Source organism: Triturus cristatus, chromosome 11 (assembly GCF_964204655.1).
Source record: "Triturus cristatus chromosome 11, aTriCri1.1, whole genome shotgun sequence".
Taxonomy (NCBI): Eukaryota; Metazoa; Chordata; class Amphibia; order Caudata; family Salamandridae; genus Triturus; species Triturus cristatus.
The window spans coordinates 418,503,531-418,647,709 of NC_140594.1; the positions used below are offsets into that span (position 1 = coordinate 418,503,531).

A 144,179-nucleotide genomic window follows, 5' to 3' on the forward strand; every position below is an offset into this window, starting at 1 on the left:
TCAGCTGGAAGGGGAACTGGGGGAGGAGGTGACTCCAGAAATACTGCATCTTTTGCACCTGAAGAGGGATGAATATCAAGGTATTGCCACTGACAGGGCCAAGTTATGGGGAGGGAGAAAGATGGCAGGGTGTATGAATGGGGAGACAAAGCCGGGAAGCTTCTGGCCTGGTTAGATAAAAAAGAGAGGGCCAACAGACTTGTCCCGGAGCTGACGGTCGACATGGGCGAGACGATTATGGATCCCATCAAAATCACCAGTGAGTTCGCTGCGCATTATAGCGTGGTATATCACACACAAACGTCCTTCCTCGAGACGGACTTTATCGACCTCCTGCGAGACATCCAAATACCAATCCTTTCTGAAGACGATAAGAGTTTCCTGGACAGCAAAATCACTGATGATGAACTTGCCCAGGCAATCAGAGGCCTCCGCACAGGAAAGGTGCTTGGTCCCAACGGGCTGCCGATCAAACTTTACAAACTGCGTCCGGACAAAATAGCCCCGCACTTGCAAGCGATGTTTGAAGAGAGTAGAAGAGTGGAGTCGCTCCCACAAGATCAGCGTCTAGCATCACTGGTGGTCATTCATAAGGAGGGCAAACCTAGAAGCCAATGTGCCTCCTACAGATCCATTTCCCTGCTAAATGCAGAGCCGAAAATCATGGCCAAACATTTGGCCAGCCGGCTGTCGCGGGTGATAAGTACCCTAACCAATCGGGCTTCATGCCCCACCACAACACGGCCCTGAATCTGCAAAGACTGCATGGTGTGCTGGGACGGGTGGACACCATCCAAGAGGCAGCCGTAATTTTGTCCCTAGATGCCTCAATGGCGTTCGACACCATTGAATGGCCCTACCTCTTCGCGGTTCTCTCCAAGATGGGGTTCGGACCCATCTTTACAGCTTGGGTTAGACTCCTCTACCTGGAGCCTTTTGCGCAGGTGGTGGTCAATAATAAACGATCTGACCCCTTTGGCCTGACCCGGGGTACTAGACAGGGATGTCCCCTGTCGCCCCTGCTCTTCACCCTCTCTCTGGAGCCACTGGCGGCCTGGATCCGTTGGGACCCAGTCATACGAGGGCTACGGTGGTCAGATGACTGGGAGGACGGCATCTCGCTTTACGCTGATGACATACTCCTCTACCTGGCCTCCCCCAAAATGTCCCTCTGGTGCATATTGGATATCTTCGCGACCTTTGGTAGATATTCTGGCTACTCTATTAACTGGAGAAAATCTCTCCTGTATGCCCTGGGAGGAGTACCCCCGGAACTCCCTAGGGATTGCCCAGTACAAGTGGTAAAGGATGGTTTTCACTATCTGGGGATCTTTGTCACGACTGACTCCAAGCTCCATTATGAGAGAAACCTGCTTCCGCCCCTGCAGCGACTAAGGTGTGATGTCACCAATTGGAAGGTACTCCCACTCTCGTTGCTGGGCCGAGCAGCTCTCTTTAAAATGATGTCCTTGCCTCGCTTCCTCTACGCCCTGCAAAATTACCATGATCTGGTCCCGGCGAGATACTTTAGGAAAATCGAAGGCTTGCAGAGGGAGTTGCTATGGAATGGGAGGCCCCGAATAGCTCTCAACTGGTATGATGGTGGCTCCCGACATCAAAAAATACTAATGGGCAGCCCACCTTGCAGCCATCAATCAAGGTACCTACCGCAAACCAGATGATCCAGGTTTTACCATGGATGGGTGGCTGCTGCCGGGCGGGAATTACAACAGGGCCCTGTATGCGAACCCAAGGAAACTCCCCATAACTGAGCCGACCAAGCACTCAGTCCAGGTCTGGTATGCGGCAAAAAGGAGTCTGGGTTGGTACTGGAGGCTCACATTGGCGACCCCCTTGTGGGACTCGGAACAGCTTGGCAATTTGCGTTCCTCGAAGGGGTTTGACAAATGGGACCTCATTGGCATCTCTCGGATAGGGGACCTCAGGGTGAAGGGTGACATAAAAGGGTTTGATAAACTACAGCAACAGTTTGAGCTTGCAGGTACGGAGTCCTTCTGCTATATACAGGTCTGTCATGCCCATGTAACGACCCTACAAAGGGGCACCTCCCTCCCTGAGTCTTCCCCACTTGAGGGCAGGTTGCTTGACGAACTGCTCCCACAGAAGGCCATATCACTCACTTACAGAAAACTGATTAATAACACCCTAGATCACCTTGAGCGGCTGCGTGAGAGTAGGGGGAAATGATGGCCTGGAACTTGATGATGAGGAGTGGCGAGAGGCGGTGGCCTCTCCCCGGGAGGTTGCAATCTCTGAGCGGCTGCGTTTGGTGCAACTTAAAATTCTGCACAGCACTTATGTGACCGGGCCTCTGTTGGTTCATATGGGGAGGGGGGGAGTGGAGAATGCAGAAGACGCTGTGGTGAAGTGGGCACATTCCTACACATTATCTGGGAGTGTGAGCAGATCCAAAGGTACTGGAGGGGGATACATGTGGTAACGAGGGAGGTACTGCATAAGGACATTTACCCAGAGATCAAAAGATGTGTCTGATCAATGTTTGGGAACCCACCGATTTAACAGGTGCGGAGAGACTCTGGGCTACATTGGGAGCAATGGTAGCAAATTGTGATATCGCGCAACAATGGGGGGCAGTGACATTACCGACTTTGGACACCTGGAAAAACAATCTAGACTGGTGCATGTTTAGGGAGAAAACGGTCTATGTGGCAAGGGGCTGCCCTAAAAAAGGTCTGCTGTATGGGGCAAATGAAACACCTATCGGGGAGAGATATGTGCGGCCCCAGTGGTCCCCGTTGAAGATGATCCTCTGTCCCCCTGAGGCCCTTCAAATTGTCTGTAATGTGTCCTTGATGTTGATAATGTAAAAAATGTCCCAATGTACTTGCCATATGATCAACACGTCATGAATATGTAAGATGTTTTGCCGAACTGTCACAGTTTCTGTTATTAATAAAAAGTTATCTAAAAAAAATAAAAAATTGTGTTGTGTATTTAGTTATTCCATTGTGCATGCGATTTGGCATTGGGTGGGGAGTGTTGCCTACATAGGCACTATAAGTGACGGGCGCCGAAGGCAGACACTTGGAGCATTGGGGGCGGTCCACCAAAATGTGAGTCACTGGGGTGAGGGGCTCCTATGGGTCTTTAGCAGAGCAACAAGGAAGTATTCGCACAGTAAAGTGATGGTGGAAACTTAAACTCATCTTTTACACATATGAAATACCTATATGCGTTTGCAGTGCCCAGGGAGACGTGTGCAAAAGCAAGGAAGTGTTTGAAGAGAGAACAGGAGCCATGTTTGCGCAGCTGTGGAATGCAGGGTACCAAAAACAACAAAGAATTTGTGGAATCACCCATGTGCGCTGTTCTGAAAATAAAGACAAATACAAAGATTGTTTTTTAAACAAACTTCCGATCAGCTGAACGCACTGAAATGCCGTCAGTTGAGTGAAAACCACATTTCCATCAGAAAAGCAGGAGGTGTTTGGGGAGAGAACCGGAGCCACACAAAAAAAGTTGCTCCTAAAAATACATTTACGCACAACCGCAACATTGAACAAAAAAACAATGTTACGTTCCAGCAAACGCAACGAAACTTACTAAACATTGTGCTGTCACTGGGGTTACCTCTTCCATCTCCGTTTCACACATTAAAGTAACCAATACGCGGTGCGAGAAACACAACAAGCGAGAGAAATACTGGGTCTATTGACAAACTGTGGCACCTGTTCTCCCACTGTCTGGAGTGCACCAACAAAAGCTTGAGGATCATGGCCAAGGCCCGAGTCAGGGGACCACGCGGGTGGACGGCGTCCCCCCACTTATTTTACAGGGTGGACGCCGTCCCCCCTGCTCAAAAGCTGGACTTTCTCAGATGGCGACGTTACTTGGCCGCATGGCCGCCCCTAAATTTCTTAGAGAGCTTTGACTTACCCGTCCATCTCCCAACTACAGGGCTGGCTGTCAATCTTGTGTAGAGCGTGAATGCGCTACCTATCAAAGTTCTGCTTTACACTTTGAACCTGCCCCCATCGCCTTGTAACCTTGCCGGGCGCCTACCATTGAACACTGTGACCTGCGACCAATCAGTGGCCGTAGCAGTCGTCATGGGATTGGCGTGTGCGCCACTCGGCAGTCCTGCCCGTGCTGCTATGCCCTTTATTTTTCAGGCTCTCATACTCTGGCTCCTTTCCTTTTCTTGCGAGTCAGTCACCTGACACGGATATCGTCGTGTCTCACCCTCCCACTCGATGAGACTCCACTTCTTTTCCTGGCCTCGTTTGCTGCCTGACCTGCCTGACCTGCCTGACCTGCCTGACCTGCTTGACCTGCCCGACCTACCCGAGAGTAAAGGAGTTAAAATTTGCTGCTGGCATCCAGTGACAGAAAATTATTTTCGGCTTGGCGACGGTTTTGTAAATTCGATCACAAGGTAAGGGAGGCCGGGACAGAGCGGGACGATTTGCTATTTTCTTGGCTATTTGTAAAGTTAGTAATGTCTTTCGACCCTATTCAACAATTTACGAAAAAGCTACAGGTTTAGAGAAACCGAGGACCACCAAGGGGTGCTTCTAACTTTACGGCCTCAATGTAGTGCTATGAGAGTCAGCAGGAGGGCACCAGATACCAACTCATAACTGGCATCACGAAGATTGAGAGGGCACAAATGGCAAACTGCCATTTTACCTGGGGCTCCGACGATCAAGTGCGTCGGAGCTTAGGCTATATTGCAAGAGCAGGGCAGAACATGATTAACCCCTTCCATGCTCATGACGAGCTCAGCTCGTCATGAGTCACAGTGGAGCTGTGCTCATGACGAGCGTGATAAATTCCCCGCCTGTGCGGGAGAATTAATCAGTGGGCGGGGTCGTCACAAGCACAGCGGCGCCGTTTTTAGTACTATTTAGTTTCCTCAAATAGTACTAAAAACCAGCTATATATAACATCAATTCAGACCATAAATTTCGAAAACCATGTTAGCAAAAAACTTAATATGAATAGTTGCAATTATAATTTAATTACTTATGTGCAAATTAATTTGTATAGTGCAAACTTTATCCCTATCTATTAACAATTTCCAGATTTTCTCGGCACAGTTCACTGACGTCCAATTTCTTTTTTGCAAGTATAAAAAGTTTGGTAAAATTAGAGTTCATTATAATGTCCATTGGTCTAAAACAAACTACCATAGCATGTCTACATGTATGTACACCTCTATCAATGAAACAGTTATTCAAATATCACTTTCTTTCAGCCGTCATTGCTGCACATATACAGACCAAATGGATAATATTTTCTTCCCATAGATTGCATAATCGGCAGGGAGCCGGCATAGATGGTCTCAGCCAAGGCATTGCATGTTTTAAGCCTGGTAGGTTACCGAATCTTGCTTTCATAAATATATTTTTGGTTTGCACTGTGTGAGAAGTTGGCCTGGTATATGATGTTCACTAGTTAAAGTGACCACCTTGTACCATGCCAAGCAACCCTTATGGTGTGGTTGTAAGTCAACCTTTTCGGACTAGCTGCCCTAGTGGTAGCGTAGGCTAAGCAGTCTTTGAGGCTAAACTCGTGAAACGTGTTAAGCAGGCTGTTTTACCAAATGTAACCCCCCTTTATACCAATGAAAGGACACCACACAGATATATATTCAAAATATATATGTATTTATTTCTCAAAGTATCCCCTAGACTCTTTATGAGCACAGGAACACAAATCGTTAAACAAGAATACGTTAGAATACACAGAAGTTACACTTTATATGGATAGGCCCTGGTGGCCGCTCGAACCATATACTAAAATAGTGGTATAAGTACCACGAACAGAAAAGGGAAAAGGCCTAGGGCCTCTAGAATCGCTGGGCCTACAAGGAGCTAACTTGGGTTAGTGACCAGGAGGTCCACGGGTCGCGTGTGCAGAGCAAATAGTCACACGCGGGCTCCCATAGGTTTTCAATGGGTGCGTAAAAGTTACAAAGTTACTGCAAAAAGGATCTTCCTGATGGACTATGAACTCAAGATTGGAAACACAGACACTAGAGATGATACTCTACACTTGGGCACCGGAGTGCCAGCTTTACCTCACCCACAGGAAGTGGGTGCATAGGTCTCGAAGTGCGGCGGGTTTCTTCTATCTGTTCAATGGAGCCTGAAGACAAAGATGCTGCAGGCGGTCGGTCCGGAAGAGATGCGGTGGATTCAAGGGTGGATCGGAGTTGTAGAAGACCTGTAAGCAGAGGGGACAGTGTTCACAGTCACTAGCCAGTGACCAGCGTGGCACCAGGTGGGTACCAGGCGATGTCGGGTGCAAACAGGAAGAAAGGTGCAGCTTGTCTCTGCAGCCACGTGGTCCCTGAAGGTTGACGACGTCCAGGAGTTGGTTCACGAGCTGTCCCATGCAGGCTCTCGCTGTCGGCGGTATCGGCGACTCGATCGAAGCAAACAAGCCTTGGCAAAAGCAATTGTTGTGGGAAACGAAATAAGCTGATGGTTCTGACCAGCAAGGTCAGAGGGATTGCTCCTTTGGAGGGGAGCAAGGGCCAGTCTGGAGCAACCAGACCAGCGGTGTAGTTCTTGAAGTTCGTCGCCAAGATGGCCACTAGCCAGCGGGCCAGCAACCGGTTAGGCGCGTCGAGTGGCAAAATGCAGAAGGGCCCCACGCAGATCGTGGAGATGCTGGAGGGCTCACCTTTGGTGCAGATGCTGCTCGGGTGTTGGGCTTCTCAGATCCCAAAGCACAACTTGGAGGGAGCCTTGGTTGTTGCGCTTGCAGCTTGTCGTGGTCTTTTCAAGATGGCTGGCTCCACGTGTCTCGGTGCCTCCACGGGTTCCTTCTTTTCAGGGACTGTGGATCGGGCGGTGAGAGGTCTGGAGGTCCAGGTCTTGTCAGTCTCTGGGCTCGGGCTCCGGCGGGAGGCAGCGGCAAAGCAGACATTGATTCGCTGGATGGTGCTTGCGTTAGCAAGGTGGTCACTCCCTGACCACAGGGGAGATTTCCTTCAGTCCTCTGTGCAGCAGAGCGTCGAAGTTCCCGTCTTCTTCTTGTAGTTAAGTTGATTCCAGGATGTCTGAAGTCTTAGGACACAGCTCCTACCTTTAAGCGGATTCTAGGGGCCGGACTACCTGCTAGGTCCCTCCCTAAGGGTGGGACCAGGAAGGGGGGTGGTTACACCCCCAATCCTTTGTCCAGCTCGCCCCAGGCCTGGGACTGGTGTGCCCCAGGACCGGTTTGGACTGGCATATGCACCGAGGCTCCTTGTGAGCCTCAGGCATGTCTGGTTTCTTTCAAGCCCTACCTGACCAATACACAAAATCCTGTCTGGGGTGGTGCACGCACCTCCCCTGGCAGGAAACCCTTTGTCCACACCTCCCAAGCTGGAAGGACTCCCAGCAGCAGGAGGGCAGACTTGTGTCTGTGATGGCAGCATCCATTTTGTGGAGCTGAGGCTATGTCTGATTTTACCCGGGTTTCAGGTACTGTAAATGTTGTGTCCCTCTAGAAGGGTGGAATGCTAACCCCGTCGCCAGAATTGGCGAGGGGTTAGTATTCCAATTCGTATGACACCTTACTCGACATGTTTTGATAAAGCCAAACCAAAGATAGCATTTAACCGCGAGGTTCATAATGCACTTAAGAGTATATGGTATGACGATATCTGGAAACAGTAGAAGGAAGTTGTTCCGACCACTGCAGACAGGCTCAGCTCATGCCAGAGCACCATCTCACATGGAACCAAGCACTCTGCCTTCAGGATTGTTAAGGCCTGCCATAGGAGTGACTGATAGGTTAACATGTGTCCCATTTAAGGTTAGGTACAGGTATACTACACCTAAGTAAGAGGTGGTTACATCAACTTACCCCAGCTGAGTGATCAGCCAGTTGTGTCAAATTTGTTAGGCCAGGCCAGGGGTGGCATAATACATGCTTCAGCCCCTGGTAGGCCTTAGATACACCAATGCCCTGGGTACCTAGTGTACACTGGTACAGGGGCTCACAGGGTGATCCACTTCCAATTGGTTATGCACCTAGGGTGCATAGTGTAAATTTAGTAGAGAGAACAGCAGGCTGGGGGTCGGATTGGCAGGCCCACAGCCTCAATATGTCAAAAACCAGTGAAGCAAAAAGCAAAAATTTGGGGTGACCATAGGATAGCAGACCCTACTCTCCTACACAACCCCCCCCCCAAACGCAGGGACATTAAACTAGCCTTGACCAGTCTCGTCTTCATGTCCTAAGTGGAAGTACCTGGAGAGACCATCTGCATTCCCATGGTCAGTACCTGGCCGGTGCTCCACTGTAAAGTCCATCCCCTGTAGGGAAATGGACCACCTAAGCAGTTTGGGGTTTTCACCCTTCATCTGATTTAGCCACAAGAGGGGCTTATGGTCGGTCTGAATCTTGAAGTGAGTGCCAAACAAGTATGGCCTCAGCTTCTTCAGGGCCCACACCACAGCAAAGGCCTCCCTCTCAATAGCTGACCAATTCTTCTCTCTGGGGGTCAACCTTCTGCTAATAAAAGCAATGGGTTGGTCTTGACCATCTACATTAAGTTGTGACAGCACAGCTCCCACACCCAACTCAGAAGCATCTGTTTGGACAATAAACTCTTTGGAGTAGTCAGGACTTTTCAGGATAGGTGCAGAGCACATGGCCTCCTTCAGGTCATCAAATGCCTTTTGACAGCTTACTGTCCACTGAACCTTTTTGGGCATCTTCTTGGATGTCAGATCATTAAGAGGAGTCACAATGGACCCATAGTTCTTAACAAACTTCCTGTAGTACCCAGTCAAGCCCAAGAAAGCTCGAACTTGAGTCTGGGTGGTTGGAGGAGACCAGTCCTTGATGGATTGTATCTTACTCTCCAGTGGTTGAACTTGGCCTCCACCTACAAGGTGGCCCAAATACACAACCTTACTCTGCCCTATCTGGCACTTAGTAGCCTTGATAGTGAGGCCTGCCCTTTGCAGAGCCTCAAGAGCCTTCTTCAGGTGGATCAGGTAATCCTCCCAGGTGGAGCTAAAGACAGCAATGTCATCAAGATATGCTGCACAAAAGTCATTCAACCCAGTAAGGACTTGATTCACCAACCTTTGGAAGGTGGCAGGTGCATTCTTCAGACCAAAGGGCATCACCACAAATTGATAATGCCCACCTGGGGTTGAGAATGCTGTTTTGGCCTTAGACTCCTCAGCTAATCTGATTTGCCAATAGCCAGCTGTCAAGTCAAATGTGCTCAAAAACTTAGCAGAAGCTAGTTTGTCTATGAGCTCATCTGCCCTTGGAATAGGGTGTGCATCTGTCCTGGTGACAGCATTGAGTCCTCTGTAATCCACACAGAACCTCATCTCTCTCTTGCCATCTTTGGTGTGAGGTTTGGGGACCAGAACCACTGGGCTAGCCCAGGGGCTCTCTGAGGGTTCAATGACACCTAATTCCAGCATTTTGTGTACCTCAGCCTTTATACAGTCCCTGACGTGGTCAGGTTGTCTGTAGAGCTTGTTCTTTACAGGCAGACTGTCACCAGTGTCCACCACATGGGTACACCAGTCAGTTTGGCTAGGTATCAAGGAAAACATGTGTTGAAATGATTGTAGAACCTGTCTACATTCAAGCTGCTGATGATCAGTGAGGTTGCCTCCAAGGGTCACTCCTTCAACTGAACCATCCTCAGGGTTCTGAGACAACAGGTCTGGGAGAGGGTCACTCTCTTCCTCCTGTCCCTCATCTGTAGCCATGAGCAAGCCCATGTCTGCCCTGTCAACATATGCTTTTAACCTGTTAACATGGAGTACCCTGTGGGGACTCCTGGGAGTTCCTAGGTCCACCAAGTAGGTGACCTCTCCCTTCTTTTCCAGGATTGTATGGGGTCCAGACCATTTGTCTTGGAGTGCTGCTGGGGCCACTGGCTCCAACACCCATACCTTCTGTCCTGGCTGAAACTCAACCAAGACAGCCTTTTGGTCATGCCAAGCTTTCTGTAAGGCCTGGCTTGCCTCAAGGTTTTTGGATGCCTTCTCCATATACTCAGCCATCCTGGAGCGGAGACCAAGTACATAGTCCACTATGTCTTGCTTAGGCTTTTTGAGAGGTAACTCCCATCCTTCCTTCACCAAACACAGTGGGCCTCTCACAGGGTGCCCAAACAACAATTCAAAGGGGCTGTAGCCAACCCCCTTTTGTGGGACCTCTCTGTAAGCAAACAGAAGGCAGGGTAGAAGGATGTCCCATCTTCGCCTGAGCTTTTCAGGTAATCCTTTGATCATACCCTTTAGGGTCTTGTTGAATCTCTCAACAAGCCCATTGCATTGTGGGTGATAAGGGGTGGTGAACTTGTAGTTGACACCACATTCCTTCCACATAGCTGTCAAGTATCCTGACATGAAGTTGGTTCCTCTGTCAGAAACTACCTCCTTAGGAAACCCCACTCTGGAGAATACTCCCAGCAGGGCCCTGGCCACAACAGGTGCTGTAGTGGTCCTAAGGGGAATTGCCTCTGGATACCTGGTGGCATGATCCACTACCACCAGTATAAATCTGTGCCCAGATGCAGTGGGAGGATCCATGGGACCCACTATGTCTATTCCCACTCTTTCAAAGGGGACCCCCACCACAGGTAGTGGTATTAGGGGGGCCTTTGTTGTGCCACCTGATTTGCCACTGGCTTGGCAGGTTACACAGGAGCGACAAAACTCCTTGGTATCTTCATTCATGTGAGGCCAGTGAAAGTGAGGGACAAGCCTGTCCCAAGTCTTGTTCTGGCCTAAGTGTCCTGCTAAAGGAATATCATGGGCCAAGGTAAGAAGGAAGCCCCTAAATTGCAGAGGTATAACCAACCTCCTGGTGGCACCAGGCTTGGGGTCTCTAGCCTCTGAATAAAGGAGCCCTTCATCCCAATACACTTTATGGGTACCTTGAGCATTCCCAGCAGCCCCAGCAGCAGCCAGCTGTCTGAGGGGTTCAAGAGAGGGACAGGATAACTGAGCCTGCCTCAAGTCAGCCCTTGAAGGTCCCCCTGTCCCCAGAAACACAACCTGATCAGGTTCAAGCTCTTCAGGGACAGTTCCTTCAGGGTTCTCTAGATCAGCTTCCTGGGAAGGTTGATCATCACTCTGAGGCAGGGGGGAAGGCACAGCCTTGACCCTCCTGTTCTTCTGCTTGGTAGGTGCTTGGTCCATTGTTCCAGGATCCAAGACCTGAGGTTCAGTAAGGCACTTTTTGGCCTGTGACCTGGTCACAGCAAGGACATGTGGTGATATACCTAACATCTCTGCATGTGTCCTGTACTCCACTTCAGACCATAGAGAACTCTCTAGGTCATTGCCCAACAAACATTCTACTGGGAGGTCTGCACTAACCACAACCCTTTTGAGGCCAGTTACCCCTCCCCATGAGAAGTTAACAACTGCCACACTGTGTGCAGTAGTGGCATTGCTGGCATTGGTCACCAGGTAATTCTCACCTGGTATGTACTGTCCAGGGTCCACAAAGCCTGGTGTCACCATAGTGACACTGGCACATGTGTCCCTGTAGGCTTGAGCCACTTTTTCATTAATTAAAGGAGTCTGTCTGTACTTGCCCAGGTTACTGGGGCTCACAGTCAGGGACAAATCTATGTCCCCATCACAGATCAGGACTGCCTGTGTCAGGGTTCTGTCTAAGTCAGAATCTCCTTCAGTTCCCATAGTGATTCCCACTAAACCCTTTGTCTGGGGACCAACACTGCGAACAGTAGTACTGGGAGCAGGTGCCTTAGGGGCAACAGTGTTGGGGGCTCCACCCTTTTTACAATCACTAGTCCAGTGAGTTGTATTCTTGCAAGAGTTGCACCAGGGTTTCTTTTGACCTTCTTTCTTCTTCCCTTTAGGCTGGGACCCACCCCCATTAGTACTAGTTTGGGGCCCTGTTGAAGACTTCTGGTCTTTAGGTTTCTGATCTCCACCCTTTTGGTCTGTTTTCTTCTGATCACCCCCTTGGCCCTGGTTCTGGTTCTTTTGCTTAACCCTGGTTCTGACCCATTTGTCTGCCTTCTTTCCCAATTCTTGGGGAGAGGTCAGATCAGAGTCAACCAAGTGTTGATGCAGTTGCTGGTTTTGACAGTTATTTAAAATCTGTTCTCTCATCATCAAATTGTACAATCCTGTATAATCAGATACCTTACTTCCCAGCAACCAACCCTCCAAAGCCTTAGTGGCACATTCAATGTATTCAGACCAGTCCTGAGTCTGTGTCTTCTGGGTGTCTCTGAACATTAACCTGTACTGTTCAGTGGTTAAGCCTAACCCATCAACTAGGACACTCTTCAGGACTCTGTAGTTTCTGACATCCTCCTCTCTAACAGTGAGGAGTCTATCTCTGCCTCTACCTTCAAAGGAGAGCCATAAGATTGCTGCCCACTGGTCTTCAGGAACCTGCTGCACTGTGCAGGCTCTCTCAAGAGCAGTCATCCATTTGTGGATGTCATCCCCACTTTTGTAGGGGGGCACAACCTTGGACAGGTTCCTATTATCAAAGACCCTATCTTTGTCCTTAGGGACAATGCTGCCACCAGTGGGTATAGACCCACTCTCTTTATGCTGCCTAGCCTTGCTCAGTTTCTCTTCCATCAGGGCTACTTCTAGCTCCTGCTTCCTGATCCTCAGCTGGGCTTCTTGCATTCTGGCCTCATGCTCCCTCCTCTGAGGGGTGGTCATCCTTCTCCTGGAGTGACCTTGAGAGCCTCTAGAGGTATGAGAAGCATTGGATTCACCTGAGTGATTCCTTTGCCTCCCAAGCCCCTGGTTAAGTCCACTGGGGAGATCCAATGGGAGGATCCCATTCTCAGTCCCCAATAGCCTTAAGTTAGCTGGGCCACGTATAACACTTGGCACTGGGCTAGTTCTCCCTTCATCCTCACTACCTCCTGTATCCCCATCACTTTCCTCCTCTGTAGTATGATTCTCATCTAAGGGATGACTATTGGAAAGGGGAATTTCAGTAGCATCTTCAGAAGGGGGGCCTCCTGTTCCTGTCCCTAAGGGGCCTAACTGGGAGGCTTTCCTGAGAGCTTTCTGATCTTCATCAGCCTGTAAAAGCTCTCTGAGTTCAGCAGAAGTAGGATTCTTGGGCTGTTTAAGGCCCCTGATATTTGCCAACTGCCTGAGCTCATTTTGATTAAGGGTAGCAAAGATGGATGGTGCCCTCTGGGGGTCACTCTCAACAGAGATGGGTACAGTGGACCCCTCTGCCCCAGCCATTGCTCTTAAGTGTGGGTGGATGTGTTGCAATCTACCTACACTTGGGTTTACCTACTAAACCTATCTAGTAGTTGTAGTCAGGGTGTGCTACTCCCTTTGCTCTACAACAACTAAGTTCAGTAGAACTTAAGTATATCTAATCTTGTTTTATATGTACCTAAAGGTACCTGTATGATCTTTCAATTGGTAACAAAGAGATTACAGAGGTAAAACACAGCAAGCTCAAATCCAACCGCTGCTCACCAATGTGAGAAGTTGGCCTGGTATATGATGTTCACTAGTTAAAGTGACCACCTTGTACCATGCCAAGCAACCCTTATGGTGTGGTTGTAAGTCAACCTTTTCGGACTAGCTGCCCTAGTGGTAGCGTAGGCTAAGCAGTCTTTGAGGCTAAACTCGTGAAACGTGTTAAGCAGGCTGTTTTACCAAATGTAACCCCCCTTTATACCAATGAAAGGACACCACACAGATATATATTCAAAATATATATGTATTTATTTCTCAAAGTATCCCCTAGACTCTTTATGAGCACAGGAACACAAATCGTTAAACAAGAATACGTTAGAATACACAGAAGTTACACTTTATATGGATAGGCCCTGGTGGCCGCTCGAACCATATACTAAAATAGTGGTATAAGTACCACGAACAGAAAAGGAAAAAGGCCTAGGGCCTCTAGAATCGCTGGGCCTACAAGGAGCTAACTTGGGTTAGTGACCAGGAGGTCCACGGGTCGCGTGTGCAGAGCAAATAGTCACACGCGGGCTCCCATAGGTTTTCAATGGGTGCGTAAAAGTTACAAAGTTACTGCAAAAAGGATCTTCCGGATGGACTATGTACTCAAGATTGGAAACACAGACACTAGAGATGATACTCTACACTTGGGCACCGGAGTGCCAGCTTTACCTCACCCACAGGAAGCGGGTGCATAGGTCTCGAAGTGCGTCGGGTTTCTTCTATCTGTTCAATGGAGCCTGAAGACAAAGATGCTGCAGGCGGTCGGTCCGGAAGAGATGCGGTGGATCCAAGGGTGGATCGGAGTTGTAGAAGACCTGTAAGCAGTGGGGACAGTGTTCACAGTCACTAGCCAGTGACCAGCGTGGCACCAGGTGGGTACCAGGCGATGTCGGGTGCAAACAGGAAGAAAGGTGCAGCTTGTCTCTGCAGCCACGTGGTCCCTGAAGGTCGACGACGTCCAGGAGTCGGTTCACGAGCTGTCCCACGCAGGCTCTCGCTGTCGGCAGTGTCGGCGACTCGATCGAAGCAAACAAGCCTTGGCAAAAGCAATTGTTGTGGGAAACAAAATAAGCTGATGGTTCTGACCAGCAAGGTCAGAGGGATTGCTCCTTTGGAGGGGAGCAAGGGCCAGTCTGGAGCAACCAGACCAGCGGTGTAGTTCTTGAAGTTCGTCGCCAAGATGGCCACTAGCCAGCGGGCCAGCAACCGGTTAGGCGCGTCGAGTGGCAAAATGCAGAAGGGCCCCACGCAGATCGTGGAGATGCTGGAGGGCTCACCTTTGGTGCAGATGCTGCTCGGGTGTTGGGCTTCTCAGATCCCAAAGCACAACTTGGAGGGAGCCTCGGTTGTTGCGCTTGCAGCTTGTCGTGGTCTTTTCAAGATGGCTGGCTCCACGTGTCTCGGTGCCTCCACGGGTTCCTTCTTTTCAGGGACTGTGGTTCGGGCGGTGAGAGGTCTGGAGGTCCAGGTCTTGTCAGTCTCTGGGCTCGGGCTCCGGCGGGAGGCGGCGGCAAAGCAGACGTTGATTCGCTGGATGGTGCTTGCGTTAGCAAGGTGGTCACTCCCTGACCACAGGGGAGATTTCCTTCAGTCCTCTGTGCAGCAGAGCGTCGAAGTTCCCGTCTTCTTCTTGTAGTTAAGTTGATTCCAGGATGTCTGAAGTCTTAGGACACAGCTCCTACCTTTAAGCGGATTCTAGGGGCCGGACTACCTGCTAGGTCCCTCCCTAAGGGTGGGACCAGGAAGGGGGGTGGTTACACCCCCAATCCTTTGTCCAGCTCGCCCCAGGCCCGGGACTGGTGTGCCCCAGGACCGGTTTGGACTGGCATATGCACCGAGGCTCCTTGTGAGCCTCAGGCATGTCTGGTTTCTTTCAAGCCCTACCTGACCAATACACAAAATCCTGTCTGGGGTGGTGCACACACCTCCCCTGGCAGGAAACCCTTTGTCCACACCTCCCAAGCTGGAAGGACTCCCAGCAGCAGGAGGGCAGACTTGTGTCTGTGGTGGCAGCATCCATTTTGTGGAGCTGAGGCTATGTCTGATTTTACCCGGGTTTCAGGTACTGTACATGTCGTGTCCCTCTAGAAGGGTGGAATGCTAACCCCGTCGCCAGAATTGGCGAGGGGTTAGTATTCCAATTCGTATGACACCTTACTCGACATGTTTTGATAAAGTCAAACCAAAGATAGCATTTAACCGCGAGGTTCATAATGCACTTAAGAGTATATGGTATGACGATATCTGGAAACAGTAGAAGGAAGTTGTTCCGACCACAGCAGACAGGCTCAGCTCATGCCAGAGCACCATCTCACATGGAACCAAGCACTCTGCCTTCAGGATTGTTAAGGCCTGCCATAGGAGTGACTGATAGGTTAACATGTGTCCCATTTAAGGTTAGGTATAGGTATACTACACCTAAGTAAGAGGTGGTTACACCAACTTACCCCAGCTGAGTGATCAGCCAGTTGTGTCAAATTTGTTAGGCCAGGCCAGGGGTGGCATAATACATGCTTCAGCCCCTGGTAGGCCTTAGATACACCAATGCCCTGGGTACCTAGTGTACACTGGTACAGGGGCTCACAGGGTGATCCACTTCCAATTGGTTATGCACCTAGGGTACATAGTGTAAATTTAGTAGAGAGAACAGCAGGCTGGGGGTCTGATTGGCAGGCCCACAGCCTCAATATGTCAAAAACCAGTGAAGCAAAAAGCAAAAATTTGGGGTGACCATAGGATAGCAGACCCTACTCTCCTACACACTGTCTATGCTGTTTCTAGATATGGTTGAGCTTTAAGTGTCGTGTATTCATTCACTATCATCCATGCATGAGATCGCTTAGTAAACAATTATTTCTCTTTCAGAAGAGATAGATGTTTTACTGATTTGTTAATTATTTTCTTAAAAACTTGTGGGGTTAGAACCATTTCCCAGATATCATGAATTGACAATTCTTTCAGAGCCATATGAAGATATTTATAAAATGACGACTTTTGATTCCGTTGAATCTCTTGCCACAGAAGACAGCACATTGAATTATTAATATTGGTTTTAATTTGTTTCCATGTCATTGCTGAATAGGTTGCAATGACTGATATCTACTGCTTTGCATTTTGTAGCTTTGTTTTCACTGCTTGGAAAGTGTCACGCTAAGTGTCACACATACACACTGAAACCATGGAAATGTCACACATGTAGGGCTCCCAGTTTTATGGTATTTATTTTTTTAACGTTTCCGTCTGTATTAATCTATATTTATCTTTTGCCCATTTTATCTGTATTTATCTATATTTATGTTGTGCTTGGCCTATAAATGAAGTTGTCAAACTGTACATTTCCATATTTATTTAACTGATAGACGCACGCTCATCCTTTGCTGTCTGTCGTGCTTTAGCTATTTATGCTTGCAAATATTACATAACAATAAATCCACTGCTTGACTAATGTAGTTGTACACCAAGCTTCATCCACATTCGGGCTGTTAATTCCTCCATACAGGGACCTTAAGTCACAAGCTTAAGTACTGAGCAGCTTCAATTGTTAAATCTTGCAATACGTGCAAATGATAGATCTGCTGCACATGTGATGTCACTTCCTGTTGTGATGTCACTTCCTGTAGTGATGTCACTTCCTGCCGTGATGTCACTTCCTGTGACACCACCTAACTTGGAGAGTCTCCCACGTCTTTTTTTAGGGATTTGTACCCTGATCATGGTGCACCCCTAAATCCAACAAATGAGCAAAGAAAGAATACGACTTTGATGCCTAAAAGAAGGGAACAACAACCCCCCGTTTCTGCAGAAGATTGGAATAGAGTGTATCACTTAATGGGTCTTAAAGAAAGGGTGCGAGTTCTGCATAGATTCACACCCAGATGCCTAGTACCATCTGGGGCAAACAATGCAAACACAAGAAGATGATGGACGGAGCGCTGAAACTTTCGGAAACAAGCATCCTGGGACCGGTTTCGGGGTATCATCCCTCTTCAGCTAGGCTAGCTTGAATCCAGTGGCAAAGTGAGCAAGGGATCCACGTCTGGACGGAGTGCTGCAACTTTTCAGACACTCACCCCCAGTCACAGATCTGGGTTGAATCCATCATTATTCTTTAGCTCACTTTGTCACCCCAGTTCAGACACAGCTATATGCAAATCAGTCTTGACCCTGTGCCTCATGGGAACAGTCCAGCCCGAACTGCCTAGCCATGTCTTCCCTGCACCGGAAACAAGCATCCTGGGACCGGTTTTGGTGAACACCCCTCTTCAGCCAGGCTAGCTTGAATCCAGTGGCAAAGTAAGCAAGGGATCCTGGGACCATGCAGGCCGTAAAGTGAAAGAGTGAGATAGGCAGTGAAATATCCCCATGAATTAACCAAACAGTCATAGAAGTTATTGCAAAAATGAAGTTGTGTAGTAACGTGCGCAAAGCAGCAGGCAAACTGCAGCGTGCCCACTCTAATTTAGAGAAAATGACAATGTCCCTATGGGCCATGTGACAGTCCTAGATACATAATTTCTTTCTGACAGTACTGTAATTTGTCTAATCAATGCTGTTAGACCTGGTATTTCTTGGCATGGTTACCCCTGACTTTTTGCCTTTACCACCTCTATTTTTTGATGCTGTGATGGATTTCGTTTTACTGGCTTAGATGCTTTGGGCACTTTGCCACTGCTGATCAGTGTCAAAGTGCAAGTGCTCCCTGTATAAAGTGTTATCGTAATTGGTTGTACATAATTGGTATGTTTGTCTTAATAGTAAAGTCCCTAGTAAAGTGCACTATGTGTGCCTGGGCTGGTAATACAAATGCTACTAGTGGGCCTGAACCACTAATTGTGCCACCCACATAAGTAGCCCTAAAAAGAAATCTCAGGCCTGCCACTGCAGTGCCTGCGCGCAGTTTGTTAACTGCCTTGTTGTCCTGATAAGTGCACCCACTTGCCAGGCCTTACCCTTCCCTTTTTATGCACATCAGACACCCCTATAGAAGGCCCAAGGTACCCCCCTGGGCAGGGTGCAGTGTATGTGAAAGGTAGGACATGTACTGAGGTGTGTACCATGTCCTGACAGTGAAATACTGCCAAATTCGTTTTTCACTGTTGCAAGGCCATCTTGCCCATAGCACAGAATGGGGAATGCTGGGTCCCATATTCCCAGAATATCTTCCCATAGGCATAAGATGGAGAGATGAAGTTTAGTGTACCTGAATTCAGAATTTAATAACACATCTTTCTATAAAGATGGTTTATAAATTGTGTGTTTAGAAACCACACTTTTAGAAGTGGCTGGTTTCTTGTCCTAACCATCCTGTGTGTCTCTGCCTGGTTGTGTATTGACTGTCTGGGTTTGGATGTGATAGGGTCTGGGGAGTATCCTGACACCAAAGAGGAGTAGGTGGGCCAGTACAGGCTGGCCTGCATTTGGTGTAGTGGGAGGAGTAGCCCCTTTGATGCAAGAAGCCTGTGCTGCTGCCACAAAGGAATGGCTCCACCTCCTGCAGAGTGTCTGAGGCTTAGACCCTCACTATCAAAGAAAGAAGGTGTGCACTGGCAGGAAGACACCCAGAACTGGTTTGGACCGGGCTCAGGGCCCCCTGAACACAAAGACTTCAAAGGCATTTAGGGGTATAAATGTAAGAGCTGAAGCCCCTGAACTCAAGACTACAATCCAGACTGAAAAAGGATTGAAACTACTTCATGATCAAGAGGAACCTCTGCCAAAGGAGAACAGCTGAAGAGACTGAAGAGAAAGACTGCCCTTGCTGTGTGTTCCGGGGCTGGCCTGCAGTTTGCTGATTTGACTAAGGAGAGGACAAGGGACTTTGCTGTGTGCTGTGTCCCCCTGCTTGAGAGGACTTTGCGGTACTGTGTCCTGAAGTAACTTGTCTCCAAGGGTCTGAGTTGAGCTGGTCCCCTGTTGTGGAGACTCAGGAACATCAAAGTTTCCAACCGTGCCTCAGCGACGCTTTTGTACGTCTGAGACTGCCGCGTGGTCTGTGGTGCTGTTTACGAGGAGCCCCGTGACAGCATTGCCCCCGCAGCGTGAAACATCATCCACGCTGCTGCATTGCTGTTTGTGGCTCGAGCGGTCATCGTAATTGAGGCTGTGAGTGAGGATCGCCGCCACCAGCTGAGCCGCAATGTGCTAAAGGATTTCTTGAAGCTAAGGAAGCTGCAAGGCGAAAGGGATTGTGATCGTCGTTTGCCAAGAGGAATCTGCCTAAGATCGTCAACGAAGGAGAAGGCAGCGCCGTAACCCGTCTGGCTACAGCATCGCCTAGCAACGGAGCTGCACATCGTCGGGGCCACCCAGCAGGATGTCCGATGAGCGTAGAGAGAGAGCGAGGCAGCTCATCCCACAGGTAAGTCTTGGACTCCAGTCAGGAGCTGGAAGCGTGTGTGGCTGGGGGAGGCGTGCAGGAGGAGTACAGGAGTGCTCCGATCTCTCTCCCCCTGCACCGCGTTAGATGCGCTGAGTCCCCGAATGGCACTTACCTGCCCAACAGTACCAGGCTCGCCTCTTTAAGCATACGACCGTTGTCTCTGCTGTTGGGGCCTAGTGGTGCCCGAGTTGACCGTGCAGATTGGCTTTTAGCATTATTCCCTGCATTATGAACTGCCTGATTCTTGCATTACAAACCGCATTATTCTTGCATTATGAACTGCATTATTCTTGCATTATGAACTGCCTGATTCTTGCATTACGAACTGACGTATTCTTGCATTACGAACTACATTATTCTTGCATTACGAACTGCCTGATTCTTGCACTACGGATCGCATTATTCTTGCACTACAAACCGTATTATTCTTGCATCATGAACTGCCTGATTCTTGCATTACAAACCGCATTATTCTTGCATTATTCTTCATTACGAACTGCGTTATTCCTGCATTATGAACTGCCTTTTAGCATTATTCCCTGCATTATGAACTGCCTGATTCTTGCATTACAAACCGCATTATTCTTGCATTATGAACTGCATTATTCTTGCATTACGAACTGCCTGATTCTTGCATTACGAACTGACGTATTCTTGCAATACGAACTGCATTATTCTTGCATTACGAACTGCCTGATTTTTGCATTACGAACTGATGTATTCTTGCATTACGAACTACATTATTCTTGCATTACAAACTGCCTGATTCTTGCACTACGAACCGCATTATTGTTGCATTATGAACTGCCTGACTCTTGCATTACGAACCGCATTATTCTTGCATTATTCTTCATTACGAACTGCGTTATTCCTGCTTTATCAACTGCCTTATTCTTGCAATACGAACTGCATTATTCTTGCATTACGAACTGCCTGATTCTTGCATTATGAACTGATGTATTCTTGCATTACGAACTACATTATTCTTGCATTACAAACTGCCTGATTCTTGCACTACGAACCGCATTATTGTTGCCTTATGAACTGCCTGATTCTTGCATTACGAACCACATTATTCTTGCATTGTTCTGCATTATGAACTGCGTTATTCCTGCTTTACGGACTACATTAGTACTTGCATTAAGGACTGTCTTATTACTACATTACAAACTGCATTACAAACTGCATAGCATTGCATTAGGACTGCATTAGATCATTGTGAGTTGCTCATTAATACCGCAAGAACCTACAAGTGACTGTTGGCTTAATAACCGGCAAATTGAAATATTATGAATACGCATATGTTGGATTTTTATCGTTTGGTCTCCTCGTATTCCTTTTGATAAAGATACCGCTATTTTTATAAAACCTGTGTTGTGTCTATTTGTGGTGTTATCACTGTGTTACTGGGAGTGTGGTTGCAAATACTTTACACATTGCCTTGGAGATAAGTCTGGCTGCTCGTGCCAAGCTACCGGGTGGTGAGCAGGGGTTATCTGAGAGTGTGTCCCTCCTTTCCCTGACTAGAAGCAAGGGTCCCTATTTCGACTAAGGTACCTACCTCAGCCAACTAGAGACCCCCAGTTCTAACATTGTTGGTCAGCGGTTGGGGATTTGAACTTGTATTTGCAATTGACTCACAGTGACTGGTGTACATCACTAGTTTTAGCGCAGACCACGATGCAGCCACATATTGTGTTTTTGATTTTTGGTTCTATTTTTGAGTGACCTTTAAGCCACACATCATGTCTCAAAGGAGTCAAGTAGCCAGTGAGGTTGCAGAATTGGAATTCGACATTGAGGCATTGCTTACCTACAAAGTTGATTAATTGAGACAATTCTGCAGGGCTCTGGGATGTCCCATGAAAAGTAGTGCCAAGCAAGAGGAGCTGCAAACGGCCTTGAGGGCCTGGTGGGAAGCCAAAGAGGCTCAGGAGACAGGTGATGGTTAGGTGGATGAGGATGACCCAGGGAATGGATTTGGTCCACAGGATTTGCCGGTGGGAGGACCAGCCTTAGGGGCTGGCAGTAACCATTCAGGGAGGAGCTTTTCCCCAGAGGAGCTGGAGGAAAACCTAATGGTCAGAGAGCATGAGTTGGAGGTTTTAAAACTTAAAGCTCAAGCAGAGGAGAAAAAGCTGCTCATTGAAAGTAAAAAGTGAGCAGAGGAGAGCAAGAACGCTCTCGCCTTGGAAGAGAAGAAGATTCACAGCCAGTGTCAGCGGGTAAGGTGTACATTCCCAAAGACTTAGTGCGAGATTACAAAGGGGTGATGATATTTATGCGTGGTTCACGACATATGAGATCGCACTAAGGATGAATGAGATGCCTGAGAAGTATTGGGGGGCGGGCCTGTGGAAACACTTTGAGGCTTCTGGGAGGGATGTTTTACCACCTTTAGAGAGGGCGGGAACCCTGACCTACGCCAACATGAAGGAGGCTTTATGCCTCAGGTATGGGCTCACTCCTGAACAGTACAGGCAGAAATTCAGGAACTTCAAGAAACTGGAATTCAGTACTTGGGTGGAGTGTGTGAATGCGTACACGCGTGCACTGGATGGTTGGATGACGGGCAGCAAGGTAACTGATTTTAAGGGCTTATGCAATTTAATTAGTTGGGAGCACTTGAGTAGTCTGTGTGTTCCAGAGCTGCGCCGGCATCTTTTAGACCGTAAGCTGACTGATCCTGGTAAGCTTGCTGAGGAGGCGCACCGCTGGACCAGCACCAGGGTCCACAAGGGGATTGGGGGTACCACTGCCAAAAGTGTACAGGGTCCCCAGCAGAAGGTGGGGGAGGCCAAGGGTAACCACAAGGCGTTCTCTAAAGGGCCCCAAAGTAGTTCCCAGGTAAAGGAGTCCCAGTCCCCCAAGGCTAAGAGCTCCTGCCCCCCCTAAGGGCAAGCAGGACCACCGAGGTCCTCCTACTTGTTATTTTTGTAAGGAGGTGGGTCACACTGCCCCTAAGTGCCCCAAGAAACCACCTGCACCCATTGATGCTCCAACACCTGGTTTAGTGAGTGTAGCGTTGGGGGAGGAATTGAGTCCTTAGAATGGGGAGGAGCAAGCAGTTATGACCCTGGTCTCATTAGGAGATCGAGAGATGGTCCAAGAAGCCTCTCTGCCTGAGAACACTAAGAAGTACAGGCAGTGGGTGACCATCAATGGAAGGAGGGTGGAGGCTCTGAGAGACACAGGAGCCAGTGTGACATCTGTCGGGTGTCAGTGGGTGTCTGAGGAGCAGGTAATTCCCAATGTACTTCACCCTGTTGTTGCAGCAGACAACTCCGTGCGCCTCTGCAAGGTAGCACTAGTTCCCTTTGAGTAGGGGGGGTGGTCTCAGGTTCCTTGAAGGTCGTTGTAAGTCTGTCCATGCCTGTAGACTGTCTGCTGGGGAATGACCTGGAGAGTTCCCCCTGGAGGGAGTTGGAGCGCCAAGCACATTTGGAGATGTTGGGTCTGCCTGAGTGGGCTTGTGTGACCACTCGGTCTATGGCAGCCAGTAAGGGTTTTCGAGAGGACCTGGAGCCTGAAACAATGGACCAGGTGCCTGCCTTAAAGAGAGGAGGCAGGGGGCATGGGAAACTGGCCCCCAAAGTTCCCACGGTCCAGGAGGAGGCAAACCTTGAGGGGGATGCCCTGGAGCCTACAGGGGAGCAAGTAGCTGAACTGGGGGACCTACCTGAGCTGACCCAATGGCAGCAGTAGGGAGGGTCCTCCAGGGAGGAATTCTGTGAGGAGCAGAAAAAGTGCCCTTTACTTGTAGGTTTGCGGCAACAGGCAACAAACCAGATAGCAGGTGATCAGTCCGGGTCACATTTGATTTACTGGGAGAATGATTTCATATATAGCGAGCCTAAGGTTGCTGAGCCTGGCTCAGCCTGTGTGCTGGTGGTACCCCAGCGCTTCAAAACCTTCCTATTGGAGTTGGCTCATGATGTACCGTTAGCAGGACATTTGGGGCAGGACAAGACGTTTGAGAGGCTTGTCACCCACTTCTACTGGGCTCAAATGCGCAAGAGTTCTGATACTCATAGCAGGACCTGTCAGACTTGCCAGGCAAGTGGTAGGAGTGGGAGGAAGTGCAAGACTCCTCTCCAACCTTTCCCTGTAGTCAGCACCCCCTTTGAGAGGGTGGGCAGTGACATTGTGGGGCCTCTGGATCCCAAGACAGCCATGGTCAACAGGTTCATCCTAGTCCTGGTGGACCATGTCACCCGGGACCCGGAAGCCATCCCTCTCCAGACGGTGACAGCCCCCATGGTGGGCGATGCACTGATGGGCATTTTCTCCCGTGTGGGATTCCCCAGAGAGGTGGTCTCTGACTGGGGTACTAATTTCATATCGAGGTATATGAAATCTCTGTGGAAGGAGTGCGGTGTAACCTTTAAGTTCACCACTCCTTACCTCCCCCAAGGTAACGGGCTGGTTGAGAGATTTAACCAGACCCTAAAGGGCATGATTATGGGTCTTGAGGAACCCATGAGGTGTAAGTGGGACGTCCTCTTACCATGCCTATTGTTTGCTTACAGAGAGGTGCCACAGAAGTCCCTAGGGTTCAGTCCCTTTGAGCTCCTGTATGGACACCCTGTAAGAGGACCATTGAGTTTGGTGAAGGATGCCTGGGAGAAGGCTCCTAGTAAACCCCCCCAGGATGTATATAGCTACATGCTGGCCGTCAGGAACCAAACTAGGCGTTCCAGGCAACTCGCTCAGGCGAATCTGGAAGCCAGCCAGGAAGAAATGAAACAGTAGTACGACCAGAATGCCACTTTTCAAGCTGGGCAAAAAGTGTGGGTGATGGCACCAGTGGAGCCCTGTGCGCTCCAGGATAAGTGAACTGTGCCTTATGAGGTGGTGGAGCGCAGGAGCACAGTGACCTACCTGGTTGACTTACAGTCTCCTAGGAACCCTCTGAGGGTCCTCCATGTGAACCGCCTCAAACCCCACTTTGAGAGGTCTGATATGGCCATGCTCTTGGCTACAGATGATAGGGTGGAAGAGGAGAGTGAATCTCTTCCTGACCTCCTGTCAGCCAGAGAAAAGGATGGGTTAGTGGATGGGGTGAACCTCTCGCCTATCCTGACCCCAGAACAACAGAGGGACTGTCGCCAGGTGTTGGGTCAGTTCGCCTCCCTGTTCTCTCTGACCCCAGGAGTCACCCATTGGTGCATCCATGATGTGGACACTGGAGACAGCCTGCCTGTAAAACAAACATTTTACAGAGTAGCTGATAAGGTCAGGGCCAACATCAAGGAGGAAGTTTCCAAGATGCTGGCGCTAGGGGCAATTGAGCCATTCAGCAGCCCCTGGGCTAGCCCAGTGATCCTTGTTCCAAAAGCTGCAGCACCGGGTGCCACCCCAGAACTCAGGTTCTGTGTGGATTACCGTGGGCTCAATGCAGTCACCAAGACTGACGCTCACCCCATCCCCAGAGCTGATGAGCTTGTGGATCGGGTGGGAGCTGCCCGGTACCTCAGTACATTTGACTTGACGTCTGGGTACTGGCAGATTGCCTTGACCGAGGGGGCCAAAGAGAGGTCAGCGTTCTCAACGCCAGAAGGGCACTACCAATTCAGGGTTATGCCCTTTGGGTTGAAGAACGCCCCTGCCACCTTCCAGAGACTGGTTAACCAGGTGCTGTGTGGGCTGGAGGAATTCAGCGCCGCCTACCTGGGCGACATTGCTGTGTTCAGCTCCAGTTGGGAGGAACATTTGCAACACCTCTGCGAAGTGTTGAAGGCCCTGCAGAGGACAGGCCTCACTATCAAGGTAAGTAAGTGCCGGATAGGGCAGGGTTCGGCTGTGTAATTATGACACCAGGTGGGGAGCGGCCAGGTAGGGACCCTACAGGCAAAGATTCATACCATTCTGGCTTGGGAACCCCCCAAGACCCAGACAGAGGTGAGAGCCTTTTTAGGACTCACGGGGTATTACAGACAGTTTGTGAAGGGGTATGGCACCCTTGTTGCCCCTTGACAGAACTGACTTCAAAGAAACAGCCCAAGAAGGTGATCTGGACTGATGCCTGCCCGACCTTGATCTGGACTGATGCCTGCCAGACCGTTTTTGAGGCCCTAAAAACTGCCATGTGCACGGCTCATGGTGCCTGATTTCGAGTTTGTGGTGCAGACAGATGCTTCAGAGCATGGTGTGGGAGCACTACTCTCACAATGGAATGACGAGGGCTTGGACCAACCCGTAGCTTTCATTAGCAGGAGGCTACTTCCCAGGGAACAGAGGTGGAGTGCAATTGAAAGGGAAGCTTTTGTTGTTGTCTGGGCGCTGAAGAAGCTGAGGCCCTACTTGTTTGGGACTCACTTCCTGGTTCAGACAGACCACAGGCCACTCAGATGGTTGATGCAGATGAGGGGTGAGAACCCAAAACTGTTGAGGTGGTCCATCACCCTACAGGGAATGAACTTCACGGTGGAACACCACCCTGGAACAGAACACGCCAATGCTGATGTTCTGTCCAGATTTTTCCGCCTTAGTGATGAGAACTCCCATGAGGGTGGGTAGTTCTCCCCACTTTAAAGCTGTAGGTGACACGTGTTAGACCTGGCATTTCTTGGCTCGGTTACCCCTGACTTTTTGCCTCTACCTCCTCTATTTTTTGATGCTGTGATGGATTTCGTTTTACTGGCTCAGATGCTTTGGGCACTTTGCCACTGCTGATCAGTGTCAAAGTGTAAGTGCTCCCTGTATAAAGTGTTATGGTAATTGATTGTCCCTAATTGGTATGTTTGTCTTACTAGTAAAGTCCCTAATAAAGTGCGCTATGTGTGCCAGGGCTGGTAATACAAATGCTACTAGTGGGCCTGCAGCACTAATTGTGCCACCCACATAATTAGCCCTAAAAAGAGATCTCAGGCCTGCCACTGCAGTGCCTGCACGCAGTTTGTTAACTGCCTTGTTGTCCTGACAAGTGCATCCACTTGCCAGGCCTAACCCTGCTCTTTTTATGCACATAAGTCACCCCTATAGTAGGCCCAAGGTACCCCCCTGGGCAGGGTGCAGTGGATGTGAAAGGTAGGATATATACTGAGGTGTGTACCATGTCCTGACAGTGAAATACTGCAAAATTAATTTTTCACTGTTGCAAGGCCATCTTGCCCATAGCACAGAATGGGGAATGCTGGGTCCCATGTTCCCAGCATATCTTCCCATAGGCATAAGAAGGAGAGATGAAGTTTAGTGTACCTGAATTCGGAATTTAATAACACATCTTTCTATGAAGATGGTTTTTAAATTGTGTGTTTAGAAACCACACTTTTAGAAGTGGCTGGTTTCTTGTCCTAACCATCCTGTGTGTTTCTGCCTGGTTGTGTATTGACTGTCTGGGTTTGGATGTGACAGGGTCTGGGGAGTGTCCTGACACCAGAGAGGAGTAGGTGAGACAGCACAGGCTGGCCTGCATTTGGTGTAGTGGGAGGAGTAGCCCCTTTGATGCGAAGAGGCTTGTGCTGCTGCCACAAATGAATGGCTCCACCTCCTGCAGAGTGTCTGAGGCCCAGACTCTCACGATTAAAGAAAGAAGGTGTGCACTGGCAGGAAGACACCCAGAACTGGTTTGGACCGGGCTTAGAGCCCCCTGAACACAAAGACTTCAAAGGCATTCATGGAGCTGAAACCCCTGAACTCAAGACTGCAATCCAGACTGAAAAAGGATTGAAACTACTTCATGATCAAGAGGAACCTCTGCCAAAGAAGAACAGCTGAAGAGAAAGACTGCCCTTGCTGTGTGTTCCGGGGCTGGCCTGCAGTTTGCTGATTTGACTAAGGAGAGGATAAGGGACTTTGCTGTGTGCTGTGTCCCCCTACTTGAGAGGACTTTGCTGTGTGCTGTGTCCTGAAGTATCTTGTCTCCAAGGGCCCAAGGAGAGCTGGTCCCCTGATGTGGTAACTCAGGAACATCAAAGTTTCCAACCGTGTCCCAGCGACGCTTGGTGCGTGTGCTTTTGCATGCCTGAGACTGCCATGTGGTCTGTGGTGCTGTTTACGAGGTGCCCCGTGACCGCATTGCCCCCGCAGTGTGAAACATCGTCCACGCTGATGCATTGCTGTTTGTGGCTCGAGCCGTCATCGTAATTGAGGCTGTGAGTGAGTATCGCCGACGCCGGCCCGAGCCGCAACATGCTAAATGATTTCTTTAAGCTAAGGAAGCTGCAAGGCGAAAGGGATCATGATCGTTGTTCGCCAAGAGGAATCTGCCCAAGATCATCAACAAAGGAGAAGGCAGCGCCGTCCGGCTACAGCGTCGCCTAGCAACGGAGCTGCACGTCATCGGGGCCGCCCAGCAGGACGTCCGACGAGAGCGAGGCAGCGTACCCCCCAGGTAGCGCTTGGACTCCGGTCAGGAGCCGCAAGCGTGTGTGGCCTGGGGAGGCGTGCAGGAGGAGTACAGCAGTGCTCCGATCTCTCTCCCACTGCACCCCGTTAGACACGCTGAGTCCCCGAGCGGCCCATACCTGTCCAGCAGTACCAGGGCCGCCTCTTTAAGCGTACGACCATTGTCTCTGCTGTTGGGACCTAGTGGTGCCCGAGTTGACCCCCAGATTGGCTTATAGTATTATTCCCTGCATTACGAACTGCCTGATTCTTGCATTACGAACCGCATTATTCTTGCATTACAAACTGCATTGTTCTTGCATTACGAACTGCCTGATTCTTGCATTACAAACTGCTGTATTCTTGCATTATGAACTACATTATTCTTGCATTACGAACTGTCTGATTCTTGCACTATGAACCACATTATTCTTGCATTACGAACTGCCTGATTCTTGCATTACGAACCGCATTATTCTTGCATTACGAACTGCATTATTCTTGCATTATGAACTGCGTTATTCCTGCGTTAGTAACTGCATTAGTACTAGCATTAAGGACTGTCTTATTACTACATTACAAACTGCATTATAAACTGTATAGCACTGCATTAGGACTGCATTAGATCATCATGAATTGCTCATTAATACCGCAAGAACCTATAAGTGACTGTTGGCCTAATAACCAGCAAAGTGAAATATTACGAATACGCATATGTTGGATCTCTATCGTTTGGTCTCATCGTATTCCTTTTGATAAAGATACCGCTATTTTTATTAAACCTGTGTGGTGTCCTGTCGGGCGGGACATGACCCCAGACCGTCGGGAGCCCACCCCCACCTCGAACTGAAGCCGCTGTCACCTGGACAAGAGACCGATCAAGTAACACCCTGGATAACTCTTGGTCCAGGACCTTTTCCCCACAGGAACACGGAGGCGTGCCAGACAACAAAAGCCAATCAGAGCCGCAGCAACTAGAAGAAAAGGCGGAACAGGAAGAAGAGCGTGGTGATGTGGAAGAACCCGGAAGGCGAAACAGGGAGGAGTCGCGAGAAGCTGAGGACGCATGTTGGACCCGGCCTAGTGGTGTGGCCCATCCAGACCCGTAGCGACACCCGACTAACCTCTACACCCCACACGACCCTGACTAACGTAGCCTACCCGACCCAGAACCCGGGGCTACCCACGTCCTCCCCTCCATCTTCCCAACACCGGGCACCCTTCCCCTTCCATCGGCCTGGAATGAAACGAGCCCTGCTGACGTGGTCGCGGCTGAAGAACATCCTCCCAAAATCCGACGGAACTCTTGGAACCTCGGTGAGCCCTGCAGACAGCGTCGCGGCTCCACCTGGCAGAGACGGACTTCTGCCTAGAAACATCCGAGGCCTGCTGACGTGGTCGTGGCTCACCTTGCATCCTGGAGAACTCTGAGCCCTGCTGAGCGACTCGCGGCTCCTGGAAGATTGTCCGACCTCCGACACCCTTACTCGAGCCCTGCAGATTTGGTCGCACTCAAGAGACATTCTGGTCTGGCTGGGCCCCAAAGATCGTCTCGTATCCCCCGGCTCGAGGATTGAGAGCCGTGCGCCGGATACGCTCCCGCATTGACCCAGATCCTAAGACTGTCCCGCTACCCCTACCCCAACCGAGACTTTGTGAGCCCTTGCTCTACTTGTACATACGCCTCTGCGGATCATAAAGATCCCGATATTTCTAGATAAAGCATACGTACGTCAGAATCTACGGTGTGGTGTCGCTGTGTTGCATGGTGCTAAATCAGCGTGTACGATCTTAGGTACGAGACCCAGCCCTGTGGGGGTGTCCTCCCAGTGCTCGGCTACTTCTCCTGGAAAAGGTGGGGTGCAGGGTGGTCAGGTACATTTTCTGTCCTTCCCTGAGGCTGGCCCTTCTAACATTGGTGGCAAGCGACAGGATCCGAGCCCACAATCTAGAGATCGTACAGCGAATGGCTGACGCACTACCGAACAAAGACGGCAGAAGAAACCACCATGGGCACCGCTGAAACCGACGCGAGTGCTACGTTTTGTGTACAGCGGTTAGAAGAATACACACACAAGGAGCTGAAACAATTTTGCAAACAACGGAAGATCGCTACCACTGGTCTGAACACCAAGGAAGACATGCAACAAGCCCTGAAAGCCTGGGTGGAGTCCGGAGCCTTCCTTCCCCGACTGGACGAAGTCGGTCAGGAAATAGAGCGGCCGGATGAGCTCAGGAACTTCCCGAGAACGAGCAATAACCCCCAGACACAAAGCAACGCAGCGGATGGGGGCTGGTCTCCGGAAGACGTCACAGACAGGGAAAGGGACCGAAGTCATGAACTGGAAATGGCCAAACTGAAAATAGAAGGCGAGATAAGGCTAGCCGAAAAGAGGCTAGCGGTGGAACAACTCCGAGTACAAGGAGAGCTAGAAGAAAAGAAGTTGCAACGGGAGCACGAGGAAAAGAAACTTCAGCTGGAGCACAAGCGCAGCTTGAAAGAAAAAGAGTTCCGAGCAAGGAGCGAAGGAGCTCGACCCCCGGGGGGCCAAGAACCCGCACCCCTGGGGGAACCGAAAGTCCACATCCCTAAGGATGTGGTCAAAGAATACTATCAAAATGATGACATCCAGCAGTGGTTCAAAGCCTACAAGGTAGCCATGACCTCCCACCGCGTCCCACAGAAGGACTGGGGGGCCGGGTTGTGGGGGCGATTCCTGAGCGAAGGACGGGACACCCTCCTCGACCTACCGGCCTCTATGCAAACATCCTACAGCCACATGAAGGAGGCCCTCCTCACGAAATACGGCCTCACCCCCGAAATGTATCGGCAGCGGTTCCGGGACTGCCGAAAGATCCCAGGCAACACCTGGGTGGAATACGTAAACTTTTACAGCCGGGCGCTGGAAGGGTGGATCAAGGGCAGCAAGGTAACCACCTTCGAAGAATTGACCGACCTCATTGCCTGGGAACACTTGTCCACAAACTGTTTTGTAGAACTACGCCAGCACCTGCTCGACAGCAAGCTCGCAGACCCGAGGAAGCTGGCCGTCGAAGCAGATCGCTGGGTAAACACCCGGGTCCCCCGGAACCCCGTAGGAGACTACCCCCGCAGCCATCAAGGACCTCCCCGTCAGAGAGGGGGGGGAAATTAAGGGAAACAGAGGGAGTTCCCATCCGGGCCCCCGCGCAGCCCCCCCGAGGAACCCACCCCCGGGGTTCCCAGCTCCTCCGCCAGGCAGTACCGCCACCCCAGGCAGACAAGGACCCCGGGTGAATATCACATGTTTCTGCTGTCAACGGCTAGGGCATTACGCCAGCGACCCTCAGTGCCCCATGGCCCAGAAACCCCCCACGACAGCTCCCCCAGCCCGTCACATGGCCACCGTAACCCTAGGGGAGGAGTTTGAGGACCCCGAGGGATGGGAACCTGCAGCCATGGCCCTAGTCTCTCTAGGAGATCGAGATATGATTCCCGGGGCACCCCTACCCGCAAACACCAAGAAGTACCGCCAGCTCGTAAAGGTTAACGGCCACCCGGTGGAGGCCCTTCGCGACACCGGGGCGAGCATCACTGGTGTCCTCAGCCACTTAGTCCAGGCGGACCAGATCATCCCAAATGTCTTTTGCCCTGTGATAGCTTCTGACAACACTGAGAGTTTGTGTAAGGTGGCCTTGGTACCATTCGAATGGGGGGGAGTAACCGGAACATTGCGGGTGGCGGTCCGAACCGCACTACCTGTAGACTGCCTCCTGGGAAATGACCTGGAAACTTCCCCCTGGAGACAGGTCGAGCCCAAGACCCACCTCGGGATGATGGGTCTACCAGAATGGGTGTGCGCAACCACCCGATCCATGGCGGCCCGACTACCCCCCCGCGGGGGAGTCGAGGACGAAACCCCCAGCACCACCTCCGTTGACCAGACCGGAGACGACCCTGTTGAACCTCACGCCCTATCCCCAGGAGGAGAGCCCCTCGCCGACGACGGACTCGTCCAGCCCGACCACGCGCAGATCACGGAGTTAGGTGATCTGCCCGAGTTGGCCCAGTGGCGCCACGAAGGGGGCCCCTCCCGAGAGGAGTTCTGCCGAGAACAAGCGACCTGTCCTTCCCTGGTCGGACCCCGGCAGCAGGCCGCAGCCCAAGCCGCGGGCGACCAAACGGAAACCCACTCATTGTATTGGGAGAATGACCTCCTGTACAGCGAACAGCGGTCTGCCGAGCTAGGGTCAGCCCGGGTGCTGGTGGTACCCCTACGCTTTCGAGACTTCCTCCTGGGCTTAGCCCATGATGTACCCCTGGCCGGCCACTTGGGCCAGGACAAGACCTACCACCGCCTAGTAACGCACTTTTATTGGCCAAAGATGCGAGCCCACGTAGAGGCCCACTGCAAGTCCTGCCCCACGTGCCAGGCCAGTGGTAAAAGTGGGGGGAAGCGCAAGGCTCCCCTCCAACCCTTCCCAGTCGTCAGTACCCCCTTCGAGTGGGTCGGAATTGACATTGTGGGGCCCCTGGATCCCAAGACCGCCCAGGGTCACCGCTTTATCCTCGTCCTAGTGGACCATGCCACACGATACCCGGAGGCCATCCCCCTCCGCACCGTCATGGCCCCTGTGGTGGGCCGGGCCTTAATGGGGATCTTCTCCCGGGTAGGGTTCCCCCGAGAGGTCGTGAGCGACCGAGGCACCAATTTTATCTCAAAATATATGAGATCCCTGTGGCAACAATGTGGAGTATCTTATAAATTCACTACCCCTTACCATCCCCAAGGCAATGGCCTAGTGGAGCTGTTTAACCGGACTCTGAAGGGAACGATCATGGGTCTCGAGGAGCCCCTGCGGCGTAAGTGGGACGTCCTTCTCCCCTGCCTTCTGTTCGCCTACAGGGAAGTCCCCCAGAAGTCCTTGGGGTTCAACCCGTTTGAATTACTGTATGGGCACCCAGTCCGAGGTCCCCTGAGCCTGGTCAAAGAGGGATGGGAGACGGTACCCCGGGACCCCCCGCAGGATGTGTTCCGGTACCTGTTGACTCTCAGGAACCAGACTCGGAAGTTCCGAGAGCTGGCTGAGGCCAACCTCGAGGCGAGCCAGGAAGAAATGAAGCGCTGGTACGACCAGAATGCCACGCTGGTCGAGTTTCAGCCCGGCCAGCAGGTCTGGGTAATGGCCCCAGTGAAGCCGTGCGCCCTCCAAGACAAATGGACCGGGCCCTTCAAAGTGGTCGAACGAAAAAGTCAGGTGACATACGTGGTGGACGTCCAGTCCCCTCAGAACCCCCTTCGGGTCCTCCACGTGAACCGCCTCAAGCCTCACTTCGTGCGGACGGAGTTGAGCTTGCTCCTGGCCACAGACGACGGGGCGGAAGAGGAAACGGTGCCTCTTCCTGACCTCCTGCGGGCCAAAGAAAAGGATGGCTCCGTGGAGGGGGTGATCCTCTCCCCCTCCCTCACACCCCAACAACACGAGGACTGCCGCTGGCTCTTGGGCCAGTTCTCCGACCTGTTCTCCCTCATCCCCAAGGTCACCGACTGGTGCGTCCACGACGTGGACACCAGAGACAGCCCACCGGTACGACACCGAGCCTACCGCGTCCCCGACCGAGTCCGGGCCTGCATCCAGGCGGAGGTATCGAAGATGTTATCTCTAGGGATGATCGAGCCCACAGACAGTCCTTGGGCCAGCCCAGTGGTACTAGTCCCGAAAGCAGCTGCCCCTGGTGTTGCCCCCGAACTATGGTTCTGCGTGGACTACCGGGGGCTCAATGCGGTCACCCGAGCCGACGCTCACCCTCTCCCCCGCGCAGATGAGCTCATTGACCGCCTTGGGTCTGCTCATTTTCTCAGCACCTTCGATTTGACCTGCGGATACTGGCAAATTGCACTCACGGAAGGCGCCAAGGAGCGGTCCGCCTTCTCCACCTCGGATGGGCACTATCGCTTCAGAGTGATGCCATTCGAGATGAAAAATGCCCCGGCCACCTTTCAGAGACTGGTGAATAGAGTCCTGGCCGGGCTGGAAGAGTTTAGCGCCGCCTATCTGGACGATATTGCGGTATTCAGTTCCGAATGGGGTGAGCACCTCCAGCACCTCCGGAGGGTCTTGAGGGCCCTGCGCCAAGCCGGCCTCACAGTGAAAGCCAGCAAATGCCAATATTGGGCAAGGATCGGTGGTCTACCTGGGGCACCAGGTCGGCAGCGGGCAGGTCGCCCCCCTCCAACCTAAGATTGACGCCATCCTGGCCTGGGAACCACCAACCACCCAAACCGAAGTCCGCGCCTTTCTGGGCCCCACTGGTTACTACCGGAGGTTCATCCAAGGTTACGACAGCCTCGTAGGACCCCTCACGGAGCTCACGTCCAAAAGACAACCTAAAAAGGTGCAGTGGACCCCTGCCTGCCAGGAGGCGTTCGACGCCCTGAAACTCGCCATGTGTACAGCCCCTGTGCTCCAAGCCCCCGATTACTCCAAAGAGTTTGTGGTACAACGGATGCTTCCGAGCATGGCATTGGAGCCGTCCTATCCCAGCTCAATGAGAAGGGCCTAGATCAGCCCGTGGCCTTCATTAGCCGAAGGTTACTGCCCCGAGAGCAACGATGGAGCACCATTGAACGCGAGGCGTTCGCCGTAGTCTGGGCTCTAAAGAAACTGCGGCCCTACCTCTTCGGAACCCACTTCCGAGTCCAGACGGATCATCGACCTTTACGGTGGCTCATGCAGATGAGGGGAGAGAACCCCAAAATACTACGATGGTCTATCTCCCTTCAGGGGATGGAGTTCACAGTAGAGCATCGCCCTGGCACCGACCACGCCAACTCTGACGGCCTCTCCAAATTCTTCCGCCTCAGCGAAGAGAACCCCCAAGAGGATGGGTAGTTCTCTCCGGCCTTCAGCTGGGGGGGATGCATGTTGGACCCGGCCTCGTGGCGTGGCCCATCCAGACCTGTAGCGACACCAGACTAACCTCTACACCCCACACGACCCTGACTAACGTAGCCTACCCGACCCAGAACCCGGGGCTACCCACGTCCTCCCCTCCATCTTCCCGACACCGGGCACCCTTCCCCTTCCATCGGCCTCGCGGCCTCCAGTGACCTGGCCCAGCACCCCAGATGGCCGCCCTCGACCCAAGCGCAACCCCGGCCTAGTCGAGCCATGCCGGCTGGGGGGAGAGAGAGCTCCTGGTGAGCAGAAGAGGGAGGAGTAGTTTCATTCACACCTGGCCTCCTCCCAAGAGATAGTTTCGATCGCCCCTCCGGCCACCCTGAGGGCTGGCTCCACGCCTGCTGCATGTCTAAGATCCCCCCCGACCCCGCTTTGAAAGGATCAAAGGGCCGCGTGGCAGGAACCCCCAACAAATGACCCCCAGGCGCTAAGACCCCTGCCCGTGAGGGCTCCGGACATCAAAGAGGAGTCACCCTATAACAAGGGGCGCTCTGGGACCCTCGGCAGTTGAATCCTGGAACGAAACGAGCCCTGCTGACGTGGTCGCGGCTGAAGAACATCCTCCCAAAATCCGACGGAACTCTTGGAACCTCGGTGAGCCCTGCAGACAGCGTCGCGGCTCCACCTGGCAGAGACGTACTTCTGCCTAGAAACATCCGAGCCCTGCTGACGTGGTCGCGGCTCACTTTGCACCCTGGAGAACTCTGAGCCCTGCTGAGCGACTCGCGGCTCCTGGAAGATTGTCCGACCTCCGACACCCTTACTCGAGCCCTGCAGATTTGGTCGCACTCAAGAGACATTCTGGTCCGGCTGGGCCCCAAAGATCGTCTCGTATCCCCCGGCTCGAGGATTGAGAGCCGTGCGCCGGATACGCTCCCGCATTGACCCAGATCCTAAGACTGTCCAACTACCCCTACCCCAACCGAGACTTTGTGAGCCCTTGCTCTACTTGTACATACGCCTCTGCAGATCATAAAGATCCCGCTATTTCTAGATAAAGCATTCGTACGTCAGAATCTACGGTGTGGTGTCTCTGTGTTGCATGGTGCTAAATCAGCGTGTACGATCTTAGGTACGAGACCCAGCCCTGAGGGGGTCTCCTGCCAGTGCTCGGCTACTTCTCCTGGAAAAGGTGGGGCGCAGGGTGGTCAGGTACATATTCTGTCCTTCCCTGAGGCTGGCCCTTCCAACAACGCAGAACTGGAGAAAACGCTGGGACGAGGCGAGGAGTCTGGGAGAGTCCCTGAAGGTGCCATGGAAAATGAGGAGTGGTGCGAGGAATGGTGGATTCCCCCCAGGGAGGACGTCAACGCCGCCATAACTCAGGAGAGTTATGGCCCGGACCGTGAGTGACACCGCATACGAGCCTAAGGGCTAAAAGAGAAGGGAATAGGGTGGGAGTACAAGGGAGCGGGAGGGCGGGAGGGAAAGAACGGGTCACCAAGGCAACGAGGGCACAGTCTGGAAAACGGACACTCAAAAGCTGTCCTCTTTGTCTCTTTCCCCGAGCTTCCTGGGGGACGACGGACAGAGTGAACAGCCCTCCTGCCCAAAGCCAAGGAGAAGACGGACCAAGGGATGGTGGTTAACAAACAGACTCACGCTCAGAAGATTTATTACCCACAACTACTATCAATAAAATACAGCCATTGACAAGCCACTTAAGCCTCCTAGTTTCTTTTTCCGCCCATCCCTCCCACAGGTCCATTTGTGGTGTTATTACTGTGTTACTCGGAGTGTGGTTGCAAATACTTTACACATTGCCTTGGAGATAAGCCTGGCTGCTCGTGCCAAGCTACCGGGTGTGAGCAGGGGTTATCGAGAGTGTGTCCCTCCTTTCCCTGACTAGAAGCAAGGGTCCCTATGGTACCTATCTCAGCCAACTAGAGACCCCCAGTTCTAACAGATGTGATGAAAAAATCCTTGATTTATTGAATCAGGGTCAAAGTGCATGTTAGCTGCAGAGATTCTAAATTCTTCTTGAGTATCTGATTGAAGTTTGATGGGATTTTCGTATACCCTTGTGGAGGATGCCACCACATGAAAGTTTTCTTCCAGAGCCAGAAAGTGAAGAAAAACTGCTTCTGTCTGTGTAAGGGAAACGAGAAGAAGGCCTGACAGAGGTCAATGACCGTAAACCACTCAGCCTCTTGGGGAATTTGGAACAATATCACAGCAGGGTTTGGTATCACCAGTTAGTATGGAACAACAATTTTGTTAATTTTCTTGAGATCTTGTATGCCACTTTTTGTGGGATTCTTGTAAGGCTATAGTCGGAGTGTTACATGGACTCCAATAACGTCTTTTAGAATGCCCTGTTCTATAACGCTCTAGATGTCAGGGGTGATTACTGCAATGGCCTCTGAGGTCATTTTGTAAGAATGGGTTGGAAGAAAAATGCTTAGGGGTTGAATGGTGATCTTTAGAGGATTAGCACCTTTGATGAATCCAATTTCTCTCCAGGTGAAATCCCAGACAACCTCTCTAACTGAATTTCTCAAATTGACCTGAAGGTCTGCCTTAGTAATGACTGGATACAATCTGACAACATAAGCTGTCAGAGCTTCCTGAACTGTTTCCCACTAAAAAAATGTGTTGGTTTGCTTAGACTAAACAGAAATCTCTACAACAACAGGAATACTACATATTTTCACACAACAGTAAATCTTCAACCAGTGAACAAAACCATACTCAGCGTACTCACTCCTGTGCACCAAGGAATGAACTGCTACTGAGTTCAATTAGTACAACTGCACAGGAAAAAGTCCTTGTCCTGCATGCTTCTCCGTAAAAGAGCCCTACCACAGATTTTTTATTTAAAAATGTCCTTTATTTCTTGCTCGCTATTTGCTTTGAACGATTTAAGGCTTCTCAATGTGTGGGCCTAGGCTGAAGTTTTACGTCGTACATTCTTCACCTCAAATTCTCTATTGTAGGGATATAAAAGCTCCCACTCAACGGGAATCATAATCCTCCATCTTTGGATGTGTATTCATGCCACTGACTAAGCCACATGCACGTATGTAACCCTTTCTTGGCTGCCATTTTCCTAGCTGGTGTGCCTTCCAGGGTAAACGTATCCTCTTTATTTATGTCTTTCTCCTTTTTCGATAAGGGATTTACCATTTTTGCAAATTCTCAATCACTCTCCGTTCCAGTCTCCCACACTCTTACCTCTACTGGGTTCACAGTCCGTCCTACAAGAGCAGCGCATTTTTGTCAAAGGTCACCCTTTTACAGCACGAATATGGCGTCCGCCAGCCAATCCCTGTGCAGCACCCTGATGACACAATGCCCACATACTGTCAGAGCTTCCTGAACCGCTTCCCACTAAAAAAATGTGTTTGTCTGCTTTGACTAAACAGACATCTCTATAATGACAAGAATACTACATATTTTCACACAACAGTAGATCTTCAACCGGTGAACATCACTGTACTCAGTGTGCTCACTCCACTGCACCAAGGAATGAACTGCTAACGAGTTCAATTACTGCAACTACACAGGAAAAAGTTACATTCCTATCTTGGTGTAACTGATAGCGCCTCACAGTATACCTCATCCTATCAGAGAAGTTTAACAGTTCAGTATTCTAAATTGATGTACCTCTTCTCATCTCTAAACTGAATGTATAACAATGCGTGCAATTGTCAATCTTAAACAATTAAAGAATATCATCAAAAATGCAATGACTATCACTCCTACAAATCCAAAAGCTAAGGTCATTTAACAGTTATTCTCAAAGCATGTTCACTGCATTCCACCACAATGCCCCCACTACCGCTCCCACCATATATTGCTTCACAACTCATTCATTCTTCAAATGCGTGCAAATCCCTATTGATACTCACATTCTCCTTCTTCGGCCACCTTGTCTCCTGGAACCAGGATCAGGTTGGGTGTAGGTCAATTTGAATCTCAAGGGGAAACCATCTGGACCATGAAGGTACAGTGATCAGTTTTATGGCTAATTGGTTTTGTCAGTTGCTGGTCGGATCAAATCGGAACCATCACCTCTGCTACCAGATTTGCTGGCGCACAACCCCATTTTCAATGATCATGCCAATAGTGGGCCAACAGCTAGGACCAGGAGTGGTGTAATCCAGAGACAGACTTGGGTGCTCCCCGATTTCACCCATCCCTAATACATTTAAAACAAATGTAATATTCAGAACTGAAACATTTTCAATAAGAATGACGGACAAAGGTTACAGTTTTGAAGGTTATGTAAAAAATAAATCAGCAAAATACAGAAAATATGCCATCAAAAGGTTTAGTAGCAAGGCATACAAATCATAAGTATAAATCATAAGTTAAGTTCTTTATGAAATCCATCATAGATTCTCCTTCTAAAGGTGGGAAATAGTGGGTTCAGGGGTACAGTGAAAAGCAAGTCCCTTTACAGGACTTTAGACAATGACTTTCATACATTTCTACACAAGCAAGAAGAAACATTTTACAACAAAATACATTCAAGGATTCTCTCACAGCAGTATTACATTGAATGTAGTCATTCTCATAGTTTACTCAAGCCTGTTAGTAGATTAATTGTACAATGATAGCCAAGGACAGTTGGGATGTCCTTGGTTAGGGAGAGGAGAAGTCTGACACAGTAATCACACTCAATGGGCTTAACATCTGTATGCAGCTCAAACAGAAAATTACCTAAGTTCTTGGATCTGGTTTTGTGAGCATGGTAGTTTATTAACTTGTTTTTGACTGTTTTTTTTTTGTCTTGACACTTTCCTAAGACTGTTGTGTTCCCTGCTTTATATGGAAATATAGAAGTGCTGGAACTTACTATCAACAGACCCGATTCAGGAGGGACATTCCTGATTTTCATAGCCAAAAATAACTTTATTTAGTTGTATCTCACATGAACTTGCATCTGCTTCCATTTCGTTTTCAAAATCTCCTACTTTCCTGTTCTAAAATGTTGTGCAGTACCTTTGTTTCTGGGAAGTGACAGTACTCTCCCATTAAACACATATCACAGAAGACCTGAAAAGTGCAGGTGCTCTCCCTTTCAAATTAAAGAAGTGCAGGCAGCACTTTGTTTGGACTAGGTCCTCCTGGGTCTTAGACCAGGTAGTATTTTAGGACAGATGAGTGCAGGTTCCTGTTTCAGGAATGTGTCTCCCTTTTGCACTCAAAATTAAATGTTCAATTCTTTTATTGCATGTCCAAATAAACAGATTAAACGTAGGATATTCGCAAGTATCTTCTTTAATTTAACTTCACAAAAATATTCCAGTCATATATTTGCTTAGGTGGATTCCGCATGTGTTCTTGAGTTCCAAATGTATTCAAGTTGCCCGGTTGCCCAATGCATTTCGGGCTGTGGAGCCCTTCATCAGGGACCAAACTGTAAAAATGGACACAAGGAATCAGCCTCGTACTTGATGTGGGGTGTATGGAATATGTACAGGTGACGGTGACATGTATAATTACGTGAAAACGCGTTAAAACCAAACGAGCAAGTCAAGAAGAACTTACTGCGGTATGAATCTTTAAGGTGTGCGCGTCGGGTTCAAGTCTTCGTAAACGGAAGTGAAATGGGTGAATAACTACCGACCGTATATAATGTGAACAGCGCGTGAACGTGCGATAGGAGTTCAATGTTAAAACTACTGTGAAGAAAGACTCGTAGTTCGGAGTTAAGTGAACTCGAGCAAAAGGGACAATAAAATGTGCCAAGCATTGGCCAATATCTTAGGATAATTTTTTTGATTTTGGTAACTTTGGGTTGAGAATTTAGATACAAATACACTTCGAGATTCAGTCTGATGTATTGGTTTGTGTTGAAGTAATGTCTGACGTGTAAGTTTGACTGCTTTTGAAATGGCTTTCTCCAAGATTTGTGTAGGGTATTTTCGTTGTTTGAATTTCTCGATGCACGTTCTTTTACTTTGTTCGTATAGCTTGTTGGTGCTGGATATTCTTTTAAGTCTGAGTAATTGGGAATATGGTAAATGGTTCTTGAGAGAAGGTTGATGAAAACTATGGAAGTGTAATAAGTTATTGCGGTCTGATGGTTTAGTGTATATTTGTGTAATGAGACAACCTTTATTGTTCGTTAATTTGTTGTCCAAGAATGTTATGGAATTCTTGCTTATGGAGTGGGTAAACTCAATACGATGATCGACGGTGTTGAGTTTCTCAATGAGGGTTTCTAGACTGTGAATAGAACCTTTCCAAAGGATAAAGACGTCATCAATGTACCTCTTGTATAGGATAAGGTTCTCAACCCATTCTTGTTTACTTAAGATGTTATCCAGTTCAAATTGGTGCATATACAGGTTGGCATACGTGGGGGCGGCACAATTTCCCATAGACGTGCCAGAACATTGGATATAATATTTTCCGGACCATTCAAAATAACTGTGATATAATGTAAAATGAATAAGTTCCATTAGAAATTTTTCAAATCATTGGGTTTGTCCGTAGTCAAGAGAAAAGATTCTATGGCCTCCATTCCTTTATCATGGGGTATCGACGTGTATAGAGATTTGACGTCTATAGTGCAAAGGATTGTACTCGGAGTTACCTGATCTTGAACCGATTCTATGATGGTTAGAAAATAGATAGTGTCCCTGCTGTATGTAGTCATAGACTGTACTATTGGTTGTAGGTGCTTGTCTAAATATCTTCCAATGGGTTCATGTAGTGAATTAATGCTAGAGACAATTGGTCTAAACGGTGGTTTGGTGGCATGTTTGTGAATTTTTAGTATCATATAGATGTAGGGTATCGAGGGGTTGATTTTGATGAGGTATTTCTTGTCATCCTCATTCATGGTTCCGTTTTCAACTTCGGTTTTTACAATTGTTTGTAGAATGTTGGTGAACTCTTTAGTAGGATCAAATGTTAAAGGCATGTAAACGTCTGAATCTTGAATATGTTCATTAACATTTTGTTAGTAGAAGGTTGAATCCATAATAACCAATGCTCCTCCTTTGTCTGCTTGCTGTATGGTAATTTCTGACTTTGCTTCTATTTGTCGAAGTGTTTGTTGTTCTTTTTGAGTTATATTGTTGTTTCTTCCTCTAGTATGGTAAGATATTTTTCTCAATTCTTTACACACAATGGTTTCAAAGGCATCTAATACTTTGTGGCTGATTGGAGCCATATATGAACTCTTGTTGCGAAGTCCCATTAGTGCGTTGTCGCGAGGTTTATAGGAGGCATCCATGACATTTTGAAAGAAATGTTTCAATCTGAGTAAACGCATGAATTTGAAAAAACGAATTTCTGTGTCTAACTGGTTGGAATGGTATGTAGGGACAAACAATGTTCCTTTTTGTAGGGTTCTGATTTGAAAATCCGTTAGATGGTGACTTGAAATATTTATCACGAGATTTTCTGACTGCGAGTACTCTTTGCAACTGGTTTTGTTGGTATTGCTTTTCGTCCTGGCTCTTCTTGTGACTTTGGGCCTAACCCTAAAAAATGTTGTCCGTTGTTGTTCGCGGAAGTAGAAGGACCTTCTGTGGCTGGTTCTTGTAAGTCACCCGTGCTTGGGGGGGGGGGGGTAATTTTGGTGTGTGGATCAATAGGTGCTCTGGACGGTCTACTGCTAGTTAGGGAATCATCTGAAGATGTGGCATCTGTAGCCGATGCACGACCAGTCTGTTTGCGTTGTTGTCTTTTATTAGCATATACCTCAGCCCAGGTATATACTTCTCCTAACTTGTAATCAACTGTATCTCGTGTGAATTTTCTGATTTTACTTTCGTTGATTTCCTTGGTATATTCCTCTAGCTGTTTGTTGAGATCTGCTAGTGTTGCATTCCAATCTTCGACTGTAAGTTTTGTGGAAATTTCTTGTTGCAGTTCAGTGATTTCTCTGTTTAGATCATCAAGTAATTTAGACAATTCCTCAACAATAAGTAAGATAAGGTCCAATGAGCACTTATTTAAAATAGCTTCCCATCTTTCAGTGAATCTTGGGTTGTTTTTACATAATGTTGATTTTAAAGCAATTCTTAAGCCTCTCGGTATACGCTGTACTTTATGGTACCTGATCAAGGTACTGGCGTGAAGTCTTTGATTAATGGCTCTTCTAGAAGTGTAGAGTAATTGTTTTATGTTGGATTGAATTGACGTAGTTCTAGTGCTGATTCCTGCTGTATCCTCAAATAAAGCGTATATACGTTGTGTTTCTTCCGGGGTGTACACAAAGGTGTCGGCTCTACATTCAGTAGTTTTTGCGATTTCATCCATTGGTTTTTGTGGGTGTGTGCTCTGCGTCACTCAGATTGGGGAATGATTACAAGAAAGAACAGAGTTAACGCACTCCAAAATAATCACAGTAGTACGTGAGTTAATCAGGTCGTAGGTGCAATAGGGTAAATCCCCCTGAGTAGGGATATGAAAATGGATGAGTGCACGTTCCTGTTTCAGGAATGAACGTGCACTCATTAACATTTGATTAACTCACGTACTACTGTGATTATTTTGGAGTGCGTTCACTCTGTTCTTTCTAGTATTTTAGGACGGACTTTGAAACAGGTCACTATCGGGCACTATATTCATGTTCTTAACAGTACTGGGAAAACACTTACGATTTCTGAACAATTAATTTAATAAATGTTCAGGTAATCCATGTAAGTGATTTAGTTCCCGTTTATATTTCACGTTTTACTTAATCTTGTTGCTTGCCAGGATGTTGTGTTTTTGTACCTTTTTCGCTCAGCATATTACTTCTGTACAGCTCATACTTTGATATGAATCGCATCCTTATTATTACGTATCTAAGAGAAGGTAAGATCATTGTATATTTGAAAGATTTTTTTCCAGAACGGTGCTACTAAGCGCTATGAAAGGAAAATAAATGACATTTAAATGAAAAATGTACTACAGGCTTGATCACTGAGATGTTAACAAAAGTACAGGATTTCGTTGTTTGATACATCGTATGAACGAACAATAAGGCAAACAGAATGATGTTCTTGTGTGTGATACGGCCCCGTTCCTAAATGTAACACTTCAGTGCAAATCCTCTTCCATCTGTCACGCGACCCACAGTTCTTGGGCTTTGCCTCTTCCAAGATGGTCTCAGCTGTTTGTGTTGCTGGGTAGTCCGCCCTTTTTATCGCTAGTTGCAGGAGCATGCGCAGGAGCTGGGGCTGAATGCGGAAGTGTCTGCATATTAATGTTTGCTGTTTGCTGCTGGTCTCCATGATAACGATGCGTCTCCTGGTGGTAATTGTGTTATTGAGCGGGGTCCTGGCCATTGGGAACTCAAGCGGTAAGTAGAAGTAGGCGGGGCTGGATAGGACGGTAGGGGGTGAAATAGATGTTGGGTTATTCTGTGTCTTTGAGGGGGGTCTCAATATATATGTATTTACACTGGGACGGTTTCCCGTGTTATTTTTTAGGCAGCGTTGGTCATTGGGGGTTTGGTGAATCTGAAATGTGGAGGGAAGGGTAATCGTGTGAGTGGACAATGGGGTGGTACTAATGACCAAAAGACAGAAAGTAGGCGTAGGCTAGGATTACCATTCGGGGGCTAAAAAGATCAATTAACCATCCTGTTGCACGTTAGGCTAGAACCAAACCTCCATTTCACCCCTTGCTTCACCCGACCTCCACTCTCTGACTCTTAACATTCCCCTTGATCATGTTCAACGCAGTGCACGTAGATTGCATATAAACTCTGTCTTTAGCACTGATTTGTTCACCCGAACCCGACCCGTTTCTTTTACAACAGTTAGTGCACTACCCCTTTCCTTCAGTGTGTCCCACATTGAACGTTGTGTTATCCCCTGAGCCATGTACGTTATCCACTTACACGTCTGATTTGGGTCAACCTTTTAGCCAACTCTTATCTTGCTTGCCCTGTCACGCTTCAATTTTAGTGTAATTTGTTTACTTTTTTAAATCTGAGGGCTTTGTGAGGAAATACCCAAACCATTTCGTACCCTACTGAGGTTTTAAGAAAGTATGATGGTAACAGAGTCAGGCGTGGAGCTCCCTTATCTGCCATTCATTTGATGCGTCTGTTCTTCTAGTATTCAGTTGAAGGCCATCTTGTATAGACCGGTTTTCAGGTATTTCCTGAAGTGCAAGCAGTTAGGATCTGCGCTCAAACCTATGTTCGACCTATTGCACAGCCTGGAGCCGCCAACCTGCCTACATGTTTCACGCTCTTGTAAGCTTGTTGGTTGATTGTGTGCGCATCTGCAAAGTACAGGTTCCTCTTCAGCTAGGGTGATAAGACGTCCCGGTTTTCACCGGACAGTCCCGGTTTTCGGCGGACTTTTCTGGTGTGCCGGACAGCGGCACATTTCTTAATTTTGAACAAATGTTCCGGGTTTTGGGACGAAGGTCAGGTAACTGCAATTTTAAGGAGAATTGGACGGCACGATCTCCTTACACGGGCGCTTCATAAGAATGCAAAAATTATGCTATTTATTCAGTTTCCGTCAGGCAGCACAGGCGGAGTTTGGCTGCATGCTCTCAGCAGATGGGAGACCAGGTGGGGAGGAGAGCATAGGGTGGTGGTCCTGCCATAGATACTGTTAGCTAAATATAGTATTGTAAATGTATGCCTATATATATATTACCTACTGGCGGTCGCCAGTAGGTAGTTATAGTTAGGACCACGTTTCCATAGGAAATCCGCAACATTCTATTTTGAATAACTTTTGCGCCGGTCGACGAATCCTTGCGAATTTTTCAAAATAGGTGGGGCGCTACGCTCCGCTCCTACCCTGAAAGTCTCGGGGGGGATTCGTCAAGCGGGGGCTGAGATAAAAGGGGGGTCCCAAAACGCGTTTTTCCCATGCATTTTTCCATAGGACCTTTAGACACAGCTACAGCCCGAACGGCTGAACAGAATTACTTGAAATTTGGCAGAGAGGTAGTCCTCAGGTCAAGGAAGTGCCTTTTGTAGGTTTGGTGTAAATCGGTGACGTGCGTGAGCGCGATTCTGATTGGCTGTTAGATCTTAGTAAACATTCGAATCGGTCGAAACCAGGAAGCGGCGGCCGCCATTTTCTCTCTCGCACTCAGAGTGTGGATTAAAAAACAAAGGACAAAAACATGTAAAGGAGCTGTTTAGCCAGCTCCAAAGCACCTAGCCATGTTGAGGGAGTCCCCAAAGATCCCCCAAGGCCGAAAACGGAAGTTTAATTTTTTTGGTAATTTCGCCGATTACGCTTACCGTACGCGTACGGTAAAAAATTATTTAAAAAAAAAAACCATCCACACCCTCCCCACCCCGTGTGCAAATGGTGCCCGAAGGACACCATTTGTGCATGGCTTATTAACCAATAAAAGAAATAAAATATAACCTTTCACAACGAAGCGCATCATATGTCCTCCATGTGCGCACGGTGCGCGAAGCGCATCGTGCGTACATGGCCCATCTAGCGTAACGTGGGCACGCGGTGCGCGTAGCGCACCGCGTGCCCACCGTGCGTGCACGGCACTAACTGCGTAAAGTGGGCGCGCGGTGCGCGAAGCGCACCGCGTGCTCACTGTGCGCGTACGGTGCGCGATGCGCACGGTGCGCGCACGAAACGAACTGCGTTAAGTGGGCGCGCATGCCACGAATGGCGTAAAGTAACTTAGCATTTAAAAAACCGTACAAATTCACTGAAAAAACCATAGGTTTCACACACGTTATAGTTAGGAATTAGCATTTAAAAAACCTAGCAAATTCACTGAAAAAAACCATAGGTTTCACACGTTATAGTTAGCGGAAATTTTACTGATAAAAAACCAATGAAATTCCCCCGTTATAGTTAGTGCAGGAAACTATAACTCACGCGACCGCAATCTTCTGCTGATGACATATGTGTCTTTATGAAAAAAAAATATTTGTAATATATGTATAGCTAAAAATTTATGGAAGAAGACATGGGCAAATAAGTGTCTAAATACAGTATTAGCATCAGCAGAGGATTGCGGTCGTGTGAGTTATAGTTGCCTACAGTAACTATAACGGGGGAATTTCATTGGTTTTTTATCAGTAAAATTTCCGCTAACTATAACGTGTGAAACCTATGTTTTTTTCAGTGAATATATATATATATATATATGTGTGTGTGTGTGTCCACACGTTTAAAAGTCTACTGTATATATGTTTATATAGGTACATATTTACAAGGCTACGCAAAAACTGGGACAAGCCAGATATTAAAGTAAGACTAAAGGCTTTAGTCCTACTTTTATTTGTGGTGTTTCCAGTTTTTTTGGTTCTCAAAATCTGGTCACCCTAGCTTTGCCCCACTGTAAATGTTGCTGTTATCTAGGCGTGCAATCACTTGAACTCTCAGTAAGCCCAAACAACGCTCAACCTTAAAGAATGGGAGGATTTTATAGACTAACGACAGACGTTAGTTGATTATTTTTTTTTTTTTTTTATATATATATATATATATATATATATCACCTAATTCAGCTAGGAATTTGCTAGTGGGTCTCTTATATAACCCCCTTGAAGATTAACTCCATAGTGATATAGGCACATGTTTTTTTTAATAAATCGTAACAAGAAACATCATCCAAAATTATTCTTGAATCTTAGTGCAAAGCTTTAGAGCACAAAATAACAACTTTTGGAGGCACTGTTTTTAGGAGAATGCAAATGTATTCTAAATGGCAAGCATATTATACTCCGACTCTTTTTCACAGTAGAAACCCGAATATCTCGGATCATGCCTTAGATATTCCGAGCCTGCAAACCAGTCCCACATGATATGCAGCACCATTATAAGCTTGGCTGCAAATGGTTAGAGGTAAACATCAAGATATGTCAAATCATCATATACCATATCGACGTACATAATTGGGAATTAAGTACAGTAAACTTATATCTATCTCTATATTCTGATCTTCTCTCTAACTATTAATTAAGACATTGTCCACCATTCACACCAAAATTAACTGGTCTTGCTTAGTTGAAGCTCACCCCCTTTGTTGAGGACCTGTAGTTCCTCACCAGAGTTAGGGTAGAAAGCAGGAGAGAGCGAGAAAGTCAGACATGGTGAGTAGAGAGATAAAATAACCTTAACGTTATTTCTACCAATGATCCTGGAGTAAAGCAGCGTTCTGTGCTCTGCTTCCACAATACTGATCTGGCCACAGATCTATTCTGGCATATACAACTAGTGTCTCACTGCAGCAGATGTATCAACAGCCAAGAGCAGGCGATTAAGCAAACACCACAGGCTATGCCTGGCCTATCTATTGGAATTCTGAGAAGGGCTTAGGATCAAATAGCACATTAGTCCTATAAGTCCCAAACTACTATAATTTGCGATTGTGTTAATGAACAAGCATGAAACTGACATCTTTTCTACTGTCTCTTCCTAATTCTGGGCTGTGCAAATGAACAAGCCTATTACAGAGATGCAGCCAAAAGTTAGGAGCTCTAGAGGCAACCTCTTGATGGGCTCAAAGAGAGAGGAAGATCCAAGTGAGATGGAGAGTTTAAAATACACTGAAGTCATATTTTAAGTGTATGAGATACCATAGTCTAGAAAACGCGAGGGGATGTGGCGGCGGGTCAAAAAGAGATTTGACTAATACCTCTCAGCGCCTTCCTGGGCTTCGACCTAAGGGGGTGAAGTCCCCTCTCTAAATATAGTGGGTGGGTACACAGTACACCCACTTTCACCCACCTCTTTTGCACTGGATTTAACCACTCTAGCAAAAGCTCAGGATGTTGGTCAGAAAAAAGAGTAGGGCCTATATAGGCAATAATTTAAACTAGCAAAGCTGCATTTTCTTAACTAGTTTTTCACCTGCCAAAAAATAATGCATTAAAATTATTCATGCACCTGCATATTCATCATGTAATACGTTTTTATTTCAATAACAAACTCTAATTCAATGGCATTATTGGATTCTTAATGTTCTCCCTGAACAAAAGGTGTCAGTTTACCTTTTCTATTGTTTACCATTAACCTCGTGATTTCAAGTACATTGCATATTGAGAAAAAAAATACTTTTATTTTAGATGTGCCTAAAAAAAAAAAGATAGAGGATGTCCACTCTTGACTATAGCATTAACTGGAGGAGCAACAGATTGGCGTTAAATTGAACAAGACTGTTTCTTATCATTGGAAATTGTTGGGCCGCCATCAAACAGACCCTCCAACAGCAGACTCTCAAGCTTGTTTCAATTTATACCAAGTTTATAATACGCAATCCATCTGTGGGCAACTCCTAATCTGGAAAGACTTGTAAGTCTTTATTTTTAAGGCATGTCTCTTTTGGTGGCAAGTGCTATTTGGCCTCTACTAGGGTTGATCATTTCACTCAGTAGTTTGCAAATATGTAGTTTGTTCTAAACCCCAGGACTCTTATTTTATATATAATTCGAGTTCGTATTCAAAGAAATTGAAGCTTCAAGAAATATGTTTTCACCTGCCTTTTTGTTACGTCCACAGCAGACACATTTTTTTGCTCAGGATGTATATAATATGCCAACAATGTTTCTTAAGGCATTTGATAGTGTTTGTTATATACATTATCTAGAGCAGTAACTTCAGGGCTGTAATTTTAGTTTGGGTAGTTGGCATAAGTATTATAAGTATTCATCCTTCAGTTGTCCTTATTACCATACGATCACAGGTCTCCTGCAACCCAGGCACTGGGGAAATCTGTATCCCTGTCTGTCTAGGAGGAATCACTTGAGCAAGCTCCTTGGCATAGACTTTTCATGATTATTGGTATCTGAGAATTGTTATTATTTAGTGTAAATGAGACATAATTGTGGTTCATCAAAATGCACATGTTCTTTAAGGAAGCTCAAAGAAAAACATATATTTGTCAAACATTAATGCACATAATTGAATCAACACTAACCACTAAGTACTTGTTGCACAAAAAATCAAGTCAAACCCAGCATAGAGTGAATGAGAATACTAGATGGCACGTGAGACACGGTGGTCAGAGAGCCTTCTGCTAGTTTTAGAAGCAGCAGCTGTGAAACAGCTAGAGGGGAGGCTAACTCCAGGAAAGAGCAAGCCTAAGCCTACAAACTAGGTTACAATACTAATTGAACAAACAAATAGGAATAGGATAGAGTGAGCATGTAAGCTTCCCGAGGCTCAGTTTACAATTTAAGGGCAAATCAAACCTCTGCCATTGACATGATTTTTCAGACCACCAAACACACATAACAAGAATGATGCAGTGGGACAGACATTGAGGACAGCAGGATACATTACTGTTTCAGATCTCATGATCAGCATTAGAAGTTTAACTTCCCCCCCCCCCCCCCCCCCCGTGGGTGGGCTACAGGCCCCGTCAACCTCCACCTGTTTTAGGGAGTTAGAGCGAACAACTTGTATATTTCTACTGTATTGCAGTAGTCAAAGTAATCTCTCCTGGCAGTCCTTTTATTACCTGCATTCGAACACTGGCTGCTTGCAGGGATCTCAAGGCGCTCTTCCTGGAACTCCAAACACATAGCCGAGATTATTGTGCAATGACTGAATTTATTTAACCCATTGCTGTAAGCAATAAGGTTTACCAGTGAGGACTTCTGTGACAACTCCTCAATGGGTAACTCCCTGTATCATATTGTAGTGCTGGGACGCACTAGCTAGTGCAGCCATGCGCTTTATACATTTGTTTTGATTGATTGATTGATTGATAGAGTTTGTGCATGGAAGCCAGTTTCCTGTTAGTGGGTGTAACCTTTTATTTATTACTGGCACTGTTTAGTTGTAAATCATGTAGGGTTATCAGTGTTATTTATATCCGTGTCATTGTACAAATCACTGATACCTAAATTATCAAGATTTTGGCGTGGATCAGAGTAAGCCCAAGAAAAGAAGGATAACCAACCTTATTGATCGAGGAAGCCTCGCTCCTATAATGTGACATGCTTCATCGTAGGCAACCTCTCCCCACCCTGGTAGGACAATACCTCCATGGTAGATTCGACCTCCTAGTAAACCCGATGAAAGGAGTTCTTGAATAAGATAATTTCACATCAAGAAAAGGGGTATCCAGATAAAGTTGAAAGTACCTAGAGGTAACCGGGTTTTCACCGTGATTAGTTGTGACCTGTGGTGCATCTGAAACCAACCAGGCGATGGAATGAGAGCACAATATTTAGTGAAAGAAAAGTGTGTGCAATTTTTTGTGCTTCTGATTTCTTTCCCTCCCACTTCCTCAAAAGAGACCCCTCCCCGGTCTTCAACTTGATGACCATTGGGACAATGCTGATGCCTTCTGGGCATGGCATGATGGCCACTTCAAAAGGCTGTGCCCCTTTCATTATTTCTGCATGGCAAGGTGGCTGCTGCAGGCCCTCGCACCCTGTTGTACCAGTAAGTATATGTCCTTGGGAGCGAGCTGCTTCTCATGCGCTTTGTGAATGGCAAAAATAGTAATTATATAGCCATTCAGGCCTTGGCGGCACACCACCCAGGATTATATGCTGCATAGCTAAGCACTTATAAGGTCCCAAAGGCGAGACCTATTGGCTATGCCAATGCTTGTTCAGGGATGTCAGTGTGGTTAGTACAGATTGCACTGATATCAGGGAAGTGCATTGGCAGGATAGAATAAATATAAACATCTAAAGTTCCCTAACATCATTCACCAAGCACACACACTCTTCCCAGGCCCAATACAAAAAACCCTTGCAGCTTTCTTTACAGCTAATATCTAAGCACCACAAAGGTGGCAAGTACTGAAAAATAAACACTATAGTTCTCCTGAAGATACTTCACCACAACATTATGCAAGACTACTGTAACACATCTCATTGGACTAATTCTACCCGTCAGAATGGTTTAATTCCAACAGCTAGCTCATCCCCAAAAAAAATCATTCTTGCCCTCCTTTCATACTTTATTTAAAGAACTGCTAACCCTTCAAACACCTACCACCCTTTCCATACCTCTTGAAATTGCTGTTTCCAAAACAGTCCTAAACCTCTTCCCCATCATACATGGAAAATATTTTTAGAAGAAATAAAATAATTCAGCAAATTGGCCAATCACTGATGTTCTGTTTTCAGTAAAACTCAGAGAACCCACGAAGACCAGTTTCTCATCAACATGGAAAAAAAAGATAGGCTGATCACAGGTAGGTTTAAGGCAATCTAACAGTGTGGAATGTACACTCATTTTTAGGTCTCACTAGCGTAAGGCTGAGCGCAGGCGCAGTCTCGCTGGCGAGATTAAATGAGATGTGGGTATTTCTGTAAGGGGCATTAAGCCCCGCCCCTCTTTTCCATTGGCTGGCGTCACCGTTTATGCTAAACGGTGACCAGCCATTGGAAAAGAGGTGTCGGTGACGTATTTGCTTGGCTTTTCGAGCCGTCCCATTCGGACGGACTCGCTTGCTTTGCGTTGGTCGCAAAAGGTTTCTTATCATTATGGGGCCAAACACATGGCCCCATAAAGACAAGAAACCTTTTGGCAGGCGAGGCCAGCAGGAAAAGCCGAGCAAATACGTCATGGCGTAATGGCGTCCGCTTGTTTAAACTGAGATGAGATAGAGATCAGCTGCTGCGGAGCGGCGGTTTGTTTTGATGGCGGTGGAGGAAGTGAACCGCGCCCATGTTCTGAGCCGGCGTATGGAGGAAACAAGGAGAGAAAGGCGAGATCAAGAAGGCGGCAGGATGACGGCCACAGTGAGACTTAGAGAACGGGCCGAGTGTATTCCTCAGCATATATCGTTCTCCTCGAGGCCTCCCCTAACCCCACACGTTCCTCGGATCTGCCTATCAGCGAGGAGGAAGGTTCGCGGGGTTTCCGTTGTGATTCTGCGCAGCTGTATCGGCTCGCCCTCACTCGCTGTTGCTAGGGAACAAGGAAGAGCTGACGACGAAGAGAAGATGGACCTTGCCCTGTTGCTAGGCGACAGTCGGGAGCTGCATCGACTATCGTGGCTCCCGCCTTCCGGGCAGGTGAATTCTGCGCTGCGGGCAGATGTTTTTTTCCAAACGGGTGAGAAATCTGAGATGGCCTGTCAACCTCCTGTTTCCATGACATTGAACAGATCTCGCTCTTTTCCCATTACAGTGGTCAGACCCTTCTTACTGTTCCAGGCCCTGCTCCGATTCCATTACACGGGCCAGACCGCGCTTAAACTAGTCACTCTTCTTGCGTTACACTGGTCTGATCTCGCTCTGCTTCCATTACAATGGTCAGTCCGTTCTTACTGTGTCAGAGCCTGCACTCTCTCCCTTACACTACCCATACCTAGCTTATGCTAGCCAGACCTCGCTTTCTTTTTCCGACCTTGCTCTAGTTCCATTACACTGCCCATCAACGCCTACACCCGTCAGACCTCGCTCTGGTTCCATTACACTGCTAAGATCTCAGCCTAGTTCCAATATGCTGTTAAGATGTTGCTTCAGGTGAAATCATGGAGGGCTGCAGCTGGCTTTAGAAGCGGCAGAGCGGGCTGGAAGGGAGAGCCAGGGGGGCAGGGACGGAGCCGCGGCGCAGAGGCAGTGGCAGAACGGCAGCAGTCAGGCAGGTTCCAGGGTTCCAGTGCTTTGTGTGACTTCTAGACTCTGCCAAGCCAGGCACGTTTTGGCTCGTGGGCTGCTTCCCTGTTGCTGCCTCACTGATGATACACAACGGCTCCCCCGGCGGAGGCAGTAGCCCCCAGCAGCATGGCAGAATTTATTGAGCTAATCAGACCTTCAGAATGTATAAAAGGTGAGGCGTTTCACCCCTCGGGGTCTCAACCGAACATCCTGGCCTCTCCTTCCTTGCTTCAGCTACTCTAGCTCTCCACTCCCACTTCTGTCCACAGTCCCCTGCCTTCTGCTGCACTTACAGTCCAATGGGTTTCAGCCTCTGCTTCTCACATATAGCCTCTGTCCTCTGTTGCCTGCCCCTCGTCACCAAAGTCTATTCCAGTGTCTAAACAGAATTAAAATATTGGAGTATACATACGCAAATATATGCAAATGCTCTATAGGCAAACGTATGCCTGGTCATTCAAAATGTACTTGTCATTTGCTGCTTGAAATTGTGTGATATTTAATTGTGCAGCTTAATTCATTGCAGTGCCAATTTATACTTGAAAGGGAGCCGTTTATAAAAGTGACCTTATTTTTTAATTTAACAGTTATAGCCTAACCAAACAAGCATTTGCAATGCAATAGGTCTCACACTTTCGAAACTTTAATGGCAATGACTTTTATTTATGTGCACTTTGTACTCATAGTCGTTGCTTGAAGGTTTTCAAAACACATAAATAAAAGGCATTGTCGTTTACAATGCCAATAGCTCAAAATCTCGCAAATGCGAGACCTAATGCATTGCAAATGCTTGTTATATTTGATTTCCTCAAACAAGAGACAAACAACTGTATTGTCCAAACCAAGAGTTAACCTCTCTTTCTGGCCTCTCAAGGCCCTGGAACAGATAGAGGAGACAAGGGAGGAAATTCATCTTGTTGGCGTTTATGTGACCTATCCATGATATATATGCAGGGCTCCATTTTTAGGTTGAGCCTAACGGCAGCGCGCATGCGCTGCTTTCTCTGCGAGGCATGCTGTATTAGAGAATGAAGTGGAGGCCCCGCCCACTCTCCGCCCATACTTGTCATTGGCTTGTGTCTGTGTCCTTCCTAAATGCTGGCTTCTGATTCGGAAATGGGCTTGTTAGTCCTGCCTTGGTACCACCTTGTCTCCATTTGGTTCTGCCCATAAGGACTGGACCTTTTACTTTGCTTGCTACATGGTCTGCATTATAAGGGGGTGAGCACTATTTTGTTTATTGAAAGTGATGGGGACAATGGCGGCCAATCTTGTAGTACTGCGCTGTGCGCTCTAAATTGTATGCTGAGCGCAACGTCCGCTTTAGGGGCACTGCTCGCAGTTTGCATTTAAAAAAACGCTTTTGAGCGCAGCGCCTGCTTTAGGGACACCGCACTCTGTTTATTTTTTATTTTGTCAAACTTTAATACTGAGCGTGGCGTCCACTTCAGGGACAGTGCACTCGTTTTCTTTTTTTGCTTCCCTAAAACGAGCATTTGCACAAGCATTTGCAATGCAATAGGTCTCGCATGTACGCAAGTTTAAGCTATGCTTTTTATTTGTGTTTTAAAAATCAAAACATAAATAGAAGGCATTGTCATTTACAATGCCCAATGCCCATAGCTCAAACTCGCGTAAATGTGAGACCTATTGCATTGTAAATGCTTGTTTAAAATCGGTTTTGAGCTGTTGCAGTAAAGGGGGGAAATTACCTTTGAAAAGGTCTGTTAATTTAGGGGTGATTTTAATACCCAGGTAAGTGATTTCTTTGCGGGCGCAGCAAATGGTAAGCTTTCCTTAATCTCCATCATTAGGGCTTGTGGCATAGTAAAGTTGAGTAGGAAGGATTTGGAGAGATTAACACCCTGCCACTCGTTCGAAAAGCTGCAGTTCGGCCTGTATGGCCGTTAGGTATTCACTAGGATTGGAGTTAGGCATCAGCACATCGTCTGCAAAGAGCGAGATTTTATGTTCACCTGGGCTGAATCTAATACCGCTGATCCCCGGTTTGGATCTAATCTTGGTTTTGAATGGTTCAATACAGACGGCGAAGAGCATAAGAGATAGGGAGACAGCCCTGCCTTGTGCCCCGGGAGAGCGAAAAAGTCTGAGGCCACTCCGTTCACTAGCACTGGGGATCTCGGAGAGCAGTAATTCACTTGCACCGTACCCAGGAAGGTCTCTCCAAACCCAAAGCGGCGCAGGGTGCGCATTAAGGACCAGTCGACCCGGTCGAAGGCCTTCTCCACATTCAATGAGAGAAGGGCTGCTGGGATGCGTTTCTTTTGAACTTTGGATCATCCTACATAAATTATCATGGGTCTGGCGGTCCTTGATGAAACCCGATTGGTCGGGGTGAATTAAATGAGTTAAGATATCTTCTAGTCTGGTGGCCAAGATGTTAGAATATAATTTAGGGTCCAGGTTCAAAAACGCTATGGCTCTATATGAGGGGCATCGCTGTGGATCTCTCCCTGCCTTGGAGATTACAGTAATTAGTGCCTCCCCCATAGAAGGAGATACTGGTCAGGTAGTTGGGATGGCGTTGAAGAGGTCAGTGAGATGGGGGGTTAACTAGGCAGTGAATGTCCAATAGAACTGGGCAGTCAACCCATCAGGTCCTGGGGCATTTAGAAGTTTGAAGCCATCTATTGCTCTCTAAACCTCTTCGTGGGAGATAGGTCTGCTGAGCTTGTCATTCATGGTCTGGGAAATCTGCGGGAGCTCTAGGGTGTCCAGGTACTGAGATTGTTCCTGCTCTAAAAGTAGCTTTGCTACATAGAGTGAGCGGTAGAAATCACTGAAGGCCCTGGCCTTTCCTTCCTCACTGAAGAACCAGACCTTATGGGCCTGGCGGCGCAGGGTACGCCTTAATCTCCTGAGTTCACCTGCTTTGTTGAAGAGAGACACAGGACACTCTTTTAAGCGTAGAAGATCAGGTTTATTAGCTGCAGCTAAGTACAGTTGTCCCAGAAGTGCACCCGGTATGTTCTTAGGAGACTGCCACTTTACTCCATGGCGCACAATCTTTTTATAGCGCATAGATTCACCAAGAACACACCCAATGCATACATGTTTAGCCAATGGGAAGAGTTTGAAAACAAGATATAGCCAATGCGAAAAGTTTAAAAACAAGATAACAAGTAACCGAAATAAACCTCTCTTCCAACTGTTTAATCAGTTAATCAGGGGTCGTCTCTTCAACTCAACTTGCAGGTGGCAGGACATTTGTATGCTTTGGAGGACAGTTGTGAAATGAGAGAATAAAAGTAGAGAATAGCGAAGGCCAGAAGATAAGATACGGCATGAGAAAAATACTAAAGGCTAACAGATAGTTGATATAGAGATTAGGTAGTCCAGACAAAGATTGTGGTGGTGGTGGTGTCTGAGATGGGTTTCAAGACAAGGACGGAGGGGGTTTTTGACACGTTGCAGTCTAAGGGGCAGAGACACTTTGTGAATCGAGCAGCCTGTGTAAAGGCAACACAAAATGGAGGTGAATGTAAAATGGAGTCGAAATTAAAGAACCTCAGACCCTCCTTTTGCCATTACGCAGGCAAATCCTAATTCATTGCTAGGTGAGCATTTTCCATTCTACACATTTCATTTAAGCAGGTATATGTAAGCTATCAACAGGGATACAAAGAGAACAAAGCATTGGGTCATAATTAACATTCAGATAGCAGAAGAAAGTAATGACCACTATTACAAACGGGATTATCATTTTTTCACAACCCTAGGCAAAAGCAAATCCTAAAATTATTTAGCGAACCTTTTCAGGGCTCCTATGCATTTCAGTGACTATTGTATACTCGGGTGAAACAGTGGCGATCCTCATCAATGCTCTCAGGTGAAATGGGGATACTCTTCAACAGAGAATAGACTTCATTCTGCTTTTACTAAACAGAATACTACTCTAAAACAATGCCAGTAAAACAATAAGAATCAGTCTCCTAACACCCATTCTATGCAATTGCACGGGAACCCCTTGTGCAACCATAACTATGCCAAAGTCCGTTCTAAGCCTCTCTGGTAGGCTTCTATCGTCCATCAAATCTGCTTCTGTTGTTTTCTTTCGCATTGGGCCTCTTCATTCAGGCCTTCAATGAAAATAGTGCTTCTCAGTATCCGTTGGAGTGCCCTCCTGGCAAAAGCTCACAGCTCACTCGAAAGTCTCAATGTCTCAAGGCAGTGCACCAATATATTTCCTCTGCGGCAGGCACTACAGATATTGTGCTCTTCGTTGGTCATGGGCACAGATCATCTCGTGCAGACCCAAGTACTATTAATCAGAAAGAGCAACAGACTTTCACGCTCAGCAACACTTTCAGACTCCAACACTCGCTATTCAGTGTCAGAGGATGTTTGGGCTGCTCTTTCATTGAATTTTCCTTTCATCATGTAGTGCCTTAGATCCTCCGGTGCACTGCCCTTCCGTTGGAGCAAAGAAAAAAAGAGGGGCGGTGGCCAAAACTCAGGCCAAGGGGCTCAAGGGACTGCACACTGTCAGAGGTTACCAGCACATGACGGGTAGAAAACTGAAGCCTCAAACCAGCCCTGCTATCAACAACAGGGATCCTTCTCTTTCGCTCTTTTACACTGAAACTCTGGTTTTGTGATGGCCAACGCCGTCTGATGGAGCAAGTACGATGCTTTGGAGAATCCATTGATGGCGCGCTGGCGATCGCTGTCCAGCCTTGCTACTTTCTGGGTGCTGGGACTGTAGGGCCAAGACTTCCGCCTTTCATCTGTAGCTGTCACCGATGGGAATTGGGCTTAAATCAGTGTTCTGCGGGTTATTATGACTTAATTCCCGCAGAATCTAGTGACATAGGAAATGTGACACAGTTGTTAGTTTCCTTCAATTTAGTATAAGAACAGTTCATTGTATTTAACAATGGGACTGCAAGCAGGTGGCCTGCAATCTGCGAGGGAGTGACCATATGCCATGGGACAACTCTGATCTAGAATACACTGTCATTCTCAAAGGCAGTACTTCTAGTCTCTTCAATTGGGTACCCTTCATTATCCTCTGCCATCTAAGGGTAGATAGTTACATGGTAATTCTATCTAAATGGATGTCCTCACACATGGTGGCATTGTCTAATGGGGTAAACATTTTTTCTTTTTTAATGATTACGTCTAGGTGTTCCTGAATTCCTTATCTAGAACACCTCAAAAGAGAAATCACCTGATACAGATTATTAGGGACATGTAGATACCTCCCTTTAATAACTGCATCAGGTGCACAGGCTAATAATCAAATGTGGAAACAAAAGACAAGAACTAGAGAGTCCTGGTATTTCCATGATTTAGAACACATCTGATCCCACCGAAAATTAAAGAAGCAGGAACAAAAGGGTTAAAGACCAAATTAAAAATAGTCCTTGAAAATTTGTCATGTTCAAAAAAATAAATGTAAGGTATCTCCTATTGAGGTGGAAAACTTGTCTTACTATAGTATTGAGTCAGTTAACCAATCCATCACTACCCTGACAGTCAGACTGGAAAACATTGAAGTAGGCCTAAGGAAAATTCTTGAAAACCAGTCTGGTCATACAAAAGGGAATTATACATAATATGGGGGTCCCTGGTACATTACTACAGTCTGGAAATGTGAACCTGAACAATACACCAATAATAATAAAAGGGCTGACTGGTGAAAGGAATTCGAAAAAGAGAAATGGGACTAGGACATAGCTAAAGTTCCTAATAACTAGGCACAATGCGACATCAATCAGGGGAGAAGTGGCAAAAGACAAATCTATAGGAAGAACAAGAAATTACTCGGGTGATAATCAAGTGTGTGACTCAATACCAAGAGTATGGGTGATACACAAAAGTCAAAATAGTACACAAATTTTAACTCTACCGCTGACCGCTACACCATATACGGTAATCTCAGCTAATGTTCCAGTTCCTTCTTCAGGGAAAAATGAAACCTGGTTTCCTTTAAGGAACAAAGCCATACACTACTTAGGAAGCAGAACAAAACTGACTAATGTAATATAGAAATTAGGTCACCATGTACAAGAGTCACAGATCTATAATTTATCCTTACGTCCAATCAGGATACATAAATCTAGGGCTGCCCCTTCCTTAAGGGAAGGGGGCAGTAACGTGACTAACTGCAGGTGACACACTTTGATCCTGTATATCTCTTTTTATTTTCCTTCAATACCATTATAGCCAAATAGACATGCACTGGTGAAGTGTTGTCTCTCATCTCATGTTCACAGCATGAAATATCATTATCTGTGGAATTTAGTATCCGAATACGTCCAACCAACTGTTGCGCAGCGATGGGCATCGTCATGACCATCCCCTCACAACACAGGGGAGCTTGTAACAGTATTAAAAGCAAAAGCTTAAACACAACGCAAAAACAAAATACGTGCATAAAGTAAAAACACACATGCCAAGCCATCAGGTATACTTGCTGTATACCAAGCACAGAAAGCATAGACAAATTTCAATATCATATGTAAATGAACGGTGACGCACAACACTATGTCATGTACTTTATGCACAATGAACCTGCAACCCAGCAACTAATATTCTGGCCTGCTTAATTTGTCAGACTCAAAAATAATATTCCATTTCCTTACTCCCCTCTTTTGACAGCTGGTGACCGGCTGTCAAAACAACTGACTGTGTCGCTTCTGACACACTGGACCAGCAGGAACAATTCATAGAAAGACAAAATGCACAAAAATAAACACAAACCTTTCTTTCCAAAGAAGTTATGCAAAAACACGGGGGGGCGCTAGGTGGCGCGCGCACGGAATGGCCGCACCGATGTGAGGCTCCTATGGCCCGGTGACTTTATCCTTCCATGATCCTGCTCGACTACGGTTGCGGCTGTAGCAGACTGGCTTCCCAGAAACTTAGATGCAGACTGGCTGGCGATTTGGGGCGATTTGCGCCGAGGGCTGAGCCGCTGGACCGATGCGAAGTGGACCCGAGGAGCTGCAGTGAAGTGCCCTGGAGTCTGCCGCTGGCTGGCGGCGTTACCTGAGACCGCGGCTGCACATGCGGCAGTAGGCCGCGAGGAGGAGGTCCGGAGAGTGTACGTGCCGGCAGAGAAGACCCGCGATTGCAGAGGCGGTGAGCGGTGCGACCTTGTGTCCTGCTGGTGGCTCTGAGCTGGGGCTTTGGCCGAGGTCTCACTAGGACTTGGTAGAGGAGTGAGTGGGACAGCGGAGGTGCCGCGACGGGGCCGGGAGGTGGTAGCGGCGATATACGGAAGAGCGGAGAGTGCGAGGGACGGAGCGAGGCCTCCCCCCCCCCCCCCCTCCCTCTCCCTGGCCGCGAACCTTAGATTGATGCTGGAGAGGCGGCGGGACCCTGCGGCGGTACGGAGCTGGGAGCTGCACTGAGCGGCAGAACTGATCGTGCCTGGCAGGTTGGAGCTGGCACCCGGCTGGGACAGTCTACAGCACCCGGTGAGTCGGGAGTGCTACAGGGGACCGGGGGCACAGCCAGAGCTGTGGCGGTGAAATACAATGGTGGTGATCACGGAGTGACTCTGCTTACTGCTGGCCATATCCTCCGCGGCCGGGAAATTGATGCTGGTGGCTGTCGATATTAGCGGGCGGAGGCTGCCATGAGGTGTAGGTGGTGCGGCGCAGGAGTGCCCACGCGATCTGGGGCCTTAAGGAGAGGAGCAGAAGTGGCACATCCACTGCGGAGGGGTGCTGAAGCGACATACCCTGGGGCATAGCGCACTGTGGTGTGGTTGCGATCGGTGGCGGCGGTACGTGGCTGGCACTGGAGTGTTTCCGCTGTGACAAGGAGCGACTGCTGATAGGAGGGTGACAGCACCGCCTCGTGTAAGGACAGACAGGGATTGCTGGCCCCACGGACTGGTACCACCGCCACGGAGACAGAATGGGCAAGACGGATACCAGGCAGCCGAAATTGCAGTTCGAATCGGTAAGGCACGGTGCCCAGGCCCCACCGGCGGGTTCGGATCGTGAAGGTCGCACTGGGACCCAGGGTGATGTGGCGGCGCCGGAGGCTGACGTCCAACGCATACTACAGGAGATGCGGCAGGGCTTTGCCACGGTGGTGGAGAAGGTGGACAGCATGTCTACGAGAATGGACACAATCGTTCATAAACTCGAGGGACATGAGGAGAGGCTCGTGGAGGCGGAACGGTGCATTTCGGAGGCAGAGGATGCGACCTCCGGCCACGCCACACGGCTAGCCCGGATGGATAACCTGCTGAGGGTCATTGCTGCGAAGAATGAGGATTTGGAAGCGCGCAGTCGGCGCAATAATATACGCGTGTTGGGAATTCCGGAGTCCACCAATGTGGGGAAGATGGAGGATTACATAGAAAAGTTGCTGCTGTCCTCTGTTGGCATTCTCCAGCCAGTTTATAGTGGAGCGTGCCCACAGGGCTCTGGGTCCGCGGCCGCCGCCGGGGGGCAGTCCTCGCCCGATCATCGCGCGACTTTTGAATTACAGGGACCGGGATGTGGCTCTGCGCGCTGCCAGGGGGAAGCAAACCCTGACGTACGATGGAAACAACTTCTCCATTTATCCTGACTTCACGCCTATGGTCCAAGAGGAAAGACGTAAATTTCTGGAGGTCAAAGCGAAATTGCGAAAGGCGCAGATTGACTATGCATTGCTATACCCAGCGCGCCTCAGAGTGACATACCAGGGGAAGCAGCATTTTTTCACCACACCAAATCAAGTGGAAGACTTTCTCAAGAAGCAGAAAAGAGCGAATCGGATTGGCGGGAGTGGGTCTGCGGCACGACGGCTGGAATCGGAAGGAGAGGCGGAGGACTCCATGGGGGCTGCTGCAGGTGGCACCCGAGAGGACGTGCACGAGACTTGAGGAGACCGCTTTTGTTTCTCCTTTATTCATATTTTTTTCCCTCTTTCCCTTTTTTAATTGGAGGTGACAGGAGGCGAGTCTGGCTTGGTATCATTGCTGCCTGCTGCGCTAGTCGAGTGCCTGATTTTGAACACCGGGCTCCCTCTAGCCCCTGAGGCCTGAATGTTTACCCGGGGGGGGCCATCGATTGGTTTTCGGGGGCGGGAGGTGACTGCGCGGCTACCTAGTTGAAGCCCCCAGCGGGTGTCACCCTGGGGCGGTTTGCTGTGCGTCCACGTTGGACGGTGTTATCTATACAGTTGACATGTCGGGGCTGGGGAGGGCGGGAGGGGAACACATAGCTGGCAAGTCGGGGCTGCTTCAGTGGGTGGGGGTGGGACTTACGGGGGGCACTCCTGGCCACAGCATGCCCGCCTCCTGGGGGCGTGATAACGGAACTGGGCTAGGGAGCTGCTGGGTTAAGTTAAAAGTTGTGCATCTTGGATTGAATAGCGACTTCTTTACAACGGTGGATGGCTGGATACAATCTAATGCTGATATGATGCTTGGAGGCATGTCTGATGGCTGGGAGTATGGCTAATGGGGACACTGGCAGTTTGAACGTCATTACGTGGAATGTTTTGGGACTGGGGGATGCAAGGAAGAAGCGGCAACTGCTTGCTTATTTAGACAGGCATCACGTACACATTGTCATGTTGCAGGAGACACACTTCACTCCCCAACACGCTGGCGGATTTGCACGCAAATGGGCAGAACATAGTCTTTTCATCCTACTCTTCCTATGCTCGTGGGACGGCTATTGTTATAAAAAAGCAGGTGCCTTTTCACCTAGTGGGGTCGATTACAGATACGCAGGGCAGATATTGTATAGTGTGGGGGCGGCTGGGCACAGCCTCGATGACATTGGCCTGTTGTTACGGTCCTAATGTGGATGATCCGGAGTTTTTTAATACACTATGGGCCAAGATCTTTGAACTGGGTTCCCAACATATTATATGGGGTGGGGACTTTAACGTCACATATAACCCAGGGCGTGATAGGTCACACCCAGCCCCGCATCATTACACTAAAGCAGGTAGAGTTATTGGGGACACAATGGATGCGTATCACTTACTTGACGCTTGGAGGCATATACATCCCACCTTGCGAGAGGGCACACATTACACAGCGCACACTGCTTCATGGGCGAGACTAGATTATTGGTTAGTGTCCAGGGGGCTGGGACCCGCGATCACCCACGTGCAGCATATGGCCAGAACATACTCCGATCATGCCCCGGTCCGGCTAACACTGTCATCGACGGACCTTAGCGTGCCGCGGGGGCCTGGAGATTACAACCCACCATGCTTTTAGATGAGGTTTTCCGAGAGGAACTGCTGGAGGAGGTGCAGGGATTCTTCGCTCGCAATAAGGGCTCAGTGTCCAACTGTAGTCTTGTCAGTCCTCGAACCACCCATAACAATCCATGAATGATCTGTGGGCAGAAGCAAAAAAAATACACAACACACAAAAGAAAAACACTTCACATACCACACAAAAATATCAACTATAACTTTTAATCAGGAGACAAAACATAACACACATTAACAAAACACAAAAAAAAAAAATACAAACCTAGTGGTACTTAACTGTGACCATCTTGTCAACTTTGCAATGACTAAAACAAGTAAGCATGTTAAGCCACCTTAATTTTAACTGTCTAAAAGGAAAACATTTTCACAGACACTCTGTGTTCCCTTGCGCCACAATTCCTCCTGTGAAAAATGAATCTTAATTTGCTGATCGTTTTTACCTAGGCATGTAGCCCACAAAATTCTAAGAAAGAGCTTCATCTTATTTTTTGTCTGAGGCTAATGCCACATTTGTTAAATGAAGGCAACTACGTGGACATTATTTTTTCAAAAGCAGAAATACCAATGTATCATTTTCTTCTCAGCACCCCTTTTTTTTTTTTTTGAACAATATGGGAACAGACAGGGCTCCGTAACGATTCTCGGCTGTCCTATCTTATCAGAAAAGCTAAAAATATCACTTCAGCGGGAAACCAGCCACTGCGAGCACTCCTGGCCCCCACCACTTTTCAAGGTTCCTATAGTGTGCAAGCATTAATGTCTTCTTGTCAGAGAAGCTTTTCCAAGCAATGGTTTCTCCATCTGTTTACACTCACTTCTAACTCCCACCTTACTGACCTCAAGGTCAAAATCAGCCTCGCGTGTCTCTTTCCTCACCCTGAAGCTGTCAAAGACAAAAAGCCTTCCTAACTCTTTTTAACCTGCAATAATTAACCCTATTTAAAAACACATGTTATATATATTACTTCTGTTAGAGGCTACAATGTATTTCTATTCTTAAATTATTAAAACATTTACTGTGAATAACTCACAGAACATAATAACATAACATACTAGTTTTAGAACAAATGTTTGTTACTACCCTATGCAACGGTACTTAGTTCATCAACCTTAAAAGGATGAACGTCTCAGTAGGTCTGACTAGAGTTAGAACCTTCAATCTTGATATTAAACTCAAACCTCTGCACTGGGCACATTGGCTCACTGAGACATTAAAAGCAACCCCAAATGGGAACAACCTGCAAATTTGTATTATACCTAAATGTATGCATTTACTGAAGCCTAAGGCACTTTAAAGCTAATGTATAGGGCAAGAATGCTGTTAAATAGTCTATTTCACCCAATTTCGACTTTGATATTTGGGGCACTTAAAAATAAATATCTTATAATTGTGCTACATATTAATCATCCTCAGAATGTTCTTTACAGATTGCAGATATTGGATATTAGACATATCTCTTGCAAATCCTTTAAAAAAAAAAAGATATTTTTTTTTTTTTTTTAAGCCTGCGCTAAGTGAAATTCCATATACAAAAGTCCTCACTATGCAGTACAACACAACTTAAATTAAATTATAATGCTAGGAGGTCACAGTATGAGCATTAAGCTTTATAAATAGTAAAAAACGAATTTAGAAGCACTTATTTTTAATAATTCTTTTTCATAATTAATAATTATTTTTAATAAACCCAATCATGTTTGATAATTCCACATATAAAAGCAAGCTGCATCCCTTGCCTATCATTTTTTAGACACATTCATTTCTAAGTTTAAGCACAGAAGCGTAACTTGAAACATGACACATTTTTGCGCCACTTTTTTTTTTTTTTTTTTAAAGTCCATTATTATTTAGCAACAGAACCGAGAATATGCTTACAAAAATGCTTAAAGAGAGGAAAACCCTTAATTGAAATGTCTTCCTGTAATACCAAATAATGAACCTTAGTTTTGGAACCTTTTTAAAACAACATTTTGAAATGCAAAGTTTCACCCGTGTTCAACTGAGGGCGAAGTCCTGGCTGAGTAAACATTCCTGTCTATTAGAGCTGCTTGCTTAGCGACAATAAAAGCTTGTCTCTCAGTGTTGTAACATGAGCACGCAATGCGTGTTGCGTTCAGCAAAAATTTACTTCAGCTGAAGTGTTTGCCTGTTAATATCTAATACAATGTATGTAAGTAAAAAAATACTATAAGTTTATTTTTCTACAAAACACACAACTTCGTTTTTGAGGCCATTGTATTCCTAGTGAATGTGAATTTTATTTTTATTTTTAAGCATTTAACAGTTTGTACATGTGCATAGTTGCTTACTCTATAAATTATATAGCAACGTATAGCTATTTAGCATATCACATGCTTCATTTCTGGATTTTTATTTAATTTCTACTTAATATTAATTAACTGACATTTTGCTTAACAGACTGAAAACATCAAGAAAAACCACAAACACACATTGAGCTCATTTCAGACATAAACAGAAAGGGGTCAAACACTCAGGACACATATATTTAACTCACAGAAACACACATTTAACCCACAGATCAACACTTAGGACAGAAACAAAGGACAGCCCACAGACTGTACTTAAACCAAACCATTTGTAAATACTGGTTGCAAGTCATATTTACAAGAAACGCTCCTTAATAGTGTTCCAAAAGACTGCAAAAAAACCAGCCCAACAGACTGCTATATGTCCTGCCATACGATGTTGTCTATCTAAAACCTCAATTGTATAATCATTCTCATTATCTTTAAACTGCTGGGCAGCCTGTATAACAGTCATGCCCTTTTCCTTCCTATCTCTTTTTGCTTGTCTTATTTCTTTCTGCTTGGCTTCCTTGCGCCAAAGGCGGAAAGAGTCAAACATTGCCTGCCGGGCTTTTCTTTTAAACAAAATTGCTTCCAAATTATCTAATATGTCAGGCTCAAAGCTTCGTGTATCGGATCCATGCCTCATTAAAGGCAATGGGGCCAGGGCTTGGAGCCGCGGATGGCGGCCGTCTAATTCGCAAGCTCCGTAACTGAGCCCGCATTTCTCCTGCAAACAACGGAGCCCGGGGCCCCCCGACCCCCTCAGCCGGTGGTTGGCGGGGCTGTGGTTGATCGGAGCTGTCCTGGAGCGGATTGATTGCCGACGGACCGCGTTCGGTCGTTGACAAGTCTGGCCGAGGTGGACGGAGCCGCAACACCCAAGATGGCGGCTTAACGGGGAGATGGCTGTCTGGAATCGATCGGACTCACGGAGCGCTGACACCCGGCTCTACCCCTCGGAAGGCAGCAGGCTGGAGACCCGCAGGTGACGGGACACGGGCGGTTCGCTCCGGGAGAGGAGGTACATGCCGCCCCCCTTGCCTCGCGATCACTTTGTGCTGCGTATTCGGAGGAACTGAGGGGCCCGCGATCAATGGTGCGGCGGCTGCGGGTGCCGGACGAGAGGCCGAAGGGGAGCACATCCTGGCGGCGGAAACGTGGTGGGTGACCCGCTGCTGGGCCCGCACCTTGCATGAACTCCTCCTGCGTGGGCCCGGGACCGGGCAGAGCTGCGTCTCCTGAGTTCCCGGGCGATATCAGCGGCCCCCGAGAGACCTGCGGCCCGTAGACCATCGGGGCCCTGTTGCGGGTGGCGGCGGGAGAGGGCGCTGCGGCTCCACTTGCACCAGAGGAGAGAGACAGTTTCCCAGAGTCCTGGCTCCCTGGCTGCCGGTGCCCCCATCGAGATCTGCCTTCGGCCTGTGGGGGCCTCCCTGGGGACGGGCCTGCGCTGGGAGCAGAAGGGAGGCGCTGTTGAGACAGTGCATGGCTGGAGCAGACTGGTCCCTGAGGCAAGAGCTCCTAGGCCTGGAGCGGAGGCGGGATCCCTGACGCCCTGCGAGAGCGGGAACGGTTGCTTCTTCAGATGCGACCAACGGATTGGTGATTAGAGCGGCGATCCCGAGAAGACCTGACGCCAGCGTGGAAGTGTTCACCAGGGCCTGCGCCTCACCCAGTGGGGGGGCGCTGCACTGGGGGAGACCGGCGGCCGCGCGTCGTCCTTCTCCCCTCGGCGGGGTGGCGCGAGGCGTAGCCACACGGGGGCGGGCTGGCCTCACTGGCAACTGGTCCTCGGAGCTGGATGATCCCCGGCGGGCCCTGCCCCCACACCTTGCGGACCTGCGCTTTGGGAGAGGCGGAGATGGGCCCGAGCGAAGTGGCTAAGTGACCCGCGGTGAGATGGGCAGGAGTAATGTCGGGGGAGTGCTGGCCAAATTGATTACTTCCAGTAATACAACAGCAGAGCGGACTGGGGCGCTTCACGCACGCCAGTGCGTTGAATAGAATGACAGTTGCTTGGAAGGGAGAGAATCACCACCTTGGCCACTGAGAGGCGCTTGGGTGTGACCCCTTTCGGGGAGTGACCCTCGCGGCCCTATAGATCGGAAGAAGAGGCGGCCTTCCCTCCGCGGTGCCGCAGTATGGGGAAGCCAAGAGGCAAGAAAGGGGGGACTCTACAACAATCGGACACTGAGCTCTCGGGTCAGGGAGAACAGGAGGGACAGGACCAACGTCGCGACCCGCACCTGCAACAGCAACTGGACAAAATCCTGGCGGCGATAGTGGATACCAAAACAGCGCTGCAGCAGGATATAGCGCAGGTGGCGACGGGCTTGGGGCTCCTGAGGGCGGACCATGGCAAGCTTGCAGATAGAGTTATGGAGGTGGAGAAAGTGCTTCAGACCGTGGGCCCACTGCAGCTCACTCTCAAGACCACTATGTCTGATGTCCTCGATCGCGTAAGGGCGCTGGAGAAGAGGACGGAGGAGGCAGAAGGGCGCAACCGCCGGAACAATATCCGAATAGTGGGGCTGCCGGAAAAAAACGGAAGGAGATGACATGGTGAAGTACTTGGAGGACTGGCTCGGGACAGTAGTGGCGCCGGAGGGCCTATCGTCCTTTTATTCGTTGGAAAGAGCTCACAGGGTGCCTGCTAGACCTCCCCAGCAGGGGCGGCCCCCCGTCCGGTGGTGGCGAGGCTGCTGCACTACCGGGACAGAGACCTGCTGCTACAAAGGGCACGCATGTATGGCCCTTACCAAGTGGGAAACAGCAACCGGCGGAGATTGATGACACTGGGCTCAGAGGGAACGCGCGACCTGGAGGAACTGAGGCGGCTGCCCGTTGGTAACTGGTCCCCCCTTGTTGCCCATAAGGCATGCCCACAGTGTCTGCTGTTGGGCCTAATAGTGGTTATACAGAAGTCATGGTTTGGATGGGAGCTAGATGGGAGTTTCTAGGTCCTGTTCTTGGGGGGGGGGGGGGGGGGGGAGTTTGGGACTGTTGGGGAAATGTTGGGGAGGGATCCTTGCCGGCGACATAGCGGAGATCTGTTCTCGATTCAGCAGGATGTTATGGGAGAATGGCTGATTTAACAAGTTTGAGATGTATGACCTAGAATGTGAGGGGGCTTCACACTATGACGCGGCGACATAAGGTCCATGCCTACTTACTCCGTAGAGGTATACACATCGCACTACTCCAAGAAACACACCTAACACGGGCAGAAGGGATAGCGCTGCAGCGTAGATGGAGGGGCCAGATATTCAACACTACTTACTCCGCATTTGCTCGGGGGGCGCTGATCTGGATCAGGGCGGGAGTCCCGTTCCAAGTAGTTAGACAAGTGGTTGATCCTGAGGGTCGGTACGTGGCTGTTGAGGGGAAACTAAGGGGGAAAGACATCGCCTTTTGCAGCCTGTACGCGCCCAATGTTGACCAGTTGGGCTTTCTGGCGCAGATGTCCGGAGCTTTGGCCCACTACTTGGCGGGCCCGCTAGTGCCGGGTGGGGATTTTAACTCCGTTGCAGATGTTTCTCTAGATAGATCCCACCCACCGCTGGCGGACTCCCCGGTGCACCGCTTGACCAGAGGCAGACTAGATTGGCAGATGCGTTGGGGACTGATAGACGCTTGGCGCGCGCAGCACCCGGGAGACCGAGACTACTCTTATTTCTCTGGCATGCATGAACTGCATGTTTGATTAGACGCAATATTATGTTCCCCGACAGTAATGCCTGCTATAGTGCACACTGAGTATTTAACTAAAACGATCTTTGATCATAACCCCCTGTTAATCAGAATGGATTGGATGGTTTGGGGCTCGTGCGTTCCTACCTGGAAACTGAGGCCCGCAGCGTTAGATGACCCACTGTTCCATGCAGCGCTAGAAGAGGGCATAACACAGTATTTTGCGGAAAATGTGGGCACAGCGGCGACGAGGGCGACAGAGTGGGATGCTTTTAAAGTTGTCATCAGGGGGCTCTGCATAGGGAAACATGCGGGTATAAGGAAAACGCTCCTGGATAATCTGAACAAGGCTGATTCCAGCCTGCCGGAGGCAAAGAGAGGCCTGGTCGCCCTGAGCTTCAGGAAGTGGTTACTGCGGCTAAAGAAGCGGTGGCAGTGGAAGTGGAGCGCTTGCGTAGCTTTGACCACAGAAGCTATATGATGAGGGTCCATGATGAGGGAGATAAGGCGGGGACATTGTTGGCGTGGCTAGCCAACCCCGCAAAGCGGAGTTCCCCTATCCTGGCTTTAGGGACGGCGGAAGGGGGAATGGTTTACACCCAAACCGAAATTATGCAGTGCTTTAAGCACTATTACGAGACACTCTACAAAAGTAGGTTGGACGACGGGGACCCGGCAGTCGACGCTTTCTTAGATGAGTTGCCATTGCCAGGACTGGACCAGGAGCAGGCGAAGGACTTGGGGAAAGACCTAGAGCCGGGAGAAATTCGAGATGCCATCAAGCGCATGGCTCGCAACAAAACACCGGGCCTAGACAGATTGCCCATAGAATTTTATGGGAAATATGCTGACTTGCTGGTGCCGCGGCTTCAAGAAGTCTATAAAGAAGCGAGAGAGCTGGGACGGCTACCCCAATCGATGCGCGAAGCGCTGGTGATCCCGTTGTTGAAGCCGGGGAGGGAGAGTGAGAATGTGGCCTCCTATAGGCCCCTATCGATGTTAACCACCGACTACAAAATACTGAGTAGCATATTGGCGGCCCGCTTACTGCGATGCATGACCACGCTGGTTCATGAAGACCAAGCTGGGTTCATACCGACGCGCAACACGACTGCGAACATAAGGAGGCTAGTGCGACTAATGGATGTTGATCACCCAGAAGCACTACAGCCAATGATACTCTCAGTGGACATTGAAAAAACTTTTGATAGCTTGGAGTGGGGGTATTTGTATAAGGTATTGCGACAGTTTCGCTTGGGAGAGGGCTTCCTACAATGGACATCAGTGCTATACACTTCGGCTGTGGCTAGAGTGAGAGCGGGCTCCTTGATATCACCGACGTATCCAGTGGAACGGGGGACGAGGCAAGGCTGCCCGCTCTCCCCATTATTGTTCGCCTTGGCGGTGGAGCCCCTCGCGGCTAAGATTCGAACAGGTCAACACTACGGGGGGCTGGGTAGCGGGGACGGTCGGCACCATATCTCGCTTTATGCAGATGACTTATTATTATTTCTCGAAGACGCCGATGGAGCACTGGCAGGAGCGGAGAGTTTACTCTCCGTTTTTGGAGATGTTTCGGGCCTGAGGGTTAATTGGTCTAAGACATGCCTATTCCCGGTGAGACGAGGAGAACCTAGACCGGCCACGACTCGTGCGGTGTGATGGGAACCTAAGTGCCTGAACTACCTAGGCGTCCACATCTATCACACGATGGCGGACACGCTGGAAGGGAATGTGGGCCGCAGTGTGAGAGCGCTGAGAGGGAGCATGGCCTTTTGGGCCACCCTTCCGTTGTCCGTGACAGGCCGCATATCCCTTTTGAAAATGGTGGCTCTACCTCGGTTACTATACTATTTTAGGACGTTGCCGGTGTGGATCCCCAGCTCCACATTTAGATTACTGAAATCGATGGTGGTATCTTTTCTTTGGGGCGCAGAGTAGCGCAGGCAACGCTTATACGACCCAAGGTAGAAGGCGGACTGGCGGTCCCAGACTTTGAACTATACTATATAGCGGCTCAATTGCAGATTTACCCCCAAAATGTAGCGCGAGTATTCCGAGGTCCGGAAGCCGGGAGGGAGAGGGGAACGCCGCGCCACGTCCTTTCCTACATCGCCTTGCAGCAGAAACTGGAGCCTAGGGACCTCCTCACAGAGGAGATGACTTTCAAACTTTGCTGGAATCGGTCTCAGCGCAGGGCGGGAGTGTTACATCTGTATGCGCCAGAGATACCACTAGGGATGTTGACGGCATTACCGCACGGCGGAGATTGGTCGCCATTACAGCTCTGGGAAGAAGCGGGACTGCAGGTGGTGGGGGATCTGTATGAAGACGGGATTCTGCTACCATTCCACACTCTCCAGGAGAAATTTGATTTGCCAAGGGGGAGCTTCTTGTTGCACGCAGCACTGACACGAGCGATACAGGCACACTGGAGGGAGGGGCTGATGGAGCCAAAGGTGTCGATGGCCTGCCAGTACACCATGATGGCGGCAGGGACCTTCAAAGCGGTCACGTGCCTCTACTCTAGAATGCTCCTTGAGAACCTGCCGCCTCTGGCGGAATTGAAGGGGAAATGGCAAACTGATCTAGGTAAAGATATCCCTGAGGCGGCCTGGGCTCAGATCGTGCGATGGGCCTGGAAGGGCACGAGGAATGCAAGGTTTCAGCTAATACACTTCTATGTCCTCCACAGAGCGTATTTGACACCTGGGAGAATACAGAAATACTTTAAGGTCCAAGAGGCGGCATGTCCCAGATGCACGAGAGTGGGGGTGGAACTGGAGTATATGTTGTGGTCTTGCCCAGCGATGGGTCTTTACTGGAAGGAGGTGGGGGATACCCTGAATGAGGTGACAGAGAGGCGGCTGGTGTTTGATATGGCCGTTAGTATACTGCACTGGTTCCCCCACACGCCCAAGAATAAGATTACGAGTAAGTTCATAGATATGGGACTTATATTAGCAAAGCGAGAAATTACGAAACGTTGGAAAGCGACAGTGGGTCCCACCAGTAAAAGATGGAAGGGTGAATTTCTCAAATGGGCCACCAGTGAGGGCGCACTGCGCTATCAGATGGCGCGCAGGCGTAACGATGATAAGGCGCTAGAGGCGGCGGCTGCATGGGAGGCACTAGTACAGGCACTACGAGATTATGAGCCACAGGATGATAGCGAAGGGCAGGCCTTGGATGGGGAGATAGCCCCGGAACAAGCAGGGATCATCACACAGCTTAACACATAGTTATTTCTCGGCGTGTGGGATGCATGAGGACGGAGACGGATACCTGCGTTGCTGGTGGGGACTGAGGGAGGGGGAGGGACTTAATATTTTTCATGGTGGTTGGAGGTAGGTTTTAGTTGGGGAGATTTTTGGTTTATTTGACGCACAGCTCTGGAACGACTTGTATATCCTTGTACTATGCACTGTGTAATTGGTGGGGGGTTGTTGATTGCTCCTCAGGGATTATGCTGATAAATATTGTGTGCGGATATGTGGAGTCCTCCAGCCGGGAATCCCTTTCACAACCAAAACAACAAAACTTTCTAAACTTAGTCAGACCAGGCATCGTTATTTCACTGGACTGTTCACAAACATCAAGGGGTTAAATCAAATAATATAGCACAAACTGTACTCACCCCTCGGCTTCGGCTTTTGCAATAGCCGAATCAAAGACCCAAATCAAACAAAATTGTGGGAGCTACCCACCAATACTTAACTAAGTGTCTTCTTACGCCAACAGAGGCCCGTCTAACGTCTCGCATTACCATACATCACCAAAAAGGGCCAAAGCAAGGCGGCAGTCATGGCAGCAGTCAGCAGCCGTCAGGAAGGAGAAACCGCGCTGTAAAATACCTATGGACCACTTTGACATACAGGGGTCGCTTGACGTGGTTCGTGATTCCTCCAGAATTTTCTTGCGGGGTTCCTCACGACCTTCAGGCAAAACCGCTACCTCTGAAGCCGCCTCACAGAGGGCACCATTTGAAGAACCAGACCTTTGGGCCTGGCGGCGCAGGGTACACCTTAATCTCCTGAGTTCACCTGCTTTGTTGAACAGAGACACAGGACACTCTGTTACGCGTAGAAGATCAGGTTTATTAGCTGCAGCTAAGTACAGTTGTCCCAGAAGTACACCCGGTATGTTCTTAGGAGACTGCCACTTTACTCCATGATGCACAATCTTTTATAGCACATAGATTCACCAAGAACACACCCAATGCATACATGTTTAGCCAATGGGAAGAGTTTGAAAACAAGATATAACCAATGAGAAAAGTTTAAAGACAAGATATCAAGTAACCCAAATAAACCTCTCTTCCAACTGTTTAATCAGTTAATCAGGTTAATCAGTGGTCGTCTCTTCAACTCAAATTGCAGGTGGCAGGACATTTGTATGCTTTGGAGGACAGTTGTGAAATGAGAGAATACAAGTAGAGAATAGCGAAGGCCAGAAGATAAGATATGGCATGAGAAAAATACTAAAGGCTAACAGATAGTTGATATAGAGATTAGGTAGTCCAGACAAGGATTAGTTTAGGCCGGCTGGTGTCTGAGATGGGTTTCAAGACGAGGACGGAGGGGTTTTTTGACACGTTGCAGTCCAAGGGGCAGAGACACTTTGTGAATCGAGCAGCCTGTGTAAAAGCAACACAAAATGGAGGTGAATGTAAAATGGAGTCGAAATTAAAGAACCTCATCACTAAGATGAGTGGTACTGTTGTCGTCAATTAATTGTTTAACATATTCTTTTTCTTGTTTCGCTCTAAGCTGACGTGCTAGCAGGGGGCCTACTTTATCATTCCCAGCATAACCTCGAGCTTGGAGCTGCAGAATGGCTTTTTCAGCTCTATTGGTGTATATTGCCTGAAGATGGAGCATCTTTCCGTGCCCTCTCCGCTGTCTGGAGTTTCCCCTCTAATGACAATTTTCCCGCAGTCTGTTGCTTTTTCAGAGTGGTAGCCAGGGCGATACACTTTCCCTGAATGACAGCCTTGAAGGCCTCCCAGTTATTCAGGTGTGAGTTATCTTCAGGGTCATTGGTGGCAAAGTAGTCTTTTTTTTTTTTTTTTTTTAAATCTTTTTATTGGTTTTATTCAACAAAACAGAAAATAAAAACCACTCTTTCGGTGTAAGGCTTAGGACAAAGCAGATTTGAATACATCTTGGCAAGTCAGCACTAGCAGTACAAATATAAATAGGCAAGCAAAGGGCCAAACACATTAGTCTCCATCCCAACTCAATGTGCGAGACAGGGCAGCTAGTCATGATCGCTGAGGTCAGATTCTGGAGCATCGGGTGGGGGCTCGCAAATGTTTCCCCTATAAACATTCCAGCCACCCCACACCTGGGACCATTTCTTTGGGCACCCTCTGTGTACATATACCGCTTTTTCCGTCACCATTACAAGGTCCATGTCTCGGATCCAGTGTGCCAGGGTCGGTGCCTGTCCGGAACCCCATCTCTGGGCTATGTTACGTTTTGCGAGCATGAGCCCCAATGTCACCCAGAGCTGGGCCACTCTTACGTGGTCGGTCTGCTCCCATACGTTAAGAAGGCATAGCCGAGGTTCAGGCAGGGTGGGGATTTTGGTCACTTGGGAGAGAGTACGGAACACCCCCTTCCAGTAAAGCGCTATGACGGGGCAGTCCCATAGGGTGTGGAGGAAGGTTCCCTCGTGACCACAGTTCCTGAGGCATAGTGGGGATTCCGTCCGCTGTAATTTGAATAGAAGTGTACGGGTATAGTATGTGCGGTGCAGAATTTTGAGCTGGACTAGCCTTAATTTGGACGATATGCCCACCTCCCTGGGGGATGATAGCGCGGCCTGCCAGTCAGTATCGTCAAAGTCCCCAAGTTCTGCCTCCCATTTCCCCTTAAGGACCAAAAAGGGGTCAGGGCGATTATTGATTATTTTCCGGTATGTTAGGGACGTCGCTTTTTGAATCAGATGTTCAGTGAGGAGCCGGTCCTCCAAGGGCGATGACTCAGGGAGTCGAGTCCCGAGTGGAATCGCCGTCTGAAGTGCATGGTGAATTTGCAGATAGCGGAAATGCTCGGTGTTGGCCAAATCGTATTCTGCCTGGAGTTGGGAAAAGGTGATCACCTCTCCCCGTCGCCAAAGGTCCCCTACCCTCGAAATGCCAATTAGATCCCACTGATGGAATCCCTTGGTGGTACGCAGCAGCCCAAGCAGTTTAGCGTCCCATAGTGGCGTTGCCTGGGTGATCCTACCCGCCCAACCCATCGCACGCTGTGCCGCAAACCATATCTGTAGGGTGTGCGCTGCGGGCCCTGCCTGGACACGACCTCTTCTAGGGTTATAGAGGGCTCCTAGCACCCCCCCCGGAGCCAGCAGTTGCCTATCCATACGGTAGGCAGGGTCGTCGCTTGGTACATGGAGCCACTGATTTATGATCATGAGGTGCGAGGCCCAGTAGTAGGTTTTAATATCTGGGAGGGCTATTCCCCCGTCGTACCAGCCATTGGTGAGCTTATGGAGCGCAATTCGAGGTGCCTTGTCCTCCCAAAGGAGATGGGTGATCTCCACATTCACAGCCGTGAAATAAGAGGGCGCCACCGGGAAGGGGGTATTCTGTAGCGCGTAGAGGAATCTAGGGAGAGCGAGCATCTTAAAGAGCGAGGCCCTTCCAAGCAAGGTCAGGGGCAGGGCTCGCCAGTGCTTGACATCAGTACGAAGCCGTTGGAGGGGCTTCATTAGGTTTTCGGCCACAAATTTATCCCGTTCTGTAGTAACATATATCCCTAGATATTTGAATCCTTCCCGGGCCACAAGAATATTGCATCCCCTCGGGGGCCGAGGCGGGGGGCCTCGGAGCATATATAAGATGGATTTCTCCCAGTTGATTTCGTAGCCCGACCGTCGCCCGTATGACTCACATATGTCGAGGAGACAGACGATAGAGCGCGCAGGCGATGCCAGATAGAGTAGTACATCGTCTGCATAAAGGGAGATCCGATCCTCCCAGTCTGGCCTCCATTTGAGGCCACGGATCACCGGATCCTGGCGCACCCATGCCGCCAAGGGCTCGAGAGCCATGGCAAAGAGGAGAGGGGAAAGGGGGCACCCCTGCCTTGTCCCCCGCCCCAGAGGGAAGGGGTCAGAGACACGGCCGTTTACCACCACCTGCGCAAGCGGCTGGGTGTACAGAAGCTGAATCCACGCGCAGATCTTGGGGCCAAGCCCCATGTGGCGGAGAACGGCGAACAGGAAAGGCCACTCCACCCTGTCAAACGCCATCCGAGCATCTAACGAGAGTATGGCCGCATCCTCCTCTATCGTGGAGCGGCAAGCAAGAATGCTATGCAGACGCCGTAAGTTTAGAGCGGTGTTCCGGTGCGGCATAAAGCCTGACTGGTCAGGGTGGATTAGGGTGGAGAGGTAGGGCTGCAGTCGTGTTGCCAGTAACTTTGCCAGGATCTTAGCCTCGGCGTTGAGCAGCGAAATCGGGCGATAAGAGGAGCACTCGTGCGCCGGTTTGTTGGGTTTCGGGATCGCCACTATTGTAGCCATCCTCTGATCCAGGGGGAGGGTCCCCCTAGATAGACAATCCCTAAACATGGCTCGCAGGTGCGGGACTACTAGGGAGGAGTTGTGCTTATAGAACTCGATCAGGAGCCCGTTGGGCCCCAGCGCCTTCCCTGTGCGAAGGGACAAGATTGCCAGCGTTATCTCGTCGTCTGTCAGGTCCGCCTCGAGGGCCTCTGTTTCAGAGGAAGTCAATCGCGGCATCGCGATGTCCCGAAGGAATAACTCATTTTCTGCCACGGTAGAGGTGGCTTCAGGCGTATAAACGGATTGGTAGTGGGCCGCGAACGCCTCCGCTATGCGCTGAGGGTCTGAAGTAAATTCCCCCTCGTTGAGCCGGATCCGAGCCACCCATCGCGACGCTCGGTCCCCCCTCTCAAGCCATGCAAGCAGTTTTCCCGCCTTGTCCCCAAGTTCATAGACTGTGTGTTGGGTTGCCACCTGCCGAGCACGCGCTGCCTCCCATAGATGGGACCTATACTCCTGCTGCGCCATGCGGAGTGTATGCGCCGAATCCTCATCCCCTTGTTGTGTATGGGACGTTTCAGCCTCGGTTACCGAACGCTCCAGCTCTAGCACCGCCTGCCGCTGGGTGTTCTTGTGATCAGAGATGACGGAGATGGCCTGCCCACGGAGGACGGTTTTGAAGGCTTCCCAGAGGGTTGCCGAGCTTCTGACGGAGTCAGCATTTTCGGCGAAATAGTGCTTGGTCGCGGTTTTGAGGGCCTTATTGATTTTGGGGATTTTGAGGTACCCGGGATGGACCGGAAACATGGTGCGTTTACACGGGTCGTTGGTCGCAAACGTTACAACCACAGGCGAGTGATCCGAGATGCCCCTGGGGAGGTGCGACACCTCGGTCACCCCAGTGAACCCGGCAGGCGAAGTGAAGATGTAGTCTATGCGCGAGAGGGTGCGGTGTGCGCCAGAAAGAAAGGTGTATTGTCTCTCATTGGGCCTATATTCTCTCCAAGTGTCTACCAGGCCTAGCGCGGCGGCGAATTCGGTAAGAATGGAGGTGTCCCCTCCGTGTGCCCTGTGTGACGACCTATCAAGTGTATGATCCATGGTTGCGTTGAAGTCCCCACCTATGATAAGTTCCCCATGCGGGAGTGCCAGCAGGAATTCACCCAGTGCCCTAAAGGAGACCTGGTGCAGTGTAGGGGGGATGTAGACGGTCACTAGGTTGTACACCTTCCCCTCCCATTGGCAGGTGAGTGCTGCGAAGCGGCCATATTCGTCCCTACGGGAGTCTAGAAGGATTAGGGGGAAACGTTTGTTAATCAGTATGCCTACCCCTCTGGAACCTGTCGTGAACTCCGAGTGTGTCGCCATCTTGAATCCAAGCCTATCCAGGGCCTTGGTGGCAGAACCCACCAGGTGCGTTTCTTGTAAGAGTGCCACCGCGGGCCCCCTACGCTTGAGGTATTGTAGCACCAGCCCACGTTTAATCTTGTCCCCTAAACCATTGACGTTCCAGGATAGGACCGCAAAGGAAGGACGTCGCTGCTGAGTAGGGACGTCGGGCATTGTGTCAATGGTTACGTGGGGAGAGCTATGTGATGCCATCTACAGGGTGGGATATAGAGATAGGCCACTGTAGTATGCCACCCCTGTGCTCGCCTAGTCAGCCCGAAGTGCCCGTGAGTGGTAGGTGAACCTGAACTAAAACACAATTCAACATAACAGCCAAATCCCCTGCCCTCCTCCCCCCTCCCTGCCTCCCTGCCATGCGGATTTAAAACTACCCGCCACCCCAACTCAGCAGAGTGCTTAGTTCCCATAAACTGGTTACGTGCGTGTGGGGGGAAAACCGCTCACTGTTCAGCTGCCGGTCCCCACACCAGAGGCTTGTCCCTTCAAGCAGTCAAATGTCCGATACTAGCCGGGGGCCCCGAGTTCGTAGCCTCCTGCAAAGTTAAGGCCCCCTTGGGCCGTCTGGAGCATCAAGGCCGCAGATCGCCGGGTGACAGCAAGTCCGATCGTCTCCATACCTTCATGTTTCACGGCGTTCCATCTCCTGCCCCCGACTCCTCGACACCCAAGTCCCCGGAAGAGGCTGAGAGGCCGCAAGGGGTATGGTCCCCCCTGCCCCTCGATTTAGCAGGACGCCATCCTTCCAGCCACTCCGAGGCCTCCGCTGGCGATGTAAAGAACCAAGTGCGCCCCTCCGCCTCCACTCGGAGCTTTGCAGGAAATAACATCGAGTATTTAAGTTCTCGAGAGCGGAGGTCCGCCTTGACCGCCATAAAGTCTCTCCGCTGTCGCACCACCGTTGCTGTATAGTCCGGATATAGGGTGACCGTACTGTTTCCCACCCGCAGTGGGGGGGCCGTACGCGCCGCCTGGAGGATTGCATCGCGGTCACGGAAGTTGAAAATGCGGGCCAGAATCGGGCGCGGGGGGGCCCCCGGCCGAGGCCTCCCACCCGGCACCCAGTGGGCCCGTTCCACCGAGAAGAACTTGGAGAGCCCACGAGGCTGGAGTTGGTCAGTAATCAGTTTTTCCACGAAGAGGTCTAATGCCGGGCCGCGTTCACTCTCCGGCACACCAACGACCCGCACGTTGTTGCGTCGGGACCGTCCTTCCTGGTCCTCCAGTTTGGCCAGCAATTGCTTTTGCGTCAGTTCCAGGGTCTGTATGCGCTTGTGGTGGTCCGCCGAGTCCTGCGTGAGGGTCGTCGCGGTGGCCTCGACCTCTTTAAGTCTTGAGTTGATTTTGGCGACATCTGCTCGGAGTAGCGCCACATCCGTGGAGATCGTACCAATGGAAGCCTGCATCTGCGTCAATGTGGCCATGACGTCCGCCAGGGTAAACTCCACAGGTTTGTCGGAGGGGGGGGACTGCTTCCGATCCGGTAGGAATGCAAATTTGTCCAGTTTGGCCTGCGCCCCACCACGGTGGCCTTTCCCTCCCATGGCGCCAGGCAGGCACCGAGGGTGTGCCCGGACGTGTCCCGCGTGTAGGGTGGTCACCGCCAGACCCGAGGCCAGGAAGCACCAGAGCCGGGAAGCAGCACCGGGCCCCCAAAGCACCAGGGCCGTGAAGCCGTTCACCAACAGGTCACCGGATGGTCAATGTACCGGTGAGGTGCGACCGCCGCCGCCCGCGGCGTCCAAGGGCCCGCAGTCCCAGGGGGGGATACTGTTCAGGCCGGATCCCCACGCGGGCGCCCCCCCAACCTGGCAGCACAGGAGTCAGGGGGAGGCAGCACCAGGCCCCAGGGCGACGTCCAGTAGGTCAGTGTCTCAGGCCTCAGCAGGTGGTGCGAAGGGAGCGTCGCCCGGGGGCCCAGCACGACCCGGTCAGGCGCGTCCTCTCTCCTCAGCAGGCCGCAGGGGCCGCAGCGAATCCACCCATGCAACGCCGGAGCCGTTCAGGGGACTCCGCCGTCAATGCGCACACCGACCTCCGAGTTGTAGGCCCCAGGCTGCCCCTTCAGGATAACAAGTCTGGCCGGGGCGCAGGCGGTTGGACGCGGAGGCCCACTCTTCCTCACCGCTGTCGGACGGGTCCGGTCCCTGGTCCGCCCCGAGGGGACGTCCCGATCTCCACCGGACCCGAAGCGCTTCGATGCTAGGCAGCCGAGGGCCGGGCGAGTCTCGTTGCGTCCGCTCCAGAGACAGGCACGTCTTAGTGGAGCCCAGCCGCACGCAGGGCGACGCAGCCACGCCCCCCGTCCAGCACACCTCGGGGATGTGGGGCCTAGCCCTCCGCTCGCCTCTCTGCTCCGCTGCCCAGGAACGGGGGGGTTTCGGGGGCCCCAGGCTTCAGATCCCGGGCGCCGAGGCTTTCGGACCCAGAATTAGCCGTCCAGAAGTAGGTGTGTGTTGAAGGGTGACAGGATAAATGCCGGATTAAGTGTCGGTGCGGAGGAGCTCCGGGCTCAGGCGGCCATGTTCTTCAAGAGCCAAGCTCCGCCCCCCGGCAAAGTAGTCTTTAATCGTCTTTCTCAGATCGTCTCGGAGGAGCAGATCCCTGCTGAGGATATTGGGGAAATACCAGCTAGCGAGTTGAGAGCGGGGAACCGGCCAGTCTATCGAAACTTCCAACAGTGCATGGTCTGAGAGGCATATCTGGTGTAGGCGAGCACCAGAGATCGTCTGTTGGAGCGTTTGACTGGTGAAGATATGGTCAATCCTAGAGTAGGATCTGTGGGAGTGAGAGAAAAAGGAGTAATCTTGTTGAGGGATTGAGGGCCCTCCATGTATCCAGCAGTCCCATACATTGTAGATAGGATTTGAGAGCCTTGCTAAAGACCCCCGCTGATCTCTGTGGATGGGTCTTGTCTATTAAAGGGTCTCATATGAGATTAAAGTCTCCCATCAGGATAAGGTCCCTTGTAGCAAATCCCTCTAGAGTGGACAAGGATGAAAGAAGAAAATCTGATTGCCCAGTGTGGGGGTTGTAGACCGTGGCTATAGTGCAGGGGCGCCCCAGTAACACCCCCATGACCATCCGGAAACTCCCTGCCTTGTCAGTTTTGGTGTAGTGTGGTTGAAAGCGAACAGAAGAATGAAAAAGAAGGGCAACCCCATTCTGTTTAGTAGTGGCTGATGACCAGAAGATTTGTGGGTATGCTTTGTGTTTCAAATTGAGGTCCTCTCCCTTTTTAAGGTGGGTTTCTTGTAATGCTTCCCCCTAAGAATTTCCACAACCGTTGCCTATTAGGGGATTAAGGCCCCCTACATTCCACGACATACAATTAACAGCCATTTACATAACAGCGGATGGGATCTTCATGAGGGCGCCCAAACTGTTGGTTCGGAACATTCACAAGCCCTCCCTCCTCCCGTCCCCCCCGCGCCGACCAAGCTAACCTGTCGCATCCTAGTCACCACAGTGAGGAAAAATAAACCAGAGCAAAATAAATAATTTTAAAATAAGAAACCTCCAAGGCGCTAAGATAAGTTCACTCTTGGTGACTCCAGGGGCGAGTCCACTTCCGCTCCTAGAGCCCCGTATGCACCCTTCCTTTGGACTCCAATTCCCTAAAAGGTATTGACTCTTGAGCTGAATAGAGTCCGTCCAGAAATAAAAATGGAAAAGACAAACATCTGAGGCTGGTCGCAATCATGTAGGGGAGCGGTACTCTCCTCTCCCATCTTTTTCTACCCTCCTTTGTCCTGCAGCCCGGGAAGTCAGCTCCAGGAGGAGCTTCCCCCATGGCGCCCTCCGCTCCCCCCAGGCAGATGGCTTCATGGAGTCTGCAAGACCGAGGGGACTGCATGTCCCATCTGAGTCTCGGCTAGGAGTTCTACAACGTGTCAGCGTCTGATCGTCTTGCCACCCCTTTTGGCTGTCTATCAGGGGCCCGGTGAGTGCTGTTCAGCTGCTTGTTCCAACTGGTCTCCCTCCGCGGTTGTTGCTGTCTGTGATGGGGATGTCTCAAGACCTAAATGGACTGCCGCTTCCTCCACCTCCGTGAAGTGGTGTTGTTTGTTGCCACAAGTGAAGGGTATGCTAAAGGGGTAAGTCCATCGGTACTTGATTTGGCGGTCCCTTAAGGCTGCTGTGATCGGACGGAACTGTTGTCTGCGGACAGGGTGGCCTGGGCCACATCTTTGAAGAGGGAGAAAGTCGAGCCCTGGAAAGTAACGGTGTCGCTGCTCCTGGCTTTCTGGATGACCAATTCTTTGTTTTTAATGGAGCTAAATTTGGCCAATATGTGTCTCTGGCATCTATGTTTTCCTTGTAGCTTTGGGCCCACCCTGTGCATTTGCTCCAGCTGCACTTCTGGGCCGTCGCCCCCCCAAGACCCTGGAGAAGAGGCCCACCTTGAACGCTTCCAGGTCAGGTCCTTCACTTCCCTCCTCCAGGCCTCTCACTCTTATATTATCTCTACGGGAGCGGTTCTTTAAGTCCTCGCATTTGAGCAGGGCGGAGCTCAGTTGAGCGGACAGATTAGCGGGGCCCTCTTCCAGGGGTTTCACTAGGCCTTCCAACTCCTGATATTTAATCTCTAAGTCCAGGGTATGGGTAGCGACTGAGTCCACTTCGGCCTGGAGCGTCGAACGAGGTGCCAGTGTAAGACTTGATGTCTTCCCTGAGCTCCATCCTGAAGTCCCTCAAAGTAGCCAGCAGGTCTTCTTGAGTGAGCGCCATCTTGTCAGTCGCGGGAGCTTTCACCTCTCTCTCTCCGGACCCAGTTGAGGTAAAATAGCTAGAGACTCTATCAGATTGAGACTTTTCTGGTGGCATAAGGGCACGGGTTTCAGTCAGCGTCGAACCACTCCCTTTCCTTTCGTGTCTATGGCTTGGGCTCTGTAGTCCAGGGTGCGTTGAGGCTCTCACCTCCAGCTCGGGATCTCTCCCGTCTCCATGGAACCTCAGGGAGTTAGTTGACTGAAATTAGTGTGCCGTAGCGCCAAAAGCTCCCCGTGGGCCCCCGTCACTTACTACACTGACTGGGGGGCACCTGTCCCTGCACCAGGCATGCTCTTCCCGTGTGGGTCCCTAGTCTTTTGCACAGTCAATCCTCGGCACGGATCTCACAGAGCGTCTGGGGTCTTGTGAGCTCCATTTTGGGAAGAGGGAGCTGCGGTCCGTTCCTTCGGGAGCCGCGCCAGAGACCCAAATCTCCGCAGGACCCTAGGGTGCAGTCGGGGGTCCTGCCCGATGAGGACCCAGCTCTTTGTTAGGTGCGGTCCCACCTCTGATTAACTTGAGGGAGACCCCATAATCCTCAATGACCCTGGGGCTCATCGGGAAGTGCGGTCACTGGTGGGTCCTGTTGTGCCTGACAGATGCATCTCCCAGCGCCGGGTCTGCTTCTTTCAGGCCAGGACAGAGACTCTGAGGCCTTCGCCCCAGAATGGGGTCTCTCTGGGTACCGTGGGCCATGCGGGCGCCATGTTAGGATCAGGCAGTGCGGCCCCCTCTGTAGCGAGCCTTCCCCAAGCCTCAGGTCCCCGCCGGGTTCCAGGGTGCAGCCCAGGGGAAAGACTAGGAAATCCCCCCCCCCCCCCCCCCTCACCTCCTGCTGCTGCTTATGGGCGTGCTTCCACCTTGGTTGAGTGCTAGGTGCTAAGCCATACTTCACGGCCGTGTGGAGCGAGGGGGTGGGGGGGGGACGTGGCACCCTCCGGAACCCAAATTGCGCTCTCTTCGCGCTAGACTTAGTAGTTCCGCCACGATGAGTGCTAGGCCACATGCTGTTGTCTTTTCCAATGTCCCCGACCGCCGGCCAGGCGCAACAGTCACGCCGGTCAGCATTCTGCAGGCACTGCCACCCTCTTGCAGACAGTCAGGTACCGGGCCGAAGCAAGACTCCTGCAGCTTCTTGGTGGTGTAATTATAGTCCTTCTGCCCCTCCACACTTTATTCTGCCATTCTCCGGTAGTCTTCTATGTCTTCTTCGCGCCGTGGAGACCAGATTCATAGGGCTCGGAGCGGAGTCGATCAGAATCACATCCTCGCGGCCATGATGGCTGGCCACACCCCACACTATTTTCTTTTATTGGCTGTCTCCGGGTGTCGATCACGCAATTAGAGTATCCACTGTTTTTCACATCTTCCTAGTATGCACAACTTCAAACTTACCACTTACTACATGGCACCCCATTGGCAAGGTGACTTATGCATGGAAGGATGCATTACGGTCCATACCGAACCCTAAGCTGCCCGCTTACATCTGCGTATGTCGAAAAACAACTGACTATCATGACTTTGCAACCTCTTGAATTTCAATAGTGTATCAACAATAATATCACACTGCATCTCCCTCGCCACAATGAGGTTTTTATCATGAGGGCTAATTTTATTTGCTTCTTTCAGCTCATTTGGGAGCTTATTGTTAGTGTTTTTCTGGGTCATCATATTCCACTCAGTAGTGTCGGATAAACAGCGTCAGTAGTGTTTTAGCCTTGTGTTCTGTCTTCTTGCATGTCCTCATTCAGGGCATTGGCTGTAATAGAAATGTAAACTAACAGTGGGAGTAATTTTAGTGTGGCAGTTGAAAATCCAGTTGCTCCAGTCAGTTGGTAAAAATATTTCAGATTAGGCAATATAACTACTTTTGCAGAAATTACTTAACAGGTGTTGTAGTGAGCCCCTTTTTATGTCTTGAAGAAAGCAACAAATGAATGGTGAAAGGTTGTTGGAAAACTTCTGAATCAAAGGTAGGAAGGACCTCGACAGAATTGAAATTTTTCATACCATTCAGGGATCGAAGAAAAGCAGCTAGATGTGCTTTGTGGGTGTCACACCAGCATGTACACTAAGAGATGAACAGGGTGAGGATTCAACACCGGATTCCCTGCAAATGCCACTGAGCTCATTAAGGTTATTCAGAACTTGTCATCATGGTTAATTATAGGCCTCAAACAAAAGAACCACATTTTGGGCACATTGTCAATCTTTAATATTGGCTTGGGAACAAACGCATAGTCTTTGAATGCCTTAGCATGTGTCATGAAGCACATCAACTTTTTATTTTTTTTCCTCATGGCCCTGCACGGCATCTATCTACCATGCAGAACCTTCATTCCATTCTTCCATGCTTGTCCATTCCTTCTGGTAAAGTATATGAATGAGTTGCAGATCTTTGCTCCAAGAAACCTGGAAACGCCTAGCTGTATGCCACGGCTAATAGCCCATCTGTCTTATGCTGCCTCTGTTGACCTATTACTTATGCTTTAGACTGTTACCCTGCACTAGAGCACTTTTACTACTTTGGATGTTATCTTTCTCTGTGTCAGCATACAGTATCTTATATTATCTCTCTATAATCAATCTCATTCCTTGGGTGTCTGCCAACCACTTTCAAAACCTTACAACTGACTATTGCACTAAGACACCTGAAATACCTAGCGGCATGGCAGGGCCAACAGCCAACCTGTTTTATGCTGCTCTAACTGTTACTTATGCCCCAGACCAGTATCCTGAACTACCTTACTTTTACTTTCAGTACTATGTCTTGGGTTTTACCATTGTCTGTTTTAACTTTCAGAATTATAAATGTTTTTTCTATAATCAATTTTATCCTTGGGTGTCTTGTATGCACTTTGAGTTTTTACGAATATTTTACTGGTAATGTGAAATGCGTTCTTTAGTATAATTTGGACTTCGATGCAGCTGTACCTAGAATTATATATGTAAATACTTTTTTAATGGTTTTTATTAACTAAACAATAACATTGATGTTGAGTTGCAGATCCTTTGCAATCCTCAATTCCTCATTTTAGATTTGTGGAATGCACTACAGTGCCCACTGCACCCATCAAAGCCATTTACCGTGGCGTTTTACTGCTGGATCCAAGTATGCTTTTTTTTTCTCTTTGGCTGTTTTAGTATTTTTTTCTGCGCTTGTTACTATCTTAACTTTCCATCCTATTCCCTGGGGTGCCTTTTTGAAATTCCTGCACTGCGGTGTAAGTTTTTCCATCCATTCATTCATTCATACATACAGTTATTTAGATACCTGGCCCGTTTGATCCTTTTGATCCAGGCAGCCCTAACCTTCACCGCACAGTGTGCTTTACATACTTTTACACATACTCTAGAGTAAACCCACATTTAGGCATGACTAGAGAAAAGATTTCTATTTTTCCTGCCATATTTAATGCCTAACATATTCTTTAACCGAGACCTACCATAGGATCCTCTTTAATTACATCTGCAGTTGTGAATTTCCTGAAACATATAGATGAAGGTGCCCATTTTGTAAACTCCCATAGTGTGTATTTTCATAAGAAACTTACCACGGCATTTTCACACCACAGACTGAATGTTGAGCTTATAATGCGAACAAGGAGCCTACTAAAACAGGTTGAAAACACAGTGACCGAGACAAAGAGACCAGAAGCTGGGACATTTCGGAAACTAGAAAGTGAAATGCAGAAATGGGAGAGGAGGGCATCCACACATTTGTGCAGTATAAGGTCTGACTCCAAGTGACTGACTTCTCCAGAGAGTCACTTTACCTTTGACACATACTGTCTGACCCATCGCTATCTCACTCAATCTGCGCCTCAGTACACTTTCTGTCCTTACCTGACCACTTGCATTGACCACAGTAACTGAAAGAGCCTGACCGCTTCTTCTGTTATACAATTTCTTTGGTGACCAACCTTTGCTACAGTACTTTAGTGGTTAAGCTGCAATTTTGAGCACTCCTTTGCTTTTACATACTGGAGCATAATTTGAGCTGAATGATTACAGGGCAGTTGTAACCACCATTACCTATCCTAAAATGTATTCTGTTTTTTAGGTCCTGTTGACGAAAGTCTTGTGACTGAACCATCAGCTGTTCAGGGTGTGGTAGAGGATGATTCTGAAGAGAAAAACACACTTGTCGCTGAAAAAGGAATGTTTATTAATGTCTCTTTGACCAGCGGGAAGAACTTTTCTGACATCTCAATAAAAGAGTCTAGGATACAGTATGAAGCAGACACTGCAGCGCCCAACCAACCAGGTGCAGAATTGAAGGTGCCTTTGACTACAGAGGAGAAGGAGAAAGCCATAGAAGAGAACAGAAAGTATTTACTAACACAGGATGGAGAAAAGGTTGAGGAGAACCAGCCACCACTGACCAAGGTTGAAGCAGTGAAACCTATGACTTATGAAAGTAAGAATGAGGTAAACTCTTCAAGCCAAGATGAGGGGGTGAAACTGCCAAATCAAGAAAAGGAAGAGAACACCAAAGGGAAACTACTAACCAAAGAGACGTGGGTGATAGATTCATCAGTTCAGGATTTGGAGGAGGATGAACAGCCAACATTGGATGAGGAGAAAGTGAGTAAGTCAGGCAATGAGTCGTCTCTCAGCGAGGATGCAGAGGAGGAGCCATTGGCTGAGGAGGAATCGCTGACGAAGGCTGGAGAGGGTGTGAATTACCCCTGGTCTCAGGATGATGAAGTGGCAAAGGCCCTGTTTGAAGCATTGTGGGAGGATGTCAATGAGGAAGCCAATGCCTCAAACTTTACAGAGGAGCCAGAGGGTGATCAACAAAATATGACCAATAGTCAAATGAACGAGTATGACATGGAGATTGCTTCAGTCCCACACATGGGAGACAATGAAAAATTGCAGGATGATAGTTATACAATGTTTGTCTTTGAGGAGGAGGATGATGAAGATGCGAAGTCCCAATCCCTGGAGGAATATGACAATCCTAACACATGGCTGATCTTCGAGGAGGATGAGGATGCTGAAGATGCAACTGAATCCTGGGTAGAACATGGCGAAATGACTTGGTTAGCCACTGATGATGAGGATGACTCCAATGAAAGCCTTATGGGGAATAGCACTGTTTTAATTTCACAGAGACAAGATGACGCTGACAAAGTTGGCGTTCTAGATGGCATTCTAGTCAACCTGGAAGAAGAAGAAAAAGATGATGATGATGATGATGATGCAGCGCCAAAGTCACAGGAGAATTTTGTTGACATTTTGTATCCGGACAGCAACAATCGTATCAAGAATGAATATGATTTTTCAGACCAGAAGAATCTGAACAGCCAAAAAGAGTTATTAGGCAGACATTTCTATGCTTACCTGGTCGCCACTGCGATAATCATAATTATTTTTTATGCCGTTTACCACTATAATGAAAAGGTATGGTTCATTTGTACACATTTTTGCTTGCATTATTCTCCTGTAATGTTAAATATGTTGTTTTTCTTATGTCTGTGCTTGTCCTTCTCTCCATAATTAAATGACGAACACTAAAGCGTCTTATACACAGGTAATGACACAAGATGGCAATTGACTATCCTAATGCCTTTAATCTAGCAAGGTGAGGACACTTCCATGTCGCTGGGTTTTGAAGAAAAGGGGCCCAGACTGGGTCCCATACAGCTGGTGGGTGAGTCTTGGGTTCTTTGGAACAGTGTCACTTAGCAGCAATTTTATTCATAGCTGTGGCTTTTTTCTCCTTTTGCAAGTGGAGCAAAGTTGCACCTCTTTCGGGATGGCAGTTGGGGAAGGAGAGGGCAAGAGTTGTCTGCGTCCAATAATACATATACCCTAACCTTCACCTCATGGTTACCTTATCCCCTCATTACAAGGTACAGCAGCCTGTTTATCTAGAGATCTACTCTCATTGTATGACTCATTTGAAATCCAAGGGGGATATGGAACCTTTGATAGTTTTTCCTCTGTGGCCATAATTCTATATTTAAATGGAATGTCTGACTTACATGCTTTACTGCTGCTGGTTACATTGCTTAGCAGTTGTGATGCTGTGATTGCCATAGTGGAGCCTAGTCTAGGAAAGGCACTGTGTGATACTGAGGTTGACGGATAGTTTTGCAGGCTTTAGTTCTTTTGCCTTAGTTGGAAGATCGCAGGGTCCTTCATTGTCATTTATACTGTGATCTGTATCCGCTTGTGGTACACAAAGTTTTCTTACAGTGCCCTCTAAAAGAAAGCAGAGTCCTATATGTGTGGATAGGAAGGGTGTTGGTTGTTGGGAATTATAGGCGCAGTTTGGCGATGAGGACTTGAAGTTCTCCATTCTTTTCCCAGTAACCTTGTCTCTACATAACACACAGAGAATTTTGAGGAAGTATTGCGAGGAGCACTTGAGCCAGACGTTTAAGACAAAGACTGCTGGGTAGAGCATGGACATTCTTGTGAGAAGATGTAAGCATGCGAGCAATAAGTATATGGGCGGAAGTGCCAGAGATGGCCTGTATGCATGGTACTACAAGCAAGATACATTGCTAAGATGTACTTTTTGACGCGCTTACATCATAATACCTTTCAGGACAAATGATGGTAGGCTGTTCCATGGTGATAGTGATTTGAAGACAATGACAGCTCAGAAGCAAAGCAATCCTGATGTGAGGTAGCATCCAAACAAAAGTAACGTTATATAGTTACATATGCGAAGTAAGAATACAAATATGAATTTGTGCATGTATACATGTAACACCTAGATGAACGTGACCATATATGAAGGTAGCATCTGAGTGCAAAGTAGGAATGTATAGATATAGCCCCCCCATGGATGTGACTACTTAATGTCATTAGCTATAAGCAAAGTTAGGTTGTCTGCAGGTAGCACCCTGATGTAAGTGGCCATGTATAAATTACTACTCGGATGTAAAGTATACAGGTGGTCAGTTAAACAAGATTTAATTTATTAACCTACGATTTTATTTATAAACTTAAGCTTCTGTTGCATAATGATCATAGGGTTATCAGAGAAGTCATTGAAACTCTCTGTTATTGGAAACTAAAATCCTGCTACAATTTCTTTTTTGTATTTATTTTTAAAAAAGCCTGCTAGTGGTAGTACCCGGATTTGGAATACATCTTTCAGAATGCTTACAACATTGTGCTCTAAAAGGCATGGGCATCTGCAGAATTGTTTTGTATTGATGTTGATATGGACAATTTAAGAATGTAAACAAAAATTAACCATAAACATCTGCTATCTCGTAGGTTGATTGACATTCTATCAATATGTCCTAAATACAAGTAGCCCCGGTAAAGGTATGTCAGATATCAAAAAAGTCTAACAAAATGGCTCCATCAGGATATTCTAGTTGAGGTTTGGGGGGAGGGTATTTCGCCCTTGAAATAGCTTTGCAGTGCCTGCTGAACTTTTGCCGCAGCTTAGCCGTATCGCCTGCCCTTTATACTTCAAAAGAAATTTCTTGGCACAAAAACACGAATCTTTTCATAACATAAAGAGGCTTGGAAAAAATGGAAGAAAATTGGCATAATTTGTAATTGTAATAAACTTCGAAGAGAGGAGCATTAGTATTGCAAAATCGTTTTTCAGGCTGCATGACTGTGTCTTTTAGAGATAGCTAGATCACTTGAACTGTGGTGTACTATCGTCTAACCCTAAGTTTATATGCAGTGAAGTGCAAATTCAATTTAGCCATGGAAAGTACATAAGGCAAAATATGCAGTTTTCGATATTCATATACTGGTTTCTGAGGCTCATCCACAACAGAAATAAGGCTTTTACAGTTTACATTTCCACCTACACTCTTCGTACCTTCAGGGAAAAAACTATATTCATGCTGCAAGAAACTGGATTTGTCATCTTGTGCCTGGACTTTCTCAGACACTTACAAGCACTTGTGATTTACTTGATTTAAGGGCAGTGTTTCTCGTATGCCAGTTCTGAACTGCTTGGTGTCCCCGAAAGACTTCCTGGATTTTTCTCACCTTCGTGTCTGTATTGGTTGGCTATCCTCTGCCTTCTGGAAGGGGTATAGAATGGAAGGCTGTAGAAGCGGTAATAGTTTTAGCCTCAGAAGAATAGTGGTTGGTGTGTCCACCAATATAATCTTCCACCAGTCATGAACACATTTTAAGCTTCTAGTAAGCAGACCTACTATTGTTTTTTTGGGCCCACTTTGATGTTCTTTGTTTCTGGTATGTGTTGAAACCAACCTTTGCCCTAATAAACGTTTCCCGAGGGTGGGTTTGTGACCAAGCAGCACCCTCTTTAATGTAAGTTGAATCGTTAAGTGTGACGCTTGTAGGCGCAGACAACACCGTGCTCAAAAGCCCCTAGGCTCTCTAGAGACTAATAGGCTTAGTCCAAACCAGTAGTGGGAGGAAAGCCAAAACTTTAGAACATGCAGTCCTTCTTTCACCCTCATGGTGCTAAACCCAGAGACAAGCTTATTGGTGCCTCTACAGCAAATTCCAGTTCTCAGACAACCGTCCCTTGCTGATCCAAGAGAACATCTTAGTTAGAACTCACCACATACGCCCCACACATATATGTTGCTGATTGTTGCCGGCCAGCAGCACCCCACTATTCACCAACCATAAGCCAACACTTGCATTCAACCAACAAGGCATCAAAGATATGTAATAGGCAAATAGTTTAATCTGCAGACACTTCAGGCTGTCAAAGGACAAATGTTCATCCATCTGGAGCAAAATAAATCCGAAAGGGCTTTTTCACACTCACCCATACACAAACTACAGTACATAGGTTTCCAGCAGGCCTGTACACGTCCTATTACTCCCACTCATAAATAGGAACCAACACTAGATAATACGTTCAACAGACCCAGCACAAAAGTACGAGACCACAATGACTCCAGTCCATTAAAGAACCCTGACCCTCTAAGAACTATGAAACTACAGAGTTTGCATACAAACGGTGTTAACATATCATTTTCATGAGAATATTTAAGGTTAATAATTTTCTGATCTGTTAGACCGTTCCTGAGTGACACAAGGTGATGTTTGCAGAAGTGGCGCAACTGAAACGATCGCATTCCAAATATTTCATTCTCGCTTGGAAGCTGATGACATTTCAAGCTGCGCCTTGGTTGTCCACTCACAGTGACCCGGCCTAGAGCCTGCTGTTAGTACATTCTGTGCTCTAGGCGCTAGGTTAACAATTACTGGATCTTCTTCTGTCCACTTACCCCAGCTCCCTCCTTTCTCTTATGTTTCTTGTGGTTTCATTACTTTATGTGCAATCACTATGTGCAGAATAATACCTTTCCCTGTTGGATTACTCCTCCATACCTTTCTCATAATAAATGTTGACCAGCCATAGTGCACTCTGTAGGCTGTTACAAACATATTGTGTGTTCCATCCATCCCATCTTGAAAGCACTCACCTGATTGACACTAATATGCAAAATTCTGAGTCTTCCCTGTCTTCTTTTGGACCTGTAGTTTGTAGATTATGCGCATGTCTCTGCAGAGATTTGGTCTGCCAAATGAGCTGTCCTGCCAACAGCAACCATTCACATTTCACATTTTGTTAACTGCCCCAGGAGCCAGGTTATTCGGCCCAGACTTTGGCCTGAATCATAGGTTGTGACTAATTGTGCGTTGACCCTACCATAGAGTGAACAACTGAATAGTATTCTGTAGCTTGCTCTGCAAACTAAAGGACTGATTTAGAGTTTTGCTGGAGTTTTCAAAATTTCAGTGTGGCAGATTGAGGACCTCTATTACACTGGTGGTGGAAAATATGCTGCATTTTAAGTAGGCTACCATAGCAGCAGTGGTTTCTCAAAGTGCCTTTCTTTTGTGGCCTCTCTTGAGAAAAGTGGTGGGAAGTAGAGGGGTAATAGTTGGATTCTGACATGAATAGTGTTGTTGAATAGAATTTCTACCTCCTGATTGGAATGTATAATAGGATTCATTGTCAGTTCCTGCATATCTTCTCTCCCTAGTTAAAAGCAACCTTTGCAAACTTCCCAGCGCCAAGGGTATTCAGGTGCTATGTGCAACAAGGAAACTGACGTTACTGTGACCAAAATCAGAAGATGTAGGTTTCTGATCGACTTTTAAACTGAGGCCAAGTTACAGATCATTCCCATCCTTAATTCTTGCTACTTGCGCTAGTCTGTTCCACAGGATCGCACATTTCATCTTGGGTGCTTCCAGCCACTTTTCTTGAGCTGTTCGGGTTATAGTGGGGACTTAGGTCAAAAGGCTTCTTCCCTAGTGGACTGACCAACCACATACATAGACTTGTAAATTAGAGGCAACAGTCAAAGTTGGTCTCATTTGGTTACTGGGAGCCAATGAAGTACCGAGAGTATGAAGAACTTGCTAAAAACTTCCTAAGCACAACCACCACTCTAGCCACATAATGTTGAATCTTCTGTAGGGCCCAAGACCTTTATCAGGGATGGTTACAAAGAAAGAAAGACTGTAGTCCTGGCGAGAACCTGTAATCGCCTGGGTATCAGCGGCTCCACTCCATTCCCGCAGCTGAGACTAGAGACGTGAAGCAGACCGCTATATGAACAGCTCAATATACTAAACTGGTTGGACATGTACCTATTGCCTCATAGTGCCATTAAATACCACACTGACTGTTTTCACTTTAAGAGAGAGTTTAATAGTCGACCCACCTAGGTTCCTTTAATTTATGGTGAGAAACATGAAGTTAGGCAAGGGAACCCAGCTAATGTTAGTTTGATCTTCTCTTCATGCAAGATGATCCAACTAGCTCGGTTGAAAATCTGGAACTCCTACACCAGTTGTTAGAGCTAAGGAATTTATGGGGAAATCCCCACTGGATGGAAAACAACTCTGTTATGTGCATAGATGTGAAACAGTACCCCGTTCTTCAAGTCATTAAAAAACGTCACATTTAGGTTGAAAAGCCCAAATGATTAGGGGGGAGACTGCGAAATGACTCCCACCTGTCAAAATGTGCTAGTACTCCGTCATTGGAAACCAGACTGTGCCAGACAGACATTACCTTAACCACTGCTAAGAGGGGGGGGGGCACGCCTGCACCTACTGGATGTGACTGAGCAGGAGGTTGTGGCTCCCGATAGCAAACCTTGCCAAGAAACCTTTTGTTTCTGGAAGGTTAAAGGCGTAAGAGACAAAAACAGGATATGGAATGAGTTCTAATGTGCTGCGGAACTATATTTGAAGGAATCAAAACCCAGTCCAGGGTTAGGCCCACTATCGTCAGGTATTTCCCAAAGGAAGACACTGCTGCCATGTCGCACTGATCAGCCCAAATGTTCAAATCTCTCATGATGAAAATTGAATGATAATAGCCTATGACAGAGTTGATTAAATCAGTAGCCATATTCTTTAAGTTACGTAAACCCTAGAGAGAACAATGCATGCAGGTGACAGTCCAAGATTTATCAGGGGTCAGGACAAGCATGGAGGCTATTACCTCAAAAATGAAGTATTTTGACAAAGAAATTTGGCGAGAATGCAGGTTGTCGTGAATGTTTTTTTTTAAGCCACACCACCACACAAATTTCCCTTTTGAGTTTCCAGTAGGACTGAACAATTATAGGAGCTGGTAGACCTTAGGGGTGGGCAGAATTTGCGTAGTTGCGCTACGCAAATCTCCGCGAAACGGTAAAAAATCTCTGCGAGCACGCAGAAATTCCGCAAACACACGGAATTGCTTGTTCGCGATGCTTTTTTCCTGTTCACGAACGCTGTTTGCGTGCTCTGGGAGAAATATCTTGCGAACACGCATTTTGAGAACGCGAACAAGCAAAAATTTTGCGAAGCCACGGAACATAGAATTTTGGGCAATTCCACGTTCTACGCAGAACGGGAAATTACTCAAATTCCGCGAGCGGAACGAAATTTACTGCCGAGGCCTAGTAGACATGATGTCTATCAGAGATGTTTCTGATAGAGTCATAATCGGAAGATCTGGCCCCTCTTCTTGATGGGCCACTGCTGCCCCAGCAATCATTTTGGCCTCCCGTTTCTGATTAACTGGCTCTGTTTACAGTGCAGAGGAACAATCTGGGTATTAAACGCCCTTCAATTGAATCCGATAACCTTATTCGGTTCACCAACACTGCACGGCTTTGCTACACAATCGTTATTCCGCAGGGGGGAAGGTAAGGGTCCTGAGCAACTGCAGCGGCCCTATTAAAGGGTAATAATATCCAATATCGAAGTCAGAAATGACGCACAACAAGGAACCCTTTTGGTTCATTGAATAAAAAACAAATGTCAGTCCTTCCCCAAAACTATAGTCTAGCCGTATTTAAACCAACAAAGGGATGCTGATTATAAAGCCGTGGATGGGAAATTGTGGCTGACCTGCAGCTGAGTCGGGGCAGCACAGAGGAAGCAGAGTAGCTACCTCCTAAATGCCCTCCCCCCTACTCTTCCCATCACCTCTCCTCCGCCCCTCTCCGTAGGTCACTTCAATTTAACCATTAATAGTTGGACAGCCCGGCGTGTTCAGATTAGAGCTTCTGGCTCAGCAAGGGGTTGGAAAATAGTTAGAGGTACAGCCGACAAACCAAGTGCAATTAAATGCACCTCGTTCTTAGGGATGGGTTCGGCCCCTTCTTTGGAAGGGAAATCTGACTCCCTAACTGTCAAATACTTGTCAAGAAAAAAAATGCCTGATAACTTAGAACAGACTGGATCAAAACCTTAGCAGGGAATGCAACAGCTACCACATAGTTGTAAATATCAATAATCTGTCAGTGATGAGCGTAGGGTGATTTAGGGCCCACATAGAATCCCAACAGGGTCAAATAAAAGAGTACATAGGAGCTGTACGCCGGCACAGACACCTCTGTAGGGTCTGTCATGAAAAGATGACGCAGTCAGCCGTCCGCTATCCAGAGCCTTCATTTATTCCCGGCCACATCGAGCAGAAAATAAAATTTACAAGCAGTGAAGTGTTCAGGAACTGTCACTCTTGGCTCACCTCCGACAGGTCTGCCCTTTACTGTGCCAAAACTTCTCACAATTAAAAACGTCTGTTTGTGCAAAATGAACCAAGAGGTTATGATTTTAATGCTTTTATTTGCCAAAAAGGAAGGGCCAGGTAAAATAACAAACGCGTACTTAACAACACATATCAGCTTGGCAACAAAGTTCAAGGGAAAACATTTTGTTCTGGTGCATGTTGGAGGCAACATACTAATTTCTTTACCAAGGTTTGCCTTGGTTTTATCTTTTCTATGGCATGGGCTCAGCAACTGTGGATGGCGCAGCTTGCCCCCACCATCTTCTGGCTGATTATTTTCTGTGAGCGTCATGTCTGATAGGCTGCGCCGCTAAATGCTGTGATACGCATGCATAATTTATCATCCGTTGGCAAAATTCTCTGTTATTGTCCTCCTCTAAATGTTTAAGACAATTTGGTGTATTTATGGTCTGGATTTGGTGCTGGCAAAAACTGCTAAATTGAGAGCGCCAGAGCCTGAGTTTTTCCACAGCAGCACAAGTTGCTTACACTGCTGCCAGTCCCACCTTCTCACACTCCCCACCAGTGACAGTCTCACACTGGTCAAGAAGCACATGCTTAGGAGGGCTGTGTAGGTAGGAGATACATTTTGGGCTAACTAAACTCGTGTGCAGATGATGCTGAAGACATGTTGCCGTTGTGCCATTTGTAATGCTGGTTGTGTGCGGCAAAGCATGGGAAAAGGTGAATCTGTTATAAGATAGTGTAGCAGAAAACAGAGAAACCTCTCCAGGAGATTGGAGGCAGAAACTTCAAGTAATAGGGTTAAATCAGACTTATCCATGATAAGTGTCTACCGTAGGTGGGAAACAATAGGTCAGCCAAAGATTGGTGGAGATATACACAGTGAGAGCGAAGGCCCAGTTTACAATGCGACGCCTGTTGATTGGCAATTGTATGCAAGACTCGTCACCTCTTGGAGTTCTTTGAGCGACTGTGTGTACTTGAGTATCTGCTGCTGATGTCACCCTAGTAACCTAATACCATGTTGGTTTGTGCATCCCACTGCAGAGACATAGTGATCCTGCCTGTTAGGAGACTTGGATTAGAGGAACATTAGTAGCATTTGATGAAGGCCCCTCAAGGCAGCAAAGCTTGAACTTTTTCTCTCTTTTTTTTTTTTCAAAGATCATTGCTTACGTCATGGCGAAAAGATCCAAAGGTGGTTGGCGTGCCAGCGATACAAATTACCAGTCCCTCGATAACAAGGTAAAAGTCCGCCCTTATTGTAGGCCTCTTCTCTGTAAGTGTTCCTTTTTTTATTTTAAATCTTTTTATTGAAATCAGGACAAGAGATCGAATCAGCAATACATTTGAAAATACAAAATAATTTATACATTATCATATCAATATATCTTGCAGAGCCTGGAAGTAGATGTCAGAATTAAGTTTCATAAACGAAAGGTTTAGATTTGTTCGATAGCAGGTAAAACAGACAACCAGAAAAGTAGAAAACAGACAAAAAAAAAAGGGAAAGAGGGGAGTAGCCCCCTTTTCATTCTCAGTCAGGTAAATGAGGACCCCCAAATTCTATCTAGCTTCTGTAGAGATTTGACTCCTCTAATTTTAGCTAGAGAGGATTCCATAGTATAGATTTTCCTAACAAGAGTCCACCATTCCATCACATGTGGTGGGTTGCTTGCAATCCAAGTTCGAGCTAAAGTCAATCTAGCACAACCTATTAAGATATCGAAAAGGTCTGAGTGTGAATCTGCTGGTAGATTGTTGTAGATCTGAGTACCAAGCAATACGTTAGTTATGTTAAGTGTTATTGTTCTAGACAAAATTAGAGCCATTCCTTGTTTTACATTAGTCCAAGATTCCGTAAGTCGAGGACACGTAAACAGCATATGTTCTAAGCTTGCAGCTAAAAGATCGCATTTGGGACAGCTAATCCGTTGGTTATCAGTACTATTACTATACCACTTGGAGAGTCTTTCGGGAGTGTAATATAGCTGACAGATAGTTTTATAATACTGTAACCTCAAGCTAGAAGAATGAATTATGCGATTTATATTACAGAAAGCAGAAGAAATTTGATTAGCAGTAATATTTAAGCCTAGTCGAGAACTCCATTTCACTGCTATTTTCCCACAATCGTCTGGTTTATATAAGATTAAGACACCGTATCCAAAACTGATAAGTGACCTGTCCTTGCTGGAATAGAAACATTTCCAAATATCAGACTCAGGAATATTTAAGAGCTTCATTTTACGTATGAGATAGTCCTGAATCTGTATGTATTTGAAGCGTGAAGTTTTAGGTAGTTTGTAAAGTCTGCTAAGAGTCTCAAAAGTCAGAAGGCCATCATTGCCATATAAATCGCCAAGTGTTTTTATTCCAGCATTTTCCCAGATTTTAAATGACCCGTTGTGAAATATTCCTGGGAGGCCTGGGTTCACCCATAAAAATAATTGGGGATGATAGAACGTCGTATTGCATTTAGTCAGAATCGATTGCCAAATTTTAAAACTGTCTTTGACAGTCTTAAATGTAACTCGTTTAAAGTAGTTTGGGTCGTTCATTTTTGCTAAGAACATATTAGAATCCTCACCCAGCGAAAGTTGATAACAAAAACATGTATTCTTATTACGAATAAACAAGCTACGGAGGCGGCTGAGAAAAGCTGAAAAAATATATAATCTAAAATCAGGAAAGTTAAGACCACCTTTGTGATAAGGCAGTTTGAGTAGGTTGATTGATCTGCGAGCCTTTTTATATCCCCATATATAGCTGCTAAAGATCCCATCTAATCGTTTAAAATAAGAGTTGTTGACGTAGAGTGGTATAGACCTAAATAAGTATAAAAATGTAGGTAGTATGCTCATTTAAATTAAGTTAATTCGACCTATGATGCTAAGAGGTACCTTATGCCATTTTTTTAATGTTAGAGCTGTTTCTTTGAAAAGATCCTCATAATTAAGAGTGATTATTTCATTAATATTAGAAGAGATTTTGATGCCAAGATAAGTAGCTATTCGACAGGTACCTAGGACCGGAGTAAGCGACCTATAGTTCAAGATAACTTGTGTCTTATGTGTGTTAAGTTTGTAACCAGAAACAGACCCGAATTTATTAGCCTCATCAATGATACCCAATAAAGCTTCCGATGCATTAGAGTAGACCGCTATATCGTCGGCATATGCCGTACTTTTTAACGAAGTCTGGCCATATGCAAAAGGAATAATTTTAGGATGAGCTTGTAGAGCTGCTTAAAAGGGTTCCAGAGATAGCGCGAATAGCAAGGGTGATAATGGGCACCCTTGCCGTGTTCCACGAGAAATTGGAAAACTGAGCGAGATTAACCCAGCATAGCTAAGCTTAGCCTTTGGGAAGTCGTATAAAGCCTGTAGCCATTTTAGGTATTGACCATTAAAGCCCATAGTAATCAGTGTTGACCAAAGGTAGTCCCACCCCACTCGGTCAAACGCCTTTTCGGCGTCCAGAAGTATCATACCGAGTGGGGTTGAACTAGTCCTAGCCACATCGAACGCCGTAATAGCCGTATTAATATGGGAAGTAGTATCTCTTCCCATAACGAAGCCATGTTGATGGGGAGTCACCAAATGCGGTATGCATGGAGCTAATCGTGTGGCCAGTACCTTAGCAAAGATTTTAGCGTCTGTGTTAATAAGTGAAATGGGTCGACATGACCCACATTGGTCTCCTGGTTTACCTTTTTTTAGAAAAAAACAATCCTAGTTGTGTTCCAAGATTCAGGAGCCTTCCCAGTACTTCCTATATTACTTATCACGGTAGATAATAGAGGTATAAGTTCCTCTGAGCATAATTTATATATTTCAAGTGGAATAGTATCCTCCCCAGTAGCTTTACCTGGGGGGAGCGAATTAATAGCCAGTCTTATCTCTGGCTCGGAGATATTAGCAGAAAGCAGCTCAGATCCTTCAATCTGTTGATCCTTGACTAAATTTGTATCTAAATATTCTTGGATCTGATTCATAGTCGGATGATCCTCTGGAGTATATAATGCTCTATAGAATACAGCAAATTGCTCCAGAATCTGCTCTGGTTGAGTATATACTATATTATTTTGGCCCTTAATTTCTTTTACAAGAGTTCTAGACTTATCGTCCGCTACTTTATACGCAAGGATTTTGCCTACCCTATCTCCACTCTCCTATTGAGAGAGATGGTACTTATGTGAGCTAATCGCATTTTTTTCCATATGCCTTGTTTTAATATTGAGTTTAGAGCTGGCTAATTTTTGGCATATATCTGCTATATTTGGTGAGCCCTGGGTCAGAGCCAATGAAAGTTGTTTTTCTAATATACTTACAGCATTAACCAAGACATCCAGACTAAGTTTATTTTGTGAGTTTTGATTGAGAACATAGTATTGTGTAAAACCCCGAATACTCGCTTTGACCGTGTCCCACACTATACTGGGTGTAGCTGAATTTATATTAAATGTGATAAACTCCGCTAAATGTGCTTTTAATTGTAAAATATAATCCTTATTAGACAGCAGATGCCGTGGGAATGTAAATGACCTTGGTTTTGGGCAACTCTGTTGAATAGTAAACATTAATATAATAGGATTATGATCCGAGGCAACTCTCGGACAGATTTCCATGGAGCTGTTTGTTAGTATATTGTCTGAAACCCAGGCCATATCGATTCTTGAGCAAAGTTGGTGTGGTGCTGAGTAGTAAGTAAAACCAGCGACAGAAGGATCTAGTGTTCGCCACGCATCTTTGATGTTATGGATGCGTCCAAGTTCAATAATAGCCGCTCTAGATCGGCGCATCCTCCAAAATGATTGATGGCGGGTAGTATCAATGTTATAGTCCATAATAAGATTGAAGTCGCCCATTAAAATAAGTTCTCCTCTACTCTCAAGCAGTTCAATATTTAGCCTATCTATGATAGAAGGGTCGTCTACATTTGAACCGTATAGTACACAAAAAGTATAAGTATTACCACACCACAGTATTTGAGCGCTGGCCCATCGCCCAGCTTTATCCACCTTAGTATTAATTATTGCTAGATTTAAACCCTTCTGTCTTAAAATAGCCACACCTCTAGTAGGAGTACTACATTCTGAGCAGACCACCACTTCGTATCCTAATTGCTGGAGAAGCTTGCGGTCAGTATAAGTAATATGTGTCTCAGAAAGTAAAGCCAGCTGTGGTTTATACATATTTAACTCTTCAGTGACAAGTCGTCTTTTATTCCTGCTGTTGAGACCTGCGACATTCCATGCCAAACATCTAATTCTATCCATTATATATACATATTTCTGCTCCCTGCTCATTATTTTGCAAATCCATATATCGTTTCAAGAAAAAATTAGAAAAAAGAAAAGTCATCCCTCTCGTCCTGATCGTTTGAACATTTTTTCCCCCTCCCAACATACCCCCACAAACCCTATGAACCATCCCAAGGAGGTTCAGACTGAACCCCCACTCCCATTCCCCAAGAGGAGGAGAACCTCTTATGCCCTGCCGCCGCTGGATGGGCAGCTCGAAGGAGAAGCAGCATGAGAGATCAACCTGCAATAAACAATAGATTTATTTATTCATAAGCTCAGAGAAAACTCCGCATAATCGAAAACATCCGTAAACTCCAAATAATATAATACTCAAATCATCAGTTTTCCCCCCCTTTTTTTTTTTTTTTTTTTTTGATGAATTGAATAACCTCCCTTCTTTCCCAGGTCATTTCCGAGCACCATTACCTACCATCGGCTCGAGCTACCTCCGCTCATATTTTCACCTCCACCACCTATAGAATTTGTCAGTATAGTATGCTAGAATATGGGCAAGGCCACCACCTAGACAAAAATAAGTAAGTGTCCACATCAATAGTCACTAGGGCAATACACTCTTTTCCCTTTCCTGTTCTATTTTCGTCATCTTAACTTAGCTTTTCCTCTGCCCCTTCTAAGATGTTAATTTAGAAAGCACCTGTTCTGCCTCCTTCTCATCAGTAAATATATATGTACGCCCCCCCCATTGATCACCTTTAGGCGGGCCGGTTCCTGCAGAAAAGCCTGACCACCCAAAGCCTTAAATGGGTCAATGAGCTGACGCAGCCGCCAACGTCTGTCCATGGTACTTTTACTTAAATCGGATCGTACGAAAAAAGATAAAGAATCTATCAAAACCGGGGAATTTGGCCTGGCTTTGAGTGAGACCGCCTGTCTGAGCAGAAAATTGCCAAAATAAATCAGAAAAGGGCGAGGAAATTTGCTACCCTTATTCAATGCATAGAGTGGCAGTCTATGAACTCTTTGAAGCTGAGAGTCCCAATCCCAATCGGAAAGATCAGGGAAGGCCTTCTGAAATAATGACACAATATAAGCCCTCGGGTCAGCCCCTTCAGACCCCTCGGGTATACCAAAGAGTCTAAGATTAAGTTGCCTTTGCCTGTTCTCCATATCTTCCAGCTTATTTTGTAGTCGCCCGATTTGCTCCTGTTGTCTGTCGGCCACACCTAGGTTGGAAGCACACGTTTCCTCAACCGTTGAAACCCTTTGCTGTAGAGACTCCAGGTCCTGAGCAACCCCTCCAAGTTTATTATTTAGTTCCTGCATAAAGTTCTGAATCTTGGTGATATCTTCCCTCAGCTGAAGGAAATGTTGTTGAGTTTCCTTATGTTGGTCAGAGAGAGTCTGTAGAATGATGTTAAAAGTGGAAGATGTTGTTTTTCAGAGCTATCAAGATCAGTAACTGGGGGGATAATTGGAGAGTCTAGTGTAGGAGCAGAATCAACTATAACAGCTGGAGCTAACTTGAGAGTTTGGTCGTTATATGAAAACATTTGCCCCTCGGTGGAAACCTCAATCGTAGAATCGGACCCAGTCGATGGATTGAGAACTGCTGACAGAGGATTAGTGAGAGCATCGGTGGGAGAGAGTAGAGGCGGTGTCATTGTATCCACTTGTGCTAGAGGTTAGATTGGAGACGTTTCTTTTGTCTGATCTCCCAATGTTATAATACTACCAGAGAGACGTAGAGCCATTTTCTTAACTCTCCCACTAGCCTGAATCCATTTGTGGAGTGGACTTTTATCTATGACAGGGCGTCCGTATAGATCTGAAGTCGTTATACCGGGCTTAGATAGAGCTGGAGATTTACCCTTCTTTAACCTGTTCTTGGCCTTAGATTTCCCTTTTATTTTGGATATATTTTCCTTAACAGAGTCTACTGGCAGATTTACCAGGGACTCTGGCATCTCATCGTTAGACTCCCACTCCTCATTATTACAGTTTAGGCCAGTGTTATCCAAACCAGAGGCAGTATCAACATCAACTGCCCCACCATCGGGCATCTCACTGGCCCGTACCAGAGGAGTCCGAGAGCCCTGGCTAAGGCCGTTTAGTGGAGTGGGGACAAGAACAGCAGATTCCACCACGTCGTCTCCATTAGATACATCGATCAAACCAGAGCCCAGAGTCTCCTAATGGAGGGTGCCAGTTAACTCACTAGCAACATGTTCAAGCCCAGCTGCATACAAGTTTCCTCTATCAAGCAAGGATTCCCCCTGGGCACTCGAGCACCCCACCACAGCAGCTTCCCTTCCAGTACTTCCACATATAACGGCAACCGGAGGGCATAGATCGTTCAGTGTAGCAGACGATGTAGTCCCAACAAACAGGGTATGCTCATCGGGGCAAGATCCAGATGTTGACAACCCCCCTGAGTCACCACAACCACCACTGTGTATAGGGGGCCCCTCTTCATTTTCCCCCCGAGTAACATTTACGGGGACCAAAAGGGGAGGTCGAATCAGAGGCTTACCCGCACTAGATAGATGCCGGTCCGAGGGGAGCGATCTCTGGCTGCCTCCAACTTTGTCCTCGGTCTTGTTTATTAGCGAGGCAGAGACCGTCCGAGAGCAAGCCGTTGAAATAGTTGCTTGCGCGGCTTGTGCTTGAGTACTCCTTCCAGCGCGGCGCCCCCGGGCACTTATTTTGGGGGCCATAATAGCAAAGCTCAGGTGTTTGTCAGCACCTGGGAGTTCACAATTAAAAGCGGGATACACCAGGTTTGCAGAAATCACAAATCCGAGACTACCAGGCAGGCAGAGCTCCGACCTCCTGAACGCCGGAAAAGAAGAGCACGCCGCCCACAGCAGCCGCCGGAGGCTTTTGAAAAGCCGGTACATCAATCTTCGACCCTCAATCTTCGGTTTTTAATTCAATTAAAAAAAAAAAAAAGGTTCGCTCGTCATGTAGAGGGGATTTGAGAAATATTCAATCGTTGCGGTCCATTACTCCTAGAATTTTTAGAGCTTAATAGACGATAGCAGGGATCTCGTACTGCTGCTGCTGCTCCGTGGCGTATCAGCCCGCCATCTTGCTCCTCCCACCGATATGCTTCACACTCTGTAAGTGTTCCATAGAAAGTGCTGCAGGATTCCTGAAAGGTTTGCATTCCTCAGATGTTATTTTCGAAGTGGAAGCCCTAGTTTCTTCAAACAACCTAGGAAAGATTTGCTGAACTCTAACCAAAGTGTCCAAGCTATTGAAACTTTTTTTCAAAACCTTCTACAGAAAATCCTGTCCCATTTCTATAAATTGGAGAAAAATCGAAGACATTGAGGTAAAGTGAGGATAACAGATGGGTTATTTGAAAAAGTGACAGCTATTTTTGGTTGTCCTCTGTCAAAGGTATAGACCTCCAACACATGTTGACTGTTGATTGGTAGCCAATTTCACAGGTGCACTAGTTGAAAGTGTCAGAAGCATCAAATGGCACTGAATTAGTTTGTGTACCCTTTGCCTGCCCATCAGAATGCAGTATATGCATTAAGCTGCAATAATTGTACAATGTCTTTGGATGATTGCATTACGTTCTCTTTTAATGAGAATCGGCATTGCACCATCTCTACACCCACTTAGGTGTCATGTAAGTAAAATATGAATATGGTTTTGTGTTTTATTAAACAAAAACACCCCAGATCATCTGCGGCCAGGAAGCAACTTCTAACACTTGTTGTCATAGAAATATAGATCTGGATACTCAACTTGGATCACATGGCACATTAGCTGCCCATTAATCTTCATACTCTTAACATTCATGCCCTGCCTGCTTTACACTTGTCCTGTCAGTACTATTGTTCCCCTTACTCTGTCCCAGACCTTTATTAGTTTGTTTTTCACTGTCTCCACCAGTTCTGGTGGATGAAGTTCTCTGCATTCACTACCCTCTTATGACCAATATTTCCTGCCAGAACTCCTAAGCATCACATTATTGTATGTCATACCCTCTAGTTTTAGTGGTACCCTTTCACCATAAATGCACCATCTTGTGTTCTTAATTATTTTCTCTATTAATTTGACTTGCTGTACGTTGCCGGCAAAAACATGTTTATGTTCTTGAGGGCTTCTTAATAGACCAGAGTTTTAACCATGCCCATCTGTGCCATATCTCGAGTCCACTTTAAACCTCCTAAACGTACAGTCTTTAAAGTGAGAGCAGTAATCCAAATGAAATGCCCTGGTGAGGTAGCAGGTGTGACTTATATAGTTGTAATACTAACTCCATTGACATGCTGGCCATTACCCATGCCTGTGTTGCGCAGTTATTGTTTCACTTGCCCTCACTGTGCTTCCTAACTCAACTCAAGGAATACAAAAATGCTATTTTGCAAACTAAGGCGGACTATTTTTCCAACAAGATTTTAAACTCTGCTAATAAGTCCAAGGAAATCTTTTCTTTAGTGGACGAACTATCCAAGCCAGATAGGGTCACGGCAAAACCTGTCCCCTCCCAAACTCTATGTGATTCTCTTAACTCCTATTTCATTGAAGATTGCCACTATTAAGTTTAGCATCCCGACCGATACCTCTCCTACAGTTTCTCCGCCCACATGTAGAAACCAGCTTCTGCTAGACCAGATCCCTTTGATTTCTAGGGAAGTATTCTCTGGCTTGCTAAGGAAGGTCGGATCCGGTTCCCCTACAGACTGCTGTCCCCTCACATATTACAGGAATCTTTTCTCACCTACCTGGACCCTCCTCTTTTGCTCCTGAACAACTCTCTTAAGCATGGTATAGTCCTAAATAAATTTAAAGATGCAGACATTGTTCTAATCCTAAAGAAACCAGGCTCAGACCCTCTAGCCCTAAGTAACTATCGTCCCATCTCCCTGCTACACTACTTAGGCAAAGTTCTAGAGGCTCATGTAGCCAGATGCCTCGGCTCCTTTATCAAACACTCCCACTATCTCGACCCTCAGCATGAAGGCTTTAGACCGGCACTCAACAGAGAGGGTCATCCTTACGGTCATGGACGAGCTTAGAAGGGGGGGCGAAAAGGGCATCACCCAGGCCCTTGTACTCCTTGATCTCTCGGTGGCCTTCGACACGGTCGACCATGACCTTTTGATTGACCGTGTCAGTAACTCCGGGATCCAGGGCCAGGCCCCTAAATGGCTTTCTTCCTTTCTTAGCAACCGCTCTAAAGTGGTTCGCCTCGCCAATTTCTTTTCCACTAAAAGGAAATTGACCTGCGGAGTACCCCAGGGTTCTTCCCTCTCACCACTCTTCTTTAACTTGTATCTGTTACTCTTGATCCACTCTCAGAGAAAGAAAGGTTGGAACCTTCAACTACACGACGATCTCCAGTTGGTATTTGATTTCGATCAATCGGCATCCTCTGTTTCCAACTTACAATCCACCATGAGATTTATTAGTGAATGGATGAACAGTAACCATCTAAAACTAAACCCTGATAAAACCGAGCTGATCCGAACAGGAGGGCCAGCCAACTCCTAGATCTCCAACTTCTGGCCACCCCAATTGGGAACCCCTCCACCCCCAGCATGTACTATCAAAAGTCTGGGTATTAGGATCAGCAATGACCTGTTTATGAAAGCCCAGATTGGATCAGTGGTCTCCTCCTGTTTCTTCCAGTTGCAAAGCATCAGGAAGATCAGTAGATTTCTGACCACTGAAGTCCTGACCCTAGTCATTTTGGCTTTGGTAATTTCCTGCATCGATTATGCCAACTCACTTTATGTAGGTATCCCAGCATACCAATTAAATCGGCTACAGCTGGTGCAGAACCAAGCGGCCAGATTAATTTACCACCAGCCCAAATGGCACCATGTTAGACATCTAATGAAAAGCCTACACTGGCTCCCAGTTGTCATGCGCTGTGCATTCAAACTGGGGTGTATCACCTTTAAAGCCAGTCAAAAAAGCTTTATTTCGATAAAAATTATCATAAAAGCATATACAAGAAAAGCATGATAAAAATAGGAGTTCATTAGGGAACAAATTTTACAGCAAATTCCTGATGATGGCTTATTGACTGGTTTAAAAGACATATTAAAAATACAAATTTAAAACTGTGATTTAAAACTGTAATTTAAAGCTCTTCATGACAACAGTCCAGCATTTATATCCGCTGGGATTCAGAGCTACGTCCCTTCTCGGGACCTTGGGTCCTCTCATCTGAATCTGTTGGTCATCCTGTATTTTAAACGTAAGAAACATGGGGGACTAAGATTTGCAGTCTTAGCCCCTCAATTCTGGAACTCTCTCCTGTTAGGGATGTGATCAGTGACCTCTTACATGCAGTTTAGGAAACCGCTAAAGACCTGACTGTTCCGCTAGGCATATGACTAATGTTAACCCTCTCACTGCTGCAGTATCCCCCTGGACCCCAGTGCCATGAAACCGTCTGGTGTACGTGCGCTTTACAAGTTCCTTTAACATAACATAACACTTGCCCGGTATTCACGTTCGATTGTTTAATATACTGGTGCCCAGCATTGATTCATGAGAGCTGGAGCCATGCCAGATGTAAAGAGTTTGAGAATGGACACATGAGCTAAATGTAGACACTCGTAATTTTGATGGAATGCTTTTGCAGTGTCACTGGTTACCCTGAATATCTGTCATGTCTCAGGCCAATGTTAGACACTGTTGGTTTAGCATCTTTGAGGTGAACCAGTATATCGGGCATATTTACCTACTTAGTTTCAAACTGAGGCCTCACTCCTGTATTATGTTCTTCGTGTTAACTTTCTTTCTTCAAATTACCAAAAAAGTGTCTATACATCAATCGCGATAGTTGCTTGTACTACTGAGATGATCCCCCAAGCTGCTGCGTGGCCCTTGGGGTCTTTTGCAGCGTACAGGGTATAGAAATGATGCTATTCACTTATGCGTATGTTCAGTAATACATCCCGTGTTTTCTAATGATTTTTTTCACCCTCAAATTAGGTCTAATGGATTCCTCTCACTGTGGTGGAAGCCGAAGTATCGATAGTTGGTGGCGGATTGAAGATCTAGATTATGCAATGGTGAAACACTGAACAGATCATCAAATGAGACGGAGGTTGATTGTTTCGATTTTGCACTAGGGGTTTCGTAGCACAAATATCTAAGAACATCTATTTCTGATTGTTTCGTTTTCTTTGCGAACTCCTTTACTTTTGGGGCATTTTAGACACTGGATTTATTTGAAATAAAGACTTTTGCGGGGTGGTTGTGGTGGCACTTGTACTGGGGCCTGACTTGTTTCTAGGTAACATAATGGGCTGTTTTTCCACTGGCTCTAAATTGTGTGATTCTGATCAAAGCACATGCTTGTGTGATTCTTTGAAACAACAGAATGTTGCCTGAAACCTACATTTATGGGAATTTTGTGGCGCATTTGTTATAAATATGTTGTCAGTATGGGTTTAATACATGACCGTTCTTGGAGCAAATTTCCTTGGGTTGCATTTCTGCCTGTCTAAAGAGCACTTAGCCTGTGATGTTACATGGATTTTCTTTATGGAGTTTTGAGGAGGGTGTGTGGCAGGTTGCGATAGCACTCTGCACTACCATTCCACATTCGATTGTGATTTAAAAACTAAAAATCCCAACATCACATCGCACCAAACATATAAAGTGATGTACATATTTATGGATGTATATTTAGAATTCTGCAACAGGTCTTGTGCAATGCTGCTGTTTTTCTGGTTGCATGCCTTTGCTCTTGGTTTTATTTTATAGATGTTGTCCTCTTCGGCGGTTGCCTGACCTCCCCTAGTATTTCCTGTGATACCCCCGTACTCCATTTGAAGTGCTGTTGTCAGGTGGAAAAGTAAACATCCAGGAGTCTTGCAGTCACTTCCGGTACAGGTGTACCAGGGAACTATAAGGCAATATTTCTGTTGATGGGGCATCACATGTTCTAGCCACAAACTATCTTTCAAAACTATCTTTCAAAACTGTAATATGCGGCTCTTCATTTACATGCCGAAGGTTCCAATAGAGCTAAGTAAATAATCACAGTTTACAATAAATGTATACAAAATTCAGCTACACACCTCACCACTACCTGGCCACATGCTCAGAAGCATAAGTGGGAATGTTCTCAGAGCTGTCTTTAAAATAATGAATATATATATATTTGACTTAAACAGTGATTTTTTTTTTTTAACTCTTCGCATATCTGCCCTTGAAAATAGTAAGATTCTTTGTAAAACAAGTTCCTAAGTCTAAATTTGAAATGTAAACAAATGTTTAAAAGCTCTGTAGATTAGGAGTTTTTGTTTTCAAATGCGTCATGCCTGCTGCTATGTATTTTTGTAGGTAGATTGAAAAAAATGGCTTTCGTTACAGGTCCCAGCAGCCTCTAGCTCTTTGTGAAAAACAAATCTGATTGTACTGAGGTGGAGGACAATGCAATCGTTATTGTCAGCTTTTATAATGCCCCTTTTCTAGGTGCCAGAGCTGCTGTTCAATGCTGAACGTTTATATTTGGGAATCTTTTATAAGATGAGGTTGAAAAAAAGAAATATATATTGCTTTTTCTGCATCTTTGTATGCTGAATGTAGAAAACTAAGTTAATCTGTGGGACAGCAACACCCTTTTCAGGTATTGTTTACTAGTTGACTTCACAGTACACCTTTTGAAATCTATCAGATTTTTTTTGTACAATTCTCTTTGTGTACCCTTTGGAAGAAAGAAGTGCCCTAATAAACAACGCCCTAAGCCTTTCAGTGAGTTTCTGTGGAAAAAGAAAATGCTTCCGAGGGTAAGGCCAGCCTAGAACTGCTTAAACAGGTTCAGAGTGGATGTAAGCCTTTCAAGCGTCTGTATGCTGAATAACCTGTTCTCCGTGTCTCGCACGGTACTGCTTGACAATCTGTTTTGCTTTTCCAAAGGATGTACCTCTTCTTGTTTTTATTTCCAATTCAATTGTGAGGGTCTTGTACCCCAAAAGATTTTTCCGCCGCAGATTGTTTTGAGTTTCTTCTTTAATGGTATCCAATCTACTCACAGTAAGATGAATGTTCACCACCCTCCGAAATAAAAAAGAAATTAGAAACATGACTGTGTCAAAACTATGCTATTTGTGACAGATCACCACTAGAAATGACATTTGCTCCCTCTGGCAGAATTCAATGAATGTGTAGTCATCCTGACTTGAGAGTGTCGTTACACTGTAAGCTCTTCTCCATTAACGCTACGGGTTAGCCCTAACCTCGTACGCAAATTATATCCTTTCTGTTATTAATAAGTATGCTTCACTAGGTGTTTGTGAACACCTAGTGTGGAGAAAATCTGGTCCAGCAGTGAGATGACTGGTTTGTTACTAAATGAATCAGCAAAATTATCTTAATCTCTTTTCCACCTTTCTTCTGATTTGCTAGTTTCTGAAATGTGCTGTGCAGCGGTCAGTTGAACACCACAATTCCACATACGCTTTCTAAATATGCACTATAGTCTAGAACGATTACAATTGAGCCATTGATCTGTTCTGCATTTAGAAAGGTGATATTCATAATTAATCATTCACGTATTGGCCATAGTTAAATCATGTGTTGTCTTTAGAGTTGCTTTGAATTATTCACTAATATTTCTGTTGTGATGCACTTGGATCTTTGACCCATCAAATGAAGCAAAATATTCTATTAAGTCTCCTTCATCAGAAAATATTGGTCTCCTCTCATCCAAATGGATGCTTTTCGACAAGAGGTTATAGGTGCTTCTCCTTAAGTCTTTCGATAAGGAATGGTCTCCTGGCACATATCCATCTTGCTGCCTCCCATTCAATCTTTTGCATGCTCCATTGCAAACTTTTGTTTCGTTTTCCTTCTTCTTAGATCTACCTTCTTCCAATACAGAAGTTCTATACGCAGTTCCTGAAGAGTACAGTGTACAGCTTTTCACTTGAGTAATTTTAACTATCACAAATTGTACTGCAGCCCTTGAAACCGTAACTACTATTGGATATCCTGCTGGCTATGTTTTATGAAATTGAACGACTCGATGGGAATTCAACCTTGGGAACAGAACATAATATGAACATACAAAAGCAAATTTTAATGCTTATGTGATTAGTATGCATCTTTATATATAAGATCACTAGCTGCTTTTAACAGCACTCCTCCAAATGTTTTTTGATTCTCTTTTTCTGGAAGAAATAGTATTAATATTACTTTTTTATGGTCCCTTTTTTTAGTATTGCTTGTCTGGTAAATCGATTCTAAGTAATTGATAACAGCCTTGTCAGTTATTTTTTACTGGAAAGATGGTGTGCGGCATTGTCACTGCTAACTGAAGTTTATACGATAGTTCCTTATAAACAATAACTGATACTGGAAGTCTGAGAGTCATGTCTTTATTTTTAAAACTCTCCTCTGTCGGCTTTCCTTCCTTTAGTTTATAAACTGGTGTTCATAGGTTCCATTAATTAATAAAGTCTCACCAAATTAAAAACCCCAAAACGTGGTGGGTCACAATATTTACTTCCTGTAGTGAGTCTCCGGCAGTAACATCCTGAGCTTTTCGTATGACTGCAATTTTTTTAAGGATAGATAACATTGTTCTGTTTTATTAATAGACTACCAAGCTGAACTAATTTCTGTATGTGCACGTTTATCAGTTGTCAATTTTTTTTAGCATACTGTGAAAAGCCTTATATCCAATGACTTCCATGCTTAATATGCTGTTTCTAAGTCCTTGTGGGTGCATTTGTGTTGCACTAAAAAATGTATCAGCTGAAGCAGCACTGCATGTCACTGCAGTATGCACTGTTACTTTAATACACCCCTGCAAGAAAACGTATTGCCACTCACTCTCAGGTGAGATCTCTCATCCCAGGCTGCATAGTGGGGTTCCTTTGGCTTCTCTGCTGACCATTTCCCAACAGATTAAAGACTTCGTATCAGGCAGTTTTCATCCTATTATATTCCTCCTCAGCACTGCATGTCACTGCAGTATGCACTGTTACTTTAATACACCCCTGCAAGAAAACCTATTGCCACTCACTCTCAGGTGAGATCTCTCATCCCAGGCTGCATAGTGGGGTTCCTTTGGCTTCTCTGCTGACCATTTCCCAACAGATTAAAGACTTAGTATCAGGCAGTTTTCATCCTATTATATTCCTCCTCAGCACTGCATGTCACTGCAGTATGCACTGTTACTTTAATACACCCCTGCAAGAAAACGTATTGCCATTCACTCTCAGGTGAGATCTCTCATCCCAGGCTGCATAGTGGGGTTCCTTTGGCTTCTCTGCTGACCATTTCCCAACAGATTAAAGACTTAGTATCAGGCAGTTTTCATCCTATTATATTCCTCCTCAGCACTGCATGTCACTGCAGTATGCACTGTTACTTTAATACACCCCTGCAAGAAAACCTATTGCCACTCGCCCTCAAGTGAGATCTCCCATCCCAGGCTGCATAGTGGGGCTCCTTTGGCTTTTCTGCTGACCATTTCCCAACAGATTAAAGACTTGGTATCGGGCAGTCTTCATCCTATTATTCCTCCTACTATAGAGCATCTATGACTTGGCATATCCTGTGGTGATTTCTCCTGACGGAAGATAACGTTTCCTCTTTTATCTATAGCTCCATGTTGAACAGGAAATGGGATACCAAGCACTGAGTAATATATAATACTGTTGCGCAATCCGAGGGATTTTACTGAACTGTACTAGCTTGCTGAGGCATGAAACTTTTCATTGCAACCCTTGTGTTTAGTCTCTGGTATTTCCCTGCCTTAAACGGATATTGACTATCTACATGGCAGTGTCAAATTTAAAAGCTGCTGTTTTTTGTTGTGATTAAAATGCCTGTCCTGCCTTTAACCTATGTAACCAGAACCAGTGGCCAGACTATGCCACCTAAAAATGAAGGGGCCAACATGGGTTTAGGTTGTTGCCATTGGGAACACCATGGCACTTCACCTCCCTGAAGGTAAATGTTAGCTTTTCAAATTGTATAGTATACATTTTCAGCTATAGCTAAGTCGGCATTATGGCTAAACATTTACATAGGTGTACAGGGTATGAGTCTACTGCAGACCACAGTGCTGCCCAGTTAGCTACTGGATGAATGTTTTCTGTATTCTAGTTTAGTTTAAAGTGGATTTCTTGGCCGAACTGAAAATACTTGCGTTCCTCAAAACTAGTTTGTTCGTAACCGTTTCTTCACAGTTTTTGTGCTCACTTTTTACTTCTGTAGCTACTAAAAGAGCATCAACATTAGGTTTTGGGGTCATGGCAGATGAGCAATGGGAGGGTTTTTACGAATTGGTAATGAGTTTGGGGTAAGGTTTGCCTTTACTGGAAGGGTTTTTTCTGTTATTGTTTTCTTTAACATTTCTATGTTCATTTAATAGTCCTATGGCACAAACTCACAATTGTGGTGTTGTCCTTTGTAGAAGCACAGTCTCCAAAGCCGATTTCTGGATATGTCATTGCTTCTCTTTTATGACCTATGTGTGTTTTATGTCAGATCCTCTGTTAATTGTATGTGCTGAGCTTTCTCGGACAAATTGCTTTTTCACATGTAATGTAATTCGTTTCCTACACCTGGAAGGTGGTTGGTGTCACTTAAATCCACATCATGCACTGTAATTGCTTTTTGTACTGTACAAATGAAGTACTGTTTAATTTGAAGGACATTTTTGTATCTATTGGTTGGTGATTTTGTTCCTTTTCCATGTAAACAAATAAAGAGAATGAATGAGTCGTGTCTTGTATTTTTTTTTAAATGTACAGGCTTGTGTACTTTGCACCCTGAATGGCTTTTATTTCACTGCTGTTAGATTTCCTACCTCTAGAGGTTGACGCTGCTATCTTTGTGATTCTGTTATAATTCTTTGTTGGAATGGGGTTCAAGCATCTGAAGTTCGTGGGCATCAGGCCTGCATTCCTGACACGTTCTTCTTCTCTGTAGATGTTGAGCATAGAAACCATGTAGTGAATGGCTATTTGTCAGGGGGACTTGGAATTGGTTGCAGCAAACTAGCATTCGTGCTGATGTCTGATTGAATACTGATTTGGCCCTCTTCAGATGCTGCACCAATAGTCATTTAAGATCAGGGGGAGGCGTGGGTCTGATTTGACTCTCTGCCCATTTATGTCCTGCATACAGGAAACTGCTGCAATCTCCTTAGGTGTCCTTAAACATCTTTACAACCTACTTCTTGCCGAATCATTTGATTGGGAAGGGGATTGCGCCAGTAATGCCTCCTGTTTGAGATTAGTGGAAGAGATTTAAAAAGTAAAAGTATTGCTTATTTTAAAAATGTATATTTAAGCTCTTCCTTTTCTTTTGTGGGGGAGAAGATGGAAGAGCATTTCACTTTTTTTGTTCTTTGTTTAGGTGTTGCCAAAGACTGCGCATGCGTTGTCTCTTATGAAACCTTTTGTTACATTTCAGGGGGCTTAGAGGGAGCCCTTTGTTTACTGTTGATTTTCTTCATTGTCATCTTTGTTTGTTTCTTATTTGCCAACTTCTGTAAACTTTCCTTCTTTTCCTTATGTTTGTTCCTCCCATGCAGCATGAACACATTACTGTGTCCTTATCTGCTCGCTTTTTCAGGCGCTAGTTTTTTCTTTCTGTTTAAGCATTGTACAAGTGTGCTTTTCAGCTGTCTCCCTCGTCCCCTCTCATGTTCCTCCACCAGCCCACTGCCGCCCTCCCACCCTTATCTGTATGCTACCCCAACATCTCCCACCCACTAACTGCTGTCCGCATGCTTTCGCTAGCCCCTCATACCCACACTATGTTGTCTTTGTACTTTCTCCATCCTCTCCGTTGTCTGTTTGCCTGCCCAGCCTCCATTGTCTGTGTACTTGCCTCGGTTCTTCCCACCTGCCCTCTGTAGTTTGTGTGTCCCATCATCTCTTGCCAGTCCTCCCCCCACCGTGTTTTCTCTCCCGACCGTGTGTTGTCTTGTCCCCCCCCCCACCCACTTCCCTGTTTGTTTTTCCCCCAACAAACAGGGAAGGGAGTTGCGAGAGGAGGCAACACAGAAGGGAGGAAATGAAGGGCACTGGTGGTGTGGAGAGGACAGGTGAGAGTGAATGGGAGAGCACATGGCTAAAATATTATTAAAAAAGCACTATGATGCAGCCAGCACAAAAGCGTTTTTAGCGCTGGCCGTGTGTTCGCGTTTTTTATTCATTTGAGTCATGCTGCGCTGCAGCTGCGCTCCTGGCCAACATGGCTACAAAACCAATAGCTCTCATAGTGGAGATCTATTGGCTTTGCCTGTGCTGGTTTGTGTATGTCAAACCCCTGTAAACATGCAAAACACCTTCTTGTGTGACGGCTGAGAGGCTGGTGTTTTAATCCATATCCTAACCCTTGCTACGCCTAAAGGCATAGGGGTGGTTGGAAAGGAGTGTTTAAAAAGAAAAATCTTATACTGTGCTAGCTCACAGCTGTCGCTGTAGCCTGTTGGTAGTGGAGAACAGGGCACCTAGCTGTCGAGGATGAAGGCCACCTGGGACAGGTGACAGCTGTTCATAAAGAGCTACAGAGGGATTCAGAAAATATCAAGGGCGAGCTACACTCAAAAAAACATATCAACACAGCCCTTCATATTTGTCTCACATTATGCTTTTCAAAGAGCAACCCCCTAGCGCCCAAGTCTTTATTAGGGGAAGGTCAAGCTCCACTAACCATTCAGAGACCGACTCTAATCCCAGGTGTGATACTTTGATCAGGCCCAATGACAAAGGACATACAGAACAACCAGTTCATAAACATTTTTTTTTTTAAATTTCTTTATTGGATTTTTGCAAAAAAAATAGACATCTCTGCCTGAACAGTTGATGGACAGAATGCAGAACAATGTCATACATTCACCCCAGTGCAGAGATCTGGGCCTAAATCCATTGTTTTTTTGCTCACCATGCCATTCCATTTCTGGTCCCGCTTGCTCTAACTTTTGGGTCTCCATAAGACACTTTTCTTACACTGCCGGTCTACCAGAACTGATCTGCTTCCCTCCTCCCTGTTATTTTCTTTCTCCCCTCACTTCCCTCCTTCCTCTATTGGGGTCCTGCTCCCCTATGTTTGATTATGCAACTGTAACTAATGTAACCATGCAAATCTGCTATCTTTGTTATTCCCTACTGCGGAAACCTGAGCAACATGGCTGATGCCTGGTGGAGCTGCTACACAGCTATAGAAGAGATTGGCCCTGGTTCACCCCCTTGACCATCACCTACCCAGCCGGACATTAAGCATAGTTCTCCTCGTCTTCCCTTTTTGTCTCCCTCCGCCCCCTCCCTCCAACGAACTACTGTTAACTTTGTTCTTTTTGCTGTGTTCTTACTATGCTCTTGTAACGGATGTAATTTGTAACTTGTAACGCAATGATCCTCATGTAAAGCGCACTGATACCCCCGGGTCTAGCCAGCGCTATATAAAACTCTTTAAATAAATAAATTCCAGTTTGAACCCAGCCATATGCAAATCAGTCTTGACCCAGTCCAACCCGAACTGCCAAGCCAGGTCCTCCCTGGACTGGAAACAAGCATCCTAGGACCGGTTTCGGGGTTCCACCCCTCTTCAGCCAGGATAGCTTGATGCCAGTGGCATGGAGAGCACAGGACCCAAGTCTGGGCATAACCGTCCCACTCAGGGTGACCTATGCAAAAACAACAGATTTGTTCTGCATTCTGTCCATCAATTGTGTGTCTTTTACTTTCTCGCCCTAAGTGCGCCAGGTATGCCCAGACGTGTGTCATGGGCTCCCTGTGCGAGCGCAATGGACCTTCCTCTTGAGTAACTGAGAGCGCTGCATGATGTGCCAAAGGCATTGCTGGGGCATAAATGGGTAGCTTGGCTGCCGATTTCCCTATAGCCTGCCATGCAGTGATAGTGGAGTCCAGTGTGTTAATTTCATTCTTTGGTGTGCCTCTTTTCAAGTGTGTTATAATGCCAGAGAGCAGAGTGGGGTGCGCATCCGCATCTTCAACCGCCACGTGGGGAGTAAAGGCGCGAGGGCGGTACCAGTAATACACATATTGCGCCTGGACACAGAGATAGTAAATGTAAAAATCTGGAGCACAAAATCCGCCCTTTGCATAGTCTAATGTCAGTGTCGCCCATCCCACCCTGGCTTGCTTGCCTCCCCAAATAAGTCGCAACAGTGAAGGTCGCAAAGTTGTAAAAAAAGATTTGGTGAGCTTCATGGGAATATTACTAAAAATACATAAAAAGCGCTGCAAAACTATCATTTTTATGACAGCAGTGCGGTCCGCCAGCGACAGTGGGAGCGTCACCCATTTGTCCACTTGGTGATCTAGGATTGTACATGCCTTCCCCGTAGTTTTCGCGGATGATGACCTCAGGATCTCGATGTACCCAAATGCCCAAGTATTTAACAGGGTCAGTGGACCACAATAGCGGGTATTCCAGACTAGGAGGGGTTGTGGTTTCGGTCAGGGGTATTATCATCGATTTTTCCCGAACCAGATGTATTCACGTAATACAGGGGGCTAGGTGGTGTTGAGGTTCTCTTATGAACAACACCATATCATCCGCATGCATAGAGATGCCTACAGGACGATAGATGAAATTAACAGCCGTCGCACTATGTCGCTGACGTATTATACATGTGGGAGGTTCCAGCATTAAAGAGAAGAGCAGCGGCGATAAAGGGCAGCCCAGCCGGGTACCCCGCTCTACCTGGAAAGATTCCGAGGTTAAGCCCCCACCTGAATTCACGCTGTGGGGTCAGAGTATAGGAGTCTCACCCAGCCTATAAAGAGGGCAGGAAACCCCATATGCTGTAATATACGAAACATGTACCACCATTCGATCGAGTCAAAGGTCTTTGCTGCATCTAACAGTACAGCGGCTGCAGAGAGAGCTGGATCCAGACCATGGAACATGGCAAATAGAGTACGGAGATTGTTGGATGTGGGCCTCTCCGGTATAAAACCAGATTGATCCGGCAGGACTAAACAGGGCATGAGAGGTTGGAGTCTATCGGCAATCATTTTCGCCAATATTTTTGTATCTAGATTAATTGAGGATAACTTCAATATCACTCACACGCCGAAGGTGGTTTGTCCTTTCTTAATAAAACAATAATTAAGGCTTGGCGAAGCGAAGGAGGAAGATGACCGCATTCATATGCCTCACCATAAACTGCATATTCCTTCTAAATCTCTGCCGTGAGGCCACCTTGGCCTGGAGCCTTGCTATTCAACAGGGATCGGATTGCCGCCTGGATATCGGAAGCCTCTATCGGTTGGCTCAGATACTCACAGTGGCCGTCTGACAACCAGGCAGAGGCAATATCCGAGAGGTATTCAGCAAAGTCCAGAGATTCCGCATGTCCTAGAGACTTATACATAGTGGCATAACACTCACGCAATTGGCCAACTATATCTTGCGGTGTATAGTGTTCCCCGCCTTCGGAATCTACTATTTTGGTAATATGGTGGTGATCCGTCCTGAGTTTGAGTCGAGCAGCAAGGTTGCGACCCGGCCTCCCTCCTTCCCCCATAAGCCCTAGCAACATGACGTTTGGAAAAATAATGTGTTTCTGTGGTCGCCATTTCATCATAAAATAAAATCGATTCATGAATGCGAGAGAGTGTAGCTGCGCATGGATTTGCAGTGTAATCCTTCTCGAGCTCCAATAGTGTCTTCTCTATTTTTGTGAGCTGCCCCCTGATATCCCTAAGAATACCTGCTGTGGTGTTGATGCATGCTCCCCTCACCGTGACTTTAAAGGCCTCCCAAAAAGTTGCAGCACTATCCACAGAATCTACATTTATCTCAAAGTACTGTTCAATTTCTGTACGTATTGTTTCTTTGTACACAGGATCCAGCAAGGCCTCGGATCGGAATCTCCATGTAAATGGCCTATGAGTGTTAGTGGGGATAGTTAAATTTAGTTTAACAGGATTGTGATCCGATAATGTGCGGGGGAGAGAAGCTATTTATATAACCCAATCATTTGCCCCTTCACTTAAAAGCCAGTAGGCCAGCCTGGACCAACTACCATATGCTGGTGTAGCATGCGTGCCCTCTTGTGTCGCAATGTCGAAGTCGCCAGGCGTCTATCAGACTAAGCTCGGACATGACCTCCCTGATGCATTTGGCGGCCTTAGGAAGTGCGCCTACATTGTGGATTAGATTTATCCCGCTGTGGGTCGAAATGTGTATTGAAATCCCCCCTCCCCCCTTTAATATCTCGGCATCCGGCCAGTCTCGTAATATCTGAACAATACATGTAAACACTTCAGGGTCATCCGTAATGGGGCCATATACATTAACAATGGTCACCAGTGACAACCCCAGCTTGCTATGTATGAGAGCGTAACGCCCTTCATCGTCGGTGTGGGTTTTAACTGGTGTAAAGAGTAGACCACGACCACGTTTGAGCAGGATGCGAACCTCCCTGGCATAAGAGGAATATGATGAAGCAAGCTTATATCCAGCCCATTTAGCAGCTATCTTAGCCTCTGCTGTCTTAGTTAGGTGCATCTCTTGTAGGAGAACAATCTAGACCCCATGCCTATCCAGGTAGGCAAAAACCTTCCGTATTTTCTTGGGGGAATTAAGCCCTTGGACATTCCATGTGAGACATGTAAAGTTATCACCTGTGGATGTCATGAGGAGTGATGATTAAAAACATCTCATTTGCCCAGTAGTATAATAGCTCATTGCAGAGTAGGTGCCATTTTTTGAGTATCAGGGCAATCCCCATAAACAAATCCCCTTGCATAACGATAGAGCCCCCCACCCACTTCAGCACACCATACTTGCCAAAGCCATCCCCTAATTGAACACATACCCCATCAACATATGACATATGAACAGTGTGATGTGGGGAACATCCATCGGGGAGCGCTGTGGCACTTTATACTCCCCAGATGTCAAGGGAGGTGGCCGGCCACTTTGCTAAGTACTCCTACTACCAACCCTCCATAACCAGCAGTTCCCCCCATTTCCTACAGAGATCACTGCAGGCATATTTTGTGGAACAGTTCCCTCAGCCGGAGTGGCAACTAATGGATACATAACATCCCGGATAGCGGACATCAGCTTTCCTCCTGTGACACATCAGGGGCATGTTTACTCTTTTGGCTAAGATGTCTCATATTTCAGCACCTGCTTCAGGATCGTGAAAATCTTGGCCTTGTCGTCTGTACCAATGCGCAGCCGCGCCGGGTATAGCATAGCATAGCATATTGTATGTTTCCAGCTAGCAAGATTATTTTCACTTGTTGATATTTCCTGCATGGCAGTCGTGAAATCAGGATAGAATGCCAGAGTGTTGCCCTGATAGTGCCTTTCTGGCAAGAGATATGCAGGACCGAATCCCGGTCCCTGAAGTTCAGTAATCTCGCAATTATCGGCCTTGGTGGAGCCCCTGGAGGGGGGCGGGCCGCAAGGGAATGATGCGCCCATTCCACGATAAGTAGTTGGGAGAGGTTGTCGGCCCCACAAACATCACGCAGCATATTTTCAACATATCTTTCCAGCCGGCCTACATTAGTCTATTCCGGCAGGCCCGTTATACGCAGATTATTGCGACGGCACCTCGCTTCAAGATCTTCATTTTTTGGCCTGGATAACGGCTAGTATCTTCTCCATGTCGTGGGTTTTAGATGTTATCTGCTTGAGTCCATCTTCTGCATCTGAGATGCGCTGTTCGGCTTCATCATGCCTTGCTGCGTGTTTGTCCAGTTTGGCGGAAATGTGATCCATGCGCCCATTTAATGCCTCAATCTTCCCATCTATAGACTGCAGACTGGCTTGAATCGACCATAGTGTCTTTTCAAGTGTGGTAGATGACTCAGCAGGTGCATAGAGTTCAGAGTCCGAGGTAGCCCCACGACTTGGTTTGCCAGGTTTACATTGTTCGAACGTAAGGCGCGGCTGTGTTTTATCAAGTTTCCCCATCTTAAAAGATTTCAATGGTTATCCCCACAGTGGCAGTGTGGTCTTGACAGAGCATGTGGCGATGATCAAAGAACTAACTGCCTCCCCCACTCAAATGCATCTCTGCTGGCCATTCACGCTGAACAGAACAAGTAAAATGTGCCAGCTTTGCAACGTATGTGTGTTGTAGCACCCGGGCAGTTCAACGTAGGTCCTATCCAGCCACAGCAATGTGGGGGATGGTAATCAGAAGTAGTTCAGTTATCTAGCAGCCAAGGACTCAGAGATGTAGCAACGGCTCCAGTGTGGGATGAGTGTTTGGGTAGAGAGGCCTGCACAGTGAGGCAGCGCAGTGACGCGGACGCACGGCCGCAGCAGTAGCCGAGCGTGCTGGTTCGTATGAGTCTATCAGGCCCCCACTGCGTCACATCCCGCACCACTGCACCGTAAACCAGCCCCCGATGTGCCTTTATAGCTGCTGAATCGTAGCATGTCTTTAAATTCCAGCCAATGATGCGCATCGCTGGTGGCAAGGTCCATAAGGAAGGGCAGCAGGGATGTCTAGGCCGCAAACCGGTGCTAGGTGTAAAGCACGTCCCTCTCTCCCACCGGGCACCTCACCTTATTTAGTAGCGTGCTAGAGACAATATTGTAGGCAGCAAGAGGCACCGCAGGCATCCGGAGTCCCAACCTCCGTGTGAAGTCTCCACCTGGTTCCCGGCAGATCACCGTTTAAAATGGCACCGGACCAGCCCCCGTTTCAGGGTCAGGCGCTGTCATGCACACGCCAGTTCTGGGAGGCACCGCTGTTCCGGGGGGGGGGAGGGGGCACAGAGATCGCATACGCAGCCCCCTGCACCCGATCGCTGGCTGATCGCGGGCCTTCACAGCTGTACCTTTTATATGTTCTCCAGCGGGGACCCCGCCACGCCCGGCGCAGCTCCGCTCCAGGCCGCAGATCTCAGCTGGAGTCCCCGCCTCCAGCTACCGAGGGGCTCGCACTGTCCTGCCGAAACCGCAGCGGGATACTGCGAGTGTCTGCGGACTTCACTTGTGTCAGCAGCGGTGAGTAGCAATGCAGAGTCTTTTGCCTAGCGAAGCCCCTGTCATCAGCAGGTGCAGGCCTCCTCCGCAACTGCCATATTGGTTTTGCAGCGTCTCGCCATCTCCGGGTGTAACTCTGCACTAGAACATCAGATTTCCGTCGGCATTGTCACCGCCAGATGCTGCGCGCCGTCTACAGGACGTGCCACTCTGATTTCGGCACGGATGGTGACAGTGGACAAGGATGATGAAGGATTTTGGCGGGCCGTCCTGCAGAGCTGCACTACAGCGCAGCCTTCTCGCCGCGTGCCAAGCCACGCCCCCCCAACCAGTTCATAAACAATATATGAAAATGTAGGAGGTGCCTTGCGTAAGTGACCAACATGACCCAGTTGGCTGGTATTGACCAACTTGCTTGCTTTATCATTATTGGCAACTTGCCTATAATAATGGGAGGAACCAAGACTAAAGCTAATAATGCTCCTTGTGTATGCTTGTTTTCTCTAAAGCAAAAAACACATATCAACCTCCTATAGGACCTTACTTAGGAAGAAATGGCAATGCGGTCTTCCTAACAAAAAATATGTACACTAATAATGAGTCAGATATGGCATACAGCATACATCTTTATTTTATGCCCATACTCATGATTAAAAACAAAGTCACATGTTTAGACCATTTTATTGTGAACGACTGACATGTTTCATTGTCACACAAAGACTTAATGGCAAATTCATCGGGGCACGAGGACCAGTATTTACCCACTTGCCCACCGGACCTGTATTAAAAGAAGGTGACAGACAACAGGAAGTGAAACATATACAAATAATATTCAAGTGGGTTTAAAAACACCTCAACGCCCAAACGTTTCCCTTGTAAGAAGGACATATGATATTTACCATATGACCCCCACGTGAACACCTACCTGCAGGCCATAAGGAAAACGTGTCTGGACTCAAGTTGTGGTTGCCTGATTAGGGGGAATATAATCGATACTCTTTTGAAACATGTCCATTTTTAGAATTAGTTTTGCCCGTAAAACAATCCCTGCAAAAGATGCAAGGCTTTCACAATTTTTAGGTTGCTTAATAAAATGTCGATTTAACGCATTGCAGCCAGAACATCTTATCCACATGGGCATTCATAGCGATTGTAGCCGCTGCCCCTCAGTTTGCATATGGACTGGGTAGCGGGAAAAACACCCCAATGTGAAATAACAAGTAAACCGCAGTTTTTAAGTGTCCCAAAAGCATAGCACTCACACATCACCGCTTAATGAAACGGCTACCATTCGCCAGCTATGAGGTGGAAAATTAGGATCTCGAAACCTCTTTCAGGCAGAGCGTCCGATCATACACTCACCGCCCTTTACTGTGCCCTCAACCACACCACTCACCTAACGAGACACAAAAACCAGTTCACCATTCTCAAAACTCCAAGACAAACTATCGAGAGCAAGAAGACTCCTTTTTGGATCAAACATCCTCTCCAAACACTCGCCGCTGGTGCTGGCTAACTGCTTATGTAACCACCAAGTCTGCACCGGCATTGCGAGATAGTTTAACACTGTTCCAGTGTATCATATCCTGGTGTCTATCAAATAGAAAGCAAACCGCAAAGAAAAATGGGCGCCATATTGGGTGGAGCCCTCCGTCAGCACTGAACCGCACATATGATTCCTTTTTAGGTCTCGCCTGACCAGCGCTTTAGCGCTGTTCTGGCGAGACTTATAGTAAGCGCGTTTTGGAAGTGCAAACAGTGGCTTTGCAGGCCTCCAACTACAGTGCATGTGACCCGTCCGGGCGCGCGCACCATTTGGAGTCCTGCAACCACTTGTTTGCTTTCACTTTAGCCGTGATTCATCGCACCATTTGGCAGCCTGCGTGCCCGCCCCCACTCCCCCTCCCACTCCGTCAGCTTCAGTGCGCGCTTGTTTTCTTTGTTAAGTTGTGTCCCTTAATTTGATGTAAGGCTTGCAAATTAAAAACGTAGATAAGAACGAAAAGACACGCCCCTTTCACGTGCCCCTGGTTGTAAAAGGAAGTGACACGTAGGTTGAAAGCCCACAGCATGTGTTGTGCACATGAAAGTGACAATCCGGAAACAAAGCAGGCTGGCCGGCTCTGTGGTCTGCAGAGATCTTGTAGGCGTGTCTGGTGGGTTTCAGCGTGCGAGTTTACAGCAACTTATTTCCAGGCGCACAGCCATCATTTTTTTTTTCTTTAAAATAAAACCCTTGTCATTTTGCCAAATCGCATTAAGCCGCTGCCTGTTACTAAAAGCTTTTAGTTATTCGTTCTGGAAACTTTATTGGTCGTTTTTATTTCGGATTAACGACTGGTAATGGTTAGTAACTTCTGATCCGTTTGAGCTAGACACTTTTGTTGTAGTTAATATCTGCAGATTGTGCTGCAGATGATGCCTTATAAGGCAAATGCGTAATCCATATTTATGCGGAAAGCGCCGCAGAATCGAGCTGGCTCTATAGATGCTTTCTAGTAACCTTGAATCTGCCCTGACTGTCCAGCACCTAACTTTACACTTTGTGATCCTCGTGGCTTGCGGTTCCGCCTTGTCCAAACTGTCCCAGAAATTTTAATCTTTCTCTCTCCCTCGTTATCTCCCCCCTACCAGGATTAGTGTCCGTCACACAACCCCGCCTAGTGCAGCATGCCGTGGATTAGGACACCCTTCCACCCCTCCATAAGGTCGGAATCTCAGCTCCCGACAGAAGTCTGTTGTTGTTGTGTTCATGCACGGGGTGGAGTCACGTGTTGTTGGCCCACTCCCAGCCTCTCGCCGAGGAATGGGACACACAGCTCTCTAATAACAGCTGCTGGAAGTCTTGGGCAGCAAAAACTAGAGCTGGGTATTCCCACAGACAGAGTGAAACGTCCCGGAAGTTAACATCAGTTATTTATTAAACTAAAAAGCCTCCATATTTCAGTTGCGTCCGTACTATTACGGCTGGCGCCTTGGTTACATTTAATCAATATGCGGCAGTTTCGGTAAGGTACTGTGACACTTTTGTTTAGTGTGCTTGTCGATAAAAGTATTCCCCCATGGATATAGTGCAGTCGTTTGGTTGGCAGCACTTCATTATTTCAACACACCTGGGCGTGCCTGTCCTCTAGTATATTTCTTCCAAGACAGCTCCACACTGCCCTTGATTTAATCCCATGGCAACAACTTTCTTTAAGTGCTTGGGCCGGAGGGCTTTCCGTGTGTGTGTGTGTGTGTGTGTGTGTGTGTGTGTGTGTGTGGGGGGAGGGCGGGAGGACTTTATTGCCCAGCGTGTGCTTCGTGTTTACTCTGGTCTGTTTTACTGCGGGGTGCCTTGTGCTGCGTGGACATGCTTAAGGCACGCTCGCCACACACCTGGCTTTAGGGTTTGGACGGTGCTGCCAGACACCCCTGGCTCCTCTGAGTTGCACATCTTTCACTTGACACAGGATGATTAGTTACACACCTCCTTGTCCCCACATCCACCCATCTGACTATTCATTAATTTGTCCCTTAGTGTACTACACTCTCTGACCACCTCTCTCTGCAACCAGCTGTCTGATTTACTCCTTTGTTCTCTTTCTCTCTAGCATCTGCCGCTTTGTCAACAAATCTGTACCCTCATATCATCTGCTCTGTCCATCCATCCATACATTCATCCATCAATCTATCTTGTTCAGTAGCATCATTCATACATATGCTCTTCGTAGACCATCTATCTATCCATCCATCGTGTTCAGTAGCATCATTCATACATACACTCTTCAGACACCATCCATCCATCCATTGTCCAGTAGCATCATTCATACATACTCTCTTCATAGACCATCCATCCATCCATTATTCAGCAGCATCATTCATACATACACTCTTCATAGCCCGTCAGTCTGTCCATCCATCGAGTCCATCGGTCCATCCATCCATCCATCCTGTTCAATAACATCACATAGTCAGGACTGATGTTGAGTGGCCACAGGGACATGGCTATAGGCTGAAGAAAGACTTTATTGTGTGGTTGATGAATGGGTAGAAATAATTCTTTATTTGGCAACGGTGCAGGTTCACAAACAAGCATTTGCAATGCCATTGGTCTGCAATTTACATAAGTTTAAGCTCTTGGCATTTTAAATGACAATGCTTTTTATTTATGCTTCAAAAACATAAACATAAAAAAAAGGCATTGTCATTTACAATGCCAATAGCTCAAACTCGCGTAAATGCGAGACCTGTTGCATTGCAAATGCTTGTTTTGTATATATATTTTGTTGTTGGGCAGACCACATAGCCATTTCTTCTTAAATGAGGACCTATAAGAGGTCGATATGTGTTTTATTGCTTTAGAGAAGACAAGTATAAACAAGGAGCACTATTAGCTTTAGTCTTGATTACCCCCCCCCCCATTATTATAGGCATGTTGCCAATAATGATAAAGCGAGCAAGTTGGTGAGTAACAGCCAACTGTCTCATGGTCGTCGCTTATGTGAGGCTTTTCCTATATTTTCCTGTAATTTTTATGAGTGGCTGTTCTATATGTCCTTTGTCAATGGGCCTGATCAAAGTATCCCACCTGGGCATAGGGTCGGTCTCTGATTGGGTATTGGAACTTGACCGTCCCCTAATAAAGACTCTGGCACTAGGGGGTTGCCCTTTGAGAAACATATATTATGTGAGACAAATATCAAGTGCTATGTTGTAGATACAGATGACAACTGGACGGCTGTGTTTTGTAGGGTAAGTGGATTTGAGGAGATTTCAGCTGTCCCAGTTGCGCACAGGGACATATGTCAGCTGCCTCCAGCCTCGTTCTCCATCTTAACAAGCATTGTCAGAGTAAATCAGCCTGGCTTAAATAGTACCAACACATTTAAACACCTGCATTATCAGATACTGTTTGCATGCTTTATATGAACACATTTTTATTACCTTAAAGCCCACATTACTGCCTTTGAAAAGACTGGGGAGAACGTAGCATGAATATTGCTTTCTGTGTAGAGTACATAGAGGAGAAAAATTACTTTCTCTGACAAACAGCATAGTTTAAAAAGAACACTTTTTATTGAAGTGTTTCATGTAGCAGTTGCACAACTTTGTACAATCAAAGACAGGATATAAACACAGTGTAAACCATTAAATCTGCACACCTGTTATAAATGAAACTTTTCCGCCCATCCAACTCACTTTTTCCTAGTCTCTCAGTTGAGTTGCATTAACAATCAAACTTGAAACTTTTGTTATTCTGCTTACGCACATATCCACTTTAACAACATCATGAGTAAAGGTCTGCTTTATCTGTAGACTTTCTTCTCCATATTCGTTTACAATATCCATCATTCTTGTATATGATTAGCATTGCAGCGTGCACCATTCTCCCTTTGGCCAAAGTGCACAAGATTGAAAGCCCAAATGTTCTCAGTTGGCTGTCCTGCAGAACTTCTGAGATATTCATCCCCCTCTCCATTGTCCCCTTCCACAAAAGCCAACATCACTTCCTGCCATAAGTCTCCAATGGGTCTTTTTGCTTCCCTCTCTGCTCTTCCACACTTAAGGCAGCCCCCTCAGCTATTGCCCAGCACTCCACCGCACTCCACCACCTACAATGCAGCAGACCATCCTTCGATCGCCAATACAGTGCTATGTCCCTACGCACCTCCGTGAAAGCTAGGTCCAAGAAACTATTGCCCACCTTTTTTTCGGCCTATGGGGATAAAGTCCCAACAAGCGTACCTCCATAGTCAGTAAGTCTCTCCTGTCAAGTGTGTGTTACTATCTTGGCCCAGAACCGCCTTATGATAGGGCAGCTCTACAACATTTGTACAAAATCAGCATCAGAGAACAGCGGGGACATCGTGTAGTGTCCACTTGCATTATGTTGCTGATTTGGTGTGGGGTGCGATATGTAGTGTGGTAATAATTCATTTATGAGTACTTGATTCTACAGTTCCTTGCCATCCTGCACACTTGCTGTAGTGTCTGCTCCCATTCTATACCCCTAAACTCCTCGCCCCATGAGCCTTCCCATCTAGTTTGTAGGGGCACGTTGTCAGTAAGATTCCTGGGCAAAACCATTTTGTAAATCAACGTAATTAGTTTGTCCACCACCAAGAATGAGGAGGGTCCTCTTCGATCCAGGCCTCCATAGTATGGCGTGTTCTCTTATCATAACAATCTTCTACAATTTCTAACCCCACTCTGCTCCATTTCCATAGTCTCATTTCTGTAAACCAGCCCCTCTGGCAGTGGACAGCCCCACTAGGGGGAGGGCCGATGCGTTAAGTATGTGTTGTCTTGTGTTAACCGCTGCCTTCCAGCAGCAAGGTGCCACTATGAGCAGAGCGGGTTGCCTCATTAGTTTTATCTTCACTCCCAGCAATAAGGTGAGTAAGGCCCCTCTGCCCGCGGCCCCCCCACTTCACCCACCACCTAAGTCCCTCCAACCAGCATGCCAACAACTGAAGCTGCGCTAATACAAAATATATTCCAAAATCCACAAAGCCCCAATCCCTCCTCAACTATGAGAGGTCATATTCTGTATAAAGTGAGCCGATACTTGCCGCCATTCCAAATCAGTTGCCGTAGCAGCCCGTTTAAATCCCTGAACCAAGTCTGCTAGGTTAATGAAAAAATATATACAACCCGCAGCAGCGTTACTTTTCTCGACAATTCAATTCTTGCCATTACTGACAATTTCATGGGCCACCAAAAATGTATGTTACCCCTCAAGGCTGTCAGTGTTCCGCCCAAATTTCCTTCTCCAAAATCGGTTTCAGAGTGATATACTTTGACTCCCAGGTACCTTAAAGCTCTCGGTTCCACCTGATGCCTGCTTGCACAGCTGCCTGCATGTTGGTGGCCACTGAGAAGGCACAAGTATCGCTCAAGTGCATGCAGAGGCCGGAAATCTGCCCCAAGTCCCTCAGGAGCTCAGCTCTATAGGGAATCCCTGTCTTTGTGTCCCTAATGTACACGAGCATGTCATCTGCATATAACAATATGACATGCTTCTCGTCCTCCAATGGGGAGTCCCCCTCCCGCTCTCTTCGTCCTGACGGCACCGGCAAATGAAAAGGGGGGGCTCTTGGCCCCCCCGCCCGCATGGCGGTGCGGCGACCCCTCCCCTTGCCCTCCGGACCTCTCGTTGGTGGGGCGTGTCCACTGGGGCGCGCCCTGCCACCGATTGGTTGCCACTCCACCCTTGACCCGGATGGCGTTAATCGACATCCGGGTCGGGAGGAAGGGGGGGGTGGGCCGCTGGGAAATAAAGAGGCGGGGAGCGCCCAGGTGACCCCCTTGTTGCCTGGACGCTCCCCCACACCGGACGTGCCCCGCGCTCGGGGCCTCGTGTTTTTTCTTTTTCTTTTTTCTGTTTTTCAGGTGTTGGCTTCGTAGGTGCAGGCGTGTGGAACGCGGACGTCTCGCCGGCGGTTTTCCTTGCTGCTGGACATCGGAAGCGGGTGGGAGGCTGGGTCGGCATTTAGCGTTTCTTTTTGAGCTTCGGGCAGGCGGACTCCCGGCAGGACGCAGGCAGTGCTGTACGATCGCTCAGGTGCTTCGCGGATAAAGCGGGGTTAGCACTCGGTGTCCAAGTTCGAAGCGGACGCGCAGTGCTCATATCTTTGTTTGTTTGACGAGGTAAGGTCAAGGGCTTGGGGCGGTGTTCGTGCGGCCCTCCCGGTCAACGGGTGATTTTTAGGCACGGTACTCTTCCCAGTCGACGGGTGACTTTCTAGAAACTGTGCTTTTCAGCTCCTTTCACTAAAGTGCTAATGTGGCAGTGCGCAGCGGGATTAGAACGTAAAACGCTCGGCGCCGCGCACAGGCTTCTCCACATATTCGTTGAATCACGGGCGGGGGGGGGAAATAGTGTGGCGCTTGGTGCCGGCCCACCGGGCGGATCGCTGCGGACGTGTGAGGCGGTGTGCAGGCCATTGGGCCGATTTGTTTTGCAACGTTTGCGTGCAATTCTGAAGGGGATATCAGTTTTTAATTTGCATACTGTTTTTTTCAGCGCTCATTCTACCGTTTACAGCTGCTGGGGCGCGAAGATTACACAGAGGAAATAATTTATTGATTTTGTTTACATAACAGGAAGGCGGTGTCTGTATTTGCAGCTTTGTGAAGGAGTTGTACACCGATCGTGCAAGCAGTTTCAAGCGGTCACAGGTGCCTTCTCACTGGTGTGACGCGGCGGTGACGTGGAGACCTGCGCAGAGCGTGCCTGAGGGCACGGTCTGTGGACTGCGGCTGGGAGTGCACAGGTTTGGGACGGTAAGAGGAGAGCGGGGGGCTCGCATTACATCGCTTCTGGTAGCCGCCGGGTGGGTCAACGTTAGAGTTTACTCACCCCTGACAAACCGGATAAGCCGGGGCGTTGCGGTTACGGTTGCATGGTGCTTACAGCCCCCTGTACATCCTCCTTCTGGTAAAGGTATTAAGCACGCTCACACCTGTGTCGGAATACTAGGAGTGTAGGGCGGTGCACCTCAGTCATGCTGAGGTCGATGGGTGAGAAAGGAGGGTCCAGGATGGAGGTTATGATGCAGGCCATGATGCAGGAGATGAACAGCATTAATAGGCGGTTGGGGAAGGTGGATGAATTGGAGGCCCTCATGAATGAAAGGTTTGCTGATTCCCCAGGCCCTTCAAGCAGGCCCGCGCGGCAGCGAAAGGCGCCCTTGCCAAGGGGCGATTTTGCTAGCCCGCCAAAGAAGTCTAAGGCCAAGAGGCCTAGGTGCAGTGCCCCAGCCCCAGTAGTTCCGGTCTCTATTCCTCCCGCACCCGCGAGTCCAGTACCTTTGATACCTGTGCTGGTAGTTCCGGAGCCCGCTGCACCGGCTCCTGCCATGCCGCCGGCGTTACCTCCTGTGGGCCCTGTTTCCCCGCCCGTGGTACCGATGCCGGTGCCGGGCTTGCCGCCACCGGTTACTCCGTTGCCTGCCACACCAGTGCCACCGGCCACGCCCCCTGGGGCGCCCGTAGTCCCAGTTGATAACTCGGACTCGGTCCCTGCTGAATTGGCTTCTCAAATAGCGGCCTTATTGCCTTGGTTACAAAAGGGGGGCGTGTTACCGACTTCATCAGATCACGCTGCGGCAGCAGCGCAGTTGGTAGAAAGGATTAAATCGGCAGCGGCAGCTGACAGAGCTGCGGTACCCTCATCTGCTTCACTTTCAGGTTCCAGCCCCGCTCAACCGAACGCAGATGGTGGTCAACCGGCCCAGGTACAAGGAAATGGTAAGGAGGTGGCGCTTCCTCTCTTGGGGGATGGGTCAATACCTTCCAGGAGTGAGAATTTGGCACAGCATGTGTCCCAGGCAACGAAAGAAATGATCTGGGCTGGAAAATATATTTACATCTTTTCATTGCTACTTGATAGCAGGGAAATGGAACATGCGAAGACACTAAAGGAATGGATGCTTGCTAGTGAATGGAGGGCACAGCGTTCTAGATTTAGGGTGGAGGAAACTTTGCTCAACTGGGTCAGGGCTTTCGCAGTATTCACGACCATCATGTCCGAACGGCCGCCTAATGTGCAGGCGCCATTGGCTTGCTACCAGAGTAGGATTGTGGGGTGGAGCGAGCAGTACCCGGGGGATGCCTGGAAGGAGTATGATGTCAATTTCAGGAAAGCTAAAGAATTTGACTCATCATTGACATGGGATAGGGTTGACTCTGTGTCGTGGCATAGGCAGTTCTCAGGGAGCCCAGCCCCACTCCAGTCCACCAGTGCGGGCAGGGGGTACCCCACCAGACCTCATCATCCCTTTCGGTCGGCCCAGGGGAGCGAGGTCCCGGGTAGGAGGGGGGGGGGTTTGAGAGGAAAGGGGTGTGCTGGGATTTTAATAAGCGCACCTGCACGAGGGCTCCTGGCACCTGTAGATTTAGACATGCATGTGCAGTCTGCGGTCACCCCTCCCACCCCGAGTCATCTTGCAGGTCTAAGCAGGGCAACCACAGTCAGAGGGGGAGGGGGAAGCCGGAGTAGTGCAGATAAGTTGGTTATCCCCACCCCTATAGATGTTTTGGCAATGATTCCTTGGTTGAATAGGTACCCGAATCACACAGCGGCCACTCTGCTTCAGGAAGGCTTTTCCCAAGGTTTTAGGATCCCGGCAGGGGGGTACACAGGGAGTGCACATTGCAGGAACCAACTGTCAGTACAACATAACCCCACAGTGGTGGCTGCTAAGATTAGCAAGGAACTGTCTTTGGGTAGGATAGCTGGCCCTTTGGGTAGGATAGCTGGCCCTTTCCGGACGGTGCCTGTTCCCAATTTTGTGTGTTCTGCACTAGGGGTAGTACCTAAGAAAGAGAGGGGGGAGTTCAGACTGATCCACAACCTGTCGGCACCTAGAGGAGCGTCATTGAATGATGCGATTGATGAGGGGATTTGTAGTGTAAAGTACGCCTCATTTGACCAGGCAGTTGACTTATTGCGGGTGCTGGGGCCAGGGGCGATGATGGCAAAATCAGACATAGAATCGGCTTTCCGTCTCCTCCCAGTCCATCCTCTGGACCACCATTTATTAGGTTTCGCTTTTGATGGCAAGTTCTATATGGATAAATGCATGCCCATGGGCTGTTCCATCTCATGTGCCTATTTCGAGACGTTCAGCTCATTTTTGGAATGGGTCATGAGAGAGGCGACGGGCCACCGGCAGGTTATGCATTATCTGGACGATTTCCTTTTCTTGGGTGCGGCGGGATCTCAGGAGTGTGCGTGGGCATTGCAGGAATTTTGTGTGCTCATGCGGGCTTTTGGGGTCCCGCTAGCGCCAGGGAAGACGGTCGGACCGTCCACCTGTTTAGAATTCGACATCGGGGTCGGGGGGAAGGGGGGGGGGGGGGGGGGGTGGGCCGCTGGGAAATAAAGAGGCGGGGAGCGCCCAGGTGACCCCCTTGTTGCCTGGACGCTCCCCCACACCAGACGTGCCCCGCGCTCGGGGCCTCGTGTTTTTCCCACCCACCATCCCTGTAGGACGCGGTTGATGCGTTACTAGTCCGATTTAGGGTGTAAATTGCTAGGTTGTGGTTAACTTACTTTCTCAGGCACGGTAAACTGGGTCTGAAATGTTGGTTTTTCTGATGAGGTTTGCTTTTAGGACTTTCTCTCCCATTGTAGTGATCAATATTGTATTGCGAAGATATGTTGCTGATTATGCTTTCTCGTAGGCCTTTTTTCTCCCAATGTAGTGAATGGTAGTGTATTATGTGTCACTGGTACTATTGTGTCTAGGCCCTTTTTTCCCTTGTAGCTCTACGGTGTTATGCATGATGTATGTTTTTGTTTTTAGTCAGTGTAGTTGTACTTTAGAATTTTTCCCATAGGTCGTCGTATTTATTAGGAATGGGGCATGCGGTAAGGTCATGACCGGTGAGCAACTATTTTAAGGTCTGAGGGGGCGGGCATCATCCTATGGAGGTTCCCGCCCAGGGGGAGGGGCCATTGGCCCCTCCTAGAACTTCAGGGGCAAGGTAACTGGTGTTTCAAAGGGGCGCGGGTTGGGGAGTCACGCTTTCCTTAGGCTGGTAGCCACCCCGCGCGCGCATACTCATGACTTCACCGGATGGCGCAGAGTAAGGGCCCTCCTTTAGTGGGTAAATGAAGTTCACGGCGTGGACCGGGTAATTACCGGGCCCGGCTGCGCATGCGCACATCTGAGGCGCAGCTAGTAGGACCTGACACCGGTTAGCGACCCTGCCATTTGGCCCAGAAATGTTAGTATACAAAAATGCAGAGGAGGATGTTAGACTCGGTTAGGAAACAATCTGTATTAGAGTCTTTGTTAAGGATAGTCATTCACACTTGTTGACAATAATGTATCTAATGTCCTGCTGATTTTTGTATAACGGTTTATCATGCAATTATAAAATTTTTATTGTTTTATAACTTAATAAATACGGCCGGGGGGTCTTGCGACCTCCCGCCTTCCAAAGATACCATGCTTATGTTCTTGTCTCCGGGGTGGTGAGGTCATAAGGGGGGGGGGGGGGGGGGGGCGGTAGCCAGTCACTGACCATGTGACTCCACCGCTAGAGTGTTGGGCACAGTCGACATCCTTGCTGTGTGCCCTGGTACACTACAAAGGCCTTAGCGATACACTGTCTGGTACGGACCCTAGCCATGGCTCGTAAGTACAACACAGTGACCCATTTATCCCACCCCTGCCCAGGTTCATTCATTTTGTCACCTCCAGATGAATGGTGTCAAATGCTTTTCGTATATCTATGGATAGGGCTAGGTTTGTACTGCAGTATCGCATCCCTCACCCTGAGCAGCAGGCTGATATTCACTGAAGTGCTGGAGTATGAAACCCCATTCATCGCGATGGGTCAGTGTCAGTAAGTGTGGTCTTAAACGGTACCCAGTATTTTCTGACGATCTTCTAGTGCAAATTAAGCATGGATGGGGTCTATGCGCTTTTGCATCCAGCGCATCGCTACAGGGCTTTGGGGTCAATATAATTAGTTCTGACCTGGTAGTGTACAACAGTGTACCTTTCTCTAGGGCCTCCAAGTACATTTCGGCTAGGAGAGGTGCCGGGTTTTCCTTATAAGCGTGGTAAAACTCTACTCCCAGACCGTCAGTCCCCCGTGTCTTACCATGTGCTATCTCTGGGATGGTCCCCTTAACTTCCATTTCCGTGATTGGATCCCTTAGTCCCCCTCTTTCTTGAGTATCCAGCCGGCTCAGGTGTGCTTTGCCCATGAGCAGTGCTATCTCATTCACATAAGTCCCGATAATGTTGGATAAATACATCATGTATATAGTTCTGCGACCGCATGTATTACCTCGCCCTCCGTTTCTTCATGGGGTGACTTTCCTCTGACTTTATCAGCCATGTAGCGCCTCATTGTAGCAATCCCCAGATGGGGCCAGGCCCCGCCCAGCAGGCTTCAAAGCAGTGGCCTTGTAGCGGAGTATTCAGGCACGGTTTCTGTTTCGATGTTCTGGCTCACTCCACTCCTATACTCCAGGCACCGTCCAGCACCTTTACAGCGCCTTCTTCAACAGCACGGCTCAGGATTTCACACGATTAATTTCAAGAAGGACAGAGCTCTAGAGTTGCACTTCTTGCCGGCCATCTTGGGTGAGCATGTGCCCTTCTCCCCCCCCACAACGCCCCCCACCGCAAACAGCATAGTTGGGTTGATTTTTCATTTCTAGAGTCACTTGAAGCACTCCGGAAGGCCGAATAATTGCTCACCAGCTGATTGCATGAGATGAAAGAATAATATTCCTCTGGGTGGATCCATGGTAAAGCCCACTCTCTCCAAAATGTAAAGAATTGCTAAAAATGTTATCCTGAGAATTGTAGTCAAGCCAGACCTAAATAATTGAAGTGTACCTTACAGAGAGACTTTTGTTAAAAAAACAATATATAGTCATGCGCTATTATTTGTGTTTTTTTTCTGCACAGATATACTAATTTTGGGGTCATTTTGTAAATGTGGGCAGCTGAAAGAAATTTTGGAAAGCGGTTTTCAATGTATGTGAAGCTATTTTTGCAGTATGAGAAAAGTGCTGCATTCTGTGTCTGTTAGTACCAGAGCACAAGCAAAATGTTGGTGCAAATTTTACACCAAAATTGCTTGCACATTTATTTCTACATTCGGGGTAATATGATAACTTGTCGTGGTAATGGTATTGCTGAATTGCAAAATGTATGATATTCTGTAAATTACTCCATGAGTGGGGTGCTGGTCATTTCTCCCAAGTGGCAATCCAGCATAGCTCCACAGTAGAAAAACAGCAGAATGTAGACCTGAAAGGGCTTCCTTTGATGCCCTAAAATGTTCCTCTTACTTTTCAAAGAGGTAAGGTTTTCCATATTGCTTGACACCACTAAAAGAGACTCAGAAAAACATCGCTGATATCATTTGGTAAATTCTCCCTACAATCCCCCATACCATAGACCTCGATAACTGTGGGGAGGGGGCTGGCAATAGAAATAACAGGGATCCCAAATGGGACCCCGAGGGTGGTCTTCGAAATGAGGAATTAGTGGGCTCATCAGTTATTTTATTCCCAATTCTTCCTAGTATTTCACCTCTATGCTTCCCCTATTATTAGCAGGCAGAATCCCACGGTGATCTTTGAGAGGTAGTAATGAGTTTGTAGAGTTCAGGAAAGGGTAGCATTAAGAGGTTTTATGGTTCAGGGAAGAATACTGTAAATGAGTAGTAAGCATTTTTTTGGTGTTAAGGGAAGGATAGCATCATGAGGGTGGTAGAGTTTTTTTTTGGTTTAGAATTTAGTCTTGGGAGGAAGTACGACATTGTTAGGGATTCAGGAAGGGTAGAATTAAAGGGATTTTAAGGTTCAGGAAAGAGCAAGCAGCATTAAGGGGTAGTAATGGTTTTTATGGTTCAGGGCTTTGTATGGTTAAGGGTATAAGAGATTTTCAGTGCAGGGTAGCCTAAAAGGGTTGTATCGGGATGTGTAGCTGTAAGGGTTTCTGGTTCAGGAATGGGTAGTGCTAAGGGGCAGTATGGGTTTCTAGTGTTCAGGGAAGGGCCGCAATGAGTTTGAGGGACTCAGTAAAGGGTAGCAAAAGGGGTAGTAAGAGTTTTTATAGGTTCAGGAATGTGTAGCATTAAGGTAAAGTAAGGGTTTCTAGGGTCTTGGGATGTGCACCATTAAGGGATAGCAAGTGTTTTTAGGGTTTAGGGATGTGTAAATTTAAGGGATAAAAGGGTTTTGGTGCGGTTGTGTTAGGGGGTATTTAAATATTTTATGGATTCGGGAATGGATAGCGTTCTGGGGTTTATAGGGTTCAGAGAAGGGTGACATCAAGGGTTTTTAGGGTTCCCAGATGGGTAGCGTTAAAGGTTATTAAGGAGTTTTAAGGGTCTTACCAGGGTCTTGGTAAGGTAGCATTAAGGGATAGTAAGAGATTTTCCGGAGTTGGGGATGGATAGTGCTAAAGTGTAGTGAGGAATTGTTAGGGTTCAGGGGCGATAGTGTTAAGGGGTAAAAAAGGGTTTTATTGATTAATAATGGGTAGTTGTAAGGGTAGTACTTTTCTTTAGGGTTTAAGACTGGTAGTGTTTAGGAGTAGAAAGGTTTTGGGGTTTAGGGAATGATAGCACTAAGGGGCAATATTGTGCTTGTAGGGTTCAAGGAAGGGTAGCGATAAGGGGTAGTTAGGATTTTCAGGGTCAAAAGCAACCAGATAACTTTCCACTACATAGGTCTTTCACCACAGTCTCACTACTACAGTCCGGTATTGAAAATTGGATTGAGTCCCTCTTAGCCCTTTATGCTCCAGATCGTATGCCACTAACTCAATATCCATTGATCTCAGTTGGTCTTCCAATCTAGAAATATCAGAGTGGTCCTAGTAACACAATACTCAAATTTTTTCTCCCATATGCTTCATGCACCTCTCCCAGCTTTCAGTAACTGTCAACCTGCTGATGAACCTTCATCTACTACACAACACTCTACCTTATCACTCAACCCTCTTCGTCAAATTTTCAAACATCTTCAAAGACTCTAAAGACCATATCCTATACTTACCTACCTAATGACCACCCCTAATATGTTCTCTTTCTTCTCAGACTTTTAGATATGTATAAAAGAATTAATGTAGGTCTTTGTGAATGAGCGAGGTGAGAGGGTGTGGCCTAATGGCTAGAGTTGTCAAACTCGAAGCTGGGGAACCAGGTTCGAGTCTCAGCACTAACTATCCTAACAATGTCAAACCCATACTCTCCCTCTTTGACCTACCCAACCAACTCAGTGCTTCATCTTGCCCTTGAACACTGCTGCCATACTGTCTTGAGAATCCATCGGAATAAGGTTTAGTCCAAAGTGGCAACCTCTAGCCATCAAACGATCACCAAGGGCTCATCAAAACCAACCTCTTCATCCGTGCTGCCTCTCTGGCAAGAGCCATTCCGAGATTCACACCCTCTGTGGCCTTACTGCCTATAGCAATCACCAGGGTCATTACTAGTGTGGACATCTTTTCCACTACCACTCGCTCCAACACCTGCCAAACAAGCCTGAGTAATTGTTGCAACCCTCGGAGCAATCAACTATATCAGTCAGTCAACCCCCATCCAGAGAACCTGACTTCATCTTCATCCCAATAACCTGATTGGCCATTAATCCTACATTAATCTAGTTTTAAAGGATAACTACCTATCCAGAAAATATCAAGGCAAGAAGACTGGTGAGAGAAAAGTGGTGCTTCATTAAAAGATTTTATCAACCATCATTATCCTACTCCATAATATTGGTGTGAGTCCTCATCGGTGTAATGTTCATCTCATCCGATGTTCACTCTCTTTCCCGTTTTCTATTGATTATCCCCTCACAATAATACCTTTCATACACCTTCCTGATTTCCATCTTAGACATGATCATTGACCGCCAAAATCAATTTATTTTTGGTGACCTTGACTCCTCAGGCCATAGCTGCTTCATATCACTCATCTCTACCTTGAAGCTATTGACCTCCAACAACTAGTCTTACAACCAACTCACATGGTAGGCCATACTTTCGATTTTGCTTTTCATATTATACGCCCGCTACCTTCAACTTCTTACACAAATACACTGACCAGACCGTGGAAAAAAACGGAATTTGGGTGCATTTTGTGTTGAACTGTAAAGTAAACAATGTCTTGCCCCCCTGATAGCTGGTAATCCACATATGTCTCTCTGGGATAATCGATAAAGTGGTTCTCTGGGCTATGCCTTACAGTATGAGTATGTATTCATTGAGTAGGGCTGTAGTGCTTACTGGAAAATCTGGGGTGTTTTTGCTATATAATACAATAATACGAGATCTACCGTAAAGTGCAGTTTCACTCCACTTAGGCCTACAAAGTGCTGCGAAGCATCAAATTGGGGTAAAACATACATGCATGCTGAGTTTGAATTTGTAATTCTAAGTAACATACGCCCATTGACACGTAAATAGAGAGGGGGAGGAAAGGCCACCATACGTCCTACCTAAACTAAACCCTACAACACAAAAAGGTATGGTAGCTCAAGGTGAAGGAGTACTGTTTCTGCTATTTGGGAATTAAAGTCCGAGCCCTATTTTGATGTCACAGGAATTATGTTTGATCACGTGAGAAGACCAGTCTTTTGGAAGAGGAAGCCTCGCACACAGTTTGTCTTATGCTTCATCATCTGCAACCTCACCTCACCCTGGTAGGACCATGCCACCAGCGTGGACTCGAATGAAGGAGGTCGTTCATCAATAAAGATCTGCTGGACAGATGGCGGGATTCAGATCAGTTAAAAATACCTTGGGGTACCCCGGTATATCACCTTTAATATTGAGGACCTCAGTTATATCTAAAATCATCAATTAATTGATGTGTATAATAAATGTCAGAAAATGTACGTGAAAAATCTCTTTTTTCAATCTATGACCATTCCATTGTTCTCATATGATTCTGCCTTTTGTTGATAGAGCCGTTATATCTCGACGAGACTGACTGTAATTTCATCATTGCCTTTCTTTTTACCTGGTGGCAAGGTGGATTTCCAGCGTAATTTAGAAAGACATTCAGGGAATCCTTAAATATCTACTCACTAAGAATTGCTGTTTTAATTTGAGTCTTTTTTAATGAGTGGAGAAATACCCATCTTTTGGAAATCAAAGAACCCTAAAGATACAAACCCGTTTCAGTCCACTCAATTCTGATTATAAAATTAGAGCTACGCTTATAGCCAACAGGATTAATAGAGATGCTGATAGGTTGATACAGAAGGATCAGAATGGCTTTATTGCTGGTCATCAACTTTTTTTTTTACAAACTGTATATTGGAATCTTTGGCTTTTTGAGTCTAAACAAATTCCAGTATTGGTATTTTCATTAGCTGTAGAAAAGGCGTGCAACCTTGTGTGTTAGTGAAGTGGTTTTTCATATTTTAGAAGCTTCCATTTCCTCCTTAGCTCAAAGGGGTATTGAATATCCTTCATAGAGGTGCCCAGGCTAAACTTATACTGAATTCAAATTAAATTGGCTCTTTGAAAGTAAATCATGGCACAAGGCAGCGGTTCTTCCTCTCTCTTAAATTATTTGTTTTTTGAATCTCTTGAAATTGCCATTCAAAATAAAAATGTAGTATAATTTCCTTGATGCAAAATATGGTGAAAATTAAACTTTACGCTGATGATATAATGCTGTTCCTGAAACCAGATCAGCAAGAAAGAGTTTTTTGAGATTTTCTTTATTGGGTAACTGCACTTTGGATGTATTACCTGCAAAAATAAAAGCATTATATAATGACAGCATAAAGCATTATTTAGGGGCACATATTACATATAGTATTGCAGATAAGTATGATCTAAATAATTGATTCTTACATTTAAAAGTAAAATCCATACTATCCAGTTGGAGTCCCTTGCCATTAACAATCATGGGTAGGATTGCTTTAATTAGAATGTCAGGGGTGTGTGGCCAAGATGGCGCCGAGGTAGGTCTCTCCAGCCCGCCGCAGGCCTAAACTGTGTCCCGGGCCCTCAATAGCAATCCGGAGCTGCCGGATCGAGTCGGAGCAACCTGGTCACGACAGGGAGCATCAAGTGTACGGGCGAGAATATGCACAGCGGCCCTAAAGTGAGGTGATCCGGACCTCTGGGCAGCAGTAGCGTAGAGGCTGAGAGATGGAGGTCAGCCACTGGGGCGCGTCCTGGTGCCTGGGCCTCGGTCGATAGCGACGGAGTGGTGCGGGGGCTGGCCGGCTTCGCCCGACTCCTTTGCCGGCTCACAAGATCGTCCCTGAGCGTGCCCTAAGGTGAGAACAGCCCCAGTGCTGGGAGGGAGAACAGGGAGGCGAGTGCCTCCTGCAAGAGCAGCGCCATCCACTTGCAGGCAGGTGTGGACGTGCAGACGAGCCCTCCAATCCTGAAATCGCCGGGCAGATCGGCCCGGTCAGCCGCAGTGTGAGGGCAGCTCGCCAAGCGGTGTGCCCGTGAGAGAAGGCCCAGATTTGAAGCAAGCCAGTTAGCCATGCGACACGGAGGGAACGGCCCCTCCCTAAAGAATACCTAAAAACAAGGCCGTGCAGGCCTCGATGTGAGCAGCCCGCCTGTGAGTGCTGCACAGACCAGGCAGCCGAGGGTGGATGATTCGCTGCACGAAGAGGGGGGCCCAGGGAGAGGCTCCCACACAGCAACACCAGCTAATTTAGGAGGCAGTAGCGGGGCCCTGGGGTGAGAGGTTACGGGCCTCTTTTATTGTCTTTGCTGGGTGGATCGGCCTGGGCCCACCGGGGAGAGACGACTGCCACTCGCAGCAGTAAAGAGAGCCAGCAGAAAATTGGAAACGAGCCTCCCTGACAAGATATCGCCGAGCAGATCGGCTCGGGCCAGCGGTGATGCAGACGGCCTGTGAGTGCAACATAATCCAGGCAGCCGAGGTGGAAGATCTCTAGCACGTGGAGAGAGGTCCACATGCAACAACACCAGATAACCCGAGGCGGCAGCAGTGGGGGCCCGAGAGTGAGAGGATACGGGCCTCCCTCTTATTGATTTCGCTGGACGGGTTGGCCCCAGCTCGCGTTAAGGACGGAGTGGGAGAACGGGCAGGGCACTTCGTGAGTGCACCTACCACCAGACGGGCCTCAGGCGGTCCGCTCATAGCTGCTGAGCAGGGCCCCAGGGAGAAGTGAGTCCTCGAGAGAGGAGGGAGGCCGAGGCGGAGGCGGCACTCCTCAGCGTGCACAGCAATCCATTGGTGTAGCAGCGAGATCGTGGAGCTGGACCCCGTCCTCCCCCAGCACCAACAGGTGGATCGGCCCAGGCCTCATAACTGCGGTAGCACCCCAGCGCTTCTGGGCCGTCCTTGCAGCTTCTGAAGTGGGGTAACCTGGCACCATTAACCTATGGGAGCATGACTCAACCGCATTAAATACACCTGGGTGGGAGGGTACCAGGGCCTGCGGCCTAACTTATATACTGCGACCACCGACATAAGCAATCCCGACGGGACACATCTTAAATGGGTTCTGGCTGCCCCAAGAAGGATCGCACCCTTAAAGAAAGGCTGGAAACCTGGCCCAGCAACTGGATCAAGCGGGGGACTGGTCAGACCAGACAACGGAAGAGCCTGCAATCCGTACTTTTCTGAAGGGGCTTTTCACGACCCTCCGGGAAGACCTACAATCATTAAAACATGAGCTATCACAAGATATTAAATAGGTCCGGAGTGATGTAGATGCACTAGGAGACCGTGTCCCAGAGATGGAAGACGAAGAGGGGTGTTGGGAAGAGGAGACTGAAGCGCTTCAACAGGTCATCCGCTTCCATGAGCAACTTGTAGATTTACAGTCTCATCTGGAGGATTTAGAAACTAGGTCCCGGAGAAAGAACATTCGTATAAGGGGAGTGACCTTTAAGGTGAAAGGTGACGACATCTTTAGCTTGTTAGAGATCTTTTCCACCATATCCTAGGAGGCTCCCCTGAAACGAGAATTCAACTGGACCGGGCCCATCGAGTGGGCCTCCCCAAACAGAACTCAACTAACCCCCCGGACATACTGGTTTGTGTGCATGTCTTCCAAGTCAAGCAGGAGATCCTGCGCAAAGCACGCAATATGCATCTTATCACCTTTCAGGGGCACTCCCCAACCCTCTTTCAGGACCTTGCAGCACTCACTTTGCAGAAGCGAAGAACATTTCGACCAGCAACTGCGCATCTCCACAGCCATGGGATTTTTTTTACTTGTGGGGTCACCCCTTCCATCTGATCTTTCACTGGGAGGGAAGGCTCTACCAATTACGTTCACTAACAGACTAGCCGCGTGTTGGGACTTGAACCCCTGAGGGAGCGGCGGGTGTGGGGGCCCTCCCCTCTCCATCAAAGGGAGCAAAAACTATGCTGGAAAAGACCCGGACAGCAGTGCATACCAAACACGCCCGATCCAGCGAAGATAGCGAAAGGCCAGCAATCAACCCGGTATACTTCACAGCACCACTTGCAGCTTCAGGGCCGGACAACGGGTGGGGGAGATGGTATCACTGGCCACATTGAAACCCCGTACAGCCACATCAGGCTGCAGGACTGAACTTAGGACAGAGTTCCAAGATGTTCACTTTTTCCATTAATTTGTTCAGTTTAGGTAATGTTTGGGGTACACACCTTCACATAGGGCACACCATCGAGCAGTTGTCCGTGTGGCGACATTCTTATCACGATCGAGCACCATTTTCCTGGGAATGTGGTGGCATTCTAGCTGGGAATACGCAGCATCCCCTTAAAGTTCAATGACAAGTACTCCTTTTAGAATTATCACACTTAACGTGCACAGCCTCAATAATCTAATTAAGCACAGGGCAATACTTACATATCTAGAGTATACACGAGCAGACATCTGCATCCTGCAGGAGACTCACCTCCTTGCGGAGACTGTCATCGGCTTAGATCTAGGCCCTTCCTCCGGCAATATTTCTCTTCCTCCCCTTCTAAAACAGCAGGAGTGGCCATATTGGTGGTGAACTCCTTTCGGGGAAAGGCGAAACAGAAAGTTGAAGAGATTAGAGGCAGACCGCTTTACCCTTGCTGGTAGA

The 144,179-nt window shown here is 47.6% G+C and overlaps 1 protein-coding gene across 1 annotated transcript; it reads left to right on the forward strand.

Annotated features, from left to right (window-relative positions):
* Nucleotides 1-44,207: 44,207 nt before the first annotated feature.
* On the forward strand, nt 44,208-114,425 carry LOC146784353 (uncharacterized). The gene is made up of 4 exons (XM_085636176.1): nt 44,208-44,353; nt 87,537-88,882; nt 97,602-97,682; nt 108,673-114,425. The coding sequence occupies exons 1-4, from the start codon at nt 44,236-44,238 to the stop codon at nt 108,676-108,678; spliced, it is 1,551 nt and encodes a 516-aa protein (XP_085492302.1). The 5' UTR covers nt 44,208-44,235; the 3' UTR covers nt 108,679-114,425.
* The last annotated feature ends 29,754 nt before the right edge of the window (nt 114,426-144,179 follow it).

Coding starts and splice junctions, on each gene's coding strand:
- LOC146784353 (XM_085636176.1), top strand. CDS start 44,236: ATGCGGAAGTGTCTGCATATTAATGTTTGCTGTTTGCTGCTGGTCTCC. Junction 44,354..87,536: donor GGCCATTGGGAACTCAAGCG/GTAAGTAGAAGT, acceptor TCTGTTTTTTAG/GTCCTGTTGACGAAAGTCTT. Junction 88,883..97,601: donor TTTACCACTATAATGAAAAG/GTATGGTTCATT, acceptor TTTTTTTCAAAG/ATCATTGCTTACGTCATGGC.